Source organism: Onychostruthus taczanowskii, unplaced genomic scaffold, assembly GCF_017590055.1.
Source record: "Onychostruthus taczanowskii isolate IOZ18803 unplaced genomic scaffold, ASM1759005v1 scaffold1, whole genome shotgun sequence".
NCBI classification, from domain to species: Eukaryota; Metazoa; Chordata; class Aves; order Passeriformes; family Passeridae; genus Onychostruthus; species Onychostruthus taczanowskii.
In genome coordinates, this window is record NW_024496525.1 from 20809904 (window position 1) to 20933274 (window position 123371).

Consider the following 123371-nt stretch of genomic DNA (forward strand, 5'->3'; position numbering starts at 1 on the left):
ATACAAATGTCAAACTCTGATAGAAAGACTGACACAAGCACCTGGATCACTATCACTAATAGAATAAACAGTACAAAGTGTTATTTAACTGCAAATGCTCAGCTTTTTTTTGCCTGTGAACTGCAGACCTTTGGAGACCATATTAACGGAAATGAACACCCAGAGTTTGAAACATCTGAAGCTGAGACATCATCCCACATAAACCCATGGGATTATTTGGGTTTGTTTAGTTCCGTTCTCTAGATGTGCTAAATCTGTATGACAAACCCAAGATTTGGAACATATTAATACTGTGCTATCAGTATCCTGAAGCTTTAAAGTCCATACCACTATCCTTGAAAACCAACAGAGTCTGACCCAGTAAAGTAGACTTTTTATTAATTTGCACCATGAAGAATTTTACACACAGTGCTGCCTTTTCCTTTCATCAGCAGGGAGACACAAGGGTAGAAAGAGTTAGAAGAGGATTTTGTTTTCCAGAGGCAGTAGCTTTGTAGTTTCTTGTCCTTGCATGCATCATTGTAGGGTAGGTTTAGGCATGGACAGCTTTCCCAGGAGGAGGCCAATGAACCTCTGGGTAGTTTATCCCAATGGCACAATTTTGGTGCTCTTGGAGCAGCTTTTCTTTTCTGACTGCTAATTTTCATCTGCTGCACCTTTGCATAGGGCAGGATTTTTTCCAATCTTCATGATCCTATGATTTAAATGCTTGGTAGTGCTTTAGATTCACTTGTGTTTTCAGATCTTTGTGCTGTTGATCCCAACCCCATTTCTCCTGCCCTTTGCATCTCATGTGACAACCACAGCTCAGTTGCAGGAGCTTACAAAGGAAACTGTGGAGTTGCCAGAACAGACGAAACAAAACTTCCTCTCTGAGCTGGGGGCACAGCAAACACAGTAGTGCTCTGTAGCACTTTGGCATAGCATCAGGGGTGTGCTGCCTCCCCAGGCACCCTTCCTGTTCAGGCTGTACCAGGGTAGCAGGACATGATTACTGTCATGCTAGGCAGCCCCAAGGAGGATAGGAAAGGTATTTGCTCTTACTTGGGCAGACCTTGATCATTGCCTTGATTTTCTTGTTTGTTTGTATTTTTTTTTTTTTGCTGCTGCTGTTGTTAAGTGGGGAGAGAATGTTTTCTTAGCTGGAAGGTGAACAACATAGAAGCAATTTTGCATGTCTCTGCAGCTCAAGTACTTGTTCCAACACTGCCTGGAAATTTTTTTGGGAGGGATAATTTACACTCAATTTCTGTCCCCTAATTGGTGTCTGTGTTTCCAGAGCTTAATGAAACAGTCATATTGAATTTTAACCTACTGTTCTTCTCTGCCTTTCTTCAAAGACAACAGGAAGAATAAGGCAATATTTACTGAAAAAACTCAATAAGTTTCTGCAACCATTAATTTTATGCTGGTACCTGAAGTACTAAATCAACTCAACTTCCAATTCATTAATCAGGTTTAAAGCAATAGCAGCAGAGTGCTATGGCACAAACCTGAATAATCCCAAAGCCTTGGGGAACTGCCGTTCACATGACAGGCAGGTATAGCAGCTCTTAGCCAGGACAGCACGCAAATGATGTGAAATATTAGATAGAGAGTAGGCCCTGGTATGGCCTATTTCCCCGGTATGTTATTTTACATAATTAAAACTAAATTCTTCATATTTCTTTTCTTTCCTCAAATAGCAAAGAAGGTTGGGAGCAGTATACATGTTTCCTGACAGCTGTAAACAATCACAGGCTCCTGCTTTTTGAAGTTCCATAACTCATGCATTTGCTTTCAAGGTCTTCCTGTGTTGATTTATTCCCTCAACTGATATCTAATTCTCCTCTGTGCTTGACATGGCTGTTACTCTCAATTGCTCACTTACACAAACTGAGCAAAGCAAAATCTACAGACACAATTCAAGGCTCCTGCCAGTTTAAAAAAATTCAGAACTGGAGAGTAGAATGATATCTTACATTTTGTGATGAAAAAGCGCCACTGTGCTCTTTTTATGTTTAGCCTACTAACAAAGACAACTTGTTAGATTATTTAATTATTTAGTCATTTTAAGTGCAGATAAAGACCTTTACCCATAAATACCTTAACAGATTACTGCAGAGTCTTTCAGATAATGCAAGGAGATTGGGGACCAGGACTCTTTTTAGCCACAAGTTTGCAGCTTTGGCCTAGACACTCTTCATACCTGGAAATTAAAATGAAAATTCAAAGTAGATATAACTCCTTATCTACCATAAGAAACAAGAGGGAAGGATTCAATACAGACTTGGCACATAGGAAGAAAAGGTACAGAATGACTATGAATAGTAAAACATTTTGCAGAAGTACCAGCTCACTCATGCCATTCACTATGCAAGGGGCCATTATTCTCGAGCATAATACTAATTATTTTATTTACCAACCATCTCCACTGCATCCACAGTGTTTGGCATGTAGCATTAACAATATAATAAATAATAATTAAAACTTCATCAAATACACAATGGAGAAGGCAAGCAAACACTAAATAGAGTAATGGAGCATTGAAAAGTAGGCTTTTACATCTCCTCCCCCATGTAGCTTCCAGCATCCTGCTGTGACATTGTTTCAGTACGAAACAAATGGAAGAACAACCCCTGTTGAGTCACCCACATCAGTCCTTCTGGCACCATGGCAGACACCGCTGTCAGCACTGACTTCACTGAAGAACAGCCCCTCCCTGCAATAACCTCTCTGCTGCCTGTAGCACACGCATGGCTAGAAGTAGGTCAAGACTCCAGTGGTCATAGGAATTGTTAAGGAGAAAGCCTTCTATATTCCACAAAACAATGGACTTCCCCGGAACCATTAAGTTTGACAAAATATGGATCCTTCCAGAAAACACTTCCAGATCGGCAGAGATGAGAACTGATTTAAGAGCCTGGTTGTGTGCAGCAGTGGCTGCTATTCTGCAGATTAAATTTTGCGTGTGCCTGAAAAAAAATTTCAGGTTTGCGTGTACTCCGTACAGTCTCACAAAGAGTAATTCCTTTCATGCATCTAACAGGGAAGAAGTTTCCTTCCTAGCTGCAGAAAAGCAGCAGCCTCCCCACACGTCTAACCAGAAAAACAGAACAAAATTGCAAGTTTCAGTTTAGGAGGTTTCTGAGATACAGTTTGCCAGAATCTGGGAGAACAGTTTGAGGCGGCAGTGCCAGATACTTGCCTAAACTCTCGCCTAGCAATTTATTCCTTACCCATGTTGGAGACAGGACACTGAGCTAGATGGCCCTTTGCTATAGAGTAATGTGGAGTAACACACGCTTGCTCTCAGCTTTGAAATTACCAACGTAGCTCAGAAAAGCTGTGAATTAAACTTTCTATCTTAAATCATAGTAAATATGATGTTTACTGTCTAGGAGACTGCAGAAACACCTTGTAACATGGTACATTCTGAATATGATTGAACAAGGTTGGACTTGATTATCTTGGAGATTTTTTCCAACTTTAATAATGTTATGATTCTTAAGGATCCTGTGTTAGAGCAGTCTGCTGAGATCCAACAAAAGATTACATGGGCTTTGAATTTCAGTACAAAAAACCAATCCAATATGAAACAATAATCTTCTGCTGTGAGATAAAAAGACACAGTTACAGTTATTAGTCTATACCTGATTAGTCTAGGCTACTTGAGGGAACAGGGAACATTAATTCTCCCCAACTTCATTCAGAAACTCCACTTTGAAGAAAGAAGTTTTGCTATGCCCCAGGTATCTCCTGTCCATCCATTCCCTCTGACCACCAAAATGAGCTAGTCTCATTTATTTTATTAGCCAGTCTTATCTGTTCAGCAGAACAGCCTTGGTTTCTCAGAAAGAAAAGGTGTTCTCTTGAAACTAGGCTGGGCCTAAGGGACATACCCTCCATCAAAGGTCACAGAATCTGTTTCACATGTTGTCTTCAAAATGCTGTAGAATAAAACCAGGAAATTCCAACCTCTGTTGAGTAGCTAACACCTCCAACAGATCTTTCTTCCTTGTTAGAAAATTCCCATCCAGATGGGATCCTTGCTGCTAAAGCACTTGCAACATACCAGGCAGCCACAGCAGAAACTGACAATGAAAGAAACAACTGAAATCTCTGATATTCCACATTATTTTTAGAAGAACACTTTTCATGATAAAAGAAGGGTCTTCAGAAGACATAATTCTCTTAATGCACTAAGAATTAGATCACTTGAATTGGAAACTTGCAGGAGGCATATTCAGAAAGCTAACCACATCCACACTGCATGATTATGTCACAGAACTCTGCTAAAGAATCATACAGATGATAAAACTTGTATGAGTTCTAAAAGTATCAGCACAAATTCATGGCAGCAAAAAGAAACCTCAAGGCTATCATTAACCAGGAGACTATCATCACAGGTTCAAAAATTCCATGAAACTAAAATTGTTACACGTTGGAAACATACCCTTAAAAACCCACATCATATATTATCAAAATTCTCAATACTTTCTTGATATCTGGAGACAGAATTCTAGATTAGATGAAATTTTGTTTGAAATGGTACCACTGTTCCTGGGTTTACATACCCCAAAAATATTGCCTTGATTTGCATTCAGGTACTTTTCCTTTTTAACAGAGCATTTGCATGTTAGGCAGTTTCCTCTGAGCTCTGTGCTTGCCAGTAAAGTATGGGGAAAGTTGGCTAAATCAGAGGTTACTCCCAGCCAGTGACATCTGCAGCCATAGCCTCAAGATACTTCAACTTGGCAGTAATGGAATATGTGGAATGGCTGGAAATGAGCAAGAAAGGTTGCCTTCGTGAGTCTAACTGGAAATATCCCAAAGGAGATGGAAGATATAATTTGCTCTAGGAAGGACTAGGAAGAAGCTTCCTTACTGGACAATTATGTGCATGTTAAGTAAGGACATGATATCAAGAAGAAGAAAAATCTCTAGCCAACTTGTGACTAATTAACAGCCTTCTGGTAGAAGACCACAGCAGACCAGGGCTGCTTCCTCCAAGGACAGAGGCTGGAGCTAAAAACAGGAAACAGGAAGGAGAATTAGAGGACAGACTAGAATAGCTGACAGGGAATGAACAGGAACAAAAATATAAGTGGACAGGTGCATGTAAATAGTCCTGCTGAGCAGAAGGCTTCTGTAATTGTTAGAGAAATGTTAAAGGTTAAAAGACTTAAACAATTGGATGTTTGCAAAAGCAGCAGGTGCTTTACTAAGGCCAGGTTTGCACACCCCAGCCAAATGGGAGGAGAGTTTTTGTGTTGTGACAACATCAGATCTGCATAAGAACAGCTCAGGTGCAGAAGAGGGTGCACTCCACCACCAGAAGATGATCACAACAATCCTTAACCTTTGTTTAGCAACAAGATGAGATTTGAGCCAGCTAAGTGAAAAGGTTGATAAGCAGTAGATCTTACAAGGTGGAAAAATGCTTTTTATCATGCCAATGTCCTCTTTCCCCATGAGGCTCCGGCATAAAAGGCATAAAACTTCCCTCCCCATGGGCTCAGGTGTAAAATTTCCCTCCTTCCACCTCTGGGGAGGCATTGGGACACTTACACTTAAGTCTGACGATGTTCATCCCTTCTGTTCAGCCCAACTGGCATAACTATGCAGGTGTGAGGAACAGCCATCATGTCTTAGAAGGGATCATCAACCACCAAAGACCCCTCAAGCACCCCCAACTCATTTCTGGAGCTTACCACCAGAGAATAGAGCATGATCCATAGTGCTGCATCAGACAGTGTAAAACTCCCCCAGCAAGGCAGGTACCTGGATGTTCCTACCTGAACCTGAATGTACTGAACTTTTGAACCCACTGAACTTGTTGTTTTACAGGCTCTCCCCACTCCTAATGGGTCAAGACAGTGACCATCACTTTGACTTACAGACATCTAAATTGCATCAATCAAGTATTGTTTGTGGACCCAGGGGTTCCTCTCACATTGTACTCTTGTCCTTTCTTTCTACTTTTCTCTTTTCCTTATCTTTATACTTTTGTATTGTTATAGTACTATAGACAATAACCAAAATGGCTACATACCTCCTTTCCACTGCAACCAAATTGTCCCAAAATATATACATACAGATATATAAATATAGATATATGCACACACATAAAATACTGGTCATTCAGTGTTGTTTCACTCTAGTGCAGCCCAATGGATCTATTAACAAAAACCTCAGTTATCCTGCCTCAGGAGTGGGTCCTAACAAATTTTTAAGCAAAACAGAGGAAAATTAAAAGTATTGATAAAAAAATTTTCTCCTGCTCACAAATGAGTCCTTTCTTTCAGGCTTGGTCTTAGATCAACAACATGATGGTTTTCTGAGATGCATCCAATGATGCACAGTGCCTCCTAGTTCCCCAGGAATTATAATTTCAATCACCGCTCAGGTATGGCTTTATTACCTGTTCTCTCTTCTCTGCAATGTCCTACTTTCACCTAATGCTGAGTTTTTCCTGTCCAAGTGCCCCATCTCACACAGTGAAAATTTTTCTGCCTAAGCACATTGAGTTACTTCTTGGGGAAAAGTCATCTTCCTGCCTTTTTTCAATGGTTCCTGACCCCATCAGTCTCAAACAAATAAAGCAAATGTGAATCATTGCATGGGGATTACAAGACAAAAGGATTTGGGAAATGGAAGGTTGCATATGCCCTGCGGGTAATATCAACAGAAGGGATGTCAAGAGAACAACTCTCAGGAACACTGATAAAATTACTAAAAACCTGGCTACAAAATCTGAAAATATATTCTCCTAGCCTACATTATGCTAGCAAATTTTGCTATTTTGGTGTATGTCTGTATCCACCTGTATTTGGTGGGTGTCTTAAAAGTTGAGTTTATTTCTACCACAAAACAGAGTTTACAATAAACTAAGAGAAATAACACTGCATTTCTATGTGAGATATATGTGGAAGAATTTTTGGGACCATCTCTTAGTATAGTATAGTTTTTTCAAGGGACTGTAAGGAAATCATAAGCTGCCCTCTATCACTGTTGTTGATTGCAGGTCTATGCCAGATTCACTGTCAGATGTATCACTGCCTGTTTGGAAGTTTTGTCACAAAACTTACTATTAAAAATTACTATACAAAATTGATAAAATTGACTGTGCTTGCACTTTGCTGTACACAGACTGTTTCAAAATTCTCAGCTCCTGAGATAAAATCCAAATTGTAATTTTCAGCATTGTCTATTGCTCTTATTCTCCAGTTTTGGCAAATCTTTTGTAGACCCAGTCTTGTACTCTGGTTTAGTACCTAACGGAATTTGAGGCACCAGGAGGTACACAGGGTCAGGCCAGGAAGAACCATCACTTGACAGTTCAGGGGGTTCCTGGCTTATAAAGCAAGCAGAAGTTCAGGTCCACACCAACTGAGGGCCAGCTGGGACTTTTATCTCAGGTCTCAGCAAATGCATTTTTCTGATACTACAACTAAAATTCCTATGAAACCAATTTGTCCACTCTTTTTATCAATCTACTTTCCCTACCCATTGAGAAGTGTTGTTTGAGCTGTAGTGGTGTCCATGGCCAAGAGCATTAGAGATGTCCTGTCCTCATAGGCATCCTCTCTCCTGTAGAACCACTGATGCTTCCAGCAGTAGTTTTCAGGCCGTTTTCCAGACAGTAGTATGTACCACTTTTAAAATTCTACTTAAGGATCACATTAGGAAGGTATCCAAAGGGAAACTGGAATAAACTACTTGTTTTCACTTGTAAAGGAGCCTGTAGGGTATTTATCTACATCACCAGAGCTCAATTGTCAGGGCCAAGGCAATGGTGGTAGAGCCTCTGGGACAGCAGATTTAAGAAGGAGGGAAAAGTGTTGTGCAACAGCTGCTGGAAGAGAGGAATAAGCATGTGTGAAAGAAACAACTCTTGTTTTCATCAGTGAAAAAAAAATGGTCCAAAGAAAAGTAAGTTTGCCATAAAACAACTGCAGATCACAAAACTATGTAAAATACATGCAAAACCTCTTAATTTCAAAAGGCGAGGGAATATGTAATTGAGGAAAATGAAATTAGTAAAATAATTACAGGTTTTAAATAACTGATTGCTCAGTATATAAAGAAACTATATTTTGGCAAGCTTGTTGTGAGAAACCAGAATAAGAAAACATGATATGCAATTATGCAATACCTTTTGGTTTGTTTTGGTTTTGTTTTACTTTGTATTTTAAAATACAACACAAGGCTTTGTTTTCCATTAAATGCTTCCATAGAAATTTAGCTGTGTGGGACTTCCCAGCAACAATGACTTTTGTTTCATCAAATACTGTCATGGCTCAATCTCTTTGCTTGTTTATCTGCATCCCATTTCACTGCCTCCAGGGGTGTCTCCTATTTAAGGTAATAAAGAATTTACCCTGGAACCCAGATAAAGCACACATGGATAGACCCCACTCTGTGGGTGGACACAGTGCCTACACTGCAAGCAATAAGCATCTAAGGCAGATTCCTGATTCTCCTTTTTACTAAATGGAGATTTAAACTAAATATTTAGAGCAGTTCACTGCAATTTGATCAAACCCTGTTTGCTTACTTTGGGCTGAGATGAAGGATGCTACAAATCCCCTTGACTAAAAAGCAGGTTCATTTAGATGGAGGCATGTGTTCTGTCCACAGCTCAATCAGATGAATCTTGTTCACACTCCCTAAGACACTATAGGCACAACAGCCTCTCCTAATTAAGGGCACCTCAGGAAACACTGTCAGTAATGGCCAATGTAAGACCCATTCCTATTGTAACACAATAATACATTGCCAGATTTTTGGGTCCTTAATGGCATACAAATCTTTGACCTAAATAAGTATTTTGAATACAAACTTTTGAAGAAAATTACTTATTCCCATAATGAAACTATCATCTTAGTTTTAAACAAATATTACAGCAGGAGAAAGAAAACAAAATAAAAATTCCAATTTTTTATTTTATCTCCTAAAGACAAGAAGAAAATTGGGCAATGTAATTCCACATCACACACCTACATTTCGCAAAACTAAAAGAGATCAATTACATAAAACAGGCCTTTACATAAGTTTGGCAATGTTAGGTAAATGAATACAGATGCTATGCATTGCTTGGAAAAATAATTTATTATGTCAGCTTACAAATATGACAAGTTTTTATGTTATACTTTAAATTACAAGTACAGCTAGCAACTTTGATCCTGCAAAGGTACCAACTATCTCCTGAGATGCAATGAAGACTTGCAACCCTGCCTTCAGGAATTGCTTGGAGCAAGTCCCAAGTCAGCAAAAGTGCAATGTAGTTTGATATTTTTGTTACTGCCTCATTGGCTAACATTTTACAGTCTAATTGCAGAAAGTAGGTACAAATGTTGACGTTAAATTAACATATGAACTTTCCTAGTACAGCCTTAACCAAACTTAAACATACCTGCAGACTGTTCCAAACTTTCAGCTTGCAGCAACATAGAGCACAAAAGACAGCTTTCATATACCTCATACTGCAATCACTTGACAAGATCTCAGCACTTAGTACTTCGATTGGTACTTAGGCTTTATGCATGAGATTTCATTCTGGCTTCATATTGGTATAAATCAGGCACAGGCGTTCTGAAGTCAGAGCAGCAACTCAACAATAAAATTGGTGTTCTGGTGTGACATGAGTCACAGCTCACGTGTAACCAAGTATCTCAAATGTCACAGGTTGGTAAGGACTTGTGCATCAAACCAACATGGGAACAGTTCTTCCTTTTATACTTCTACAATGCATTGTTTCTAAACCTGCATGAGGTGTTCTGAAAATCCAACCTGTAGACTTACTTTAATGTGCATGCATGCAATTTACAGGAAGTAACAGCCAAACAATAGTTTGTCTGAACTTGATCTAAAGGGTCTTTTCCAACCTAAATGATTCTATGATTCTAGATTTTTTAAATTCATTACATACTACTCAAGACAGTAGTTGAACTTTTCCCCTTCTTGAAGATGGCAGATAATGGAAAAAGTGGACTGCAAATACCTTGTGAAGCTATCCCGGAACTAAAATATCATAGGACAAAAAAGTCAAAACTGGTTTTATTTTGTGAGTCTTGTTAAAAAACAATACCCAAAGTACTGGAATTTAGATGTAAGATATAATTAGCGTCTCCCTACACACATAAAAATCCCCATTTTGGTACTCACTGAATTACTAGATCAGTTGAAAAACTGACGTGAAACAAAACATTTAGTCAAGAGTGTGAAATACATTTGATACATATTAACAGATGAACCATCTCTCCTTGGAGATGGCTTCATTACTTTGAAAAAGCTGTAGTAGACCACATAAAAGTGGAACAAAGAGCTGCAACATTTCAGAATTTTTCAAATTTCATAAGCTTAGATTGATGTTATTCAGAAGTGCTATGGTTTTCATTATATAACTAACTTTGATTTAGTCTTCTTGAAAAAAATACAGGAGTCCAAATGAACTCAAAATCTCATTTCTTAGGTTCTGAAAAATATTAAAATATAAAAATGAGATAGTATCAAATTATTCCAAGTGTTTTGGAGTTTGCTACCATATGATTTTTATAAGATGACGTATTTTTTAGCAAGCATTTGTTATTCATCAGACCAACACATATGGTAGACTTGCAGACCTTCAGAATGCAATAGAAAAAGAGACAAAGAAAATATTTCTCTCCCCTTTTCTAAAACTCAGCACAAAATTGTTACTTCACTGATACTACAGACAAGACCTCTGCTAGCTTTACTGCAGTCAGGATTTCCAAGCATAAAAGGCAATCTTTTTTTTTAAGCAGTAAAATTTTACACTGTATGAACATGTTCACACATGTCAATGTCTATAGGAAAGAACATAATTATGTGGACAGGCTATACCTGATGCCTACACAGCTACTAGAAGTCTGAACACACCTTTACATTTCAGAAATCAAGTCTGAAGGAAACTGCAAGAGTTCTGGTTACTGCACTAAGGTGAACCTCAACAAGCACGAAGAGCGGGATTCCTTGCTAAACATTCGAGGACTTTATCTCAAGAAATAATTCAACGTTGAGGAATTTCATTACACTATGCCTATTTCTATCACAATAAGGTTTAGAAATATTAAACAGACCTTTCTGACTTCAAACCAAGCATAGAAACATTTCACATCCATATTATTTGTTGAAATTCTGCAGATTCTTTGCTGTTACTTTATACTGCAGTGACAATAGTTGACTGGGAAATATGATGTAATATATTCAGTGTCACATGTATGAATTGCCTGGGCAATCTCAGTTTTGGAATGTCCCAACCAAAATGCTAGTTCACAAGAATAATTTTGCCCCAGTTTTAGGACATTAACTGCAAAAAACCACTGTATTTCATTCAAATGAAATGAAAACAAAAGATTTGGAGAAAAGTGACTCATGTATCAACTAACTTAATTAGGAGTGCTTGTAATGAAGTATCAGAATTAGAAGGTTGGGGTTTTTTTAGCTAACCCCAAATTAAACGGAAACTGGCAGCATGCAATGGTGAAACACGTTCCAGAATCAAAACCAAATAACATATTTTCTTCTCATAGGCCCAAAGGGGAAAAAAATAGAATATCAGCATTTTCTAATAAGCACATATAGAAACGTCAGCCTTGAAAGTGATACACCTTCAAAACCTTAGTAATACACTGTTATTGTATTGACACCCTCACCTACAATTCAAGTATTTTTCCATTTGTTGCTTTCTTCAGGTAATGTAATACCACAGCAGAAATGTGAACATTTGAGCTATTTGTTAAAGTACACTGCAAGAGCCAGTATTCCTTCTGAAGCACGTCAGCTGCCTCCAGTGGAATTATTTCAACTTTGCTACCCAGTGCACAGCACACATAACAGACTTACCCTAAGTATGGAATATAGTTAAGTCTAAATCAAAATGAGCAAGTCTCACACATTAAGAGATGATATGAAGTGGGTTGATGTCTGCTGATTAACATATTCAGGACCTTCATTTTAGTCTGTCACTCTACTGAAATTTAAGCAATTACTCATATTCTGGAAAAAATGAAGTGTTTCTTGACTTTGATACTTCATTTTTTCATATTTGCTGAGTTTTTTTACTATTATATAAGAATAATTTTCTCACTTTTAAAAACTTTTTAGATTAGTTTTTTTGTTAATTTATAGACCTCTAACTCATCAATGGACAACATACTAATGGATTCACATTCCATGGCTAGCAAGCCTCCCTGCTGATGTAGCTCACACTGAACAAAGGTTTCTGCATCTTCCAGCTTTATGACTGCACTGGAGACTGCTCCAGTGAAGACAAAACAAACAGTTCCAAGGTTTCTAATGGACTTGTTGACATTCTGTTAGTCAAAACATGTAACAAAAGTTCTGCCAGCTCCATGATGTCTTCATGGTTGCAGCTATTTGAGTGGAAGGGTGCTGTCAGTGCTGCACCCGGCAGTGAAAGCCTCAATAAAAATGGTGCACACGTTGAGCTCCCTACACCAAACAGCCAGAGATGCAAACTGTTCCCTTGGCCACCAGCAAAACACAGCTCATCTTCATCATTTTCCACACTAAGTACACTACTGTATCCCTGTTGGTTTCTGTGAAGAGCCTCATGCCAGAAACATAAATTGGGATGTTTCCCAGTTCCATGCTTATTTAATTGTGAGTGACACAGAAATCCTTTTGATCATCTTTAGCAAATTTCAGTATCACTTTTCAAAAATATTTTCGGTGTCAGCAACTGTTTGTAAGGAAGATGATTTGATATTAACACACTGAAGAAACACACTTTTTAACATGAGTATTTTAAGTTCCAGACTAAGCACTTAGACAGATGTCCTACATTTGTTGTAGTCTAATTTTTTGCCTCAAATCAATAATATTTCAGGGTTATTGCAGCAAAGTCTATCCTTTACCATTTTCTTCTACAAACTGATGGTAGAATCAATGCTGGCAAAATGAAAAAAATCTAGACAAATGTAGTAAGAGACATTTACTTTGGCCTGTGGAATAATCTTTAAAATTAGACAGTATGTGACATGATGTTAGTCCATTTACTATGTAGCTTTTATTTTATGAAACAAATAAGAGGGTCAGAGTTCATATGAAAAGAGCTTAGAAGAAGCAACTGCCATCAACACTAATGTAATTCTATGGGAACATAAACTACCAAAATTATTGACAGTGGGTAGGTGAGGAAATGATGGTATGTCTTCTGACACACTAGTGCACTGTAGATGGCAGATGAGAAAAGCAGTCTAACATCAAAACAACTCTGGTCTGAAGAGAGATGAAAATAACAGACTACTCAAGAACAACTGTTGTACTTACTCGCCTATCAAGGAGCCATGTCCCTAAAAACAGACAGTAAAATTATCCTAAAAGAGACATCTCCTTGGAGTTCATGTTTTTAAATGTAATAATTTAACAAAAACATGTTAACAACCACGTTACAAAAATATTTAGTTCCAAATAGCACCCAATAGATTCCCAAAAAAAAAAGACTAGAAATTTAAAAATATCATCACTGCATATTCTCACACTACAGATTTTGTCATTATAAGGGGAAAAGAAAAAAAATCTCATTATTTCAGACAGAAAAATGACAGAAGTGCAACTTCAGCTTTAGAAACAGGAGAGCTATTGTTGTTAGCACAAATGATAACAGTTGGATGTTGCTAGATTTTAACCACAGCAATGTCCATCATTTTTGCTGTCAACATTCCCAGAAGCATTGCAGATTTTTGAATGACTTGGTTATTGGATTCTGCCATGTTGTACTCTTGTACAGAGCACTAAAATATTGTTCAGATTTAAAATCTAATTTAGTTATTTACATAGAAAAGCAATTAAGTTCATATTCACAGCAGCCCAGACATGCTTACAGTAAAGAGTTAAGACGTGCTAGAGTTGAAAGTACTTAAGCATGAAAAAAAAAATTATCCAATAAGGAATTTGATTTAGGGATCACTTTTATTCAGATGTAAATATTAGCTATAAGGCAGTTTTTAAGCTAGGCAACAAGAATAAAAATGTGCTGAAATTTTAATTTAATCATTAATTGCTTTTCATCCCTTCTACTGTTAGTTTTCCTCTACAATTGCTTCTAAATTCTACAATTACATCAAAATCACAGGACTTGGTGTGATGTCCTCCTGCACATCCATTTTTGACAAGGCTGTGCTGTCAGCTATTGACCTGCAGCTCACACTAACTTCAGCATCAATTACTTCTGTGGGGTGACAAGGGCTTAGAAAGAGATAAATTCATTACTAACACACTGCAGACACAAGGAGTTTAACACAGATACTGTAAAATTCGACTGTAACAAGCAGTGCCACAAAAATTTATGAAAAAATTTTTCTCCATGTTATAGATATGAGAATGCATCCAGGTTGCAGACTTCTCATTTTTAGCCATAAAAATTATGAGTGTAACAAAAATACCTACTGATTTCCTTTCAGAGTAATACTGGCATTTTCATTCATGAAAAACCATTCAGTACTACCAGTGCAGAGACTATGCCTTGCAAGCCAGAGATGAACTGATATGTAGATTCCTTAGCTCAGAAATGGAATTTAGAATAGTAGTTTCTTTGTTGTATGGGTTTTTCATATATATATATTTTTTTACTTTGCTGTAATAGTTAGTAAAAATGTGGCTGAGCTTTGAATATCCAAGGAGTACATTCACCATCACTGATGACGGTTTTCATCAAACATTTGAGAAGCAAATGTAAGAAAATTGCTTTGTTTTGCACTGTAAAATTTTATTTTTAAAATTTTTTTTTGACATTTCTTCTTAGGATAACATAATTACGCAATAAAAATAAATTATTTGGCTATTTAGTAAATATAATCTGGAAAGTAATTAAATACTCTCAAGTCTGCTGTAAAACATTAGGAACTGAAGGGCATAAAATTTATAGCTTATTCATGTGACAGCTATTTGATGCTAAAATAGAGGGCCAATGCATTTTTAAAAGCACAATATTGAAGCACTGTATTTCAGTAGAGCATTAAAAAAAAATCCTGATACTAGCTTATAAAATCTGTATGTACTTAGTACATACATTAAAAATTGCCTGATTTACCAAATGCTAAACAGAACAAAGATTTAAACCATCATTTCTTGTGTGTGCAATACCACATTTTTGATTACTGAAAACCACTGCTTAGGATAAGAACTGCGTAACAGGTCATTAAAGGGTTAAATTATAAAAAAATCTGGCTACCAGAAGGGACAGCAATTTTTAAGATGTGAAATATACAAAAACTTTTATTTAAAAATTATCTGCTTTTCTACTTTAAAAACTGAAACTGTGCAGAAGAGTATTATTTCAGACCAATATGGAAAAAATATTATTTCTTAAACCACAAAGGGACAGTTTCATATAATGTCATGAACGGAACCTTAGCCTTCAGTAAAGAGGAAACAAAATTCACTTTGTAATATGAACCTCTATCAAAGGTGGAAGTGAGACAAATATTACACGCTATCTAGACTGCCATGCCAAAAGGGTAAATTTAAGAAAGAATTTCCTGGCTTTGGAGTCCATAAGTATACTCAGTAAGATTTTTTTTGTGTGTGTGTGTGGTTTGACATCTCTTCTGTACTTCCACCCCTTTTAGAAAATTTTATAAAAGGATATAAAACTGATGAAAATCCAGTCACATGGGCAAAGGCAAATATACTAAGCACTGAACATACTTAAAGTTTTAAAGGCAGAATTGTTCACCCAGTAGTAACTTCTGTCCTATATAAAAAGTCGATTGAATACTTGATGTAATAGTGAGGGAGATCAGACTGCTTATCCTTAGCTTTCTAACAACATAAAGCAGTAGTGATCCTGTTTTAAGAATACATATTTCAGATTTCTAAATTACAAGTCAGAAAAAAATGTATAAACACATAGAATGGTATGATTTTTACAAATTCCTTAGGAAAAAGAGAGGACATTATATTTCTGGTATTACTTCTCAGCCAAGACTCTCAAAGGCTCATTTATTTACTTCCATGTCACAAAAAACATTTAAACTTTGGTAAAACAGTTATCCATCAGCAATCCATGCACTAGACCTCACTCCCACATAAGGTGTTTTGAGAACATGATTTACTGCTTAATAGTATATTTTAAAGTGACCTTTCTATGCTTTAGCCTTAATTTGTAGGTACCATAAAGTCTGCAAGCTGGTGACATTTAGTTTTGCAATTTTTAAAGTTTCAGCAGACCAAACCAGTTCAAATGTTTTAAATGACATATTTCCACCTCTGCTCTGATCTAATAAAAACAATAAATTACAAATCTTGGATCCACTTAAAGTGAGTTTAGTTTATAGTAGCTGTAGCTCGATCTAACACTGTTTCATGACATCCACATTCTTTGTAGAGAGCAGTTTATTTGTTGATTTTTTTTGTAGTTCCTGTCATTGCCATTGAGATCAGAACAGATGGATGTGCCTGTTTTGTTTTCTTGACCCTCTGAATGAGGAGATGTGCCAGAAATTTGCAAAAAGCCAATGCCAGTGCTACCATGCACAGCATAATACACAACAAAAGGCAAAGAAAACTTTTTAACCATGTCAGATTTTTTTTTAACATTTTAAGCAATTTAAGTTCATGGAATATGAACAGAGAATAAACTCAATCTTTGTCTCATTTCTGTGTCTGATTCTGATGTTCTCAGTATATTGTTCTGTTTGAAACAGGTTGAAGACAAGGTGATTGTCAAGGAAGTGCACTTTCCAGAGCATCCACTGGGACTACAGAACACTTCATCAGAGTATTGGGAAAAAAAAAAAAAGAAGTCCTCTTTTGAGATGGCACATCATGGCCTGTGAATTATACCTGAGACACCTACAGTGCGAAAAAATAACAGTGTTTCAGAGAAGAAATAGGCTTCCTAAATATGACAGAAGCCTGCAAAACAAAATTGTTTGAATGGTGTTAATGTTGCTACAGTACTCTGATAGCTTTGGCAAATCTTTTAAGGCACAGTAGCACTGATCAAGTCAGAAGTAGCTGAGAGGAGAATAAAACAAGAACCATCAGAAACACTTGCATTTCTTTAGACAGCAGAATTCTTAGAAAATTCTTCGTTGATTTGCTCTTTGAGACCCCTGTAATGCAAAATTGTGTCCAATTTGTTTGGAATAGTGATATCTGAACAAATACAAATGTGCAATATTGTATTTCCATAGTATTTTACAATCAATATAACACGTCTTCTCTAATAGAGAACAAAACAGAATAAATAAATGAACATTAAACATTGCTTTTAAAATTTTCACAGCCACACAGAAGTGCCTTTCAACACTCTTGATACAGATGGGAGAGATTCAAATTCTTTAAAGTACTTGATTGAGGCCATCTTATAAAACTGTTCTGGCCAGAAGAATAATTCTAGCAACTTATAACACATATATGCTGAGCCTCAAGCCAATTTTTACTTGCTTTGAGAAAATTTTGTTTTATTACTTCTTTCTTAAATAATTTTTTTCAAACGGAGGGACCTAAAATCACAAATGTGCCTGTACAACACTGTATAATTACTCTCTCTCATAGTAATAGGCAATTTCTGAATTTTTTCATTATTAATAATGAAAAAAAATTCATTATTATTTTTTCATTATTAATAATGTTACTAAACATAATTAAAAAACAAGTGTCAGAAAAATTCCTGTATAGGGGTAAATAAGCTCATAGCAAAGATTAATGTCACAGGTATTCACAGTACTTCAGGAATACAATAAATTTAATCTAAGAGGACTGTAAAACAAATTACAAGAGAATAGCAAAATCTCAGAAAGCCTTTGGTGTGCAAGTCACCTAAATTATCAAAAGAGTTCATCAAAATCACTCTTGATGCTCTTTCATTTGAGTGTTTGGCAATTGTTGAATCATTAAGGGTGCACCACTCCTGCAGCAGATGGAACTACTACTGTTCAAAACCAAAAAAAAAGTGGAATGGAATTTACCACAAAGAAAACTGGTGTGGTTTCATACAATATTCTACTGTTTTCCTCCGTCTGCTTGCAGCTTCATTTCACTAACAGCAACATTAGTAGAATCTTCCTTGGTGCCACTTGTATCCAAAGGAACCATTCCTTTCCTAAGTGCTGGAAATAAGTCACACAAAAAAGGTGATTAAGCATCTTCAGAATCATACATTAAGTCAGTTAGACTCAATGATCTTAGAGGTCTTTTCAAACCTATGATTCTTGGTTTTCGTTGACTGCCCATTAGTTTTTATTTAAAACATGTATTTCATTATATGATATTATAATTTATTCAGCAAGTAATAAATATTCATAACTGAGAAGAGAATATTTTCTCTGTTTTCTAGAGAAATAGATTTTAATACTTTATAATACAGGCATAGCCGTGAGCTTTCTTATACATAAGAAATGTACTGTTTAAAAATATTTAATTCTTTCACTAAGATATATTTTCCATTTATTTTTCCAGAACATTTGTTAAAATAAGGTAAGACAAACCTCTCAAAAATTTGTGAAGGAATATCTTTACCAACAGAATGGACTTAAGTCACCAAGTGACACTGAACAGGTGCTCATACAATGTCATACTGTGTACATACCTTCACAGCAGGGTACATATATAGTGAATCTTTCTAAATATATTATATTGCATCAAAATGCAAACAATATGAATTGACAAAACATCTTATCAAAAAATGCTGAAGAAAAAAAGTCAAATATCCAAACATTTAATAAAAGGTAGAAATTAAGGGAAGAAAGTGGCTAGCAGCTTATACAACATACCCTTCTTCTAATTGCCTTCTTTATAGCACAAGCATGTAAGAAAAGTTGTCCTACTGAATATCCAGAGTGCAGTTTTTAACAATCCAGTAAAATTGTAGCAGTACATAACCAAAAGTTATTTAACAAGGAGCAAGACTTCACAGTTTGGTTAGTAGGGGTGAGATGTTTTCACTTTCAGAAGAATGAAATCACTGTGTTTGGAACATTGGTATTACAGTGAGTTCTAAGTATTCAGCATCAAGTTTTCAGAATTGGTTCAAAGCTCTGCTGCTGTACGCTATGTCAGTGGTACCTCCTGTGGACAGTATTCAAAGTAAGGCAAAAAATCATAAAGAACGTTCATTGCTTAACTAATTCAATTTGCATTTTTCTAAGTGATGATGTCAAGTTTCCAGTCATTCCAAGTTCTTATGTTTAAGCAGCCCTAGGTTTTGTTCTAGAAGGGTGCCCACAGCATAGCGATGTTGCAATGTTTCTTTACTTGTAAGTACGTTACATTATTTATAAATGCCAATAAAAATAGTCTTAAGAACTTATGAAAAAGTGTACATAGAGAGATAAAGACAGGCACCAGCAATACAGTGCAAAAGTTAATTGTTCTGACAATAAAGCCTACATTCAGGACAACTCAGTTTTATTCAGTTGTGGTGTCAGTCCTACTTCCTACGATGTTGACACAAGAATGTTGTCCATCACAGCTTATGAAGCCCTGGAACATAAATTCCCAACAACAATAGAAAGCCTCTAAGACATATGGTTTCTGGGAAACCATCCAGGTTAAAAACCTCAAAGTGATGAAATGTGCAAAGAGAAAAGCAGGACTCAATTCACAAAGCTAATGCAAAGCATGTGCAACTCTAGGGACTTTTGTACTCAAAATTTCAGGAAAATACAGTGGCCGTAAAAACAGTTTCTGAGGATTATTCTTTAGATAACAACTAGTAGTGACTGTCTGGACTAATCATTTTGGTCTGATAATAATATAGACTGCAAACCATATCTAGTGAATGTTTTCTTGAATAAATTATTTTCTCATTTCAACTTCTTAATTTCCAAGAAAATGGGTACAGAAATAAAAGCGCGTTCCCTCAACATATTTTAAAATATGTTTGTAATGCAAAAGCTTTTATAATTGCAGAAATTATATCAGAAACAAAACACAATGTTGATGTTAATTACTTTCCTTTTAGCTGCTTGCTGCATTGGCAAATTTTTAGTAAATATATATATATATATACGGAAACAGATTGTTGTTCCCTTATTTCTTTTTCCATATAATTTGTCCTTCTTTCGTCAACCAATTTTAAACTTAAATCCCACTATCTCCCTCACAAATAAGTTAAATCATATCAAATGACTCTGCTCTCCTTCCAGGTGCTCTCCACAAGTCATAGGAGATCCACATTGGGAAGGAAGCTTCTAGTACTAGTTATTGAATCTATAGTCTGTAAGGCTTCATGAGTTGAAGAGAGATGGAATGGGGAAATATAAATCACAAAGGCTTGTACACTGCTCCAAAAGGCAAATGAAAGAAAAAAAATTCCATCCTTCTGTTTCTGAAGGAGGAAACAATTAATCACAGAAAATAGATGATGACATGTATAGGAAGATTTATTAAAAGCTACAGTAGGTTTGGGAGCAAAGATGTCAAATTATACTTCAGTGTCAAAGTCTCAAATGATAATTAATTAATATCATTACTGAAATTTAAAGTTCATTATGTTTTTGTGACTATCATGATTGAAGTAGCTGACTTTTCATTTGCCACCCCCTGAAAAATCTCCTTAATGCTAATACCACAGCAGAATTTTCACTGCCCTCAAGAACTATACCAACAACTTCAAAATACACATTTGACTGGTGGAAATCAGTTTCAGCATAAAGTAACAATCAGTCAAAAACCAAAGTCTGTGGAATAATCCACATATTTCAGTGCTATAAGCAATAAGTAGTGAATTGACCACTGTCTTTTGTTAATAATTTATTTTTTTTATTTCCAGAAAATTTAGTACTTAGTGCTGGTAAAAACCAGTTGAATCAGAGAATAAATATGCACAACTGTTTCATCAGATTGGTATTCAGATCTCATGGATCCTATTTCTCTTAAAACTGCCTAAAATTTATTAAAAAGTTTTAAAGCAACAAAGTCTTAGCTTGTTTAATTCAGATTAAAACAGTATAAAGACATTGTAATATTTTAGGAACTTTTAAGTGGCATTTTTAAATTTCAGTAAATTTTTGCAGTGACCACTTTTGGAATTCTTTAGACTGGAAGGGACTGCTGGAGGCCATTTATCTGAACATTCTGTGAGGCATCAGTTACTTCTTTTCTATACCCAAAACAGGTTCAGCTGCACTTTGATTTGTAAGACTTTGATAGGGAGGAGGTTTGGGAAAACAGAAAAACCAACTCTGAGACAAGGTAAAGTGTTCCTAAAGTACAGATGATATGGAGGTATTAGCTCCTATGCTTTATTCCCACTACTGTTATTCAGTGTGCTCTGTAAAAGATACTAACCCCAACCCATTCTGAAAGGAAGAGAAACCAATTACCTTTAACCTCATCAGATCAGCTCAGGACTTACTGGTGAGCAGTAATGTACCACAGCACTCATTCTAAGATGCAATGTTTTCAAAGTGCAATGAAGCCTGAAAGAGGCTTCAATAGAATGTAACTTTCTAAATATGTTCCCAATACACAAACTGGCTATACTGAAAATAAATGGAAGATTATACCCTTCTGAAGAGAAGTGTTTTGATATCCATGTACTGATATGCTTAAAAACCCCCTTAAAAACCTGGTTTTTAAGTCACTTTTGACACTCATGCAAAGGTGTGCCTACATTCCCAATCAAGACCCAATACGCCCTATGTTTTATTGAGCATTTTCCAACTGTATCAGAGATCCCATGACTTCACATGAACACAAGCTGTATATGTACAAGGGGGTAGAGAAAAAACAGTAAAAAAAACTATTGAAGTAGAATTAGTGAATTCAACTTTCACTGAGAAAATGCTACACAAGCATGAGACTAACTGGTACACATTAAAGATCTTGGAAAGAATCCATGTTTGAGGACAGCTCTCGAGTCCCTCAGAAGACCAGAGGGTCTACACAGCTTACAGAGGTATGACTCGTTAAGCAGAGATTCAGAATTCAAGGGCAGCCCTTTTCTTTGGCATACATAAACAAAATATATTGAATGCACCAGTCAAAAAACCCCAAACAACTGTCAGTGGGATGCAATGAAGTACTTCCTAGGCAACAACAAAAAAACCTAATACACAGAAGGATACTTAAGATGGTTCCAGCACTTTTTTTTTGAAAAGTAGCGTCTCACTCATCCAGGAAGAAAAATATATGTTACCTGTAGATTTTTTTTCTGTGATATAATACTTACAACCTGAACTTGAAAGCGGTGAGCTGCACAAAAAGCTGTTTTGAGTTCGCCAGCTAGAAGAGTGAGCAGCCACTTCTACATCAGAAATTGCAGCATCCATTTTCACATCCTATGGGAACCAAATAAAAATAATTTTATCTGTTACTATCAAGCAGCGGAAAACTTTAACAAAAAGTAGTAGCACACGTACAGGCATATGCTGTGATTTCACACACAATGGAAAAGCCTGATTTGAATTCTCTGCATTCTCAGTATTGCACTTAGGTTCAAATTAATTTGCTTACAAGTTTTATCCCCACTTCACCACTATAAATGTCTGCAAAAAACTGCTTTGCCTTGAGAAAAGCACTGGCAGCACTGCAAGTCTTTGCCACTACAGCATGTTGTAAAAATGCTCTTTCCTATTCACATCACATCCACAGTTCAGCACATACCATATCAGCAGGGCAGACATCAGTGAATAATGACTTCCTCATCAATGAATGGTTCATACTAATTCACTGAAGTTCCACAAGTAGTAATAAATACAAATCTATTTTCTCTGACACTGAGGAAACTTAAAGTTCATTGATTTCTCATATCAAAATACCTAAAGGTGCTTTGAAATTTTTTGTTAAACCATAAAATAAAGTTTTAAGTACAATGTTACTATTTATGGCTAAACCCATACAGCATAACTTCTTGGTGAGGAAAGTCATTTGGTCTATAAGCTAAAAAGAGAAGATAAATTTAAAAAGGTAATTTAGACAAAAATCCCTGAAAAATCTCTATTAGCTCTGCAGCAAGTAGTCCCCAGTTACAATACCATCCAAAATAAGATTAAAAGCTTGGCTTGGTATCCAAATTACTCAGTTTCTTGAAATGAGAAGATGTAATAATGAATAAATGCATCAATTCACAAAACACACAATTTTACTGCTGAATTCTTATCATAAAAAGCTTCAGGGAATTTTGTTAAAACATCTTGCAATTTATCATTTATGTTGATACTTAATTTTATGTTGATACATAAGATTTGAAAACTAAACAAAAAAAAAATTTACATTAATTTAGAGATACAATAAGCTTTTGTTCCATCACTGAAGAAGGATCTACTCCTGTTAAGACTAATGAGAACTATACATATTAATCCCCTTATGTGTTGATGAGAGACTTAATAGCTAAAGTGTTCATAGCACAATAACAATTTTTAAAGAATAAAAAGTTTTTGTCTTTCTATTCTGCTTCCAGAAATGCTTTAAAAGAAGAGCTTTAAACAAGAAAGGCGCCTCTAACAGTACCTGCAATACAAAATGGCTTTCTTTTTACAGAAATATTAATGTATAATATGCCTTTTGTCATATGCTTCATTGACAATCACATCTGTTGTGTTTGAGTAGATGGTCAATAGTGTGTGGCAGGGAAACTCTCCTAAAATATTTGAATCTCTACATCAAAATATTTATCTCTAGTTTTCCTCTGGCTTTCTGCTTTAATTTTGCTTCTGTTGCTATTTTCTTTTAATATGTTATATTTATGGGGTTTTCCCCCAATTTCACCTTTATCTATTATTTGGCCCTTCCTTATTTGAAAAATCAAGATTGTTGTACCTGATGGTATTCTGCCAGCCTATGGCCTACTTTTACTACTGGAAATCTTCCATTTTAAAACATACAAAAAGAAATTATGATTTTCTGGGCTTCTAAGCAACAGGCATTTTAAAGCCATCTGACGAGATTACAGAAGAGTAGGAAGATTGAGTGGGGACAAAAGAAACCATAAGAAAGAAAGAAAAAGACCTGCTTTTAGAGAAACATTCAACTTTGGTTTAATTTTTCCTCCTTAAAATGAAAAAAAGACTGAGACACAAGATTAGATAATGCCTGCCTGACATCAATGCTGGTGAGCAAGCTGAAGCAAGTGTATTATAAGAAAGGCTAGAAAGAAAAACATAACAGAGGAAAAATATTAACTTCAGAAGTAATTTCATCTAAAATGATCAATGTAAAAATTTTATAAGAAACATGAATTTTCTTATCACCTAACAAGTATCTGTCTACTTTGTATAGCAGGGGCAATATGTATACAGGGTGAACCAACAATATCAGAAAGAATCAACTTTGGTGTCCTCAAACCTACACTCTTCCAGCAATCAATTTTAGAGACTCCCAACTGCCAAACACTAAAATAAATAAATAAATAAATAAAAGGCATTTGAGTTAGTTTCAAATGAGGGTGAGAAAGGCAAGCATTAAAAAGGTTTTTTTTAGTCTAAGCTAGCCTGATCACTGAAATCAGATTAGCACCCGTCTGTTACTTGGTTTTGAACATTCTGTTCTATTTGCAACAGCCGTGACAGCAAAGAGTACTGTATGTCATGCAAAAACCCAATTAGGCCTGACTAAATGGAAACCATTAAATGCTCTCGGCTGTCTAAAGAAAGAGAATTGTTTTGGAATAAGCTTTGTACTGGATTCTGATTACTGAGTTCAAATCACACAAGCTCAGTAAGTTCAGTCAGCTTAGTGCAATGTTATGTTCTACTGTCAGCTGATTGCATTCCACTTAGCTTTTCAATGTTTTCCAAATTTCAGTAGTTACTGATTTAGTAATGCTTCTGTGGAGGGAAGAGAAATTCAAGATACTGAAGATTATCACCAGCAGCATACTGATTGTGCCTGTTTCCTCCTTTCAATTCTTTCTTACAGAAGATCAAGATGGCTTTTTCAAGTAAGTTAGTACCTTCTGACAACAGCAACTTACCAAGCTATAACATTCTGTATTTATTTTACCTTTTCCACTTTTTAAAAGACATGCTACAAGTATGTCCTCATTTTACAGAAGGAAGACGATTACATATAAGTTGGGGAACACAAACATCTTTTTCATAGAGTGTGTGACCCTTGATTTGAGCTCATTTGCTTAGAGACACAGGCATGATGCATTGCCAAAGAAACTGATTTGATTGAGACATGTAGCAGAAATACTAGTATGATTCTTCAGGTCTGATAACTTATTTCAAACACTTCCATAAGAAATCGTAGTTCTGCTGAAGTAAGCTACTATCACAATGACAATGATATGACAATGAACAAGCTAGTAAAGGAAAGAAAGCATGTTAATAATTGGAAAGTTGAACTCATTACAGGCAAAGTTTCTAAAGAAGAGCACTGGATTTGTATTGTAGGGAGTTAAGTTATTCATGATTAGCACTGCTGTAAGTCCAGTGAGTGACCTTTAGCAAATCACTTCCCTGCTGTTTGCCTGGATTTAATTTCTGTATGAAAGAGACATCATACAGAATTGTTTGCAAAGAATGGAAATATCAACTACTGAAGAATTACTACATGTAATTTACAAATTAGTCAACCTTTTTATAGGGGAAACAGGTTTCTATATCTTTTACTTGAATGGACAAGAGAAAAATGAACAATTAAAAAATTGCTGCAGACAGTAATTTGACAAAGCATGTAAACACTTCAGAGTAGTACGACACAATAAGATACCTTTCTGTGAAAGTTTAAAGATTTTTTGGAAAGTATCCATGGCACTTACAATGAAGGCAATCTTTAATTCATCAAATTTCATGCCATGTCAATATACCTGCCATGCCATCAGCCATGCCAGCCATATGAAACAGAACATGCATGATTTCAGTCTGTGTTTGTACTAGGAGTTAATAAGGTAAGGTTATGTTGCTGAAAGTAATTGGGACAGAGAAGTGGAGTACACACACATACCTTGACTTGCCTGACTCTTTGCTTTGAATCTTCCAGCTGCTGCTGCAAAGAAGTCACTATGTCTTTATATCTCATATACCTCTCCTCAATCATCTCCTTTCGGCAATGTGACTCCTAGAAATGCATTAAAAAATTTAGATGATTTCATAACGTGAAAAGTAGCTAGAAATTCTGACTATTGTGAACACAGGTATCATTTTCAACACGAAAACATAATGTTTCTCACTGAACTAGCTAATGATTCCCTTGAATTAACAAACCTCCTAGACAACCTGAGAGGTTTATCAAAACTTACTTCCTCTTGCCATCTCCCTTCCTATGAAAACATTGAAGGAAGAACTTGCTAGCTATTGTACAAAAAACTCCAATATGCTATTTGCAAATAGAAACAGTAAAGAAGCTCCAAACTGACATCTTTCTCAAAGCTAAGGCATAAAGCTTACCACTCTTAAATAATAAATTATTTCTTAAACAAAACACTATGTTGATAGGGGCTCATCTTCAGAAAACTATCTTTAAAAAATTAAGCATGATGGAGAAAGACAAAGCCCGACTGAAACCAAAGATTTTGCATTCCAATCTCACAAATACTGGCTAAGTTATAACTAGAGCAAACCAGAAAATTACAGTGTAATTTCATAGCAGTGTTAAGTGAGAGAGGGCAAGTGTGAAGGAGATTGAAGATGTCTGCTGAGAACAAAATTTTTCTTTTAGTAGAAACAGAAGGTAAACATAAACCTCCGTCAGAGCAAAAAAAAAAAGCTCTTCTGGGAATATCTGGAATGTGAAATTAAAACTATACATCTGAACAATATTGTTCATAAAAAACCCAAACATTTTAACCAGTACTTGCATTACCAAATCTGCTGATGATGACAGCAATAAAATGGTGTAGAATTATTAACTGATGACCTTGTGCAGGAACACAAAATAAACAATGCTCCAAACAAGTATGCTTTGAAATGTTTATGACAACCACAGATTAAGAAGTTTTACTTATCAAATAAAATGCAAATCATTATGTTTTTGTTGATCTGTGGTTTAATAGTGATTTAAAATTTATATTGTGCAAGGAAGTTACAAATTCTTTTCTATTAAACCACCCATTTCATAAATGGAAATTAATTATGGTACAGCAGTTTAGCCACTTAGCCACTGAAAATGTAATCTGAGCCTTATCGCTCTTGACAGTATGTCACCACTACTGTCAATATGTCCTACTGTGTCCAAACACACCTTGATTGGATAGTGGTGCTGCAAAAATAAGTAGCAAGTATTGTCATTATGTCAAAACAAAACAAAAAGTTGTAAAGATCATCTATCTTCACTCATTAAGTTAAATATTGAAACAACTGGCATAATTCATTTAAATATAAAATTTTCATTTTTTAACATGTAATATCAAAATTTACCACTCCATAAAAATATTCTGAAACAGTAATTAACACATGACCTGTTATGCCCAGTTATCAATGTTTGCGTACATTATGGAGCAGTGTTAATAATTAGAACTAAATTTATAACTTCACAAAGATCCATATAAACATGAAAATAAATTTCAGTATGTTTCTGTCTATATAATACATACATCTGCAATTGTAAATATCTTATTAATAATTTATCTGTACATTCATAGATACTATTAGTTAACCAAAATATTTTAGAAGTACTGAGAGAGTCAAATGAAATCTTTCTCACTCCAGTATCTCTGCAATCTTCTAACAGGCTCAGTTTCTCAGGCACAGACTCCAGGTGGGTTAAAGCTACTCGGGTACTCTAAAGAACAGAACACAAGTTAAAACATTAAAACCAAAACCCTTCTTTCAGCCATCTCACATCTTACAAACACCAGTCTTACCAGCGTACTAGTTCAAGCTTCCTCAGTTAGGGTGTTGACTTGCCCTAAACCTCCATCACAAGTAGCTGTGGGACTCACTGAAGCAGCCATGTCAGAGGCTCCAGCCAGACCTGCTGGTGGGAGATGGAGCTCTCCAGATCAGAGGCTGCCACGAGTGCCTGGTGCCTGTTCATGAGGCTGGGGCTGACCATTCTTTCACAGAAGGTGAGCTGTGCTTGAGGAGCTGGCCACCAGATACAGAAGGAAGGGAACAGGCTACATTGTATTGAGCAAACAAACAAAAGACTGATTATTTTCAGAGTCTCACAGTCTCAAGACTCTCAGGAGTCATGAACCTCCATTATAGTGGAGAAGCAGATGGACTCAGAACCCTGCAGGGTAATTAGTCAAAGGACTGTTAGCCAAGGGTCTGTTCAAAGATGAAGGCTGGAAGCAGGTCACGCATGTACTAGGAGGAAGGTTCCTCCACCTCCTCAGAATTCAACAGGTAGGACTGGCACCCTCTACAATACATGTGAGGCTCTGGAACCAGAAGGCTAGACTACTGATGAGGTGGGTGAAGGTATTTCTGGGATACTGTGGCCTCCTAAAACAACACCACCTGTACTCTGAACCAAGACCTCTGTTAACAGAAAAATGAAGGGTAGTTGTAATAGGAAACACCTTTCTAAAGCGAATGGAGGGCCTCCTCACGCAGACAGGACCCAGCTGTCTCCAGGGACTAGAATAAGAGACATTATTGATATGGGAAGAATACAGAGTCACTGTACAACTTGTCACTGTAGGGAGAAAATTCATGGGGCCAAAGCTCTACTGGAGTTGAAGCTGGCCAGAAATGTGGAGGACAATAAAAAGAGTTTTTAAAAATATCTCCATGGCAATAGGCAGTGCAAACAAACCCTCATCCCTTTACAGGATGAGGATGGTCAAACAGGGACAGAGACAAGGCAATGGCATTTAATGCATTATTTGCCTCTGTCTTCAACATGGATGATTGACCAAGGGATCACAGTGCCCTGAGCAGAAGGACCATGACTGTGAGAATGACCAACTCCCAGTCGACCCTGAACTTGTGTGGTACTTGCTGCTTCAGTTGGATCCCTACAAGTCTATGGAGCAAGAAGGGATTCATTCAAGACTTCTCAAAGAGCCAGGTGATGTCATCACAAAACCTCTCTTGATATTTTTTGAGTGGTCTTGGGAATTCGGAGTGGTTCCAGATTACTGGAAACCGGTGAGCCTTGTCAAAATTTTAAAGAAGGGCAAGAAAGAGGACCCCAGGAATTACAGGACTGTCAGTTTCACTTTAGTGCCTGGTAAAGCGTAAAGGGATGGAAAAGATTATGCTAAGAGGTATTGAAAAACACCTGAAAGACAACACTGCCATTGATCACAGCCGTCTTGATTTCATGACAGTAAAAGTCCTCTTATTATCAAACCTGATTTTCTTTTATGACCTCCTTGAGTCCTGTGTGCAGTTTTGGTCACCACACCATAAGAAATTACTGTTTCTAACAGAAAAACTGTTAGAGAGCATCTTAAGGAGGACAATGAACATGGTGAAGGGTCTTGAGGGGAAGCCATGTGAGGAGTGATGAGGTCACTTGGTCTGCTTAGCCTGGAGGAGACTGAGGGGAGACCTCATTGCAGTTACAACTTCCTCATGAGAGTAAGAATAGGTGCAGGCACTGATCTTTTCTCTCTGGTGGAGACAATGACAGGACCTGAGGAAATGGCCTGAAGTGGTGTCAGGGAAGGTTTAAGTTGGATATTAGAAGAAGGTTCTCCACCCAGAGAGTGGTTGGGCACTGTATCAGGCTCCCCAGGGAAAGTGGTCACAGCACCAAGCCTGCCAGAATTCAAGAAGAGTTAGGACAATGCTCTTGGGCATATGGGGTGACTCTTGGCGATAGTGCTGTGCAGGGACAGGAGAGGAGTTCCTTCAAACTCAGCAAAATTCTGTGAGTCGATGATTTTTTTTTTTTTTAATAAAAGTATATATAGTGAGCACTTAGCTAAACATAGAACAATCAAATCTCCTACTTTCAGATTAGGCATATGGTATGTACTACTGAAAAATGAATTACCACTCTGGGAAGAGTTAGGGTTGGCCTCAACAATAAGATTTCACATTCACACCCATCACACAAAAAATGCAGTCTATTGGAAACTGCAAAGAACTGAAGAAAATAAATATGGTTTTGGTTTTGTGTGCAGATGAAGTTGGTTGATCATGCACAAAGAACAGTCGCTGTCCCACAGGTCAGATGCCTCTGCAGCTTCTCAAAGGCTGCCCATCTATTATTTGTCAAAGAGCAAGTAAAACCAGAACTGTTTGTATTTTCTGAACAACAGTTAGCATTTCCTCCACAATTCTCAAAATCACACTTCTTTGGATAAGGTGCTGCTAGTCTGGTATTCAATCTACCAGTAATGGGCTTCATTAACCATATTACTGTCTAGGTAATTTAAAGCAAAATCTTAAAACAAATAAAATCCATAAATCCTGAATCAAATATTATGTTACAAAGTCTGTGCAAACCAAGTTAACTTGCTCTTAACTACAAAAGCTCTGTTACTAGTTCTGGAAAATCTCAATCTGACCACCAGAAAACATTCTATTGAGATCCCAGAGACTAAAAGTTTCAGTCACAACAGGAGAAGAAAAATCAATGGGAGCTTCTCTGCACAAGTGGCACCAACTTCAAAAAGACGGAGACTAGGAGTGAGGAATGGAGAGTCAGAAACGAACAAGATAACCTAAATGAAGACATGCCATCTGTTTAAAAGCAGATGTCTGCCTTGTTGTTAGTTCCAAACATTCTGGTTTTAAGGTTTTAAGAAATATTCATAACAAAAAAAGGTCAAATTTTATAAACAATGGGATTCATTTGCAGCTAACTTGGACTGAACTTGTAGTCAATATTCAGAACCAATAAACTAAATTAAATAGAGGATATGAGATTCATTCTTCTGTTTCTGAAATTATACGTATGCAAAGATATTATGTATATAGATATCTATCTATCTATCTGTTTACCCACCTTGTTTTAATACAGATGACCTGTGATCTGTTCTCATAAAAAAAAGAACTCAGGCCCTAGGTGTAAGCCTATGCCTTAAGCCATTCATTTTTCAATTCCTTCTCTAATTTCAATGCCAAGACCTCATGTCAACACTCTCTGTAAATGGATTTAAGGAAGATGTTAATCATCTGTTCTTCCAAAGTGCCTCCTAAATATATCCCCTCTATTCATGCACTTTTTGTAGTGGGGAAAAAAAATAGCTATTTCTCTGCTAATCCTTATTAGTTATATTATTAAATATAATCCTGAAAGCAAAAGACCAGCCTTTGGGTTAGATGCATATTCAGTCTCTGGTTTTTTGGTTTTGTTGAGAATCATGTGGATAAAGAATGGTACAGGCTACTTGGATTTCTGAAAGGTGTTTTAGGCTTCTAAAGTTTAAATCTAACTTCACATTCAAACTGATGAGCTCTAAGGTAACCATTGCTGCCCAGGAAGCAGATCATGGGGCAGTGATGCATATTACCAAGAATCTGCTATTGCAGTGCTCAGTATCAATCAGAAAACCAAAATCAACACTCAATATAATCAGGAAAGGAAAAAAAAAAAAAGCCAGAGAACATAACTGTCCCAAATCATTAATCCAATTGCATCTTCACTGCTGAGTGCAGACATGGATTTTTATTTCAAAAGGGAAATAGGGAAAGGTCAGAGAAGTTGAACAAGAATTTTCAAAGCCAAGGTATGCTGTTTCCAAGTGAGAAATGATAAACACAATACTCTAAAGAATAGGACTCTGCAGCCAGTAAGAGAGATGCCTGAGAAGACTAATTACCAACTTGTATAAAATCAGAAGTCACATAAAGATAGAAAATTTTATATGGCTTTAAGAAGAAAACTGGGCAAGTTCATGAATGAGGAAGACCATAGAATGGTTCCAAATTCACGGAAACTACGTCTAAGTCTGAAAGCCTTTGAGCTTTGAATGGCTGGAATCAGAACAAATGAATGAGAAACAAAATACATGTCAGTCCTGTTCATACAGTCTTCCCTGAGCATTTTACTTTGACCATCGTTGCAATGTCAATAGATTGACCTTTGGTCTTGACCAGAATGGTTCTTTTTATATATTGTAAAATTCTCACAGTCTTCTGAGAAGTCTGAGGGACTTGAATAGGATAACTCACATACTAACATTTAAAAAAAGGCAAATTTTGTTGTTAGGGGAGGTTCAGTAAGGAAGATGAAAATGAAGAAATACATTGAACAATGTGAGGGAAAGATGATGAAAGAGCTTTTAGCTGGTCCATAGAAGTGGTCTGGTAATTAATGAAAATCACAGCAACATCCTCAAGGTGGTTGAAATGCCATACTTGTATCATTAATGACTGCACTCTCTTCTATTAAAAAGATGATCTAGCCACACAGATAAAATGTGGAAAAGGATGTTAGAAGCACCTGATATAGAGGCCAATTAAGTACTGTTTAATTTTTTCCCAGAAATCAGAAAGCTGTATGCCATAATGCATAAAAATAAACCTAAAGACAGCAATCACATCTGTCTGCTTATGTATAACAAGCAACAGCAGGTACTGACCCAGTGCACTGATGGTACTGATAAGAGGACAAAACACCCATTGTACTGTCTGAGGCAGTATTAATGGCATTTTACTTAACAGCAGTGCTCTTCGATAGACTGAATGCTTCTAATCTTTCTGTTTTTATAATAAAGACTATTTACTTTTAAAAGGGGTGTTCTATGTTTTAACAGAGAATGACAAAACAAATTGCTTATTTTCCATTACTTCATACAAACACTTTGATGTTTAAACTGCATGTGAACAGTTAATCCTCCTATACTGATGTGTTCTTGGTAATAGATGGTTTCACACTGTCTCAAGGGACAGATCTAAATCAAAATCGACACATTTTATTTTTAGTCTTAAAGCTGCAATGCTAAATGCAAATAAATCAAAGCAGGTTTGTATATAGTACTCCTGAGGTTTGCCTTTATAGTCAATATACTGGAAACACATAAACATAAACCAGAAACCAAACTTTATTGCCTTTCAAGTACAGTACCCCTTTCTTTTCTGAGGTAGGTAAAAACAAATGGCTATCTGTATTGCACAGACATTTTTTTTAAATGAGAGTTGATTTAAGTACCAGTTAGCTAATCCCCAAAGAATAACCATAAAAAGATTAAATGCAATGTCATTTTAACCGGCTGCAATGCATGTCAGCAGGCAGTTACAATTCAAATGAAAAATACAGCATTAGAGGTGACCTAAAATTACTTATTTTTAAATGACCTTAGCGTACTGAGTACCTAAATTGCAAGAATAGGATGCACCCAGCATGTTTAAAAGTATCCTTTGCTTTCCCAGTTAAGATTTTAAAACTAAAAACTATCAGCTTCAATCCCCAGCTCTCCAGTGATAAATCATATACTTTTCTTTTAAGGAGGTGATTCTGCTTGAGAGGCCTGAGGTGTTCTGCTGACTTTTATATGCATACTCCACAACAGCTGGGACATTCTGTGAATAGCACATCATATGTAGAGAGGGAACTTTCAGAGAAAACAAAAAAAAAATGTATTTTATATCTTTATATTCCACATATATCATGACTCCAATTATACCACTGTTTTAATGATTTCAGCACACCACAAAGTCAAATTACCTATACAAAGGTAGGAAACACATGTAACTTTATCAAATTACAATTTCAATGCTCAATTGACTTTTTTTTTCTGTATTACATTGTTTCATGGGAGCTTTAACAAGTAAGAATTTTTTAAGCATAACTACACTAATGGACAACAAATGACCTTTGCTAACAAAGCATTGCCAATGTCAATCTATTTGAACATTCAATTTAGATTCCAGATGTTTTTGCATGGGGTGGACCACATTTTAGTTAAAGGAACTTCATGAATGCTTCCTTTCCTGTTTGCAATGACATGGACTGTCTTTTCTCTCATTCATGAGCACATGACGTCCCTGTGCTAACTAGGGGAATGTTTACATGGGAAAATATTAGGAAAGTATTTTATGAATTTGCAGTTGTTTGATGCATACTAGCAGCTGGAAACATGGAGGAAATTGTTGTCTTTTGGCAAGCTAGCTTTCTGTGAATCATCAGTCAGTGCTCCAAGTACTCTGGGGGTCCATAGGAGTAGTTTTTGAGAATCCATTCTTTATCATTTATCAAGATTTTGATCAGAGACATATCCAGATATAACTCCTAGGAACTAAAAGAAATGTAACACAAGAAGTAGAGTGTGTGAAGTAATGCAATGTTAGTGGGAACACATTCTCAAAAGGTGTAAAGACTTCCTTGTTGCTCATCTTTAACATTAAGAAGCATTGCAGGCTAAAAATCTTTACATGCAATTTATGTTAAAGTTTTATATGCTAACAGTATTTCATCAAGCCTTCCAGAAAGCATTGCAAAAATTCAATTAACACAGTCTTCATGGGAAAGAAGAAATACCATCCACTGAGAAAAATTAAAATAGAAAGAGAAGTGATTTAAACAATGATTCACAACAAATCAGTGTCAGAGTACGAAAATAATTAGGAGTTTTCCTTATGGATTTCCCTATTTTAATAAAAAGCTTCACAATAATGAAAGAAAAAAAAAATCTGTGGTGGCATCAATAGGTGTAACCCAGTAGCCTGGGCTCCTATGGTTACAACTAGATCAAATAGAAGCATTTAAATCTAAAATGTAGCAGCACATTGGAAACATCTAATCAATAGTGTGCTGTCAAACAAAATGTAAATTATGTTGTGATATACAAAGCAAATCAAGAAAAATAAAGTACAAATCTATGTCCTATCAAGTTACATTCTGTGGAAGAACCCGGATATATATTCCACAGATGAAAGGCCAACATAATTCATATAAGAAGCAGTTGAGGGAGCTGGGTTGTTTATCATGGAGAAAAGGAGACTCAGGGGTGACCTTATCACTCTTTACAACTGACTGAAAGGAGGCTGTGGCCAGGTGGGGGTTGGTCTCTTTCCCCAGGCAAGTGACAGGACAAGAAGAAACAGTCTCAAGCTGCTCAAGCTGTTGTTCAAATTAGACCTTAGGAAGAATTTCTTCACTGAAAGGGCTGTAGAATGGACTGCCCAGGGAGCGGGTGTTGCCACCATCCCTGGAAGTGTTCAAGAAATGACTGGACATGGCACTTGGCGCTATAGTTTAGCTGACAAGGTGGTGTTCAGTCAAAGGTGAGACATGAGGGTTTTGGAGGTCTTTTCCAGCCTCAGTGATTCTATGATTCTCTGATTTCTCTGAGGATCCTGTGGAAGGAACTCATAGGATCTCTCTTTAAAATTACATTTACATGCATATACCTACTACGTTAAAAAAAAAAATTATTGAGAACACTGCATACTACTACTCCTAGTTCAACTGAAATAAATAATTTTAGATAACTTAAGTCTTTTGCAATAAGGATTTTTCCTGAGATTTTTACTTTCTCTAATTAAAACCTGAAGGATTTTGGTTTATTAAACTTTGGCAAAAATGTTCAACATTTGCAACATGTGGAACACATTATCCTAATTTTGAAAGGAACTTAGAGCATGTAGGGGTTCCACTAGGACCATTGCCAGCAAGTCAAGTGAGGTGATCCCTATCCTCTAATCAGCCCACATTTGGAGTGCTGGGTCCAGTCCAGGGTTCTTCTATATGAAAGAGACATACAAGGACAAGTCCAACAAAATTTTATGGGACAGGAGCATCTCTCCTGTGAGGAAAAGCTGAGAAAGCTGGGATTGTTTAGTGTGGAGAAAAGAAGGCTCTGGGAGGTCTCATCAATGTGCACAAGGATCTGAAGGAAAGGTGTAAAGAAGAGGGAGCCAGGCTCTTTTCAGTGCTGCCCAATGACAAGCAGTGGGCACAAACTGAAACATAGGAGGCTCCGTCTGAACACAGGAAATGCTTTTCACTCAGAGGGCTAGAACACTAGAGGTGATTGCATTAGAAAAAAACCTGAAAGAACAAGTGAAACACCAAATAGGATGGGGCAGAGGATGGACAAGTAGCTGCGAATTAAAGCATTAAATATGTAGGGTGAGAAGATAACATCAAGAAAGAAGGAAAGAGAAAGCTGAGCATTAGGAGGAAAGAAATAGCAAGCTGCCAGCAGCCTCAGGACACAGAAGTTACTTGGTGGTTATGAGCAGAGGAAAGTCTCTGGGAAGCCCAGCAAAGGGAAGTGACACACTGGCTCCCCGATGAAAGGAAAGGAAAGGGCGAGGCAGGCAGGACAGAGGATCTCAAACTGCTCCTGGTCATTTTTATAAGATCAAAGAATGGCTGTGTGCTGGGAGGACCAGAAAGCCTTTGATGTAATGGTAGTTTTGGCAAGACACTACAGAATCAAAGCAAGAGGAAAAGAAAGTATTAACCCTTCCATTCAGTATTTCCTCAACATTCATACAAGCAAAGTACGAAAATCATGAAATAATCTCAAGAGATAACAGCAAGATTTGCTTATTGATGGAATACACACGAGAGAGAGACAGAGAGGGAGAACAAGCACATAAAAATGGATGGTGTCAGGCAGTCACATAATCCCTCTACAAAATGTATTTGGTATTCTTATCCTTCCAATTCTTCTTTTAAATTGGATGATAAACCATAAAACTGATGCAAATTTGAGCCTGCTACTACAGGAGAATAATCTAATAACTTTTATTTGCTGAGTGGAAATAAATTCTGCAGAAAGAAATTTGTTTTACTGGTATTCAAAACCTTACTTTCTTGAACATAAAAATGCATTACAACAAAATGCATAAATGTTCATACTGAACCAAAAATTCATATTAAATTAAAATTTTGAAGAATACTTACAGCATTGCTGGCTTAACCTAGATTTATGGACATTGTAACAAAAAGCTGAATTGTGTCCAGAAAAGTCTGATCCAAGTATTCTAAGAAAGTGGGAACCTCATTCTGAGTTCTCTACTGAAAGCAACAAGCTGTTTGATTGATCAAAGTATATAGAATGCATATGTTCACTGGAATAACTTCAGGATGTGGTTGATTTAAAATTAATTTTTGCAGTCTTGTACGTCAGATTAGTACTAGGAAAGCAGAGGAACATAACTTGCAGCTTATGCTCACAAAGAACAGTATATACTCTCTAGAAATCCACTAAAATCCCAAGCACAGCATAGTAGCAGTGTACACCTAAAAAATGCATCCTGACATCTTTATGAGTAATAAATACTTTCCTTTGTGGCCTTATCTGAGAATACAATGCAGATTTTTTTTCCCAAAAAATCATACACCTTTCTCTATAAATAATACAGAGCCAAATCTTGTATGTAACAATTAAAGTATACTTAGGAATAAAATAACTCATTTAATTGAAAGATAAATCATATTAATTCTCTCAAGATGTCAGACTAAATTATTGATGACTAAAGTCACTTGGATATTTACTTGTTAATAGCTACGAAATAATTGAATTCACTTTAATTAACAGCATTAAACCAAATAAAAAAGCCAAAAACCCACAATCTCTAGATACTCAAAACCTCAGTTTTGCCTATGCTTGTTGCTCCTCTGGCACTTCTCAAGAGTTGAAGGGTTATTCCAGAAAACATCTAGGTTCTTCAGCTCCTTTTATATCCACCAGAGAGTCTAACAAACCTTGCTCTTCCTTACCTGCCAGCTTCTGCTCCTGACCTGCACAACGTGCTGGAGCAACAAGTGGCATACATATCTATTGAATCATACAGCAAAATAGACCTGATTGAAAAAAAGAACCAAAATATCCAAAAGCTTCTTCTAAATGGGTACTATTTGTTCTCAGGCTCCTGAAGGGAGTGATCAGATCATGTGCAATATCTTGAAGGAGGTTCATGATAACTGCACTTTCCTCTAGAAACAGGAGCTGGCTAAGGAAATAGAAGATCCAAGAAACTGCCTGGTACTGTAGACAGGAGATGGAGCGTCAAGCTCAAACACAACTGCTGAGAGGAGAAGGAGCTGACAGGGCTCAGAGAGAGGCAGGGGACCTCCTTGTTTGCTGCAACCCACAAATTCACTGAGTTAGATTAAGCTATCCTGGAAGGTTAATTCACCCAGAGCTCTGAATGGAATCTGAAACGTTCATTATACATATATTTCCCAAATTTTTTTTTTTCATTATCTAAGTTGGCAAGTTCATCTCATGGCCACTACAACAATTTTACTGGCAACTGAAGGAGGTAGAAGTGAGTAGATTGTAGAGAAAGGGAGAACAGTGGGATACTAGGATAAATAGGTCATCCTTTTCTTCTATCCAAACAACTTACAAATCTTCCTTTCTAAAATTGGAGACATTGGAAGTATAAAAAGAAGAAAAGCTCCAGAAAAAAATACAAAGAAACATTTGTCACAAAATATGGACTGAATTTGCATTACATTGGTGGATTTGCAAGCAACTGTCCTCTGCCTGTGTCAAAATAGCTCTGGGAGCAGAAAGGACAGGGAATTTGCAGGCAGTTTAACTCACGGTTTGTGAGAAATGGATGTCAATGGATACATGCCTGGCTGGTTTCCATGTAAGCAAACGATGAATAAGAGAAGGTCCTGAACAGAATTAATGTCCTGTCACAGCACCATGTGAAGTGTTAGGACACTGAATGCCAGCATTAGCTACCTGCTTCCACAAGGCAGGTGCTGTAGCACAGCACTCTGATTTCCAAAGGGCCTTTCATGACTGAATGAAAGATTTTTTGAACAGATTGAATAAATTTAAAATATATATTTGAAATCAGAAACTGTTTTTACAGATGCAGAGACTATCAGAAAGAATAAAGTAATAAAGTAATAATTTGCACAAATAAATTTGAGAAGTTTATACTTGCAGCTTTGATATTGTCTCAGTAGTGATTTCTTTAGATGAAATTTTCTGGATTTCTCATGAAAAGAAACTATGGGCCTGATACATACAATTTGTGATATCTTATTTGGCATTCCTACATGAAGGGAAAGAAGAATGGTTCCAAAATTATAGGGCAAGTTGAAACTCCTTCCAGCTATTCCACCTGATGGACTTACTACCTTGGGACATCTGGAAAATGCAGATGTCCCAAGGTAGTAAGTCCATCATGGCATGTACTGTCATAAAGTTTTGTTCTCCCAACTTAATGTCATATTAAATTAGCGGTTAAAATTACATTCCTTTACTCTCTTAGTTGCAGTGTTGATATGGGCAGATGAACTGATTCTGTCCTGCACCTCCCTGACCAAACAAGTAAGCAGAGAGAGTAGCCACTGAAATAATTACATCTATCACATGGACCCCAACCATTAGAGGTGTTAGAAAAATAACATCTTTTGTATGGATAAAATCTACAACATTTCTCTTCCCAGGGATAGGATGAGGACTGAACTATATAGAAAAATGACAACACTGAAATACACAGTATTTCATATAATGAGTACATAAGTACTGTAGTAAAAATCTACACAGAGAGCTGCAGTGCAAAATTTTCACATCTTCTCTTAAAAGTAAAATGACAGTTAAAAATCCAGAACTACAAGCTTATTAAAAAAATCTATAAAAAATATTTTCATAATTCAGACAAATTATCAGCAATGTAATTGGGATAGGTTTGGAAATTAATTTAAGAAACTTACCATTTCTAAGGCCATAATACGTTCCTAAAAGCAAAATACAAGATGCCATTAGAAATCGAAGAATATAAACACAGTGTAAGTCAAAGAATGACGAATAGGATTCCTTTTGGGGTTTTGGTGGTCTCATACATACAGTTTTTTGTAAAAAACTCACTGAGTAGGAACTGTTGTACTTCACTGGATGTCTTTATCATACTATTCCACTTAGAAATTTGCCTCAGAAATAAGAAACCACCCAGAAACAAGGTGAGAAAGGATTTGACAAAAATTATTCCACAATATATTTTTTCAATTAGTGCATTGGGTTTTCAGTACTGGTGATTTCACTCTTTCATATCCCAAAAAATGATTTCTTTTTTTGATCTTCTCTGACTGTAAATCTAGCATGATTTGGAATTCACATCATCTTAGCACCAGGCTTAGTTTTCTTTTACGCATTTCCTCAGAAAACTAAAAAGTAAATTCTATATTATTATTCTTTCATCCAGAAATAGCTCTGAATAATGTTTTATTAATAACAGGATGACATTAGTCAAACAAATAAAACAAACTTGTGTCAGTTTTAATCCAGCACAAAATACAGAGTACCCAGAATTAACTAGTTTCCTGTATAGATTTCAACATTCTTTTCCATTGTGAAGTATTTTTGAGAAAAGCATGAAGTTAGTAAAATCAAGATAGTGTACTCTGGTACGATATACTGACTAAGTATAGTATTTTAAGTTATTTGACAAAACACATATTCAAGTGTTTAGGTGAGTCCACATTTAGAGTACGTGACCATTAAGACATTACAGGAACTCTTACTTTACTCAAATATTACTCTATTTTTTCTCAGGCAAGGTAGTTTAACACCTGCTAAAATCTTTATTCTTCCTTAGAAGCAGATCTGAGATACAGATTATTTCCATGCATCAGAACAAACTTATGACAAGAAGTATTATATTGAAAATTCAGAAATTTTTATTCTGAGATGTTTGTTTCTCCACAAAATTGCAGTGGCAATGACTCACATTTATTTAAAGATTCTGCAACAAAGTACATACTCATTACGATAAAAAAGATGGTATTTACATGTTCTCATAAATTTCTGGTGATAATGAACATCAATTCAAATAATTTTTTCCATTTAAAGAAGACTACTTTGAAAAAAAGGTCTTAGAGTGAGGATGTTTCCAATAATAGAATAAAGAGTGTTTTCAAAATGACTCATGCGTTAAATAAAGTGCATGATATAGTTGCCAAATTCTAAAAGTATAATAAACTCTTACAATCTCAGCAGATAATTTTCTGGACTAGCATCTAATGTATTAGGAAATTTACCATGGATAATTTATACACCACTTGACTGTGAAAGCATGGATAGCTGAAGGGAGAAAAAACTGCTATCAAGCATTTGAATATGAAAGAATAGCAGCCAGAGCACTACAATTCACACACTTAACCAGAACTGCTAGCTAGGGAAAGGAATAAAGCAATTTAATCAGGAACATGACAGACAGGCAGGCACATATAGCCATGCAAGACACTACTATGATGCAACTTCCTGCAGTCTAAAATTACTCCTCATTCAATCAGAAGTAATATCATTAGAACAATTTGTCAACCATGAAACTTCACATGAAAGCAGATGCCGAATTGCTTCACATGAAAGGAGATCTTTTTACATTGATGTAACCAGATATGCACCTGTGTAAACTGCTTACGCAGACAAGCTCTCAGCCTTGTTGAACTTGATCTGCCAGAAAGCCAGGCCAAGATTTTTGTTTGAACAGGAAACAGCTGGATTGGCGTGTTGTGCAACTTTTCGGTCTTGCAACTTGTCTCTTCTTACTGGATCAAACAGTTTGTACACTAACTTCTTTGATACCTCTAGCCCTCAAAATGCCTTCTATTTATTACATGAGAAGAGAAGGCTTATCTTCAAACAAACTCCTATGGTCAAAACTCAGGTCAATACATAATGTCATATTCCTTATGAGCCTTATCTTCATCAATTCCCTCACAGATGTCCTGCTTTCAGTACACTTACAGAATGCTGACTCATTGATACTCTTCACATTGCATGTAAACTTTTTTTTTGTTCATACTGGGTATTGTTTGCAGCAATTTGTTGTTAAAAATTACTTTTTTTCTTTCTGTATTCTGAATACACGTTACCCTCCCTCACAGGCTCCTGAGCCTCACAATTCAGACATTCCAGCCTGTTTTTCCTTTCTTAGCCATTTCAAATTGAAAGGAGTATGTTTTCTTTGACTGCAATGCTTAAATACTATTCCAAAGCTGAGCTTAGGGTAAATCTGAGTTTTTAAGCATGAATTTAAAGTGTTTAGCACAAACAACTTTACTGCTACATGACATACAATAAGGATTTACAATATCGTATCGGGTCCTAGCAAATAGTGACTGGGCCATTCTTCCTCAGAAAGGTGGCTATGAACATTTAGTGCTTCAGAGGCTTTAAATACGTACTTGGAATACTTTACTTTCAGTTTTATTCTGTTTTACAAAAGAAAGTAACACAACCCAGAGAATTAACCCCAACCAGTGAAAAAACTCAGCAGTGAGCGTTACTAGCTATTGGCTCTGTATTTGTCTGCATATGTTTCCAAATCCGAATTTAAGCTATAAGGCAGTTCAGAAGAACATAATGGTCTAATATAATCTGGTAGTTTAAAGAAATTTAACAAAAAATGTAGCTAGTTAATTGAGCAAAAAATATACCTGGAGAGCTCCCATTTCTTCTTCTCTTCTGTGTGTCTTCTCTAGTAGCTCTGCAAAATGAAAAATGGAACTTGGAAATTCAGCTTCCTGTCTCATAGCCTGTCTCATAACAGTCATCGAGTTTTTTATTTTACAGATTTCACAACACCCCTTTTCAGCTGATTAAATAATAGATGAAATGTGTCAGTGATATGATTGTTTCCAAGCATGGGCTGCTGAAGTGACTAAAAAACAGCCTCAAGAACACAGAATGACAGTTTGACTGGCAGAAAAATAACTAAGATTCACAGATAAGCTTTTCTGTACTGAAATAAATCTTCTGGTACATTTTTAGAATTAACTGAAAAAAAATCAAAGAGATTCTGTCTAAAAATTAACTAAAACTGTCAAAACAATGTAATTATATATGAAAACTTACTGTAGAATACTGCAGACTATTTTGACTGGCAATAATTACCTCCTCTCACTAAAATGGAACAATTTTGTTAAGGAAAATAATTCACTGTGACAAAATATTAGAAAAGTTTCTTGCAGTCTTTACAAGATAAAATCCTAATATCTTGTATTGTCATGTGTGACAATTATAGACATTGCCACATATATGCACATATGTAACATTTCACATTAGAAATTAATTCTCTTGGAATTCTGCGGCTTATGTCATGAGTTGCTTTTCCCTTCATTCACATAGTTTTATGATTAAAATAATGTTTTTGATAAATTGTAACATATTTAGAATTCCAGCACCTTAAAGTTATAACCTCATAAAGAGCAGGAAAACCAAAAAAACATGCTGCAGGCTTATGGTTATTTCAACTATCAGAAGTTCACTCATGAGTTTCGCATGAGAAGAGCATTGCTTTATCTAAGCCAGAGACTGACTTTGAATTCAGATATGCCCCAGTTTGCTAGCAATCAGGAGAGTTATGAGATCATGAAACTGCCTTGACAACATCAGAGGACTGAATTCTGACTGTCAATTCCCTCAGCATCCTAGTACAGAACAGCTAACTGAAAGTACTTGTGCTTGCCTCCATAACTAATAAACTTTACAGACAGACTTACACAGTCATAAAGATAAGCTTCAATGACTTACAACAGCAACTACATAAAATATTCTACTGACATTAGTCATCTTCCCTTTATATTTCTGATCTTTTCTCCTTCTCTTGTTATGAAACCTCCCTGTGAGCACCCCAAACCACTTTTTTCATAGTTTATTATTAATTTCTGATTGCATGTGGATTGAGACTTCTTTCCAAGCACCAGTTCTTTAAGCGATGTAGATGCCATGTAAAAAATTTTAGTTAGTTCTTTCACAAGCTGAGAAATCGACTTGCTATTATTTCTTCTTAGCTTCTATGCCACTTTTTCCAAATCCTTTTTAAAATCAGTAAAATTACCATTTCTTCACTTTGTTTTGGTGCATCTATGTTTTTCTGGATTGTTCTTTGGTATGCTTTTTCAGTCCAGTGATCCAACTGCCACATAAATTACTGTAGCCAAATGTACTGCCATCAACATTAGTACAAGAATTTTGGATTGAAAAGTAGCAGTTTTCTTTGGGTATATTCCAGTATTATATGTAAGTTGATAAAAATTTGTATTGTAACACAAGCGTTAAAAAAATTAGGAGCAAGGAATAAGTTTATGAGAAAAGGGAGGGAAATAAAAAATTCATCCCCATGTCCCATCTGACCAAAACCTCACAATTATTATACTTGACTTTGCCTTCTTTTCATTCTAATGCAGTAATTAAGATTCCACTGTATAGACAGGATTGTTCTAAGTGAAAAGGTTGCTATTACAAGGTTCCTTTCAAACATCTTCTACAAATGTAAAATAAGTTGAACTGATTTCTGCTAATAGTCTCTAGATTTGAAAGCTTTGCATCTCAAATTAGGGTTATCTAGAATCCATTTGCTTTATTCTACCCCTGCCTAAATCAGTTGTCCTGCAGGACACTTCACAAAACTCTGTCCCTGGAAGGGCAGGCAGTGTTCAAGTCATGTTAACTGACAAAATATACACCTGTACAGAGCCATCCTTTATGAACATATATTTAAAAATCAAGTTTTGCATTTCAACTGATGAATCCTTTTAGTATTCCATGTAAAATAATGGCATGTTTTTTCCAAAACAGAAGTAAAAAAAAAAAAAATTAAAGCAATATATATTAAACAGCTATACAAAAAGTCATATATAGCATATTATATCATTCCTCTGACATCATTCTCCATGACAGAATAACTTTGCTTACTTGATCTGAAAAGCTCTATTGATTTATTTTATCATTTGTATAATACCTCCCATGTTTAAGTTCTTGTGCAAACTTGTTTTATGCTTTATGTCATGTGCCAGAAAATAATGTTGCAATAAAGTTAAGACAGAGAATGCATTGTGTCTGCAACAGAGCATAGATGGCCACTGGCCCTAGTGGAAGCTCCTTTCATCCATCCTATGCACAGCCTCTAAGTTTTTCCAATTAAAATTTTGTTTGTAAAAGAAGTTGCACAGTGGCATGGATTGCTACAACAATCCTGCTATCATCTTTTTTCAAGGCCTAATGTAACCACAGAGTATTTGGGGATTTTTCAAATCAATACATCATTATTCTCATGGGGCACAGAACACATCAATTTATAAATTTACTGTAACAAATAGCATTACTGAAAACGGCACCTTTAGGCATTGATGGCTCTTGTCATGATGAATAATACATGGAAAAAGACAACAAGAGAAATGAGATGTAGAAACAAAGATATTCATCAGTATATTCCCTGTTTATTTCTAGCTAAATATGAAGCTTGCAATCCAATAAGGATCTACAAGCTAAAACTGTTAAAAAAATCAGATATATTTCAGATGTTTAAAACCACTCAAAATCAGCAGCAAGCTCAGGATATTGTCTTCAAAATTAGGGATCATACTTTTGTGCAGCCATACAAAAACAATTTATTTACAGTGCTTAAATTCCAAATCGTGTAAAGATTATATCTAAGCTACACATCAGTATATACCAACTGAGTGTCCTTGAAGTTACACTACAGTGACTTAGATGTGACTAATCAAACTTACAGGAAAAATATAGGTTATGATTTAAAACATTCTGTCAGAATCATTATCTCTTGCAGTTTTCCTGACCCTGAACCACCACAGTATGTTTGAAAACACTGCAAATACTAAGCTGGAGATGAAGATTATATATTCCATCATACCACACAGACAAGTGAGGAAAAAAGGGTTATTTGAAAAGATTTTTCACACACAAACCCCCCAGTTGTAATTTCTACTGCTGGAGAAAAGTATCAGAAAATAAATTTAGGAGCAGATATTTACTGATTGAAATGAGTAAAATTCAACAGTACTATCTTACTCATCCCAGCTGATCCATTAATATGCTAATAACTAACTAGCATGTTAAAACCCTTTTATGAACTAAAATGTTCAACTTTTTTATCTTTGTGCTGGGTGTAACAAGGGTGGGAAATAGGACATTGACTTCATATTAACTGGAGCATCAATTTCTTGATTTCAAACACTGCATGACCTCCCATTTTAGAAACTGAAGATAATGATAGACAACACTCCTCTTCACATTCTCAGAGAAGACTGACATGGCTGAGAAAAATCTACAAATTGGACCAATACCACATTTTTATGTTTATCTTGTTCTAGCCAAGGAGAATGCACAAATACAGAAGTGCACACAGAGTCAATTCTTATAGCCATAAATATCTACTATACAGTGAAAAATTCTAAAATGGGATTCAGAGTACATTCACACAACAACTCAGTTTTTAATTCATAGGTAATATGCTGTAAACTATCCTAGATATCTTCAGGCTACTGGTAGATGTGACTGAATACTCTCACTGCTCCCTAACAGTTGCAGATCACACAGAAAAAAAAAAGAACAACTCACATAATACAAAAAATACAATTACTGTGTGGCATTAAGGCAAGAAATCCAGATTATTACCAGAAAAGAATGGCAGTTTGGAAAAAATTGTCAGCATAATTTTTGCATCATCAAGCTAAGAAAAGCTCTTCTCCAAAACACAAGTCAGGGCTTTCAGTTATATATTAGTAAAACTATTTTGGATTTCCCAAAGTTTGTAACCTTAGACATTAAGATTTTAAGTTATCTAAGTGAATATCAATCTCTTAAGAAATCACTTAATTAGACACCCTGATCATATTACCTGTCAATTTGTTTTCATCAAATATTGTAAGGCTTTTTTATGTCAAGTATTTCCCATCACTCTCACTTCAAATATACATCCTACAACTTTCAGTCATCGTTTGGATACACTTCCCAAAAAATTACTGAACAGATACTGTCGCATTCCTCTAGATGCACGAGGCAGCCAAGCAGGTTTCCATCAAGTATGAAGGAATTTTCAAGCAACTCAATAAATCAGTTTCTCTCAGCTAGAAATTGCTTATCTTGCTCACATCTACACAGCCAAGTTTAGTCACATACCACTTACAAGTTCCTCCCTTCACACAATGAATCTGACATGAAGACCTTATTTTGGGGATGAATCAAAATGGTTAGCTGAGCCAGTGTGACCAAAGTGTTTCACAAGATATATATATATATATATATATATATATATATATATATAAATATTTATATATATTCATTCATGGCCAGTAGAGGCAGAACACCTGCAGTTTTGCCCTGTACCTGTGTTAGGTTGTGGTGAAAGGCTTCACACTACTGTGACAACTGTCACAGTCCAGAAACACTCAATACTAAGGGAAGTTTCAATGAGACTGAAGCTTCCTACTGTCAGGCCCAACACCACAAATCACCCTGGCACTAAAGCAACTGAGATGTAAAATAGCCCTGGCACCTGCTTCACACTATTTTAATTCCAACAGTACTTGCCACACATGCAAGCTATTAAGGGAATTTCTACATAACCATATTATTATCATCTTGAAAGAATTTTAAAGAAATAGGTCAGAACATTAATTTTTGCTAGTATGGAACAAGGTCCATACATTATTTATATTTCAGAATGTGTTAATGCAATCCCAAGCAAAATTTAATAAAAGAAAGAACAAAACAAAAAGTCTCAAGTGATTTTTAATACTGAATAGAGCTTTCCTAGTTCATTAGCAAACTGTTATATTACTACTGAGCACATTCCACTGTCTTTAAAGATTTTAGTTCAGTTCCCACCACTGCAAGCAATGCAATACTCACGATCCAGATCAAAACAGCTGTTTATCTGTATCTAAACCAAAAGTGTTCTCATCCACATTGAAAAAGAGCTCCAGACTTAAAATACAATTTTAAAAAAAGGAAGTCCCTTTAAAGAAGGAAATTTCCCTTGAAATATTCTTTGCCTTTTCAGCTCCTAGCAATTTATTAGCTACTGTAGTTGTTAGCAAGTTACATAATCAAGATTTCAGAATAATATACTTTACAGAAAATTTGAACTTTTTTTCATTATTTCATTATTTAGGTAACTTTTAGGTATACCCTTGTATTTTTACTGTGTAAATTCAAAACAGATTCTTCAACCTACAGTGGTGCATTGGCTTACCCTAACCTGAAGCAGCACCCCTAATCACAACAGAAGAAATAGAAGAAAGGTGACAGAAATTAAAAGAGAAGGAAACAATTCATTGTTCAGCTTCCCTAAGAGACTTACTACTACACAAGAAACAGAAGTGTTTTCTTTCTACTCCCTGAGGCTTAGGCAGGTCTGATGTTTTGCAGCAAAGCTTTAAATCTTCACATCTCCAGTCTGGCCTTGTCTATATTTCTCTATTTGCACAGAAACTAATTACTACTGGGGGGAAAAAAAGAAAAAAAGGATAGCTTATAGAAGGGAAATGTAATCATTTAAGGGCTGTGTGGGACAACAGAGAAGTGTTATTTAATATTCTCAGAAAATTTATATTCAAGTTATACTCATGACTTTTAGAAGACTTCTAGGAATGAATGTTACATTACTGGGTTATTTCCCTTTCACTTTGATTGATATTTGATGTAGATCATTCACTTATGAATATCTCCCACACTTCATTTAGAAAACCTCTTCCAACATTTTACTTGTCCTGAGAAGCAGTCCAGAATTCTCCTCATCAGTTTTATAACCTCTCTGTACCTGCCATTACCTGAACTACTACAGTGTCTGCCTTACAGTGAATTCAGAAGTTCAAGAGTGGATACATAAATATACTCAAATAGACAGCTTAAGTACACAAGATACTTGGCCGAGTTGCTGAAACCTCTTCTGCAGTCAAAATATGATTGCCTTTGAATAGCTGGTCTGAATATGAGATTAAATATATTCAAAAAGCTAAACTATAAGGTTGAACATAAAAGACTTATAGGTCCCAACATGCTGCTTTTTAAGAGGCCTTCATCAAAAGAATGAGAATTTTTTTTCCCAAAGCTTACATGAGATCTTTTAGTTCTATTCCTGGCTCCCTTCTACTCCTGGGAAATTTTCTGTGCTTCATTTGAACATGGCTAAAGAAAATATTTCTCTATCTTCTGACGTGAAGCTCAAACAAAGTGCACTGAAATCCATGCAAAATATTCCTATGAACTTCCTTATGAATACAAAAGATGACAACAGTCCAAAACTTCACTATGTCTTAGCAACTGCCTAATGTATGAGCTGGGAGAGAGATCATGGCCATTATACTTGTTTAGGACCATACTGATTCTCAATTGAAACTACTGTAGGAGGAGTATGAGGGAGGGCTGTGAACATAGATGCAGTTAACACATCTTGAAGCACAGCTATAAGCATTCTGTTCTTTTCCTTTGAATGACACTTCTGTACCAGCGGACATGCTGTAGAGGATTCCAAAAGCTCCTGAGGGACCTTGGGCCTTCTAGTTTAAAAAAAATAAATTAAAAAAATCAGTAAAGAACAAATTCCCAAAACAAGCATCACTTCCTAGATGCTTTAGTAAGTTCCAGTAAGTTTTACGTTTCATTAGGAAACAGTGACACAGACAAATAACCTTGAAGTGATAAAATAAAAATGTCTCGTTCTGGTTCAAAGACAGCTTCATTATGAAAATGTGACCAAGGCAGGTCTTCTAGCTCTGTGGGGCTGAACCTACAATGATGTGTATATTTATTTATCATCAAATTCTATATTTATACGTATTTATTGTCCATAAATAAATATACATACATTAGGGTGGCATGCTCGGCATTTAGTTTTTATAAAGCTGAAATGTCTTCTAGCCTCTAACTCCAAAATTCCTTCTCCTTTATATGCCAAGCAGCGCACATAGTAACACATGGAACTGAGAGAAAAAAAAGCAAAGTTCAAGTAAAAAAAAGGTCTAATGTGAAGGGTGTCTATGGGAAGAGAAACTGTGTGGGAAGAATGAGGAAGAGAAGAAGGGACTAGAACTATTTACAGTACAGGGGCAGAACAAGAATGTGTGGCTTTTATTCAAATAGAGGCTCTCCTATAAGCAGCAGATCATATCTGGAGACCTTACTGTAGCTTCTGAGCCACACGTGATTGGTATAAACTAATCTTGAAGTGCCAAACACATCTTTGTACATAGATGAGGAACAGTCTGTAGGTTAATATTAATCTTTACTAAGATTTTTTTAATCTAGATTTATGAGTGTCATCTCTAAACAGCTGCCACTATGACAAATACAGAGGTGGTAACTCAGGTATTACTTGTTCTCCGAAGTAGTGTCCAAATAAGCAAGCTGAATCGCAGACAGAATAGAATCAAGGGTCTCTTCTAGAATCTAGAGATGTTATATCAGAATTAACACAGCTGAGATAGCAATAAAGCTATTAACTCACAGAAAGTCACAACTGCAGAGCTATAGAAAACCTTCTGTTTGCATTATTTGCTCAACTGTTTTCTACAGAGATGTAAAAGCATATAAAAAGCATACCAAGTCAGACTACTGGAATTTCATTTTTAGGCAGACTCATTAATCAATCAACTTGTTTCAGTCTTAAGAAGCCACTTTTCATTGCCAGGAATACTAAATCTTCTATATCAGTGTCCTTGCACTATGGACCTTAATCTGCTTAACTGCTGCAGGATGCCACCACCATAGCTTTTCTCATTGAAGCCTTTACTAAGCCATGATTCTACAGACAGAAAAAACCCACTGCAGGCTAGAATTTTCTTTATGCCTTCATTTAAAAATTTCTTTAAAAATTCATTTAAATACACATATTTCACACTAAATTAATAATTTAGACAGAAATAAGAACTTCCTTGTCTGAAAACAAAAACTACAGATCTCAAAAATGATATAAGCAAAACAAAATCCCAAACATGAACAAAATCACGAAAAATTGATCCAGTAAAGCAAAAAGTTTACCTGAAAGACATGGCTTCTGACATGAAAATTAAAATGGGACACACACTAAATACCAAAAATGCAGTTGACAATTTTTTTCCTATTTTTTTTTTTTTAATTAATGGCTTGGATAGATGGTTTGGGAGTTTCAGGGTGTTTACATTTTCTGATTACAAATTATCTAGTTATAAAAACTACATCCACAAATCTGTTGCAACCAGAAGGTTGCTGCGAAAACTAAAAACAAGTCATACAGGTATTGGTTGAATATATGCTCAAATTAATGATTTAAACAATACAAAACCAATCAATAATTGTAAGTTACCCTCATCTTGTAACATCCTTTGTGTCAACATTACAGGCTTTTTCCATTTAACACATTTAAGGAGAAAAAAAGGATAAGAATATAGCAGGAAAAGTCAGCATTGTTACTGTCTATGCCTTCCTCCTACAAGAGCTAAGGAACATTGTCTGTACCTCCACTTTAAACACAAAATCCAAACCTCACACAGTAACAATGGTGAAATCCCTCTAGTCATTACAGATTCCGGATTATGCCTTTTTATTTCCAGGCAAAAAGAGCAAAATTTTTTTAACTGCAAGACAAACTTTCCTCGTGACAAAATTTTTAGTACCATTAAAGGTAGTAATAAAATATTAATTTAATTTCAGTAACCAAGACAGTATTTTCAAATTTCATCTTGCTTATTATCAAAGACATACTTCATAGAAAATTTGTTAACACACATATACATGGTATTTGAACAGTTAAGCTCTACATTTGGAGTATGCTGCTATGCTTTTTTTTGGCTACAATTTACTGAAACATCTATCAGAAGACTCCAGCTCTTCTTTTAGACTATCATTAGGGCGGCATGACTTGACTACAATAACAGAAGCCTCTTTTCAGTTATAACTATACAGAATTTCTTATGAATAAAAAAAATATTTAAAACCCTAAAAATAAATACAATTGAGGAAACAATTGAGATTTAGTGAATTTAGAAATTATTCTGACACTAGAAACTCAAAACACAAGTCATAGTGACTTTCTGAATTTCAGAAATGTCACTAAGCATCGTGTGATGATTATTAATGTTTCTAAGGCCTTAAACACCAATTACTTGATTCTACTTCTAGCTGAAACTGTTATTGTATATATAGCTATTGATTACTCATGCAGTAGTAACATAGCCAACCAGTGCTGGAAGCAGACAATAATGTTCCTACTAGAAATAAATCTCCAGACTTGGGAAAAAAAAAAAATCTAACAATGGTTGTGAATAAACACTTCAGATTTTACTTCACAAATCTGGCTGAGAAGCCATCAATTTCCAACCCTAACAATCTAATAGCACATTTATACTACAATGAAATTCTTTACTAATAGCTTCAAATAAGCTAGTTTGGGTACTAATGGCTATGTAATTACTCTGTGTCCCACAGAAGCCAGTCCAACCCAGCTGACATGGTGCTAGCACCGAGTGCTCCAGATCTGCCAGATGTTCTGAGATCACATCACAGATGGCATTTGCAGCTGCATTTGCCAAAATGCAGGAAGGTCTCTTTGCTCCCTGCTTCTGGTTGTGCATTTCTCTTGCTTACTTTGTCCTGCTTTGGCAAAATGACAAGCCTGAACCTCCAAAAGGTCTCAGTTCATTACAAGAAGAACAGCATAATGGCAAAAACCAGACTGTCCTATGTGGCTAATAATGAGTAATATATGATTATAGAGGGGTCCAACGAGGAGGAGACATGGAACAAGGGATGGAGAAAGCAGCACTGATGGAAGTGATAGAAACAGAATTAAGAATTCTGCCTTTTGTCTGCAGTGATATTAAATGAGTCCATGAATGGCAAACTGCAATGTGACCCACTAACTCATTATTAGCTTGGATTTGTGTGTGTGAACTATCATCACACCTGTCTGTAAGCACAGATCTATGCAAGGAAACTGACAATGGCTTTTTCTCCCATAGTTTTGATAAGAAAACCTATGAAATAACATGGAAAGAAAAAAATATCAGCATTATATAAAAGAAAAAATAGTAAGAAATGTCTCAAAGCAAGGTCGTCATAATAGTTGACACTTTAAACAGAAAATGCAGTTGAACACTTTTATCACTGCATATAATACATAATTGTTACAACTCTCTCCTGAATGGAAAAACACTTCCTTTCTGATAATGAATACAATTTTCCAGGAACACAGAGAAAGAAATTGAAACTCAATTTGTTTTCATTTACCAACTGCAACCTAGAAAGATAATTTGTCATTTCTTGTTTTAGAAAATTATGTTGATATGTTTATGGGCATGGTAGCTATATAAAAATTATGGTATGGCATATGTAAATGACAAAACAGGAAATTGAATGCCACTTGCTCCAGTGAGCTCTCTCTTAATATCCTAGGATTTTCTTGTTTTGATGTTTATCATCCCAACCATATTTATGCGTATGAGCAAATTTCCTTTTGGCTACATCTGAAAGGCAGCTACAGATCTTAATGCAAATACACACAGAACTGATCTTGGACCTATCAGCTAAGGAACGGTCAATGATTAAGTGTATCCAGGTTTTCAAAGCAGCTAGTGCAGCTCATTTGAATTGAAGTAACTGGGCCAACCATAAGGAAGCCAACAGCTGCAAGACCGAAAGCTTTTCTAACCAAGGTCACTTGTTACTTGAGATAAGTAATTCTCCCAAGCCTAGAAGTGCATTTCTTAATTGGGCTGTTTGAAGATCAGAACTAAACAATCCATTTGCAATGTTCACAGCATAGAACAGATTATGTGGGAAGCTCAAAGATACTGGTCCGGAAATTAAGTTTCCCTATCAATCTCAGGAAAAAAGGGGTCTTTTAGCAGCTTGGATGTTTTGTCAGAAGAGTAAAGCACACAAAAAAATTTCCTATCTCCATGGGATTCTCTCCTTGATAAATGCTAAAAAAAAGCTTTTAATTCTACTAGATGGCCCTATGTATCACTAGGACACAAACAGCTTCTAAGAAAACACTCACTTCAACCAACAAACATATGCACAGATGTCAGCATGTCTCATTGACACCCAACATAATGCAACTAGAAATTATATAATTGTCTATTACACATGCTACAGAGGAAGATGCAATAAAATGAGCTGGCAATTATGAAGAAAGCCATAATAGCAATGTTAACTTCTAATTTTTTAAGCTGAGTTAGGCTTTAAGTTTATTCCTTGGTGGGAGAACTCTGGTTTTGTACTGGCCCACAATAACTGATGATATACAACTGAGACTTACCAGCTCAGCTGGCAAATATTTCAACTTTCAGTGAATGGCACATTTTGCTTAACATCTAAAAATCTATCTTGAAAATTACACTATCTAAATGCACTAACTTATTGTTCCTTCCACATAGTGAATTGCAAAAATCTACAGTACAATAACTCTAGTAAGTTTTTTCAAGAATAACTTTTTATACATAGATTTGAGGAAGAAATCTCTCCTATACTCCAAAAGAGAAGAGAATATTAAGAGGAAAATTATATATATATATATATATATATATTGCAACATCAAGGCTTTTTTCTTTCTCTTGTGCAGTGGAGTATGTGTCATTTTCAACTGACACTTGAGTTTCTACTTCTGATCAACAGAATTCCTGGAGACTGATCACAAAAAAAACCAGATTTATACTGCTGTTTTAACTGATTAAAAAGGTAAGAAGGCATTTATCTCACAATGGAGATAACATGGAAACATGCATCCAAAGTATGAGCAGTATAAAAAATGTACTATAAAAATTTTGTTATAAAAGGACACTGTAAATCTTATTATAAAGCTTATAAGAGCTACAAATAAATTATGCTTATTATAGTACTGCTTATCCCATTCTCCCAATGCTACATAATTTCTACAGGTAGAGACATTCAAATAGTAACCAAAGGAATGGCAAAATGACTGCCAAAATCCCACAAAAATGCCATTGTAAATGGGAGAACACATTGAATATTCTATATACTTCATCCTTTACCTATTTACATTATAGTTGCACATCTGTTTAATCTCAGCAAAGTAAATGCAAGGAACAAACTGAAGTTTGCTAAAGTGCTAAAATGTTTGGTATGTTTTTATATGATGCCTCTTGCAGCAGACTTTATAGGCTGTGTTGGTAAATAGAAACTTGCTGGGACATCAACTCCTAGGTTAGGAATGGAGAGGTACCAAGCAAACAGTAAACGTTCTTCCCTGGAAATGCCTCTGAAGGGTATAACTGCTAAGAGACATAGGTTATAATGTGCATTGATCTGCTCATGCCTCTTGAGAACAGAGAAAACAACAAAAAACTACTCTCTTAATGTACGCCCAATGTTGAAAATTCATACTGTTTATGTAAGGTTTTTATACCCTCCAGCAATCCTATAAAAATGGCTAAAATTCTCTTTCCTTGTGTCTTTATATTATGTATAACAAAATATAATTACAAAAATTAAAGCTCCTGAGACGAAAAGTAAAATATACTAAAATATATTTTGTACTGTGAAAACATGGTTCTAAACTTTCTCCAGAAAACAAAAAAATAACCAAAATTAAAATCTAAGTCTGTTTTTCAGTAACTTTTTTCTACCTCTTAACCAGAAGTTTACATGCTTTTCTGTAGCTTCTACAATTTTACCCCTTTTTCTAGTATATTTTTCCCTTGCTGCAACAACATTTGCTGTCAGCATATTTTTTTTGAAAACACCTTTTAACTGATGTAAGGATGGGATTTTTTTTCTGTATGACAACCTACTGTTTTAATAATGACAATAAAATACAAATTAGTTTTAAAAACGACAATAAAATACAAAATAGACAACCTTCAGTATCAAAGTAGTATTTAAAATTAATCATGCTGGGTTTCTCTACTCTGTCAAGCTTTCTGACAACATCTTTTCCAGACCTACACTCTACATAGAGTATAATGTCACAGTGCAACACACAACTGCGCTTCTCCTCTACACACTTGATCCTCAAAGCTCATTTGTCCCAAGGCACTAGCATGATCAGTAATAGATATCTTCCCATTCAATAAAAACTTGGTTTAGTGTAAATGTGTGTCCTTTTGCTGTCTTCATGTGTATTTTATATGCTAGCAAACCAGTTGACTTGAGCTGAAATACAACAATATTACAACTTCTTCTGGAATAAACTCTTCCTCTTGGATCTTGATTGCTCTGCTAAGGCAGCGCAAATAAAGTCTACAGAGCAGTTTAAAATAAGGCAGTGCAAACAAAGTATTTCCAGCAACTTAAAAAAACAGAGTAATCTATTACAGGACAGAGATTAAAAGCATTGCTCAGGAAAAAGAATAATGTCAGATGTGTAACTTGGAACCAGAGTACACATGCAACTTGCACACTATACTTCAGGTGTACATAAGATGAGAACAGTACATGTGCAACAAATTTAAGGTACAAGACACCTGATACTACTTTTTCTTGACCTGGCATTACAAAATATTATTCACGTTGGTGATTCAGATGGAGAAAGAAACTACCCAGCTTCTGATAACCATACACATTTACAGAGCTTATACAGCTCTGTAGAAATGCCTGATTACAGCTGATCCTAGTGACACTATGAGTACTGACATTTCCTCCTAACCGGATGAAGCATGGTTCCTGGATCTGTCCAATACTGTTACAATACTACTCAAGTAAGTTAGATTATTGCAAGCTAGTGAATCATCATCAACAAAATTCCCAATGAACAAAAAGAAATTAATTACAAAAACCTTATGAGTAGCAACAAATAGAATGCTCAAATTCAATCACACTATATTTGTACATTATCACTTCAGGAAATATGAAATGCTGATTTTGTGAACTAAAAGCATTTTATGTTGCCATTCTTATAGTAAGAACAGATTAATGAATTAAAAATGCATAATCATGCAGCTGAATGGCCCACATAATCATACCACTGATTCTCAATTACAGTAAGGATGGAAATTTTCATAATTTAGTAGTAATAACACTGTCTTTATTGTAAATAATTCTTGGAAATCAAAATTCCTTCCAGATAACAAGCAAAATCTGTTGCTTACAGCAAGACTACAAAATACTTACTTTAATCAAGTATTTTAGAAGTCACATACTGAAGTGTTTTAAGATCAGATCAAAATAGGAGTTGCAGTGTACTGTAAACACATTAGATTTAAAAATACAATCATTTCTAAAACAGCCAAAAAAGAAATCTTAGAAGGTTTTCAGTTTTTATTCTACTCATAATCAATCTTCCCACAATATCAGAAGCCAGCCTGAAGATGTTGTACTATATAAATACTGTATATATCAGAAAGGACAGAGTATTTTTGTATTTTCAAATTTGAGATGTTTTTGCAACAAGTTAGAAACATTCCAACCTTAAAGTTCACATCTTATCCTACTGTTGTTTATTTTCTCTATTTCACAGTAATATATTAATAGGCCATGGTACAAACTCATTAAACCAGTCTGTGTAGATAAGCCTCATTGACAAAGGACAAAATATTAATATTTCTTCAGCTTTTAAGAGAATAAGCATGTATATAGTAGAATATTCACATTCCACTCTTATGTAAGAAGCCACTATAATAAAACATAGCCCAACATGCTTATAATCCCTTTAATACACTTGAGAAACACCAGCTTAACATTCCCAACAGCTTGGAGAGGAAAGTCCCTTCTTCCTCAGACATGAGGATGACATGAAGCTATGCAAAACAAATCTACACCTAAGTTCCATGACTCACGGCTCATGTCTTGACAGAAGCAAGGCATCTGAAAAACTAAGTTCTCTGCCAATTTAAATATGCTTCTGCTAAAAAATAAACTGGTTTGTAATAGGCATTAAGAACTTAATAGGGAAAACTGTGGATTGCCAAACAGCTATAGGGTCATTGCATTATATTCAATAGTATCCTAACTTAATTCTGTCCTTTGAGCTCTTCCTTAACAAAAATGTGCTTCATGGATTTTAAGCACGTTGCATTAGAACAAAATAATTTCACTAGGATTTTTTCATTTTATAGTGTGTCTTGCAAGAAACGGTATACTGTCTGATTATTTGAATTTGCAAGTACAAGCAGTTTTCCATACAGACAACATTCAAGCCTTATTTTCAGAAAATGCTGCTCCTAGAATTTCAATCCAATCAAGATAGTAATGTTCTACAGCCGAGGTATCAAATATAATTAAAATCAGAAAGACAAAGTTTTTGTCCTGGCAGCTAAAGTACGTACAATATTGATGCAGTATGTACATATGCATGAAGTATATACATATATATTTCAATTAATCTGTTTTCTTGGGTTTGTACGTGGTTTCTTTTTTTAGTGGTAGGCACCTCAACTCACCAGGTATACTAAAACAAAAAAACAAACAAAAAATATCCACAGCAAAATTATAAATGTTAGAGTTGTGAAACAAAAGGTGATAAATTTTACATTTAAGTGTTTTCCACTAAACACAGATTTACGTACTAGCAATATTATAAAGTTGCACAAAGGTACTGCTCAAATACTCGAAAGTAAGTACTGCAATATGAACATTTGTATTTAAAAAAATAATTCTCAGAGTAGAAAGGTGGTGTAGAATGAAGAAATCCAGCTGAGGAATAGGAGACCAAGCTTTAGTCTCAGTTCTCTTTTTTTTTTTTTTTTTTCTTTTATACATAACCAGGAGCAAGCACATTCTGTCTGATTCAGATACTGTACCTGTTTAAGCAAACAAATAAAACTTTATAGAAACAAAATTTACTAACAGTGCTTAATGACCTGCAACTCAAGTCCTTTAAAAAAGGCAGAAGTATCCAAATCATGCCCTTGACTATGTTATGACTTTATCCTAGAAACATAATAGATGTAGACTAGAAAAATACTGTGAGACTCTCTGTCCACTCTAAAGAAGATTCAGATCTATGTGCCCATTAATATGTGTCTGTAGTTTTTAAAAAACTACATAGAGGAACCTATTATTTATTGAAAACAATTACTAGCTTAATGTTTTAATCACTTATACTGTATGAACTGTATAGTTAATTTGCTTGTCTCTAAAACATTTTTAAGGATTTTCCCCTTTAACTACAAAATATGTAAAGCATTTAAAAGTTCCAATCATGGATCCCATTTTCTTAAAAAAAAAACAAGAAGGAAAAAAAATATGTTAGATATAGACAGTTATTACCTTGAACATGCTGATCAGAGTAAATATTCAGCCTAGGAATTTGTCATATTTAACCCACTAGAAGGAAAAAATGGGCAAACAGATTAAATATCACTTATTTAATTTAAGCTTTATATAGAAAAATCCAAAACCAGATATTCTTCCTTTTTTTCAAGAATTCAATTAAAATGTATATTCTGTAATTAAAATTAATTTGTTGTATACAGTCAACATTAAGAATTGGTTTTACTGATGACCAATTCTTCTCCAAGTGAGGAATTTTTTGGTACTGACATTCTGAAGCACTTAAACTTCAATTTTCCAAATACACCATATCATTAGGACTCACTTTAGGAAAAAAAAGGATCTTAGATATCATGTCAGGTGAAAGGATATAAAATCTTTTAACATAACAATGAACTACACTGAAAATCATATTCTATTACAGTCTGAAAAATTCTAGGCAAAACCATTACACCAAGCACTAATTTTGAAAGACATTGAATCTATAACACAGAAAGATGTAAGATTTTGAATACATCTTTAATTTCAAAAACTTTACTATGCTAAATCTTAGATAGCATTTTTTTCATTTCTGTTCAAATTTCCAACACGATTCCTCTGTATTTTAGACTAAGATGGCTTTGACCAAGGTAATAGGCACAACAGAAGAGGAACATAGAGCCCTTGGTTCAGTTTTATTTCCTATAAGACAGCATATTATTTAAATAAACTGACATCTTCTTAGATATTGAAGAATTTCTTCAGGATGTCATTGTTACCTAAAGAAGAATAAATTACAGATAGCATGCTTCTGTTACATACTTCTCAGAAAAATACTGAATTCAAGACAAATGTGGAAGTGACTGTGTTGCTTGGGGTAGGGTTTTTTTGGTTGGGTTTTTTTAATTTAATAGCTGTAAAATGGTGATATCAGTTTGGTACAGAAATATAGTACATAACCTAAAAGCATGACAGCACCTTTCACATTAATTCAAGAAGTCCTGATAAAGTTGTAAGTTGATTACAAGATTCTCTTTATTATACACTGTTAAATCACTGTTAAGCTGTAGTTGTGCTTATAAAGAGTCCAATGCCACCATTTCAACAGCTGTAAAAAAAAAACCAAAAAACCCAATAGTTCATAGAACACCAGCTTGGTTTAAAGAAAAAAGTCATAATTCACAAAAGAAAGCAAAAATGAAATAATACATTTTAATTATTTAATATACACTGAATCCCCATCCCCAAGGTTACTTTTGTTAATTTTGGTTTAGTTTCTGGTATGTGCAAGTAAACCAAGAAATAAATCTAATAAATATAGTCTCCTACTGTTAATGAGCAGTAAAAACTCACTAATTTAAAAGACTCACCATGCTTTCCACACCAAAAACCTGTACGTAAGTTTCAGATAATCATCTAAAGTATGCGATTCAGAAAGAAAAAAGAAATCAAAGGAAGTCTTAAAAACATCTTAGCTACAGTTTGGTCCCATCTCTTACCTTCTCTTTTTTACAATGGCAGCCATATTTTTATGAGTGCATAAAAAGATAATGTCAAATGAAAATGGTTCCAGAAAACTACTAAATAATTACAGCAATTCATGTCCAGTCAGGTATTTCCAGTTTTCTAATTAAAAAAATCCATAGGGCAGGATTTCTAAATGATTTGGGTTTATTTCCATTCTTCTAGGACTCTGAACGCAGGTTCATTTTGGCAAAGTTTAAAATAACTTAGAAGTCCTCCCTCCTCCTTCCCCCATCACATTAAAAAAACCAAGCATTATTTAAAGGGCAAGAACACTATTAAGAAGAAATCAATTATTTTGATAGTAATGATATTTCAACTTTATGCATTTTGAAGCTCAATATGAAAACCAAGTACTAAGAAAAGCTTCTCTGAAATCCTTCCGATTCCTTCCTGTATGTATGCTTAAAAGAGTGTTCTTTCTAGTTGACACTCCCATTCACTGTTCAATAAAAGATGACCTGAAAATACCTTGTGATGTTTCTTGCTGCCACAGAAAGGACTCTTGTTCATACAAGGGCAATATCATGCAATATATGAGAAAAAAATGTAATAAAAAAGAAAGAATCAAAGCTGAAAAGGCAGAATAAGGCTTAAAGTTGTCTTCAAAACAGCATATGCACTTTATTATTTAATGAAACATAATAGAAAGATTTCACAATAAATAGAATAGAAAGATTTTACACTGTTTTGATTTTCACTGGCTTCCAATCTCATCCTTTTCTTCAGTTTAATAGCAGAGATTGCTCAGTGTCAGTATATTTACATTCAATGTACTGTACTGTTTCTTATTTTAAATTTCTACTCTTTCTGCTTTAGTGCTCCTGACTCAAACAAAAATTTGACTTCCTGACTTTAAAACAGAAAAAAAAAGAAATATAATTTGAAAGATTAGGTTTTGTCAAAGCAAAACTTTACCTGTATTTATAATCTACTTTAATATACCAGGCTCTTTTGAGTTTACATTATCCACAGCAGCTGAATAACAGATAATCCTGACTGAACCTAACAGAAAAAAAAGAAATTAAAATAAACTGATGTCTTGCTTCAGGAATCACGTCCCAAAATCTTTGTAAATTTTACTTGTTTAAAGTGACGAAACTAGAGGCAACTGTGTATGATTGATAGAGCTGACACCACCACTAAAACCAGCTAAAATGTCTTTCAAAATTTGGCTATTGTAACCTCAAATGTAAGACAATGCACAATGATAAAGGCATGAGTGATAAACTTAATACATAAAGAAAAACACCACACATTTGCCCAGAACAGTTTTGTGCCTGTGACAAAAGCATCTATCATTAGTCTATCACAGCTCAGGACTACAACTGTCACCTTCCTAAGCTTTACTTAGCAGTATAAGTATATACAGCAGTATAGGTATAAAAGTTATACCTATATAAGAGATTCCAAATATGTAATAATTCAAATGTTATTGTAGAGCATTATTTCAGTAGACGCTCAGAACCAATACAGAATACATCCTGCATCACCTGGGACTTTGTGTAAAACAGTATTTGCAGAATATTTTGAGACAAATTAAATCAGTCTTGTAAATAGAAGCAATGCACCTCCTCTTCTTACATCACTACAGCCATACTAACATTGTTTCATTTAAAAAAAGAACAGATATGGTGTTGCCAAATATGTCAGGTCTTATTTTGCTAAACATTTATTTGTTGACTATCCATGTCTTCTCTGAAGTAGCAGTATATTATCCTCAAACAAAAGAACTGTGCAGACTTCATGTCCACCACTATATAACATATTATGTCTAGCTTATATACACATCAGTACATTCCAAGATTTTCTTGGAAAGGTAATTAAAGTAAATCTGAGTTTATAAAACCATTGGGTCCACCCAGGATCAAATACAGACTTTCACTGATTTGAAAGATGAGCTTTTCAAAATACACAGTCTGGCTAGATCATACAGAAATAAAATAAATGAAAGAAATTTTGTGCCAGGTACAGTTGCTAACAATGGCATTAAAAATAATAAAAATAAAATTCTTGTTACCTAAACTGATTTTTAAATTGATATTAAGAACACCATGGCATGCTCAGTGATTCCGGAATGCAAATTAAATTCTTAGTTAAGAAACTGGACCTTATACATTCTATTTCCTCAGACTGTTGTCTATTTTGTTAACATATTGAATATCTAGTGCAATAAATTTGATTATATGACCAAAATCACTCTAAGATGAAACACAGAATCCAAGTTGTTACTGAAATAGCCCATTGTGTAGCATGCTACATAAATACCTTGTTCAGTAGTGAACTGCATCCAAAGTACCAATCTGCAAACCTGAACTCAGAAGTCACCTCCTCTTCAGTTCTTCTATATTTATAAATATTGCTAGACTTCTGAATTTCTAAACTCTCCATTATGATACTCTTATCAACAATGGAAGACAAATGTAGCTGATCTTGAAGCATCACCAGATAACAATGAAACTTCTGCTGCTCTGTAAACAAACCTGAAATTCTGCACTTCACAAAGCTATTTTGCTTCATTCTCTATTCCCTCATGGATGAATCTCCATGTTAGTTTACTTGTGTTTGTCAGGATTATACCACTGGACGGCCAGTTTGTACCACCACAGGTACCAACGTGATAACATAATGTTAACACTTCTACAAAAATTCGTAAGGAGGTTTCAAAAGCCTACATTATCCCAGGTATTTTCAAATGCCTTGGCAAAGGGAAAAGACAAAAAATACATAGTTAAAAGTTTTAGTAGACCTATTTAAGCTAATAAAACTTCTTAAAACACAGTCATCAACAAAGCCATGTAAATATTTATGCCACCTACTTTTGATATGTCCACCATAAATCTCTATTTTTATTCTTTCTCCCCAAAAAAACCCCATGAGTAAATTACATTATCAAATCCATAGAAAGGAAATTAACAAATCAATTTCTTGACAATACAATTTCTCTGTTTCATTTGCGTAAGTTTTGATTGATGTGAACTTAAATCAATGTAGTATTTTCAGACTATATCAGGTACTCAGACAAGCGGTTTGTGTCAGTGGGGACAGTCAACTACATCCATGGATATTCATGGTTATTCATAGAATCTGATAAAATGCTCCATCTAAAATCTGCATCATTCCAGCAGAAAATATTTTCATCCATTTGATCAAATTTGACTAAATATCTATTTTATTTAGCAGTACCTTTAAGGATACTTTGGTGTTAAAAAAAAAAAGTGAAGGGCTTTTTATAGCAATTAAATACATTCTGCCTTCATTTGCTTATTCCTACATCTGGGAATTGCCCATGATTTCATTACTGGGTGCCTTAGTATTGTGTAAATCCTCCCATTTTTTACATCTGAGTAAGAAAAGCCAACCAGCATTCTGTATCCTTAATTTAAATTTGTTATCATTTTGATGGATTGCTTTCTCCTTTTGGCTTAACACCTTTTTTATGCTTTTATCTGCGTTTTCTTTTTTCCCCTCTGGGAAAGTAGCTTTTCCAATTTTCATGCTGAAGTCATTTATCCATTAAACTATTTACATGTACATTCTTGTATTACTTGCATCATAATCAAGGCTGGGCTTTTCATTCAGTATGTAAGAGTATTTGTTCAAGACATAAAAACAGTCAGACTTTATCTTGTACCCTTTTTTTAATAAAAAGCCCTTTTTGAACATTTAAATGTACCCCTTGGTGAACGACAGTACTCAAAACTCAGATTAACAGATATCCATTCTATTATTTCTCCACCTTCTACAACTTTTAAAAAATAACTCATTTGGTATAATGAAAGTAATAATTTTCAAATTATAAAGAAAAATCTAAGTTGACATGACTGTAAAAGAAACCAATTAAATTTACGTGGAGATTGTAATCTTGCATACACTGTCACATGCACTGTCATTACATGCACATGCCAAAAAAATAGAAGTATAACCAAAAATACCCCAAGTGATGTACAGTATCACTGCTCACCACCAAGCCCCTTCTCCAGCTGTGATTGGCTCCTCCCAGACAACTCTCCTGTGTTTGTGCACAGGGAATAATACTCTAATATATGGAATATCCCTTTGCCAGTTCCCCTGGCCTGGCCATGCACCCTTGCACCTGTTTGTGCACCATCTCACTATTAGAGCACGGAAAATTGAAAAGTCCTTGATTTAGGGTATAACAACTAAATCATCAGTGTGTTGTATAACAACTAAATCATCAGTGTGTTATCAACATTACTATCCATATTAAATCCAAAACACAGCACATTTCAGCTACTAGGAAGAGAATTAACTTTGTTCTTGCCAATACCAAGCAGTTTTGTTTTTTGCTGCAATTCACAAAACATTTTCAATAAGTCAACTACTAGGAGCTATAACTATGCTTACTAAAAGTTTACTCTTATCTGTATCTACATCAATCAGCACAAAGTGACAACTAACAAAATAATGAAAGAGAATACTTATTCTGCCCAGTTATATCAGTACGGAGTCCTGAATAAAGGCCGGGAACAAGATTTCTGAAGAAAATGTAAAAGGTGACACCTTTCTTCCAAAACTGAGGGAACAGAAGACAATGAAAGATCATACCATGACACAGTGAGCTGTGCAATAGCAATCTAACTCAAGTGGCCTCAGACTCTTTTTGCCCAGGTCATGCAATGTCCCAGATGGTACAGCTGGGAAATAATTTCTATACCCACTGTGCATGATGTAAACTCGTGTGTTACTCAGCCACTGCATTTGCCGTTTTTGCCAGCGAGGGAAAACAAAAAACCACAAACAAAGCATTATTCTTAGCACTAGCCCACTGCAGTTTGAAATAATTAGCTGATAAAATGAATGTGCCATAGAAATTATAATTAATAGAATTTTAAATTCTTTCTCCCTTTTATTAATAAAAATGGAATCCATAACATACCTCTTTTTTCTCTGTGAACTTCATCCAAAAGCTTTTCCTGGCTTTTTATCTGTTTAAAGAGAGACTGATGTTCAGTCTCCTTTATCTGTGTCAAGTGCTTGAGCTGTTCTCGGCTTTGCAGCAAGTAGCATCGCAGCTTTTTTTCCTTACTTTCTCTTTCCTTTACCTCCTCACACAGCCACTGAAGCTTAGTCTACATTTAAAACAAAAGGTACAATAAAAAGTAAAGAATTCTAATAAAAATAAGAGGGCATAAATGTTCACTGACCATAAATGTTCAATGTATCTTTGGAGTCACAAATTACTCATTTGTAACTATCTGAAAAATAATAATAGAGGGCAATCAGATATATTAAGAGAACATAAGTTGATTTTCAAGAGATCAAAGACACATTTTGGTTGATAATTACATGTGAAAAGTGATTTTCTTTAATATTATTTTATTTCTTTTAAATCAGAAGCATGAATTTGCTAGGGTAGATGTGGAAATTCACATTGAATTAGTGCACACATAGACACCAAGAGACAGGCCTTCCTTTCAGAGTACCTTTTTCTCTCTATTTTATGTTGGCAGAACTTAAAATATTTCCCCTTTCTGAAAAAGTGACATCAATCCTTTCTAGTCAGCAAAAGTCAATATTTAAGGTTCACTCAGAGGAGAAAAAGATCTCATTGAGATCTTTTGGCTGTGATCAATTTAGTAAATCTAGAAGTGATCAAACAGAATATGATATGGAAACTTTCACACAGCCTATTTAAAACAAAAGAAAATAAAAGTGGCATTTTAAGCAGTCATTCATTCTAAACTTCCCTCTAGCAGCTAAACAAACTTAGGTTTGCAAAGTATTATTAGGTGCTCTTTGAAAGTTCTTTGTAATAATATGTCAGTATCACTTTTTCAAATGCAGAAAACACTTCCTCCATAACATTCCTCCTTTGATTCCAATCCTATCTCTGTTATGTATAGTGGAAGTCTTTCTTGGTCTACAAGTCTTACACAGACCACACACCATGAATAACCTTCTCTTACATGCAAACACTTGCAACTATTTTTCCTTAAGTCAATTCTCCCGTGGCTTTGACCTTTCTATAGGAAGCAAAAACAACAGTTGTCTTCCACAGTTCGCAATCTATTTTGATCATGAGAAATTTACTTCTTTTAAAAGATACTGGGTAAGAAGCATTCTATGCATGTGAGCTGAGGGAGCTGGAAGAAAACTGCAAAATGAAAGGCAAGATTTATGAGTTACAGTCATCACCTTGAAGGTGTCCTTAAGCATGTGTGCCCCCACATTATAGGATTTGAAAGCTTCAACAGGGAAAGAAAAATCGTTCATTTTCCAAGAATCCAATCTAATATATTTTAGACTGAATAAATACCAGCCTTATTTAAAATAATTTCTAGCCTTGTGATAATGCTATAAGAGAAACTTAACCTGCTGACTACATCCTCTGCTTTACTTGTCTGAAAAAATTTGAACCAGATCTAAACACTATCACTGCACTTACTTCAATGGCTTTTTTTTTTTTTGTGAAAACAACATTGCTATTTATTTTGCCATAAAGATGGCTATTTCTTGTTGATAGAAACATTTGGAGAACAGTCTGGAAACATCAGAATAATTGCCAAAGGTATGCTTTTATATTTTTCTTTTTACCCTTGAAGTGCCACTTCAAATGGACTTTTAAATAAATCAGATCCATCCACTCACAGACTCACCCCCTCACTCAACCATAATATAGGGTTAGGGTTGAAAAGAACCTTAAGGATCATCTAGTTCCAAGCCCCTGACCTGTGTAGGGACACCTCCCACTACACCATCAAATGCTGAATATTAGCTTACTCAGTAAAATTTCAGGAGGTTTGACTATTACCTTTGTTTCTGCTAACCAGCGATGAGGATCGTTCAGTACTGTTGGTGTAAGGGACATTGCCTATGAAAAAGCAGGTGACAAAGAAAGAGACATAAAATGGGAATTAGGCATAGAAAGAAGAAAGTCTTTTCTGCTTATTGGAAATTCATCAAAGAAATACATTTCTTATCAAGGAAGATTAAGCCTAGTGCTTGACTTCTCTCAATACAAATATTTATCCATCAAATTCCTCCTGCTTACCCAAGCTGCAGCAGCAACTTCTTGAAGTAAAGGGTGAAACTTTTTAGAAACCTTAGCAATACCTGAAGTACTGAGCAGAGGAACAATATTATAAAGGAAGATTCTTACCTTAAAGAAAGAAAATTCATACCAGGACCACAAAACTAACTTTCTTTTTTACATTAACTGTCTAGTCAAAAATTCACATTCAGAACTGGTTTAAGTTGGCCAGTGATAAAAAACCAAGGAGAATTGTATAAACAGGGATCTGCAAAACCTTATCCAGAAACCAAAAAATCTTCACAAGGTGAGGAACAAATCCAAGAAGTCATAGCTCAATGATCAAAAATCTGGCAACTACAGCAGATTATAAAACTCAATAAAACAAAAAGACCTATCTGTAAGGATACAAAGGAGAAAGCTTGTTTGTCAAATACATTGTCTTAGAATTCTCATGTAGTTTTGTGTTGCAACACTCCAGCTCCATGTGTAAGTGGAGAAATGTGTCAATGGTGAAAAAAAAATCTATTTCAAAAGCAGTCCATGACCAAGAGCTACAAAGTATTTTCTGTTTAAACAGCAAGACAAAAAAAAAAAAAAAAAAAGATGCAATCTGAGTGTACTCTGGGTTGTAGCTAAGGCTAAAAAGCCACTAGGTCAAGCAACTGTAAGTGTGGCGACAAGCTGAGTCAGACAGTCTGTTCTCTATATTCTCAGAAATGTACAATGTTGATTTAAGAGAATCAGTCACGTAGAATCATATCAAGGGAGGAAGAGTGCAAGCAAATGAGAATGCTCAGAAGAAAAGCTACAGGGAGACAGGGGTTGCAGGAGAAGTATTAAAATTGCAAAAAAAAGGTTACAGCAAGCTACCAGTTCCCTGAAAATTTGAGTCTGAGTTTTCTGGATACAAGGACCTGCTCCTCAAAAGAGGAGGTCAAACTCTTTTCATTTTCAGTATTCAGCTCTCTACATAAGAACTAAAGCATTAAAGTGATTTTTCAACAAAAAATTTCTTTCATTTTCTCCCAATTTTAAAAGCATTTAAGGTCCTTTTTAAGGATTTCCCAATTCCAGGAACACGGCCTAAGAAAACCTACCTCAAAAATTTGGCTAATAAAAGGTCCCTTCACACAAGCAAGAGGAGAAATATTTCTCAAAAAAAGAAAAAAAAAAAAAAGAAAACAGTACCAATTAATGCATGGACAGCCCTTTGCACTATCCCATTCTTATACACAGCAATGTCCTTCTGTACCAGCTAAATATCCATAATTATATTAGAATGATTATCTATGCAACAATGCAAACTTTCACCAAGAAAAGAACAAAACCTGCAGCATACTTAAAACTTAGAATTACTTTTAATTTCTCCATGGAGTCCCGAGAAAAGATTTCACAAGCAGCATCAATTTCACTTCCTATCATGGAGAGAATGGATTGCTGTTCCATTTCTAATTGACGCAGTTGATCTTTAAATTGCAGTCTGGCCTCACTCATCTTTTTCAAATGATCTTCTTCATTGCTGATCTGTTTTTCCTGGAGTGAGAAAGGAAAAACAAAACAAAGATACGTAATTGCATTAATAATATAACATATATCATCAGCCATGTATCATTCAATCTCAAAATCAGACCATACGCAGTCATGCTAATTTCAACTCCTTGCCATGGAAAAAAAATACCTTCTAATAGCACCTCTAAGTTCCTCCCTTGGTTCTCCTTATTATCCTGTAAATCAGCTATGAAGAAACTGCTACCAAATCCAAACTCTACAATCATAAAGCCTATTTTCAAAGTCAAAAATAGATGTTCTATTACAAATCTCCTCATGAGTAGAAAAAGAGCCCAGAGTAAATACTCCCATTATTATCTTTTGCCCTGAATCTGTTCTAGGCATCTAATCTCTATCATCAGAAAAGAGATCCTAGAAGGAAACTTTTTATTGGCAGTCAGTGTACCCTCCAAGGAAAACTACTCAAAGAATATCTCACAGGAGAGTGAGTGGCACTGAGGAAAGTATTTTAGGTTATCAGCTAATGTCAAAAATTTGATTAAATATGTTACATGTTTTTAAAATTCAGATTCTCTTCTTTTATATCTATGATAGAGCTACCATAAAACCAAGTAAAACTGCTGCTAGATTACACAAAGTATTGAATTATGCATCATAAATAATATAGAAAAACCTATCTTGTGAGAATAAGAGAAATTGAAACACACCTGTCTGCTGCTGAGATCAGGAGGATGTAATGCAACAAAGGGCAAGCACTTTAACAGGCAAATTCCAATGTGTGCAAGTTGCAACAAGAATGGTGAAAAGAGCAAAGATTTCAAAAATTTATTAATTGTGGACCTCCACAATGACAAGGTACAACTGTCTGAAGTCTAATTGTTGGAAATCTTCATACACTGCTCTTATGAGACACCGATGCAGAGTTAGGTAATGCCTAACACCCAAGTTCCATGAATGGGATATATATGGAATCACAGAACCATTTATGTTGGAAAAGAACTCAGTTATCATAGAGTCCAACTAAAAACCCCATACTGCCAAGTCCACCACTAAACCATATCCCTGAACATCACATGTACATGTCTTTTGAACACCTCTGGGGTGGTGACTCAACCATTTCTCCAAGCAATCCCTGTTCCAATGTCTGAATAAATTTTTCCCTAATATCCAATCTAAATCTCCCCTAACACAGCTTAAGACTATTTGCTCTTGTCCTATCACTTGCTAATTGGGAGACAAGACCAACATCCACCTTGCTACCTCCTTTGAGGAGGTTGTATACATATATATGTATAGGTATTTATTTCTGCTAGCAAAACAGGAGTTTTTAATGTAGGTGGCCTACAAATGTGAAACACCAATACCTGATAAGCAGTCTGATTTTTTCACTTAATTAATACAAAAATACATGGGAAAGTAGTTATTTCAAACTGAAGAAATCATAAGATTTTTTAAGATGGACAGGTTCCAGTATTTCTGTACTATATAAAGATGGGAGTTGAAAGATGGCAGTTGAAATAACAGTTTTGACCTAGACTAGTATTCTGAAAGCAGTAAGATTGCACTGTATATATTTCCAGTATCTGTATTCTGGTACCTCACTATTCACTAAATGCATTCCATCATGTCAAAGTTCATCCCCAAAGACATGACTAAAACAGAACACATAACTTTATTTTTTTATTTCTTATCTGCTTGATTTTTTGAATGTGCCAACATTCCTTATCATTCTACATCCAGAGCCTACAGGAAAAAAAAAGAAGTCACTAATGACTCAGAAGTGCACAGAAGGAAAAGGAAAGAAACCAACCATTATGCTCTGCTCCTCCACCTTTCATGAAAAAAAAATAAATCTAAGCTAGCTATAATACCTATGCCCCTTTGAATTAGTATTTGCATTAAGAACAGAATATTAAAAGTATAAAAAGCATGGAAAAAAAAAATACTCTGTAACATAATAAGCTTCTGCTGTGTTGCCACAAGTGTATGCCAGCATGAGATTTCCCAAGAGGTAATATTATTTCCCCCATCCTAACATCCCTTTTGACAACCCACAAAACCAAAATAGCAAATATTCTCTTAAGTTAACCATTAATGCAAGCTAACTATCTGCCTTTACCTTCAAAAGTTGAGACCACAGGATCACATGCTTAAAACCTTCTCTGATATTTTTCAATTTAGAGGTAAAAGATGATTTCAATGGAAAAAGAGTATCTTCTCAATATTAGGTAAGGTTTGAGCTAATACACAACTGACTACAGAATCCCATGTGCATCCCTATAAACACATTTTCTTAATAATAGATATTATACAACTAAAATGCCAACATAGAAAAACCACATTTTTGAATTTTCATTTCAAGTATTTTTACTAGTCTAAGTTGAGCTTTTAAACCACTTCCTGATAGTTTAGCAAGCTAAAGAAATGCCAGATTTAACATTTTTTTAACTCTACACTATAAAAGAAAACCCCAAAAAACCAAAAATCTTCCACCCCAACATTAGTTAGAATTTCTTTTACTGTGCTTACATTGCATATCTACTTCAAATTATCTCTAAATGATTCACAGCTCCACTGCATCTTGAAGAAAAATATGAAGAAAACTAGAAGTGACTGATTAAACATTTGTTAGTTAGCTATATTAGAGATCAGGCAAGCAACAGGATTTATATTTCTAGTCCTAAATAATAATAGCGAATCCTTGGAGGGATTCAGTTCATGATCCAGCCAAAGCATTTCTGTCATCTTTCATTCATAAAGAAACCATGTACTGTGGCACAACTGAGTGTATTCTTTAATACATACGTACTGGGGTTTTTTAGGTTTACCATCTATTTCTATGATCCAGCATTTATTTTAGGTATTTATTATCAGCAGAGAAACAAATCATGGTTAAAATCAGTTAATTTTACCTTTTCCTCCAGTTCTTGTTTTACAAGCTCACATTTCCGTTTTAGTTTTATATTTTCTTCCTCATTCTGTGTTAATTCTTCTGTCAATTTATCACACTCAACTTTTATTTTTTCCAGTTGTCGACACTGAGCCTTGACTATGTTTTTCTCTTCTAAAAGTTCCATCTGATGGTAAAGGGAAAAAAGATTACAAAGTCACTCTATGGGTTATTTTAAAACACATCCAAACTCTAAAGTTTTATAGTTTATATAGTGGAACACTACTGCCAAATGATAAATGTACAAAATTAAATTAAGCTCTACTAAGTGCAATTACTTATCTGAACATGGAAAAAAACACATCACAGAGTTGCAGAACCATACAGTGTTTTAAAAGCAGAAAATAGAAGTCTCAGGTTCTTAATTTCAGCTCTGCTACACTCATCAGCTTACATCATCCTGAGAAGTCTAGTATTTATGCAGCTTTTCCATTACTAAAATAATTTGGAATCAGAAAGTCTAAAACTCATTTAATTTCAGGAACCAATGCTAAATTTATATCTATAAGGAAACAACAGCAAAGATTTAGTATTTTTAAGCTCTAGATTTGTGTGGGTTTAGTGCTATTACTTTGTACGATTAATGCTACTCATGACACTTTGCAGAGAAAAATGAAGAAAACATGTAATGATCTAGAAAGCCCCAAAACAATGAGTAAAATAATGTATGTTTGTTTCCAGTGAAAAAAATAATTGACTGAAAATGAAAGATTTGAGAAATGCTCTACAATATCTAGAAAATTTTTTGAAAATAAAACAAAGGAGAAAATTAACACACACATTCCTCAAAACCAGTTTCATATTAGATGAAGTATGGGATGCAGTTAAACACAAAAATAAACTTGCAAAGTATATTTCTTTCTGAGGAAAAGCAAAAATTCTATTTCCCAATTACACTACAAATACAACTTCTACGAGGAAGAAGGATATGGAGAGAAGTTTTATGAACTAATTTAGACACTAGATCTTGACACTAATTTAGACACTAAATGGATTACAAAAACTCTTCCAAAGGACAATTTGAGAAAGAACTTTGGCATCCACAGTCTAAAGTCTTAAGACCACAAAGACAAGCCTGCAATGCCCAAAACATTATCTGTGATTATTCTTACACACATCAACTTTTCAGTTCCTACTAAAGGTAATTGCATTATAGTATCTATGCAGATGGAGACAATCCAAGAAAAAATCCCTCACCTATATTACCCTTGAGACACAGAAGAGAAAGTTAATACTTAATGTCCAGTACAGAGAAGGTAAATATGACTATAATTTAATTAATCTTTATTGAACCCAAATTCAACATTGAATAATCTTCAGGAAAAAATGGATGGCACAATGGGAAAACGTAGAGAAAATAATTTGCAAATAAATATACACATACACACAATTTTATATGTATAAATACATATCTCTATATAAGTTTAGATTAAAGATTAATACTTCAAATACTTCCATACTGTCAGGCAGCAAGAAATTTTGTGTCATTATTCTAAGAAAACAAGCATGTTTTTAAAGCAAATGAGGGTATGTATTAAAATTAGGTGACAGATCCAGAGTTTCTGAGCACAAAGCCAAATGGAGATCACTAAGCAAACCACTTGAATTCCTGTGCCTAGTGTATCAATCCTTTTAAATACCAAATAGGACATCACAGAGGCATTGGTCGGGAATCATTTAGGATGTTCTAACAGAAACCAAATTAAAAGTTTAAGCATTAGAACCTCAGTAATGAAACAGTAAGATCCTTCTTAACACTGGTACCTCAAAAAACTCTATGTTCTTCTCCAGTTCTCTTGCATCATACAGTATTTTTATGGTACCTTCCCTACTACCCAAAAAAATCCTTAATTACTTAACAATTTTGCAATCCAGTGCTGCACTACAGAAAACAAGGCAAAAGTCAGGCAGAAAGTACCATACAGAGGAGGCAAGAGAGGAAAGAACAACTAAAATTGAAAGTCACTTCTTTTTACAATCTATGCAGAAGTTAGTTCTCTAAACACAGGACTCTCTCCCCTTGATTTCCTGGAAGTAACTCATAAATGCATCCTCTTCAAGTTTAAGGCTTTGGATTCTACAAATATATTAAATTTCCCTTCACTCCTCAAGTCTCTCTCAACTGACCTTTATTTTTAAATCTTTAATGATCTTTGGACAGGATATGTATATTCCTTTCCAAAAACAGTCACAAAGGTTGGACACAGCTGAGGTGTAAATAAGATCAGTTATTATTGTACAGTAAAAGACAGCTTGTTGCTAGACACAAAATCTTAGCAGCTTCTAAAAAAAAAAAAAGGTTAAAAAACCCCTACGTTTTCTGTTGGATTTCGCTAAACACTACTCTAACAACAAAATACTTTTAAAAAAAAAAGGGGGAAAAAGATAAAATGTATGTTAAGTTTACCTTACTTTGGAAGAAAAGTATGACCATAAAATTGAAATCCAAATGCAATGTAATGATGAGTTCAGACAAAAAGTAACCAAACCAACTGCAGGATGACATATTCTTATCAGATCTTCCTAGAGACGCATATGATTTTCTATTTCGTTTCATCTACAGTCTCTTAATCAAGGGAACCTTGTGCATTATCGCTGTGTATACTTCTAAAAAATTGGCCTACCCTAATATCTTGGAAAATTCATCTCCCTCAAACCTTCTGCTCTTAAATATATGCCAGTTTAGGATTCTGGGGAAGTCATGGAACTGCAAATGAAATATGAAAGTGAATTTTTCTAATACTCTGGTTTAGGTTCAACAAACAGTAAAAATAAAAAGGTCCTACCTGTAGGATTTGCTGTTTCACAGAAAAACAAAGTCACAATCAACTTACTTTTTCTTATTAGCATCCAGATTACACTTTCCTTCTTTCCACTTGAGATCAAATGTACACTCTTAATTTCAATGCCATTGCCAAAGAAAAAACCACTTTTGGACAGACCACTTAAATAATGATATACACACTAAAAATTAGGTCTCCAATGTTAAGCACTGCCGTTAAAACATTTGATTTTAATGATCCTTCTACTAACAACCACCTAGGGGGTTTTTATTGCTTTCTTCACTTAAAGGTTTCTATGTTACCAATTGCTTAAGAATTATTATCAAGTCATGAATGATACATTACATAACTAAACACTAGTCCCAACACAGATCCCTGAGGGACACCACTCATCACGGCTGTACATCAGGACCCCATCTGGACTCTGAGCCACTGACCACAACCCTCTGAATGTGACCATTCAGCCAATTTATTATCTAACAGCCCACCAATCAAATCCATCTCTCTCCAATTTAGAGAGAAGGATGTTGTGGGGCACTGTGTCAAACACTTTACAGAAGGCCAGATAAATGACAACTGTAGCCCTTCTCTTGTCCCCTGATGTAGTCACTCCATCAGAGAAGGCCACTGGGTTGGTCAGACAGGACTTGCCCTTGGTGAAGCTGTGCTGACTGTCTCAAATCACCTCCCTGTCCTCCATGTGGCTAAGCATAGCTTCTAAAAGGTTTTGTTCCATGATCTTCCCAGGAGAAAAGAGAAGGCTGACAGGTCAGAGCTCCCACAGTCCTCCTTTCTACCCTTTTAAAAGATGGTGTCCTGGGGTGACTGTATGGTACAATGCTTCCCCCTTTCCAGTCACTTGGGGCTTCACCTGCCTGCCATATTAAAACATTACAGCATTGTAATTTCCTTTTGTTTTGATCATATCTGTTTTACTATTTTTGAACTAAGATTTTGACCTAAAACTGGTAATGTAACACTTTTACCCTGAGCTTTAAACTCTTACAATGGCTTTCAATAACGTGTGTTAAGTGCTTTAAAGCCCATGCTTTATTACCTTCATCATTCAGTGGCAGGGGCTGTGTGTGGGGTGTGTGGGAGGAGGGGGAAAGTCTGACAGTGGAATTCTTCACAATAAGTACCTTTAGCATTCTAATTTGAGCCTCTGCATCATCTTTTTCTTGTTTAAGGAGTTTCGTGAGTTCTTGAACATTTTGTTCATGTTTGATTTTCACATTTTGTAATTCTGATCTAAGATCTGCCAACTCCTGTTGGTGAATTTCTCTTTCCATCTTCAGCTGCCTGTTAGCTGAAATCATCTCTTCATGACTAGATTCCTGCTGTTTCTGGAGGTCTGAGAGGCTCTTAAGTAATTCCTTTTTGGCTTTCTCCTCTTCTGCAATTCTGTTTGTTAGTTCCACACGTACAGTGCTTAAATGTTTTACATCTGCTTGCATTTCCAGGAGTCGTTCTTGGTCTTTTTTATGAAACAAGTTAATACTTGCAAGTTCTGTCTTCAAGTGTTCCTTCTCAGCTTGCATTTGATTTTGTAGAAAGACTTGATTTTTCAACTCATTCTCCAATTTTTTTACAGTACCTTGAACTTCTTTGATCTCTTCTTCAAGAGATACCTGGTGTGACTCCATTTCATTCAGTTTTACCTCTTTACAGTGGAGAAGTTCTTCCTGCTGGGCTCTCTTTGTAAGCACATCATTCAGCTCTTTCCGTAGGTTTTCTATCTGGTTTATAGCTGAGAGAAGCTGACTTTTAAGATCATCTTTTTCTTTAAGGGCCTAGGAAAGAAAAAAAAAATCTATTCTGAGCTGAAGTAATTAAAGACAATTGTTGGAAGGATGTCCTTAGACATCAGGAATGTCTATAGAACAATTAACATATGTAAGCAAAAATATAAAATTTTTGCTTGCTACAAACTCAGTTCAAATGTACTCAGTGTTTCTTTAAATTTACACATAGATCATGTGCAATCTCAAACTTGGACTTGTCCTTAAATTATATACCCTTCTAAATAAGGATAGTTCTGGTTAATTCTCTGCTTCTCATACTCTCTCTTTACAGACTGAGAAGTGTTTCCTTATTGGTTTCTCCAAATAGCAAGATGGAGAAAATGAGGTAACAGAGTAATGCAGCAGCATACAGGGATGACTACAGGATATGTACACCGTGCCTACAGTCCATTCCATGTGCTGACTTATTTTGTTTATTTTCTAAAATATTACATAGAAAGTATACCAAATTTAACTTATTTTTGAAATTATGCCCAGTAGATGAATTAGTAGCAGTTAAAAGCTTGGTTCACTTATGCATCAAAGCCAAGAAATAATGACATCATCTCCCAAATAGAAATCAATCAAGTGCAATAAAATAACAAAAATTCCAGTGTTTTCCTAGGATCTTCAGGGCTTGGGTGTTTTTTCCACCACTGATATATTTCATGTTAAAATTAGCACAGAATCACAGAATTTGTAAGCTTGAAAGGACCACAGTGGGTCATCTGGTCCAACCTCCCTGCTCAAGCAGACTTATCCTAGAACACAGACACAGGATGGCATCCAGATGGTTCTTGAATAACTTCAGTGAGGGACACTATGCAACAAATTTGGGCAATCTGTTCCAATATATCAAATTCTTTAAACTGACTTAACAAATTTTATACGAAATTTTACTGAGCATTTTCACCAATTCCACAAGCAACGCACATTTCTTATGGATATAGCAAAATTACTTGAAACAATACAGAAAAAAAGGCAATTAGGGTTAAAAGTGTGCAGTTAAAAATAATAAAACAATTTGCAATTACATCAATAACAAGCAACACAAAGCAAAATACAAATACAATAAATTGAGGACACGGACTGATGACCATCATGGGTTTTTCCAGAAAAAAACCTACCAGACAAAAAGACCTTCCTAAACCTATCTTGTAATTCTACTCAAAGGATTTGGCTTAAAAAATCCAAAACACCACCAAAAGCCAAAAAAACAAAACTCCAGTAAAATTTCAAACTACAACCCATAAGTTATTTGCTTTATGTATGTTTTCTACATTACATACTTTAAAGAACATATGTTTCAAAAGATGCCAGAAACTCCACTGTCAAACAATATTAAGGACAACTACATGGGTAAAACTTCAACCAAATTATCCCAGTAACTTCAAAAGAATGAAACCTAAACAATCCTTCCATAGCACATCCATTGTCTGCCAATATTTCAAAAATCTCAAAATTGCAAGCTATGACTGCAACCCTATTTTGAAAATTTTCCATCAACCCTTTGAAGTCTTCTAACAGAAATCAAAGACAACAAACTGCCATTTCTTCCTTTATTGTTTTTACAGATTTTTGTCTCAGATGTTAATTGTCTGTATTTCAAAGCTAGTTAAACTATGTTCATCTAGTTACGTCAAGCTTATACTAAATACTGCATCTAGATTGATTATATCCGTATAAGTAAATTGTTTCCAACTTTATATCGAGACCATAAAATATCATTTGCTCTTTTTTCTCCTTCACAATGACAAACAGTTTATTTGTTCTTCTATATCTTAAAAGAAACTTTCTTCACCAGTGACAGTTACCACAAACCTGTTGGCAGAATGGTCACAACTTTAAGAACAAATACTGACAGCATTTCTTAAATGGAGCTTAAGCCGAAGTTTAACCACTGCATTTAGCATGTGAATATACTTGCCACATAAAAAGAGGTAAAATCCATATCAAGGAATCTTACATAACAAAGAAAATTTCAACGTGGTTAGTGTTATCAAGTGCATCTACAAAGACCAGCCTATGTGTTTACAAGAACAGTGATTCCAGAACCTTTTTGGGAGCTATTGCTTCTTATTCACAACTTGTCTCTACTTTTTGCTTCTTATTTGTCCATTTGACAGACATCCATGATTTTGAAATTATTCAGGTTTTCTTCCTCTCCTTACAACCTCCATTTTCTTAGGCCAGAGCGACCAACTTCTTAAATGTTTGAGAATCTTACTTTTCCAGACAAGCACTAGGGCTAACAAATACAAGGTTACTATAGAATGAATTGTTGGAGCATGGATAGAGGAAATAATAATAAAAATTAAGGAATATGATAGGCAGTAGGAGAGAAACAGCAACACCAGGAATCACAGTTTAGATTTGCTAGAGTTTATTAATTTCAACTCAGTAATAGCCCCATTGTGACTTCTCCTGTGTTTTGACTATGCTCATATTCGTGTACCAATCTAGAACAGATCACTGGATCAGAAACAACACAGGATTAATAGACATCCCATGCTGCATCTCATTTAGCCCTTGAAAACCTCAATCTTTGAGCAAGACAAAGCAGAGGACAGAGCCATCTCAAGCCCATCACATTCAGTAACTTAAACTGGATGGATGCCATAAGAAAATATGTGAAAAGAGGGTACAGCACTGTAAAATAAAAGCCATACAATATGATAGACTGCACCAGCAGAGCATGTAAGTCAAGATAAAAGCTCACAGCACAGAGTTAAGCACTATATCAGCCACTATAGAAACAAGCCATTTTTGATCCATCCACTGGAAAATACAACCCACAGACTCACTGCCAACAGAATGGTGGTTTCTACTATTATTCCAATACAGGATGATAAACATTAGCATTGATGTGAGTGCTTGTCTTTAAAACAGTGTCAGCAGCTGAACAAATAAAGGAATTCTTCTAAGTCAAAACCCAAAAAAACCTATGTTTTTTCATGAGAAACTCTAGAGGAGGAAAAAGAAAGGAATAAATGGTCTGTCGTACAGAACAAAGACAAACGAGAAACACAAAAATGTTACACAATGCATTTTCAAACTGATTTTTCAAAGAAAAAGTTCTGAAAATTATACAGAAGAGGTCCACAACTTAAACCAGAAAGCAGTTTAAGTCACACATTGTATAAACAAGCTCCTTCTCTTTGTTTTTAAAACAAAGGGAAAGGGTACCAAAAAACATCAACCAATCTTACCTGACTATTCTTGTCCATCAGTTCACTGATAGTTTGATTTTGCTTTTCTATCTCACGATCCAACTTCTTACACTTCAGTTTCCATTGGCGGATGGTTTCCTGGGCTCTCACCTTCAAATCTTCTCTTTTTTTCTCAATCTCCAGCCTGAGTGCCTCTGAGTGCTTGAATTCAGTGAGATACCGTTCTGCTTCCTTGGTACTCTCTTCAACCTGTTGAGCTAACTCAGCAGACTGGAGTTCAGTTTGTCTGCGTCCATTCTCACAAGCCTTGTAGCAATTCTCTATCTCCTTTAGCTGGTCCAGCATTTTCTCCTGCTGCTTCTCCCTGTTTTCCAGGTCAGATGTTAACACCTGGAATCACCATAGCAAAATACAAACATTCTCTAAAGATATGCAGTATGAAACTTTATCAAACAACATACAGCAACATTAAATCACATTTTTATTAAATATGAACAGCATAAAGATCTTCTTGACTATCAAGGGAAGTCCTGTTAGCCCAGAGAACCTCCCCCTCTGGAATGGTAAAGAATGCCAACACAAGACATAAAATACATACTAATCAATTCTTTCTGCATTTGTTCCTCCTCTGGTTGTTCTTCTTATTTTTCTGTACTGTAAGTTTGAGATCAATCATTGGCCACATATTACACACTACACAAATAAGAAATAAACCAAATAGTAAGATATAAGGAGATTAATGTAAACAGATGAGAGAAAAAAGAGAACTGGAAAGGACAAAACAGCATTCACCACAACCACTGGAATTTATAGTTTATGAGCTAATTGTTACCCAGTTTTATGCCAGTTGCCTTTATGAAAACAATGTGCTAAATAAAGGTATATTTGATAGCACTGAATACAAAGAGACTACAGCAGCTTAGCAAATGCCTCTAGAACAAAGTGCAAAGATGTTTGAAAATGTAGGAGGCATATATAAGCCTTCCAAAATTGAATTAAATTGAAAATACACCTTTTAAAAATACAAGATGCTGCATTTCTCAAATCATATTTTTCTGAACAGTCTCATAAGAAACTCAGGAATAATAGTGTCCATACACATTCTGGAAGGACATGCTCAGAAATCAGTTTTTGAAGGTAAACTAGCAAAACTGTATTTTACTGAGATCATCACACAGAAATTCACATTAGTTTTCTGCATTTTGGGCCTATTTAGACTGCTTTCATACCATTCAGCCTTTTCATTAATGAAAGATAAATTTGATAGACCTGATCTATAGCCAGTCAAACATATTATCAAGCCTCAAGAGATTGAAATACTTTAAACAGGATTAGATTTCAGAATGACTGAAAAAAGAACGGCAGATGCAGCCTGAAATAAACAGACCACAATGCAGAACAGACAATGGAAAAGTATTTTATCTACGAAAGAATGGGCAACTTTACAAATGGATATAGAATGACAATTTAGACAAAGATACTCCCACAAAGTTGGGGAAAGGAGGGAGACTTGGGTTTGTTGGTAAGGGTTCTCTCCTTGTAATTTGCTTAGTTTGGGGTTTTTTTTCTCCGTCCAAACCAGCCAACACCTCCTAGGAGGCAGTAAATTGTACCAATCTCTTCAAGATAGTATTTGCTGTGCTAAAAAAGATAACAAAACAAGTTCACAAGCTACAACTAGCCAAATTTTAATCAAAACAAGCTTAATTTCCAATGAAAACAGATGACAATACTTCTTTCAAGACAAAGATTTAAATTTAGTATAGCAGAAGTTAAAAATAGCCTCATAAAATACAATCAGATATTACATTTACTGTTCCACAGATTTTCTAAAATGGGTCATCATTTTTTCAGTCATGTGATTACACATGCTATTATCACTTCCTATTTCATGTCTTTCTGGAGACACCATAGAGGATGTCAGATTAAATTGATGTAGTACTCAATGTTGCACCATTAAAAAATAGCTATATAGTTATAACTATTTAAATTAATAGTTATATATATTTCCCCCCAGAGTACACACTTCATTAACAAAACTACCACTCACACAAACTTTTTAATGAAATATGAGTCTAATTTTAAACACAGAAAATAACATTCAATTAACTGCAAACATTCCTCTTATTGTGTAGAAGTAAATCAACCTCCAATTTATTGATTTACAGTACAGTAAAAAGAGGAACATTTGTTTTAGATATTTACCTTGAAGCACAACTAATTTATCAACATGAGCTATTTGCATGGGGAGGAAAACCGGATTTTGACATGGATGTACCAGTATAAAATGACTTTTAATGTTATATTTTTACAATATGTGTAAACTAGATAAACCTTAACAAAGAGTTTGCACTTTGCTTAAAAGAGTTAAGCCAGCACAGACCCAACAGTTGAAATCAGGTAGAAAACAGCATCATAGCAAGTCAACATTTTATTAAGCCAACCCTGTCAAGCAAGAGGACAGAGGAAGTATCTCCACACTCTGTTTCTATATCAAAACAGGAGATTCAAGCGTAGTGATCTGTGCTTTTGAATTTCTAGTTATGTATGATAAATGTGCATCTCGGTGTTAACATGGTGCAGTTGCCAAAATTCTTTCTGCTCTATAAAGGCTTGCGCTACTGGCATTTAATTGGCTAACAGCTTCATTTGTAGAAGAAAAAGTAAAAGTAAATTTTAGTGAGAATATGAATCAATATTTATAAAACTGAAAGACTTATATTACTGAAGAATTCTAACATTAATTAAACATATCAATAATTTCCCCTCAGAAAAACTGAAATATTTTGACAAACTGACTGCTGTACTAGACAATACTATAAGAATACTAACACCAAATCCAAATGAAGTGTAATTAGTAAATCAAACAAGTTCTCAGGCTAAAAGAGTCAAAAAGACTTCAAAGAGTCCAAAAACACTTATGGAGAAAGTAAGGTATTGCATCTTTATAAATTGTGTACTTTGTTTATTTCTTAGTTATAATAGTTCAGTCTTAATAGTTAGCCATAACAGCCCCGTATCTATTTGGCTTCATGCAGAAAAATGTATTTAAGACAGTTAAATACATTTGGAAGATCTCACAACCGCTCCCTTACGTAAACTAGAGTAGCTGAAAATAAATATTCAATTTTAAAACTAATTTAAGATTGAATTCACTTCTAAACATGAGCTTAAGAATACGTTTTAACCTTTTTCATCCTCTCCATTTTACATCACACTGTGATTTTATGGCAACTGTTGGAGGCTAAAGGTAAAACGCACACAACTCAAATTGTTGCAAACAATGGCATTTCAATAAATCAAAAGAAATTTCTAGTATCACATGTACATCAGAGGCAAGTTAGATTCTCCCCACTAAACAAAGATAAATCACACCCAAGTCAAACATGACTGGTCACTTCCAACTGGGAATCAGACTATCTCATAGGAGCAGCTGTTAGAACAGGCTTGACAAAATGCTTTGTTAGTACACAAGTTTAGAAATTCACATCCTTGCATTCCTTGATGTCTCATTAAAAGAAAAACACACTAGTTATTTTCCTGTTACTGCCCCTGTAGGAGAAAGGCAGTGGGAAGCAGATAAGAAGTACAAAGTATTTTCTGTTGAGAAAATGAGGGAAGTCAAAGATTTCTAACTCAGAGAAATGACAATGACCCCAACTGAGCACTATTGCATGAGTATTTTCAGGGCAGGAAATTAGTATTATAAAATCATTCTGACCCTCAAGAAAGCATGTTCTACAAGCAGAAGTTTAAAATAATTTGTTTTATGTGGGTTCTTACCCCATTAATTCCTGTCACCAAAATAATTAGTTTCTCAGGCACAACAAAATAAAAACCCAGAATGTTTTCAGTTAGTCATAGGTTTTATTGACCAGCTAGAATATAAATGCTGATGGACACCAGGAAAGGAGTTCTGCTCATCTTACCCTCTACAGAAACACTTTAGGTCTTTCTAAGCCTATTCAATGACCAAATTTCATAAAGCATGTAGGAACTTTTAAGAAGGCCATTTTTTCCAAACGTAATTTGATGTATTAGTTTGATTTAAATCAGCAGAGAAGCTGACAAGGTAAAGGAGCAACAGAAGTCAAAGGAGGAGTATAGTCCTGTAAATCTATGAAAATCCATGAAGACAAAAAAATTCCTACATTTGAATTTCCAAAGTGATGCAATATCATTTCATAGATAAGTACCTACATCAGGAAAAAAAATACAAAATCTCTTGCTTACAGAACACCAAAACACAAAAAGTCAAGTCCTTGACTACTAAAATAATACACATGGTTTTGCAAACAAACTCTTTTCTCCTGACAGTCACAGGAGACAGAAGAAAATCGTTACTGTTCAGCCATTCTACTACCAATGACAAATCTATACAAGAACAAGAAATACAGAAACTTCCCATCTTCAATAAGAACGCTACTGCCTACTTAGATCTCATTTTATGGTCAAAGTCTTCTAACTAAAATTCCAGTACAAAAGGCTGCTGTTATCCTTCTCATAGAGAATCACATTAAACATTATGATATGCTTACCACAAAGAAGACTACTATTACTTATGATTATATTACTATATTGAATTTAATCACTAAAAAAATGGAAATTGTAACCTACTTTTGTTACTCTACTACACTCTCTCAGAGAACAAGGTATCTCAAGTTTTAAAGTTGAACTTCAGTTCTGAGGAATGACGAAATGGGGAATAAGAAAGTACTACCTTATAAAAGTAGTTCCAAAAACCATTATTAACAGTAAGTGCTGATAAAATCAGATCAACTTTTCTTTGCATGTGGGAAAGAGAAGTAATCCAAACCATGAAATCATAGTCAACAGCAAATACCTTTTTTGGTATTACATGGGAGAGAAAAAAGTTGGCAAACTCAAACAATTTTTCAAAGTTCTTTACACAATAAATAATGAGCATGACAGTTGCTCTTAGTTTCAAAGGTTAATCCCTGATCTATCACCTAATGTTGAACAGATGAAAAATTATTTGAAAAATAAAACACTACCAAGCAAAAACCAACAAAACCCACCTCACCTGTATGTGCATTACAAGCTGTGCTTTCTCTTTGTCCTTACGCTCTATACATCTCTTCAGTTCTTCTACTTCTGACATTACAGCATTGTGATTCAGCTTTGCTTTAAGTTCCAAAATATGTTTCTCTAGATCTTGCTTCTCTCTCTCATATCTTTCAGCTACTGTAAAACAGTAAGAACAGAGCAACACATTCAGTAGAAATACCAACTCATGATATATTAATTTTATCTCAATTAATTTCTGGCAATTTATTTCTCCACTCGAGACTATTCTACAACTACTGATTTTCATCAAAACACCTGTGAAAAAATGGTATACCTGTATCATAAACTATTAACATTTTAATAACAGAATAAAACAGTACTTTTCCATCATTTTATAGGGGTTTCCAATCTTCCCCCTGCACACAGCTGCTCTCCTCAAATAAAAAACCAACCAAAACAATCAAAGCCGCAGCAAAACTGAATAAAATAAAATAAAATAGGATGGCAGAAACAGTGGCCAGGTTCTGGTGTAAACGAAATTTGGCCATCAGCTTCAAGGCCAAGTTTTTATCTCACCAGAGTAATACCTCCCACTTTGAAAGTCACATTATCTGAGAATTTTATGTCTGAATCCTGAAACTACAACTAAAGATTTTGATAAGAGTAAGATATAAATTCTCTCAATCAGAAATTCAAAGGTCTTAAGTCATAAATAACTACTAGAGTTAAAAGGAAAAAAAAAATCTCTACTTGTCTTCTACCCATAGATCTTTGATGAAACAGGAATAACACAGCAAGGTGAAACACAACAGCAAAAATTATATAAATGTATGCATGTATTTTAAGAGTTACATTACATTTTTATTTTTTTCATATTTTTACAACTGTTTTGATTTATAAGATCAATAGGAAAGTTAAAATATGCTTTTATTAATATGTAAGGCATATTGTTTCAAATAAGCTAACTTTTAAGCAGATACATTAACATGATTGGAGAAAAAACTATTGAGATTATTATTTTGCATTACACTTCTGAAGGTAAGCCCATTTCCAGTGCTCTGTATGAGGTTTGTAAAACACAGAGTCAGAGGTCTATTTTAAAAACCAAGATAATTCAGAAGGTGAAGTACAAAAATACAAAAATATGTCATTAGCCAAACCAATTAAACAGTCCCAGAGACACTGGACTCTAGAATAGTCACTATTTCTCTACTACCTTGAGTAATACATTGCTATGGTAATAAGAAGAAAGATAAAGACTTTCTCTAATGCCTATTTTAAATACAGATAGAGAACTAGCAATTAATTGCAGACCTTGCTAAAGTGGTAATTTAATATGCAATTATATCTTCAAATTGTTTAAAATATTCGTCTTATAAATAAAACTATTCCAACTCTAAAACTATAACATAGTGCAAACAGAAGCCCTGACTGTATCATACAGAAAAATTTTCTTAACCATTCAGGGACATGTGGCTTAGAAATTCTACCAGAAAGTCATCAGCCTTATTAATTACCTAATCAATGACTCCTATTATGATTTTTAAGATGGCAGAAATCAAACTGCAAATGGACTGAAATGCAACTTTTCTGGAAAATTATTATTTAAAAATAATACACAATTTTCTTCTGTAAAAACACTATTCAGTTTGCTAAAACTGTCTTATTTGTTTTAACCATGCAAATCAAAATATTTTACCATAAATTAACCGTCATTGCTATTTGCCTGTTAATATTCAGGTGCCAATACATATTAACTTAAATCTGAGGAATTAATTGGCTGGTTTTGTCAAAACAATAGGAGAATTAGACTGCAGCTCTAAGATAAAATTAATGTCCATGCCTATTAACTAGCTTGCAGGTCTCCAGTGCAAAATATTAGTTGTACCTGCTCTAATTCTCCTGTCATCATCTTGTACATCCTGATAGCTCTGGCGACGCATAGCAGCATATGAGATTTGATGTTGCAATTCTACACGGTCTTCTTCTGCTCTCAAAAGCTGAGAACGAAGATCCTCAATCTAAAATATATGCACAAGCATCAAAAGTTTAATGAAAAACAACAAAAATCATAAATACCATTCTTCTATTAAATCCTAAAAAAATACTACACACAAAAAATATTTATAAAAATACATCTTGAGAGTACTGCAGATGGTAAACAAAAAGACAAACTACTTCCTATAGGCCACAAATTCATTATTCAAAATTAAAGGAAACAATTTATGTTGACCACAGATGGGCATTAATTTCTCTAGACGAAACAAAATGCTACCATATTATATGCTGCAACTGTCTTTCTACATAGCTAGTGAAAATGTCTATACAAATTTAATAAACAGTATGTTTTATTTAAATTGTGCTCTTTAAAAATACAATGTATATATTCATAAGAAACACAGGGGCTCTTCACATTTTTCCTTTCTATCATATATAGAATAGCACTATACTATACTATTAGAAAGATGACAATGTGTAGGAAAATAGAGAAAATCCAACATGCTAAAGTTGAATTGAAGAAAAAGACCTCTAATTCATATTACTCTATATTCCATTCACAATTATTTAAATTCAAAGCAGTAATATAGCTAACTCAAACTTCTGCTAGATACACAAGTCAAACAACTAATGCTAAAAGATGAGAATGCCAATTGCCTCCTCCCTAGTTATTTCAGTCTTTTTATCCAGCCCCTCTAAAGGAAAGATGTTTAGGAGAAAGGACTTTTTTCTAAAGTTATAATCCAAATTCCTACAAATTTTAAGTTTAATCATACATACATCAATAGCTATTATTTTTAGCACACTTTTAGACACTTTTTCAGGTATTTATTTGCTTTTATTGCATGTTACAATGTAGCAAATACTTCTAGGTCATTGATTTATCTCATTTCACCAATTATAGCACATGCTTTGCAGAACAGTGATTACTAATATAGGAGTAGTTCTAAAGCATATTATGAAAGGAAATTTCACATCATGTGTTTATGCACTGAAAACATACCATTACTATCACTACTATAATTAATACACATGAACGTATACACATAAAAGTTTGGAAAGCAGAAAAAGTATAACGAGCTCAGTCCACATATTACACACACTCAAACCTGTCTTCCTATACCTCATGCCTTCCTTCATAAAACAATTTTATCACAGTATGAGGTAAGAATATTAAATAAAAAGACTCAGACACAATCTAATATGAAAACCTTAGGATTTTTACTACACTAAAGCAGTTACCTGATGCAAAAGAGCTTCTCTACTGCCTTCAGATTCACTCAACTTTTTCCGGGACTGCTCCAATTCCTGCTCAAGCTTTCATTTCAGAGGATGATGAAGAAAGAAAAGCAATGTAGTCATCATAATATAAAAGTGTATTTTAACATTTAATTTTGACACAAATTCATCCATATAAGCATCTATCTAAAATGTGGTATAATATACACAGTATTTTTATTTGTCCAAAATTTTAAGCAAAGCTTCATTTGTACTAAATCCCTGCAATATTTATTTAAATTACATAAAGAGAATTTTACTTACAGTCTATAATTTTTGTACAATATTCTAGGTCATATAAAGACATAAAATAATTTATATCACCTAAAACAAAAATCACAAAAGCAAATTTTTACTGGGTTTAAAGTAAAAAAATGGAAGATAAGTTTTAACAAAGTTTCAAAAACATTGTCCCTGGATTTGAAACATAGTTTCAAACTCAAAATTAATAATGACTTAATATTTTAAGTCACCTTTGGTAAATAGTTTATTCCAAGAAGTGTTAAAGATGACATGCATTGGTAGAACTGTAATTGGTAAAATCTATGGGGTTTCTGTGTTGTGCAAGATGATGTATTTGAATTATTCTGGAAACAAGAAGACTAAAAAACTGAAGTGCCCTAAATTTCATAAAACATAATATTCAAAATGTGTAACCAGAAACAGTCATCACACCGATGACCATTAAAAAAAAAAAAAAAAAAAAGAAATGAAAGCAAAAGCTTCAAATATTTTTTGATGACTTTTTCCATAAATAGTTCAAAGATCAACTTGGAAATAAATAGAGGTTTTGACAGCAGAAATAGTTATTGTTGAGATAGCAATCACAAGGAGGATGTTGAAAGCCTGGCAAATGGGCAAAGTAAACAGGACCAACATTAAGGGAATGAAGAGAACAACATAACGTAAAACACTACATAAAACACTACACTACATAAATGCTTAGCATAAAGGGGTATACCTTTGAAAGATGATAAACTTGATCCAAGTGGAAAAAAAAACAGGGAAAGCATAATACAGCCCTAGCATCCTACTAGAATAGAAATAAAAGAAATTTTGTTTTCTATGAAAAGAAAGAGTGAAATATGGCAACAGTTCAGTAAGAGTAATTAATAATAACTATGGTGCAAAATAACCAGCATGGGTTAGCTGCAGGGATGAAGAAAAGTTGCTTTGAGCTGCTGCAAATAAGCAACAGCAGACTACATACAAATTCAGAGACAAAATATATAAAGAAATCAAGGATAATGCTCAAGTTATAAATCTGTCTGCCTGGAAGGATGGAAGAGTCACCAGAAGTAACATACTATAACTGGAGAGCTTTGAAGGAGAGACAAAAACTGAGCATAGCTGTAGTCACAGTGCCTCTGATGCAGAAAAAAATCCCACACCTTGAATTCTTAAAGAGTAAAGAAAGTTTTGTTCTGCTGGTTTCTCAGAAAAAAGAAGCATATACTGTAACAGATGACACTATACACTCATTTAAAACCACACAAAAAGGAAAAAATTAAGTCTTACCTGGTGCTTTTCGCTTTCATATTTCACAAGTTTGTTTCTCATGAGTTCTGTTTCATCTGCTTTAACATCTTGCTTCCTTAAAACCTTTAGAGGAGAAATATATATTGCAAACTTCATCGAAAATTTACAGAAGCCATCATTCCAAGGTTATTTATTAAATGAATCTGCTGATACATTTAATAAAGAAGATCTAGACAAATGCTTTCTGTCTGCATCTAATTCCCATGTAAAGCCAATGTATATTGTTATGAAAAGATAAATATAAGTTCATGCATACATAAACACACCCATGCAGAGAACAGGGACAAACACAAAGTCTAAAGCAGCACTAACATCCTTCCGATGTATAGAGCTCCAGACTCACAAGCTGACCCCAAACACCTTTAGATTAAGGTCTAAAAGGCTCAAGACATCCCCTACAGATTAGTATCAGAGAAAAAGAACATATTCTCTAACATAAAGTGTGCATGTTATGAAGTTCAATGTGCTGTAGTCAAGAAAACACTACCATAAGGTTGTGTGAGAAGTCAAAAGTAAAAAAAGGAAAAGGTTATTTCTTCTGAATCTGGACAGATGCTTAAAGCCGTAGAACTACAACTGAATCCACTGAAACTTTCCTGATCAAAAACTACCAACACTGATGTGCCCTTCCTTCACAACAATAACAAAAAAACCAAATCCATGGGGACTTTTCCCATTCCCTCTCAGACTGAGGTATCTAAAATCACATGTGTACACTTTCTAAACCATCTTACAAAAATAAAATGCATTAAATATCACTTTCAAAATTTTGTCCCTCTGCAAACCAACACTATTTGCAAAACACAGCTAATCACTGGCAAAGGAAGTATTAGACATGACAGATACATCAAGTTTAGATATCTCAAGCTATGGTAACATCATTGGGCCATTTTAAATATCACTTAGAAACATCAGCTGAGAGATCAGTAGCCATATACTGATAATTTGCCATGAATTTCTGTAACTGTTTATAAATCACAGTTATCTGCTCAACATGACCAAGTATTTTTCACACTAATCACAAATCAATTAATTAGGTACCTGAGCACAAATCTTTTACTTTCATCCCATATCTTGAAGCATAACTACATCTATTCCTTCCATAATTACTCACTAAAACCACAACAGAACAATAACAAAAACACAAAGCCTTTCTAGAAATAAAGTTCTTTTTCCCAGTCTGTCATTCCCAAGCAGCATTTTCATTTTACATTTACAGGAAAATCTCTTATCTTCCTTGAAATCTGTCCCTATAAATTGTGCCATTTCATTCAGTTTTTGAACATTTTCTCCTCACTGTACACTGAAGAGCAATTTCAGTGTATGAAAACAGAATACAAGATATTAATCAACTTCAGTGAAGCCAGGCATTCAGCTTTAGAAGTTTTGGTTTTAAAAGTAGCTTTCTGGAGAAAATAAATGGCTTTATATACTTACCTCCCTCTTACAATCTCACCTCAGAAAACCTAAGGGTTTCAGTACAGTTTGGATTACTCTTCTGCCTGAACAGCTTACATTAAAATCTGAGACCATGGAAGACATTAGTCATAACTATGCCATTGAAAATATTATGCCACATAAAGAGTTATACTTTTAGTCATACTGATCCCTAATCAGATAATAGAAGACTGTAACACATTTAAGGTAGTTTCCTAAGTATTCAGTAGAGATTTAAATCTATCATTCCAGTCAATTATAAAACTCAACAATGCACATGTTTTACTCAAAAAGGCTCCTGGGAGAAGTCCCAAAAAGCCTAAGATCATCTCTTCCGCTAATGCTGGTTTTGCATTACCCAAGTTCATTGGTTTTTTGTTTTGGATTGTGTTTTTTTCTTTATTTTTAACGACCAGAAGTATTGGTTCAGAACAGCCTACTTGGAATATATGATGTCTATTAACTGCAATCGACCATCAGTTTTACTAGCAAAAATAGAAGCTTTGTTATAGACAGTCAACTTTAGGCCAACTTTACTCTTGGCACTAAATTAATAATTAACATAGTACCAAACATGCACGCTTTCTTGTACAAATTCGGCTAGAGAGGTCAGAATCATAAAGAAAATATTACAGTTGGGCTGGATTCAGGAGTACTAGTAAAATTTTCAAAGATTATTCCTGCTGAAACCAAAAAATATCTCTGCATCAGCAGCACATGCTAATTCCCAAAAGAAATGGAAATAAATATGTCATTTCAACTTCACTGACTGATATTCAGGCTATTAAATAGGAATAATTTCAAACAGAAATGCTTCCTTTACTGTAACTGATACTATAAATATAACCTTCCATTTTATTTTCTGCATATCGTAAAAATAGCCCATAGCCATTTCATTTTAAGGAAAATAACAGCTCATACATAGAGAGAGATATAGACAGATACCCCAGAACTAAAATACTGCAAAAAAGAAGTAATGTTACAGTAAATGAAACATATTACATGTGCACTGCTCAGACCATGAAACATGCACTGTACCAGTAGGTGCCAGGTAAGCAGTTAATCAAAATGTCATCAGGAAATGGAAACACCTGGTCATCCACAGCCAGACAAATGTCAACAGAAATTGTACAGGTAAAAGCTAATTCTGTACTTTCTGTACTCCTTTTTAAATAATTCTCTCTTATTGTTTTGGGCCACACTCATTTTTTTCTCCACTAAAGATCACTATATAAGCTTTCTCTTGGGAGGGGTAAAAGAAAAAACCAAACAAAACAAGTAAAGATCCAACTGATTCTTTGATTTCATTTGTTGTACCCAAAGAAGGGGTTGCGGAAGTCAAATGTCAAAAATGGGAACTAGGAAAATAATGCTAAGGACAACAGTTCAAGCACACACTCCTCCCTGATGGCTCCCAAACAGCAGGCAGACACTGCCCAAAGAAGCTGAAGCACCAAGGAATGGGAACAGGCCTACGGTCAACAGGATTCTCCTGCCAAGATCCTCCTCTGAAAGCACTAGTGTCTGGGTTGGTCCGGAAGAGACTGACAAGGTTGATGAGGCCTTGAAGGAGGCAGGTATATAGGAGGCCACAAGGAGACAGAGAACTTCCATGAACACAGGTCATCACAGCATGGCTATGGGAAGGACCAGCTACACGTTCCACTGCCTGCTGGGTGGTCAGGCTAGATGAACTCCTAATTTGACCAAGTAGAGCAATTCTTACAGGTCTTTATAAAGAGTTCACTAGCATAAAACAGCATTAGAATACAAATGTAGCTGGCATACCCCAACTGAGCATACCTCATCCACATACACAGAACATCTGTCGAACCCCAAAACTTCAAAACCATAACTTACTCCTTCATAGATTAATTTTTCTTATACATGAGGAACACTATGGGAATGATTGTGAAACAACTCAAGTTCTCAATCTTTCCAACACATGACAATCTTTCAAGAGCAAATCATAACTTTTACAGCAACTTAAGCCTAACTTTTCTTAGGGTTTGGGATTTGGTCACAGTTTGGTTTTGCTGTGTTGTTTTTTCTTTTTAAATAAAACCAGACTTTTTGAAAGCTGTGTACAGACCACAAACTGATACTTGCTCTTTCAAAGTGAGACTGATCAGTAAGTTTTTCATACTATCACAAACATACAAGCAGAAAAGCCTCAAGCTATAATTTAAGTAAGGCAAAAATGTATCACATCCTAATCTGAATGAAAATATCTTCCCTAACTTGCTACATTAGTGATTAGCATGGCTCCAAGTATGCTACCTAAACATACCAGCCAGGAAGTTAAAAAGGGACTACCTAGCTATTTCAGTGACAGATATGTATGAGACTTGCTCATGTTCCAAGCAAGAGTCAGATTCAAACTACAATCAAAACAGAAACCATTGGCCACAGGTGGCATAGCACAGAGCCAAAGAGCAAGTATCAACAATGCACAAAAATATCCAGGTGTCTCAGAGCACAGATCAAGTTTATGTTTGTCTAAAAAGATCAATGATAAAGATATGCAATAAACAATGTTCAATAACACTTTTGACCATCAATTTACCCCACTCTCTGTCCACCAGCTTCTTGCAGTTCACGGTATTTGTAGTGGGAGGCAAAGAGAATCTAAGCGTACAGTTGCACAAGGAGAAAGCTATAAAATGCTTCCTGGCCTACCCAATTTGCTAGCTTAAGACATAACTGCAGTCACTGCCTCACCACAGTCAGTGGATGCAAAAGGTTCAATAATGATGATTCTGTTTACCTAAAGCATGCCAAGCATGAACACATGGACACATTTCACCAAAATCCTGGAAGCCAAGCACAAAATTTTGTAAAGCCATCCAGGGCACCCAACACACAGAAAAGAATGCAAAGAAAACATTTTTAAGAATGATATTTGATCTTGTTTTAGAAAATAGATGTAAAAATGCAAACAAAAAGTAAGAGGGGATGGTGTCTTTATATTCAAAGAAAAAGAAGCACTGAAGTATCGCAAAATAGTTTCCATTTACACAACAAATGCAGTTGTTAAAGCAATTCACGTATACAAGTCAATACCCCCAGCAAGATGCTTGTTCTTCTTTCTAATCAGAAACATGCTTATATCAGGAATATAGAAAAAAATAAGATATACAATTTGCATTAATTTGTTCACTAATTGCTATTTTCTAATTTGCAGTAATTGCTGATTAAATATACCTATACACACTAAGGTAAAAGAGACATAAAATGTGCAGAAAATAGTTTTTCTACAACTACAGCACAGACAGGTTAAAGATTCAAAACAAAAATGCAAATTCAAAACTTAAAGATACAACATTTTATATGTCAAGCTTTCTTAATGGTCAGTATACACGTAGATATCTTCCTGATTAATAATCAGTCTATGATTATAGTTATATGTAATACTACAGTACAAATAAGCTTGCACATTATACAAAAAACTGAAAGGAAAGACAGACAAGAGAAAGGCGAAAATAAATGTATCATCACGTTGTGTTAGATCCTGAAACTATATAATTTAATAATTGTAATTTAGGAAGGTGATTCGCATAAGACGGTAAAACACTGACAAGTAGTGGTCAGTTACAGGCATTGCACTTCACTGAAAAAAAAAAGCATTTAATCCTCACAAATGTCACAAATTTCTTAATTAGAGCAATTACTGATCACATGCAAAAGTAAAATCTTATTTTGTTTGAAATGTGCAACAGGCAAGCTAATGAAAAAATTATATCATTAAACAGCCACAAATGCTTTAAATAGTATTTCTCTGTAAATCATTCAGGCCATATTAATGACAAGATTTCAAAACTCAGTCCAAACACTACCTCCTTTCCAGAAATGTTACTTGGGAAGCATCTTGGAGAAATAAATGAAAACAGAAGTAGACTTCAACAGAACATTATGCCTGTGCAATGATTACTGCAAGACTGAGGCCACTGTCAGAGTTTAGAGTCCATCTAACTCACAATTCTAATTAAAAAGGACAAGAAACAGAATAACAAGATAACAAGCTCAAAATTATGCAGAAACATGTTTCATCCAAATAACAATTGTAGCAAAAAATTTATTTACTTTATTCTCACTAGGCTACGCAAAAGAATGCAAGGCAGTTCAAGTACATGCTTTTTAAAACACTGCAACTTAAACTGTATTTTAAAAAGGGGCTCCTCAGGAAAAATAACTTACAAAAATAAAGGAGAATTTACAGTAGAAACTACTAAACCATCTTAGTTCACAGCTGGACATCTTAGGGGAATAGAAGGTCTAGGATGTACTTAGTATTTCACATTATTTTTGCATGAAATTCAAAAGATGAGCTATCAAAAATAAAGGCACCCAGCCTGAAGGCTCATGATCACATAGACTATGATCATTCATATGACCTATGAAAAATCATATGAAAAGTCTTTGAACTACATTTGAACTCATTCACTTGAATTCAAGTTTTCTTTCTAAGGAAACTATGGCAGTGTCAATGTATCTTTAGAGAATACAAGGTATCATCCCTTTAAAAGGATAAAATAAGATTGTTCCACTCTGCAGATAACATTATCAAATCACACCTATACACTGCATTAGGCATCCCTTCCCCAGTCTGAAGACACAACTGAAGAATCTAGAAGTAGACATAGGCATATTAAAGAGCAATGAAAACTGAAATTCAGTACTCTAGTTCTTTTCACCCACTAGGGGATGAACTGGAGAGAAAATGAAACAATAAGTCTTTCTGAAATACTGGCAGAAGGATGCCAAGCCTTTTGATAAATGTTACTTTTTATCTATATAAAAAAAAGCATCTCACCTTCTAAAATATGACTTCTTTGAACAGTCTCTAGCTTTACATGAAATATGTAGCATCATGAGGAATGTTCCTCAGTATCACTGCACAGTATAAAGCCTTCCAAAAAGTTATGTTGCAAACACTAAGAGTAAAAACGAAGGAATTGCATATTTCTTCTCAATTATAGTAACCTGTTGCACAGATAGAGTTACCATTGCAAATCTTATCTTAAGTGGAGTGAAATAAAAAGTCACACTATGTTATGACACAGATTTTGCAAGCAGAAGTAAAATCAAAAAGAAATAAGTATTTTTCATATGTTTTCTAAAACAAGAAAAATAAAGCTAATTCCTGTCTCAAATTTTAACTTATATTCTAAACATTTCTATTTGTCTCCTAAACAGTATTTTTTATTTCATCAGGTATTGTTGAATAAAACTGAAAAGCAATGAAAAGTTGTCTGGCCACTACAGTGCTTTAGATTGTTTGTTGAAATAAATTAATGTGCTCATTTGCGTGTGCAAGCAAAGTTTACCTTTTAGAAAATAAAACCTTTTAATTGAAAAAGCCCAGCTAATAACTTGCTTTTGTTTGCTTAGGTTTTCAGGAAGGGCATAGGGGTCAGGTTCTTGGAAGATTTGTGGCAGTTACCAAAAAGGTCAAAACACAGTCAAGACAATATAATGAAGGACTGAGACTGTGCTTGGTATTACCTGATCATCAAAACAATGTCAGCTGGACTGAGAGTTAAAACATGTGCCCAAGATAGGAGCACTTCTGCCAATTTGACAGACACAGGCTCACAAATGCAACGTGTTCCTAACTAAATCCTAAATACAAGGGAAGCTTTCGTTTGCATACCTCCTGTAATTGAAGAGACATGTGGCCCAGCTGGTCCTGGCGCCTTTCTACGAGCTGTCTTTCAGCACGCATTTCTTCTTCTATCTCCTGAAGTCTTCTCTCTACCCGTTCTGATACCTTCAAAAGGAAAAAACACATGCTGCAGGAAATTAGTGTGCCTTTTAATACATATGAATATATCAATGGCAAAAACATAAACAGATTATGGGGCAACATGAAAAGAGAACATAATTTGTATTTTATTAAAGCAAATCTAGAATGGTAGAGAAAATAACTAGTTATAGCAGTCAGTACTCCAGAAGTACTCAGGCAGGGAACCAAACTGTTATCTTGCTAGCAGTATTCTCCTTTATGCATATGCATATTTTTCTCTACAGTGGTGGTTCTACTCAAGGGTTAAATATCTCATTATCAAGGTTAGAGCAGCCTAATGTGAAGTTGCAATACAAAAGTCTTAGCTTATCTGTCATAAGCCTGCTGAACCCCTGGAAGGACATTTCTTTCACATCTCCAACCTGCAAAACAGACCAATGTTTGCCTCTTTCATGATCCAAAATCTGTGTGTAAAAAGTAGTAAACAAGGACTAAATACTTGAGAATGACTGTAATAACACAAAATAATTACATCACTTTAAGCTTTTTCCCGAGTATTTTGTGAATCCATGTAGAAACGAACACAAACAATAGGTGTTTATTAAAGCAACTTGGATTATGAACATAAAAACTCAGACTAGAACACCAGAATTACTTCACTTTTGCAATTCAAGCTGCTAGCAGACAGCACCCTCTTGAGGCAGCAAATTAAATTTATTTTGTTTAAGATTAGTAAGAAAAATATTTATGTATCATTTCCTCCCTACCTTAAAATTAACTATTTTAAACCACCAGAAAGCAATATATCTATTACCAAATTACAATCAGATAAAAAGAGAACGATAGAGATAAAAAGAGATAAAAATAAAACACCATTCAACTATCAGCTTTTGATGTATGTGGGGGTGAATAAGTTCTCATCTTTCTCTGCTAAGCACACTTCTATTAGCACTAGGCATATGCAAGGATAGAAAATTTTACTATGAGCAACACAACTTATGTCATAAGTTTTATACGTCAAGCTTTCTTAATGGCAACAGAAGTAGTAATAGAAAGACAATTAAGGCTACACTTATGATCTGGGCTTCACAAGGCTTAATGAACAAAACACTCCTTTTCTTTACAACAGAATAAATCTCTCCGAAAACACTTCTTGTTTGTGCAGCCAGATGAACAGTCAGCTTACAAGAATATTGTATTTTTTTCCTAAAACCATCAGGAGATGCCTGATACTGCATCAAACCACACACTTCAAGTTAGGAAAGCTCTGCAGCCATACTCCAGAAAAATTACTTACTAAAAACTAATGTATAAAAAAAGACAAAGACCATATCGCAAAGTTTGTTTGGACAAGTACCACTTAGCGTTACTTCTCAGAATTCATAAAATACTCCAGCTAGCAGAAACAATGATACCATGTAGTAGGAACAGAAAATAACACTGTCATTAAACTGCTTATATCTTTCCTGAAACCAAGGAAATAAGTTATCTTTTTCCCCATACATATCTAAAATAAAAAAATGAAACAGTAATCTTTTAACATTTTTTTCAAAGTTTTGACTATGTGCTTCTGAAGACAGAAGCTTTCTCTGCTCTCTCGTGCACCTTTTTTCAATGAAGCACTTTCTTAATAGCTTTAGTGCTATTAAGCACTAATTCAGTGCACTAACTATAATGGACTATTACGAAAGAAAAATACAATTTTGACTTCACAGAAGATTTAAAAGTATCGTCACCCCCAAAGATGACATTCCAAAGGAGAGTTCAGTAACTTCTTCACTGTCATAGGTCTAGCATGCACAGAAGATAACATGACAGAAGCAGCACTAGACAGGCTTTAGATTCCTGAAAAGTTCAGATTTCATTACAAATTATCACTAACTCAGAACAAGTAAGAAAGTAACCTTATGAGGTGATTTGTCTTGCCTCTGATTTCCTTCAACTCACTCCAGAATACAACAGTTGTATTATTTCTAACAAGGTACTAAAAAAGACAGATTATGTATCATTATATTTGTCATGGAAATTTCAGTTACAGACATAATCCTCTTTAAGAAACTAATAAAAAAAAACCCACAACCAACACAAACCACCGAACAGTTTGATGCTACTTAAAGCTCCTATTTGTTTCCCATACTTTGTACATTGGTATGATATTGGTTACACCTTGGCATTTCAGCAAGGCTTTAATCACCCACAAGAATTACGTTCCCTATTTTTGTAGCCTGTCTGACCTTCCTAAGATTGTCACAGAGCCTGTGGCATACAACAGTAGGGATTAAAAAAAAAATAGTAACAATTAATTTAATAAGTAGTACATGCAGAGTAAACTTAAAAACATACTTGTCTTCCTTTGTCCCAAATGACCTTGACTCAGAACCACACTTCTACCATGAAAGTACATAGCTTCACCTCTGACTGTTATCAAAAATCTTAGCGTAGACAAATGCTTCACCAAAGGACAGTACAAAAAATATAGAGGCTTTACACAATGAAATACTAGCACTAAATTACTGCATTAAGAACATATTAGGATGTGATTTCAAGCATGCATTTTTAGCAACACAGACTATCTGAATAATAATAATGACACTAGAGCTGTGTCTCTACATACAGGTTTCAGGTAGCTTAATCTGTTTTCATAGATTTTGCTGCTATCAAAAAGTTCCTCCCCTTCCCCACAATTAAACAAAAAGAACAGAACGTCCTTTTTAAAACTAGGGTGACATTTAAGTCATGCAGCTAAATATAATCTCGTGGAAGATGCTGCATGCTTACTGTACAAAAAGCACCATCCTACTTATTGAATTTCTGCCCTGTTTTTCAGCTTTCCACTGTTATTTCTAGTGCAAAAAGTCCTGCTAACAGAAATCTATTTCAACAGATTTTTGCTGCTGTTCTTGCTGTGACCCATTTTATCATCAATGCATACTTGAAACAGGAGTATTAAAATCACAAAAAAGCATAATTTTTTCAGAGATATATCTTTAAATATTGTTAAGCTTTCCCCTCATGGCAAATGATAATATATGTTATATCTTTTACAAGTCACCTGTGCAGCACCAAAAATCCTTATACCAGATCTTCTGAGGGACAGTTTATTACTTGACAATAATCCCAGCCTCTGAGGTACCATAACCACAGTAACACCATGTTAGACCCATTTCACTTGGCATTGTCTTCTTCCAGAGACAGTTTACCATCATTTTATAACAGCACCATCTCAATTAAGCATCTACTTATTTTTAACTAAACTGTGTTCAACTGTGATGAAGTTGCTTTTTATGTATAAAGATCAGAATCTTGTGCTATTTGAGTTGTGCTTCTATCCAAGCAATTGCAACAAAATATCCAAGAGGGCTATCTTATATAACCATAAAGCAAGTCAATATTCTTTCTGATTGATTATATATGCCTGTCTAGCAAACTTCCAGACCCTTTTCAAGAACAAATGAATCTCACAAAATGTCTAGCTAAGAAAAAGATTTTGATATAGAGAGTTGCAGAACCAGAAAGGTTTTTTAGCAAAACTGCACATAGATTCTCGTCGAAGGCCATGAAGAGTGCTTTACTTGAAACAGGCATCCAACTATGCAACCTTCAATGTCATCTGTTTTTTATATTGGCATGGAAAAGCTCTCTTTACAGGTAAAAAATGGTGCTTTGATTGTGATGTGTGAATCCTAAAGTACTCAAATGCAGCATCAAAAAGGCTCTAAAAATCATAAACTCTTATAAAAATAAATTCTGAACTAGTGACTCAGAAGAACTGTAGTGACTTAGACCATTATCATCACATATCTACAAACAGGCAATTTTCAAACAGCCCCAAATATACCAAACTGTAAGAATTTAGACATATGCCTCAAAAAAATAAAAGACTTAAGGACACTGAACCGAAAAGAATGTTTCTACCATGAGCTCATCCTGTGACATTATCAAGATTTCAAGTTGACAATTTATTGCCAAGAATCATACAGAAGAATATAAATACAAGGATGGCAATGCCTGAGGTGATAAACACTCCCAAGCCTAAAGGCACTAAGGACAAAAGTTCCTGAACAACTTTGCATTTAAGTTTTGAGAAAAAAGGTATTATATGTCCTACTCCACTCACTTTCACCAATGACAATCAATTCTGAATTAAGCAATCTCATTAGAAGAATTCCTAAATGCATAAATATATATATGTCAAATATCCACAATAAGAGACTCTAGTTTCTACATGCACTCTAATCGCATGCTTTGCTATGTATACCATGAGAGTTATTTTTATTTCTAATATCCATACTAAATTCCTCTTTTTTGCATTTACCTCATCTCATTGATTTTGCCAGCCTCATCAGGTCCAATAGGAGATCACTAGGCTTTGGACAAGGGCAAGGAATCCACACCTAGGATCAGAGAGCCCTGGTAAAGCAGCAGTGCACAATGTTGCTACCACCAGGCTATTCAAATGATGGGGAATTGGCTGGACACAACAGACAATTAAGTCAGAATTTTTTGGCCCAAAAAGTAACACTCTGAAAAGCCTCTGAAGAAATTGAACAACCTCCCAAGTTAAAATTAGGGATGAAAAATTAGATTTAAAATCCAAACAAATAAACACCCTACAACAACTAACAAAAAAACTCAAGACAAAACACATTAACCAAAACACATATACACAAAATAACCAAAAAAACCAGATCACCAAAAAAACAGCAGCTCTTCTCACAATATATAATCTATTTTGAGAACCCTTTGCTATAAGATAAGATCATAAAGATACACAATTTATAACAAACACTGGACAAGTTCCAAAAAAGAAATTCACAGAGGGAATATTTCTCAGTACAGAAAGCACACAGATCACTTCCAGACCAAGAAGCTCCTAACTCACTGGTGATTGGACTTCTATCGGACAAAATTATCATTAGATGACTTTCTGTTCTTATATCATACAGCAAACTTCCATTTTTTGGCCATTCATTATACATGGCTAGATCCTTTCTAATGACCTGTTTCTTCTGCAAACTGAACCCCAGCTATTCTTCTATCTTTACCAGGAAATCTTTGAATTAGTGGCCTTTTTATTTTTCCCCTTTTTCTTTTTTTCCCTCTCCTCTTTCCAGTCTTCTTTCCTTCTGGCTTTATGATGTTCTTCATAAAGTCAGTAATCACCAATGAACAGAACATTCCAGGTGAATTTTTACTAGTGCTACAAATAAAAATCAACTCACTGCAGCTTACTGCAGCATTTGTGTCTTCACTAAAAGAATATCAGTAAATATTTCAGTTTTCATAGCTTTATTGCATTACAATGCTCCCTCCCAACTAAGAGGCTTACTCTTCTGATATTGCCCTTACCATTAACATACTACAGGAGACCTCCTTGTTATACCTCACCTCTCTCATTTTTTGCTTCTCTCAGGTCAAAAGTTGTAACCCTCAATTTCATATCTTGAAACCCTACTGTAGGAGGTCAAAGAACTAGTTATTTCTTTCATTAATGAACAGACAGTGGATGCCTCCATTCCAGAGGATTGAGGAGGGTTTGCTTCTCTCACGCAATGGCACTGAACAGTTGTAATGTAGACAGCTGTAGCAGCTATTTTCTTGAGAACCACCTTGGTTAAAACTGAGTTTGCTAATTTCCTAGTACATGAAAGAGAAAAAAATAAGCTACAGGAAAAACACAGCATTTTTCAAGTATCAAGAATTCTTTATCAGATAAACTTACTTTATCTTACCAGGCTACTAGGAGAAATCAAAATTAACATTCTAACAAAGATAACCCCATCATATTTTTCTACAAAGGCCGACAAGGCAAGTCTTCTTTCCCTGATGAACACTATCATATCAAGAACATAACTACTACAGATATAGTGTCTCTTGAATCAATGTCCAGTTGAATCTGGAAACATCCTATCATATCAAGAACATAACTGGTACAGATAGTGTCTCTTGAATCAATGTCCAGTTGAATCTGGAAACATGAATTTACACAAGTACATTTATTAAGTCTGCTGGTACCAACAAGTGGTCCATGCCAACAATATTGTTATCAGTGACAAACATCTCACTACTACTTACAGGATTCTCACCTACTAATCACTGGGGCAATTATCAACTTCTCCTGTTCCTACAGCAATATGCTGTTTGACTTTGATCTCAGTAGCAGATCTCTTTCATACTTAAGTAATACAGAGTGCAGTCAGTCTGCTTCCAGCAAATACAGAAGACAAAAAAGAAAAGACTGTCATGGCTGTCCTTTGTCCTTTGCTACATTTTGTCAGGAAGCCTTTAGAGAGGAGTACAGCCCAAAGAGACTCCTTCCATTTTGCTACACAGATGATAAAGATTGAAAAGAACAGGGAGGGAGGGATGGAGGAAGAAACAATAGTATTTATCATCATAACATGGGAAAGCTTGGATCTTTCCAAAGATACCTTCAACAATTATAACAGCATTCAAACCAATGTTCAAAGTAAAAAAGCAGCTTTCTCCAAGGCTGTGAATTTTGTAACAGAAAAATTCACAATACACACACCTGTAAAACACTTGAAATATACAACTTGTATATTTCAAACACCTGAAATAAACAACTTGTCTTGCTGATTTCATTATTGAAGGGTAGCATTTCAACAACCTATAGCAGCCCAAATAAGATCATGCTCAGATATACATATCAGCATGTCATACCAATTACCAACACATAAGTTAAACTAGAAGCCCACATCTTGTTTAAAATACTAGATTTAAATAATCATTTTCATGTTAGTCACACTCACCGTTTCTTGTCTTTGGGACTCAGTGAGCTTTTCAGACAATTCTTCTAGAGTCTTTCTTAATTCAGCATCAGTCCTTCATAGAAAAATATAAATAAGACAATATTCTACAGTGCAAAAGCTAAGTAACACCCATGACAATTTTAAGCAGCCACAACCCCCCCAGAATTTTTTTGCTACCTCAATTTGTACTACAGCCCATTCATAATAATTTATAACATAATGAGAAACAAGCCTCAAATGGAAAATTCATGACAAAAAACATTCCCATTCCTCAAGTGAAGAAATAGAGCATCTTAATATCAGCCAGGTATCAGGTCAACAAGTGAAAAATTATGGACACATATATGCAGTCCTTTTGAACAGTCCTTTCTTGCTAGGAATTAACAGTCTAACTCCTGTTATTGGTATTGAACAAAGCACCACATGTTGAGAAAATATATACATTATGGCCTGCAGGAGAGTTTGTCCTGAAGGGACTCAGTAACAAGAACAAACTAGGATCAAAGCTATAATAAAAGAAATCCCCAAAACCTTGCCATTTTGTGCATATATTTGAAAAAACTGAGGAAAGCCCAATATATTATACAAATTTGAATCAGTAGGTGTTATTCACATTTATAAATACTGCAGCAGATGACACACAACAAGCAGTTCATAATCCTGCTTTCATCTACATGTTCCACAATCACTCATTCTCCCCAAAATTATTTTTTGAAATAAAAGAGTTTAAGAATTTTTTCCACACGGAGTTACATTCTGTTTATACCGATTTCTTCTTGAAAGCTCGCGACTGATGTCATCTCCCAGGCGCACTTGTTCACTGCTGAGATCTCGAAGAGACTGGTGGAAAGAATGCAGCTGCAAATGAAAGTACACAAATTATGCCAAGGCTTAGGGAACCCTTTTTTCTGTGATATTCCAAAAATACTTATCTACACATGTACACACTTTTTAAAATAAAGCAGATAAAAATAACCTAAAAAATAACAAAACTCCATGAACTGTAGCTGAGCCTGGATGACTGGATGAGCCTTACGCATTTCTATTTCAATCCACCCTTCACAATACTTGCTCACTGTAGTTTAACTTTCAGTACTTTATTTGCTAAACCAAGTTTCCTAACTATGGTTTTTTTCTCTGGTTCAGAGCTTAGACACTATACCCCCTCTTTAACTTAATGCAAAGCAAACTGAAATATCTGAACAAGTAATGTTCAGGAGGGACATGTTTCATGTTAATAGATACTAGTACTGGTAAAACAAAGTTCTGCCCAGCTATATATGCTACTATAAATAGATTACATAGGAAATTGAAATTAAACAAGCAGAACAGTATAATATATTCAGGAACTACCAAGAATAGGTATTTTAACTTGCCCAAGACTTGGGGGAAAAAAAAAAAAAAAACAAAAAAAAACAAAAAAAAACAAAAAAAAACAAAAAAAAACAAAAAAAAAACCCACACACCTCCCATTTTCCCCATTCAGCAGGCTCCCAATTTATCATCAAAGGGAGCAAATAAAAAAATGAATAGGTCATTCATTGTTCATGGGACAGAAAGTGACAGTTAATCCATCCTAATGCAATCTGCTGCTGTCAACAATTCCATGGCCAGGATTATCATTATGAAAAACCCTAATTTATATTCCTTTGTTCTGTGCCCTAGATTTAAACCTGGATCTTCCACAACCAAGCTGACTGCCCTCAACATTCAGACACAGTCACTACTACCTCCCCTGTGTAATTAACCAGAAAATCTAACCTGACCTGAGAGACTTTGAAATAACAAATTGTGTTTTCAAAATGTACGTGCTAAGAAGAAGAGGGACTTAAATGTGTTAAAAGACCATTTGGCTGAAAAATTACTTCAGCCAGAAAAAGTCAGAATGGAAATAAAGAGACAGTGGTTGCAGAAAAAAAGAAAAAGCCACAACTTTACTTAAGCAGTACAGCTTTATCTCTGGTGTAATTTCTACCTATAATCATGATCAATGGCTACTTCTAGTTCATCGTTCCTCAAAGCACTACACTCTTCTTACAAAATAGTTAATGAAAAGAAAAAGCCACATTCATTCACTGAAAAGCAAGAATAAGGAATAAACCAGCAGTTATCATCAAAACCAGAAAAAAAAAAAATAAAGCTATTTGCCTATACAGTTACTTAATATGAAGAACGCTGCATGCATTGCAGGAATTCCCTTGAATAAAATTTCCAAGATATTTATATAATATCTAGAAATAATCTACAATAGTCCTAAGCATTTTGGATGGTTGGGAGGAAAGACTTCCATATAATATTGTTTCCTTCCAAGGATTATTTTCTACACTTATCTTGGGAGAGGAAGGAATAGGGGGAGAACTAGATTGAAAATACAATGAAACAGGGTTAAATAAAAGCCTAAAATTTCTATAGCTTCCCAAAAAGTCATCTGAGAAAACTTGTTGTAGTTAAGTATAAAATTATATGGAAGCTGAGACTGATTTTATAAAGTCAATATCAATACCTTACAATCAGCTTCTTTAATATTAGTCTGCACAGATTCACTCAAGCAAGTCTAGCCACCCTGTCTGCAAAAAGCAAAACCAGGTAGTGAAATCTCTTCTCTACCTGTAGGATAACAGAAACACTACAATCTTATCAATTAAGGTAATTAATTTACTTTTTCTGATGTCCGCAAGCATGTTAAGGGATATGAATTACCTGTGGCACACACATCTTCTCCCATCATCTCCCTGAAATACAGGCTCAAATTATCCCACTCACAGGTCAGACCAAGAACTATGATGAAGAACTACCTGATTTAAAATCAAGTCAAGCTACACTAAACTAAAAACAAAAGCTCTAAGACCCTACACCATTAACTAAAGCAGAATAATCCCCTTCAGAGCCTCACTGAACTGCAGCACAAAGGTGAATGTTAACTGGCTGGAAGGGACCTCTGGAGGTCATCCCTTCCAAGCCCCCTGCTGTGGATACTGACAACCTGGTCAGAGAGAGAAAGCCAGATCAACTTTCCCAAGAATTGTTCTAGGGAGTTTTGAGAAGGCTGAGAGAAAGGACTAAAACAATCTTGCAGCTGTTTTCCCATAAGATGCTTACCAAAGGGTGTCTCAATTAGCCAGTCATGTGAGGTGTGCTGATTAAAGGACCAATCAGGTCCACCTGTGTCTGAACAGTGTATAAAAAGGAATGGGTTCCTAATAAAAATATTGTTAGCCTCCTGAAGAGATCTGGAGTGTGTCACTCATTCATCCATTCCTGACTCAATGGTGACACCCTGCCAAGAGAGGGTCACCTAGAAAAGGTGACACAGGAACTTGTCCAGGTGGGTTCTGAATGTCTCCAGACAGGGAGACTCCATAACCTCCCTGGGAAGTCTGTGCCAGTGCTCTACCATACTCACTGTAAAGCTCTTCCTCACACTGATGTGGAACTTCTTGTGTTTTAGTTTATGGCCATTGCTCTCTGTCCTGTGACTGGGCACCACTGAACAGTCTGGCACCATCCTCTTGACATCCATGTTAGAGATAATAATATGCATTACTGAGATCCCCTCTCAGCCTTCTCCAGACTAAACAAGCTATTCAGAGATTATTTTTCTTTGTCATTAGACAGCTTAAAAAGTAGGGAGATTATTTTCATATTTTACTTTTGATATCACTACCATCTGCATCTTTTTCTCTATAATGATTTACATGAAATTTCATGCAGATACAAGAGGTGACTGCCTAATGAAAAAAGCAGGTAACAACTGAAAGCACAAATCATAACTGAAACATTCTTAGCTGCATGTTCAGAATCACCTCATTTAATGTAAAACAAAGAGTCTTTGAGACTCTTTGACTCTCAAACAGCAAACATATTGACTGTTTGGAACAGCAACTCCCATTAGTGCTCCGTACCTGCTCCACATTTTCTGCCTCACTGACAAACCGAACACTTGCAGATCTAGACCTTCGGTGTTTATTGCCCTGGGAGTCTCCATAATCCCTGAGAGGAGAAGTGGGAAGGAAGTGGCGGTTGCCTGCAGGAGATATGATAAAAAAAAAAAAAAAAACAAGCAGGAAAACAAAATTTTGTATGGGAAATTTTTCATTTTGCCTCACAAAAAATGCTTACTTCCTCTTGACAATACCCTTCTAGGTCACATTACAAACAAAACAACTACTGAAGTACATATGCTTATGACTCTTAGCTCTTCCCAGGATTCTTCTTCACTTTAAACATTTCTTACCCATGACATACAAGTATTCCAAAAAGAGGAATTGTTTCTCCAAGGAGTAGTTTTTCCTCAAGTTTTATTTGCCCAACCAACCACTTTTTCCTCCATGTGAATCTATCAGAGCTTCAAACTATGATATTTCACAGCTTTTACATAGAAATTAAATTTTTAGAGCTTTCTACTAAAATACATTTAACACTACCTCTCAAATGAATACTCCTCCCAAACATACCTTTTCCCAAAATATAATGAATTTTGTGAGACATACAAGGAAAAAAACCTACTCTTTTGTGTGTCATAAATAATTTCTGGTTTTTTCCTTTTCCACTGTTTCCAAACATCCATAATCTCATGCATTTAAAATTTAAATTCCTTTTTTGCTGTGAAGCAAGCTTCAGAAGCTGCAATATCTTTTGGATTTAGCTTTAACTTGTATGTACCTACAACTCATGCAGTGGAAAATTAATTTCCTCAGCTGAAAGAATCAACATTTCATTTAGATCTCCTGGGATATCAGCAGAAAATACTAACAGAAACACAAAGCTGGAAAAATTTACCACATAAACAACTGCAGGTCTCCCAGCTTTCTAAACTCAGCTTCTTTGAAGTCATCAATGATGACTTTCCATAAGACTATCTCTAAACGTTTTTCTTAATGTCCTCTTTGCATAACACGGCCATATGATATAATCCAAGCATACACAAGCCCTTCAAGTATTTTACCTGATGTTCCTTCTCCATCCAGGTCACTGGGATATAAGCTTGAGAGAGACGCACTTCTCATTCCAGAGTTTCGTGTTAGTCGCTGGCTCCTCAATTGACTTATAGATTGCTCCAGTGTTTCTTTTAACTGTAGAAAAGTTGTAATTTATTGAAATATGAACACAAACTTGTTTTCTAAAAAACATGGAAAATATTACTTATTTAAAAGTCATTAAGAGAATAAAAGCTATTTTTAAGCCAAGTACAGCTATGAATTAATAACAGCTTTTCTTCAATATCTCATATATCACATTCCTGTAATTATAGCAAAACATGCTTCCAACATTGGCAGCTTCAAATATCAAGTTTCTTAAAACATTGGTGCACCACCATGATGCACCACCATGAAAACTCAAAAGTTTATCTCCTACAACCAAAGTAAGACCTGTTTGCCAGCAAGGCTTACTAACAGTTCTGCACAATTCAGAAAATAACTTCAAAGAAATTATTTTTTACTGGAATTCTTCCACCAACCCTGCCTGGAATCAATTTTACATGGCTATCAAATTTCCCTAAACAGCTTTACAGAAACCTCTATTTTTAGAAGTTTCACTTTCAGGAAAAGGAAGCCATTCCCAATTTAAGAGTACAGAACTAGCTACGTTCAAAAATTAGTTCTTCGTTTTTCAAACTTGCATGTTGTTTTTTACAATTGCATTCATTAACTTTGGTTCTTAGCCACTTGCCTTGTTACACCTTTATTTGACAATCCACAAAACATCAGTTTCTAATGGTTCTCCTTTTTCTAAGAGGAGCTTTTAAACCATGGTTAAATTGATGCTTTACTCCTGCAGAATTATACAGTGCTGGATCTCTTTCTGTGGAAAAAAACAAGCCTTCTTTTCTACACATTTGCTTCTTCACTCTCTCTACCTTCACATGTAAAATACTCTACATTTCATATGTATCCGTTTTAAAGCAGCAGCTGCTGCAGCTTGTTTGTAACCAAATTGTAAACCTCTCTTACCCTAGCAGCACTAATTTGTTTTGTTTTCTCTAAGACACCTGTTTTCAAGTTTGTAGAAGTTTGAGCTTTGAGTTTCTAAAATGAGAAGAATAATTTTAGAATTTTCATCCTTTCTGCAGTTTAGAGCAAGCTGGTCAACAGATCCAGAAACTGCTGCAGAATGACAGGAAAAAAAGCTACATCAGTATGATCACAATTTCACTCCCTGCTGTAATTCAGCTTTTATCTTACCACTTCTTCCTGCAAAAGAAACATGTTCCCTAATACTCTATTTCAGCAACACATCTTGTACTTTGCATAGTACCATAACATAATCCACTGGGTGCTTATAAACCAGAGAAGTAATGAGCCCACAAAACCCGTCAGACTTCCATTATATAACATTTTACTGTATTATGATTTAGTATGTTCAAATAAATATTAAAAGTTTCTGTTTAAAGCTACTTAAATCCCTATGTATTCTGTCCATTAATACCACATTTTCAGCTATGAGATCTACTAATGGAAAAGACCTAAAAGTTAAGATAAACTGAAAGTTGCTCACAGTTGTTATTGCTTTGGTTTGTTCCTTGTTGTATTCTCTGTATTGTCCTAGCAAATGGTCAACGTGTCTTAGATTTCTGTTGGTATCCTTAAATAAAAAAGTTTTAGAAAAAAAAGTCAAAACAGGAATCTCCTCTAATCAAACATTACTGTTGTCTTTATTATTAATTTCTAAGATTAAATTAAAAACACAAATGTTTTCTAAACAGTCTAAGCATTCAAAATCCTATTCAAATAACCAGAATCTGAAGGGATAAAGCATGACTAAAGGGAGGAAAATGAAGAAGAAGAAAAAAAAAAAAAAAAAAAAAACAAACCAAATTCTATAACTTCAGTACAACAGTAAGACCTCAGCAACAGCAACAAATAGTTTTTTCAAGTTTCTGTAGAAAAACCTTTTTAATTCAACAACTTAACATTACCTGCTTGTAGAACAGAATAGTTATCTGAGAAATAACAAGTTTTTGAAGGTGAACACACTAGGTAAGGTCACCCCATGACTATTTTCTGACCAGATAAACACCTGGATCAGATGGAAGATCTGCTGAAAAGCAGTCCATAAAAAGCAATTAGCTTAAAATTGGAATTTTAGAAGAGCAGCTAGAAAAACGCTTGACATAATCAGAATACCAAAGAATCCCTTTTAAAAAGTAATCAGACTGTATTCTTAATATATTATTTTCTAGATTGATGTTTATTTTCCAGATAAGAAGTTTTGAATTTTAAATTTACCATTCTATATTGATTTTTCCCTTCTCATATATTAAAAGGGGAAAAAAATGTTTCTAGCCAAACAATAAGTAATAAAACATACACCCACCCACTGTAGGTATTCAGAACTGTCAACTAGAGGAGAATGGGAATAAATTATCCAGCACTAATGGTGTCGGGATAGCTAAATGTCTCCTCCCGTTTGCAAAACAGATATTCCTTCTGCACCCTCCACTTTTTCTTGTTCTCTTACAATTTTAGAAATAATGCTTCTTACAGTGCTTTTTCACATCTAGAAAATATTTTAAATATAAGCTCTTTCCTGAAGAGAGAGCTTATATTTATCAGAAATTTGGAAATTTTACACAATACCAAGACAATCAAGACAAGGTTGAAACTTTCTGCTAGAAAATGTCATGCCTTTTGTGAAAATCTAACAAAGCTGATTTGCCCTTATTCAGTTTGCTAACTTTATAAATAGTATTCCCCAACACAACTTTTTTTCTAACATTCTATTACTGTCTGAAATAGCAGCTGTATAAAAATGCAAGAAGCCACGCACTTTCAGCTCAAAAGCAGTATGATTAATTTCCCAAAACCATCTTTAGTTTGCACAGAAAGCAACGTTTCCCATCTGTACAGTATACTCCACAACATTAGAAATGAAAATTTGACCCTGCGTTACAGAAATGTAGGCTCTACAAATACTTTAAAACTGTATTTTGCAAACAACCTGCAAAGTGCTTGCTAAAGTATGGATCTTCTCTGTAACTTCTTCAGCACCATAGTTCTGAGCTCTGCTGTGGGATGCTCTCAAGGGCCGCCTTCCAATCCGACCCGTAAATAAGTTGTCTGAATCGCTGGATGAATCTGCCATCAGTATCTTGAAGCCTAGGCAGGAAGACCAGAAAAAGTAACGTGTGTTAATTCCTATCTGTAACTGAAGTCTTGCACAATATTCCCAAAGCAACTTCATAAACTCAGATTACATTTGCCTTTCTGGTGTGGGTCAGCAGGATGTACTTTTGAAGCAGACCTTCCAATTGCTCCTCAGTTATTACCTTTGTTCACACTATGAAGCAGGGTCAAGATGCAGAAGGCAGAGCCTCTGAGAGCAAATGAAATGAAAATATGCAATCTCACTGCTTCCAAATCTTCAGTACCCATTATCAAATCACAACCCAAATTCGGCAAATTCTCTTCCCCAAACAGAGAGTGGATCCATCAGTGTTTTATCAACCTTCCTGGTCTGCAGAAGCACCCTCCTTCACCTCACACTGCTCCCTAAGCTGTCTTCAAAATTGGGATTGCTAAATCTCAAGGATGGCAAAATAGAGGGAAAGTAGGTCAACAATCATCAGATGTGTGAAATTATCAAAAACTACGGACAGCTGTGCCAGACAGCTGTGCCTAGTAAATTCACATAGTAACTGATTAAAATAGCAAGTCTCAAAAGGTAGGTTAGATCAAAATTTTTTCTTAAATTATTACACACTGCAGCAGTTTGCCTTAAGGTCATGGAATGACTTGGTGAAAGAAGAAACAGACTGGCAAATTCTCGAACTCAACAACAACAAAAAAAAATCACAGTAAAGATGACATTGTTCTAGCCATGAGAGCTGAAATTTCCAAAAGAAACCATAGATGGATTCAAATCTTACATTGTATTTTACATGGAGGCAACTTGAAGTTTTTCAAGGTCTTTTATTTAATTTTCAAAAGGTTGCAAATTTGTGTTCCCCAGACTTGGATAAAAACCTTTCAAACATGAAAGAACAGCAAATCAATCTGCTTAGTCTGTGCTCAAGTACATCAGTATTTCTTATATTTTCTGAACCTCATCTTTCCTCTTCTTATCTCATCTTACTAAGACACATTTTTACTAACAGTATCAGAATTTGCTATTCCAGTGCCTCACTGTAGTCAGCTGCAGTGAAGCCTTAATGAGACTGAAAAAGAATAAACACTAACCTTTGGGAAACAGAAATTATGGGATACTTTCAGAGACAAAGAAAAATAAAATAAATAAAACACTGGTACAAATAATAGCATGGAATAATATTTGTTTTACTGTAATTTGGTTAAATAAATAATCAACAAAACCTAATAAAGAAGTAGACCCAACCATAAGAGCCCCAACAACTTAAAAGCAAAGACTGAAGGGTAAAAAGTGATATAAAGATTTACAGCAGGAAAGATTAATGGGTTTATTTTCAGCTGTCAAAAAATAGGCTCATTAAGACATATACTAGCCAAAGCACAGAAGAAAGGTCAGTAATCAAGGTAAAAATAAAAGAAAGCACAGGATAAGGAGGACATTTTGTCAGAAGAAAACTTACTATTTATGGTTAAGCATTCCTCTTTGTTCTCAGGAGCAACCTAAAAGGAACCACAAGTACTTTTAAGGTGAAGAAGTTGTTTCACATAAGGCAATATCCTCATTTTTAAAGGAACTGTGCAAGTTTCACTTTAGATTAAAAAAATAAAAATCACAAAGAAGTAGAAATTTACAGACATGTTCCATATGCACATTTGCCTGTCAATTGAAACAAACAAAAAAAAGCTTATCACTTTTTCCAAACAGCTACGCTAATTTCAGCACGTATGACCTACCTGACAGTAAGAATCATTTGGCTCTTACTGGTTTTTGGTTCTACCCAAGCAGATCACAACCTTTGCTGAACTGATGAAAAGCATCAATACTCAGGAAAATACTGAATATTTTCCTTTCCTGTAGGAAGCAGAGCATTTCAGCTTCATTGAGGACTTTTTAAGAAGTCTGCCAGGTAAGAAGTACAGCTGACAATCTCAATGTCAAGCTCTTCAACTCAAGTAAACAAAAGATAAAGTGTACACAATCTGATTATTCCTCAAGTGTTTTATTTGTTCAGCTCCACACAGACTAATCTATCACTAGGTAACTAACAGTGTTAAAGAAATGGTTGAAGCCTCATAGTTAAGACTGAGCACGACAAAAAAAAAAAATAAATTATAATCATTTCAGAAAGGAACAACAGGACATGTGAAAGGCTCTTTCCTTCAGTGTTTGTATTTGAGTCTGGAAAACACAGGAAGGTGATCCCATATGGTAATATCTCACCATCGTGCCTTCAGGGATCAGTACCACGTTATTATCAATTTGTCACACCGTGCTCCCAGCACTCTTCAGCAGCACAACACAGAAAGCGGTTCCTTCGCACTGTTCATAACCAAGTAATGCCCTCTGGAAATCCTCCTCCCTGCCGGGAACGTCACTAACACCCGACTCCAGCTCTGAGTCTCCTGGTTCTTGGGCCCAGACAGGAGCCAGAACGCCGCCGGCCGGGCCTCCGGAGCGTCCCGAGAAACCCACGGCCGCCGCACCCCGCGCCTCCCGCCGCCGCTCCCATCCGCGCCCGCCCGCGGCGCTCCGAGCCGGACAGCCGCCTCCCGCACACCGCCCTGGCCGCGGCCCTTCCCGCACCTCACAGCACTCCAAGGCGAGGCCGCCCCGTCCCCCCGCACCTTCCGCCCGCCTCACCTCGCCGCTATGGCAACTTGAACTAGCCGCCCTGCCGCCAGCTGCCGGGGCCGCGGGCCGGGCGCCGGGCCCCCCGCAGCGCTCCATGGGACACGGAGTCCACAAGCCGCGGGGCCGCCATGGAAAAGGCAGTGTGCGGGACTTCAACTCCCGAGAGGCTTTGCGGCGGCAGTGCGGCGAGGGCCGGGCAGGTCCCGCCTTGCTGGGAGGCCACTGGGCCTGCGGAGAGCGCTGGTGGGAGTGGTGGGAAGTTCCGCAAGTGACCTGGTGTTTGTGAACGTTGTTTTGTGAAACGCTAAGTTTTTACAAAATACACATTGGTGTTTACAAACATGTTAGCTGAATGACTGCGAAGAGCAGAAACAAAACTGTTGCCGTGGTAAAACCGGCGAGTCTGTTCCGCTTCCGAGCAGACGGCTGATACGGACAGCAGCTGTTTCTTACAAGGAGGCATCTCCCTTCCTGTTCTTGACTTCTTGTTTCCTTAAGCCACGCATTTCCCCGCTCCCAAATGTGGTATCTATTACCCTTGTGTGCAGTAAAAACGACCAAGTATTACACGGTGCTACTCTGACTGGCCTTGAAGAGAGAAAAGGGATAAAGAGTGTTGTGGCTGATTACAGGAAATGTCTCCTGGGCCTCTGAAACTTGGGCAGAGCTTGCAACAGGCCAACAGTCATGGAATATTTGATCACCTATAGGTGAGCACTCCAGCCAAAGGTAAATGCAGTGAGCTGGGGTTTTTAATACATATTATGTCTGTTGCCTCTGGAATCCACTCCAGACAGTGACCATTGGCCTTTGAGCACAGTAATAAGGCATGGCTGGCAATCCATAGTGTCTACCGTCATTCCTGTCCTGCAGGACTGTTTCACGAGCTCACAATACAGCAGGCATACTTGAGTGCCGTATGATTATAACACACTTCATGTGTAAGCCAGGTCTCCCACACTGGTAGCTTTCACCAGCAGTCCAGGCAGTGGTTACTGGCCCCTGTGTCTTTGTGGTCTTGCTTAAGAGGCATTAACATCATCTGAGCTGAAGGCAGGTGAGACACAGTACAGGAATGTAAGGATATCATTTATTTCACTGTGAGTCGAAGCATTAGTGAATAAGTAATAAAGAAATAAGTCTTCCCTAGCTTCAATATATGGGCATTTTCCTGGCCTTTCCTTTGCAAACTGCAGCCTAGTCATGTCTAAATGCAGGGTGAGAGTCAGGCCTTCGGGTCAGTCTTCTGCTTATGGAGGTCTCTGGGAGACAGACACTAAATTTTCCTGAGTTCTCTGACGGTTTTTCTCTCGGTTTTGCATCTGGCAGTGGTCATAGACTCAACAGACTTCATCTATGAGCAAATTTCTTTTCCTGCCCTAGTATTGTCTCTTAGGCCATCACAGAGGGGATGAAGGGATAAGTAACGTGTCCTGGATGTGACTGGTACATGCATGAAATGTGTATTTACATCTGTGCTGAGTGTGAGCACATCTGACTTGCTGCTAACACAATGTTCCAGTGGAAGCTGATGCCAGTGCCTGACACCAGCCACAGGTTCTAAAACCAGGCTACCCATGCATGTGCCAACTGAGAAAGCAGCTAGTCAGCAAAAGCACTTGGTAGTTTGTAGCAGAAGAAGCAGATGCTTCAAACGGCTTTGTGCACACAGCTACATTGTCAGCGGCAGCATTGCACAAATACTGTCTTTCACATATGCATCTGAAATAAAGCTTATGGCAATGATTAAGATATCGGTTTTTCATCCCCATCAAGTTAAGGCTTGGTATAAAAATTGACATACTAAAAACTGTTACAGAAAACATGTAAGCAGGCCAAGATTTCTGTCATAGTTTAGGAATGGTATTCCTCAATTTGGTCTTCCCACTGGAAAAACCCAAATCTGTTCCCGTACTTTCCGCCACGCCCCTCCACTTCATCCCCCCTCCCCCCCCCCCAGTGGGCTGAAGAGGAGAATTGGAGACATAAGATAAAGATCACAGGTTCACAAGAACAATTTACTAAAAACAGCAAAAACACTAATTACGTATTATATAGAAAAGGAAACAATCCATGGAAAATAACACCAATAATAGACAGTACCAGATGGCTCCCTCCACCACATTTCCTCAGCTCGAAGGAGCTCGTTCTTCCCAGAAGAGATTCCCTTTCCCCTGCACCTGACAAATGGCTTAGGTGGTATAAAATAACCTTCAGGTCCTGACCGTGCCCCCTTCTGGTACAACTAGAATACACCCTGTCCTAACTGGAACCAGGACATCCTGGATTTTGTGTATCATAGCTGAGAAAGATTCAAGCCATCCAGGTCCCACGACTCTCAACAGAGAGTAATGCAGCATTTCACTGATGTTTTCACACTCATTTGATTCGGTGAACGTCAGTATAAAGTAAACTTCTTGAAATGCCCTGTGGGTTTTGTACAACATATTTGGTGCCAACTTCTGGTGTCTTCTGTTCTCTTCCAAATTCAAGGAATGAAACAACAGATACGTGTGATAGGATTGTTCATGAGGGTTGCTAATTTACTGGTGCAGTGAACTGTCAGCTCAGTAAAATCTATTGCTTGTACTTGTGCATTTTGATTTACAGAGTAGATGGATGTATTAGAGGGTTTTACTACACCTTTCTTTAGAGCAGGGAGAGGCCTAAGATTTGTGTGCGTGTATTTGTTGCTGTGTCCACTGCCCTGGTGGTCCATTTGGCCCAGCATACTGCGTTCATCAGAGACAGCAGGAGGTTATATTGAGAGAGACCACATGAACCTGGCTACATACTATGGTCTAACCCTCTGTAGTTTCTTCTGGCGTCTACATTTGTTATGTCAGAGCTCTTTTGTAAGAAGGCTGTTTCCTTTGGTGTCTGTTTACAGGCCTGTAGACCCTAACTTTGTATAGTCCTGTGTGCCTTCCCAACCTCCTTGCAATGATTTCTGGAAGCTTACTTCTGAGTATGTGAAGACGTGCTTTATTACTAGTCTATGGTTTTGCATAATTTAAGGGCCTTTGCTGAAGACTGTGCTAAAGGCAGATTGGAAATCTAGATAAACTGTATCTAGAGTTCTGTTGACAGCTTCAGAAGACTTTCAAAACATATAAGGAACATCTGTCCTTCAGAAAAGCTGTTCTGATTCTTCATTCAAAGAGCATGCATACATTAATTTTGTTCTTCCTAGTAGTTTATACCAATGTACCTACTACAGTTGACAGAGTCATATTTTTGGAATTCTCTTTTTGAAGCTAAACAGTATTATGATTTTCTTGTTTGTTTGTTTACTTTTGTAATAAGGATGTTAAATATGTGCATGAGATTGCTACAGTAATCAGTTTTGAATGAGGATGATGAGAAATGATTTAACTGTGCCCAACAAACCACTATACTAGATATAATTGTAAAGAAGTTGTTTAACTTTATAAGAACAGAACACTTTTATTTTTATATAGATGAATTTGAAAATGTCTAGCCCAGCATTCTGTTATCTAAAGTGCTGTGTTAGACAGTAACATGACAGTGCTTGCATTTAGAGAGGCCAGCATGGTCTTCCTGCTTCAGGTTAGTGATGCTTGATTAATGCTGTTGTGCCCCTTGACTGATACAAATATATAATACAAATACAGATCTTGGCTAAAACCTTAAAAAAAAAAAAAAAAAAGAAGGAAATGTTATTCTGAGCCATTACATTACTGCATATATATAAATAAATGTGTATTGAGTCTGAGGACACAGACCTTAAAGGTAGAAAATCCAGAAGCACTACAACTTTTTTTTTTTAAATAATTTCTCTTTTTTTAAGCTTAAATTTAATTTTTAAAATTTTTGTATTTGTCACCAATGATACCTTTTCATGCTATACTACTTGTCCTTCATGACAAGCCATTATTAATGTAGCTTGTTTCACTGTTTCTTTCACAAGGCTATCAAAAAAAAAGACACCACAAAATAAATAACTGTCCTACAGATTCATCTTTCATGGTACTGTGAAAATGAGTTCTTTTATGAACAACTATCATAACTGCATAAAAGAGGAGAAGCACTATGTGGTAGATGAATTGTCACCTGAGTCAGTGAGGCTTAAAAGCCATTTTTTATTTATGATTTTTGTAATAAACAGTCAAACTCTTCTATTAAACATGCTGGTCTCCGTATTAGAGGAAGCATGTGCCATGACCCAAGCCAAAGAGAAGTGCAAGATCTGTCTGAAGTCTGAATTATGAGGGCAAATTCATTTTTGCTAGAGGTTATTTCTAAGCCTAGATGCCCATGCAAGAGATGCAGACAGAGCAGAATAAAGTCAAAGATGCCTGGAAAGCTGACTTTAGATAAAGAGGCACAGGGAATGTAAGCCTGAGGGGAAAAAAATGTACAAGGAGAGATATAAGTCCATGGGCTCTGGGATGCACCTATGGCTGCTGAGGTAGCTACTGACATGATGAGGGACACCAAGATATTTAATCTCTCCATTGAGGAAAAGCTGAGAAAGCTGGGCTGTCTAGCCTGGAGGAGAGAATGCTTGGAGGATCTCATCTTTGTGTATAAATACTTGAAGGGAGAGTGTCCAGTGACAAGACAAGAGGCAATGGACACAAGCAGAACAGGAATTTCTATCATCATCAGGAAACTTTTCATTTTTGAGGGTGACCAAACACAGGCACAGTGTGCATGAAGAAGCTGTGGATCTACATCCTTGGAATAATCAAAAGCTGTCTGAACACAGTTCTGAGCAAACAGCTCTAGGTGACCATTCTTGATCAGGGGCTTGGGCAGATGGCTTCCAGGGTCCCTTCCCATCTCAATGATTCTGTGACTCAGTGATTCTATAACTCTTTCTGTCAACAAATATACCTGCCTGAAAACAGCTCTCATCATTCTTACCTAAACTAATTGCTTAAGGCCAAGAGATAATTTCATCTTGCTCTTCTCTCTGAGCACTCAGAATTGACAGCCTCAGGCTTTATAAGGCTTTGCACAGCAGTACCTCCTCTTTATCCTGCAGCCTACTGGGTATTTCAATTTTCACAGTTTTTCATGGATTTTTCTTACAGAAAGGAAAAGCACAATTGTTCCTCAATATCCCATGACCATAATACTCCAAAACTACCTTGAAATAGAAGACAATTTTTTTTATATGAACATGAATTTTCAAGAACCTAGAATATAATTATTTCATATAGCTGTTCAAACACTTGATGAATGTTGCTGTGTCAAAGCAGTGTGTCTAATATATTTTTTTTGAGAGGCCAGAAATTATTTGCAATACTGTAATAAAAACAAGTAGGAATTGGCATATCTTCCAAGCATCTAGTATGGCAAAACATGTGAATTAGTCAGAAACAAAACCCCACCAAGTCTTTTACTCTACTCTTTACTGATTTTTTTTCCCAGTTTAAACATTTCCTCATGCAGATATTGCTAGATGTGTCTGTCGATACCTGGTGATCTATGTGGAACACCGATTAGACCTAGTTGCTTCTTTGTTAAAACCTGTTGTGGTTTAACTGATTTGTGTATAAACCATATAAGCAGTGAAAGAATAAATGAGAAACCACATCAAATATGGCAGATGATAAAAATGTTATTTTTTTTCAGAAAACACCACAAAAAGGATGGAATTTGGAGCCTTGCAGTGCTTAAGGTATGTATGAGGTTTCTCATACAAATGGGAAACTGTGGCTGTCACTAGAGGGAGTGCCTGTACCAGTGGAAAAAGATGCTTGTCAATTCTTGCTGTCTTAAATTAATAGGAACATGTAGGGGTCTGTGAAAAAGAACCAGGAAAAAAAATCTGCAATATACCGTGATCTAAAACTGACTTTCTTTCCTATTTGTTTATTTGAATCAGCGCACAAGACATTCTAATTGATCCAAATTACTTAATTCTCTAGCCTCAGGGCATACAAGAGTTTACATGTCTGTTCTTAGGATTATATTTATAATTGTGGATGTACACTTGTTGGTGATAATTTTAATACATTACCTGGTTTTAGTATATAAAAGAGGAACATTTATTAATATTCTACAGGGTTGAAAAGTTGCCAGTCACTCTAAGCTGCTAGATGCCATCACTTTTCAAAACTGATGTGATCAGAACTGTTGATTTTTGTTCTTTTTTACAGCTTAAAACACTTGCGGTCTTGACTAAGCTAAGCAACTGTGTTCTATCATTCCTTCCATATAGGTCATGTTTCTAAACCTCCTGTATTCCTTACTATCTGGTCAATAATCTTGTTTGTCTACTTCTTGATGATAAAGTATTCCAGAGAACACTATAAATGCAACATATTTCCATATATATGCCATGTGGGGTGTGTCTTATTGCATGCAGCTACCTGTGGTTTTCTATTTGGAATTTACGTTCTGATCTAGAGTTCAGAGATCCCTAGCCTGGGGTTATCTGTAGACTTACAAATATACTCTTAGATCCCCCATCACTGGGCCTGTTCTTGAAAAAGTTGAACAGAAGGACTGGGAAGTGACTAGAAGAAATCAGAGCATGGCATTGCAAGGCCAGCAGCTCCCTCAGGGCCAGGCACCAGGAGCCACAGAGGATCCTCCTCGAGCAGCAGACAGGGCTTGGCAGCCCATTCCATCCCACCAACCCCACTAGGAACTGGGAAGCTGCTGGCTTTTGAGGCACCTACAACCCAGGTCACCTCCTTGGGGAATTGGGACAGACTAAGGCTGGGCCAGGATGGCAGCCTGGGTGTCAGGGCTGGCATAGCGGAGCCCATGAACAGGCAGCCCCAGTGTGGTGGTGCTGGGGCAGGGACTGATAGCCCTGGAGGCTGACACGGTCCTGGGTTTTGTGCAGGCTGGAGGAAGGTCCTTGTGGAGGCCAGACAGGGACAGTCAGGTCCATCAGTGCTTTCAGCTCTGACAGGCTGCTTTAGGAGGGGACTGCAGGCTGTGAGCCAAGCGTGGCCACAGCACAGAGAGTGGCCTTGCCAACAGGACACAGTCCTGCAGCATCTCAGCAGGACTGAGTTGGTGATATTGACAGTCACAGCAAGGCAAGTAATGAAAATAGATCCAGGGTCCAGATATGAGAAGCAAGAGACACATGGAGACAAGACTACAAGACTACAGTGTAGGTCCAAGGTCTGTCAAGGAGGCAAGACTGGAGAGAAGATGAGACAATGCTACCTTCCACATAGGTCCCCAGTAAATGCAGGAAAACCAGTCAGCAAGACAGGGCTGTGGGAATCAGCCTGGAAATGAGTTCAGTGTTTGAATAGTTCAGGCCTGAGCTGACCCAGAGCCCCAGAGCTGTCAGAGAGGGTACATGCTACTGGGGTGGTTAGGTTGGCCAGGGCAGAGCACTGACAGAGAGAAACAACTGAACAGTGATTGCAAACGTGTAACCAGAAAATTCCTTAAACATGCTAGAAACTACAATGCAAACATTATGTTACTTAGAACATAGCTTTTCCTGAGCGAAGCCAGTGCCCACGGAAACACCATGTGGTTAGCAGCAGTCATTTTTCTTCCCAAACTCTGTTGATGTTCCTGGCTCAGAATGTGCAAGCCAAGTCTTGAAGCACAGAAGGAGGTGCATCCAGACCTGGAGCTCTTCCCAGGCTGAAGATGTTCTGTCTATACATGTTCTGTCCTGTTTCCTTCAAAGCTATCAGGCCTTCAATGACAGGAGTCCCTTGCTTCTCTCATTTATGATTCAAGCCCAAAAATCATGTATTAAGTGGTTCTTATTTATTTTAGAGTCTATTCCAAACACCTTTGTGTCAGCTTTGCCATTTTTTTAGTACAGAATCTTTTATTGTTTCCATTTTTAATCCCTTAGAAATAGCTGGGAAGGTATTTTTCCTTCCATTAACTCTTTCTGGACTATCACCACTGCCAGAGAGCTGTTGCCATGCCAAAGCTTCTGATGCCAATATTTATGTGCATGCTCCTTTTCCCTAATAAGCAAAAGGTAATCCAAAATACCTCACTCTCGGTGAAAGAGCAATGAAGCAAATTACCTTTCCTCTTGTTTAGGAATCTGAAACACAATTATGATGGAGTAGCTAATGCAGGTTACCCTATTAGTAATTGTAAGTAACCAGACAAGTGAGTATTTGGTTTATGATAACCTTCTGAAATGACTCAAATCTTGGGACTACTTATCTTCCCACCAATAAATCTGTTTTTCCTTTGCTTTGTCCATACACAGTGAAACATAAAAAGTAACTCTGAAGTCAAAGAAGGAGAGAGTAAGGCTGCCAGAGAGTACACACAAGATAGTGTAGCAAATCACTCCAGCAGTACTGTAATTAGAGATGGGATACACATCTCTGGTCTTTTCTGGCAAACTAGGTCATGTTGTGAGAAGAACATCTCTGTTGTGCTCAGAGTCATACTAGGTCATCAAAATTGGTTGTGAGAAAACAGAGATTAAGCTGGAAGAGAATTTTACACTACTTGAAGCTGACAAGCTGCCTTTGGACAATGCCAGGCAATATTGTTTGCTGGATGAAACAAATATAACTTGTACCCACTGCACCTGAAATTCAGGTGTGGAATAGGCTCATGACATCTAAGAGATAGGTCCAAAAGAAAACAGAAATTCCTATGATTATACATTTGTTTTGCTAGATGGTTTTGTATGCTTTGTGTCAGCCTGTGTCAATTAAATTCAGTTATCTGCCTGTGGCTTTGTTGTTATTTAGTCAGGTTGGTACAGACACCAAAATGTGGTGGTGAGTGGTGGCTCTTAGGGCTGCAGGTGGGTTACAGATGTGAGCAGTGTGTCAGAAGGACATGACTGAACAGAGCAGAGGACAGCCAGTGTTTCTAAGGAATTTCATGCAATGCAATGTGAAATTCTCAAGGGCACTCTTGTGGGTGCTTCAGCTTGACCCCTCTCTGGGACACCCTGAAGGACACCCCATCCTAAACGAGATAAGTGTAACTGATGGGATTCCTCACTTACACAAGATCTAACTGCTTAACATAAGCCCATAAAGTCAGGATTTATATTAAAATTTCTTTACGGCCATGGGAGGACTACATTTGCTTACCTTAAAAAGACGTAGTGAGGGGATTCATTGCATTTAGGAAACACATATTGGTCAACTGACTTAAAGTACTTTTAAAGAGTTATATCAAAGTAGTATCTGATGTATTGTACTCAAATGTTTGAATAACTCATAGTATTTGAAATGTAGCTGGAAAATACTAATTTTCCAAGAATATTGTAATCTAATTTATACTAGTCATAGGTTACATTTCCAAGTTTCCTTCTCTGCAGACTACAAACATTTATGTTGACATTTTTCTTGTTGTGTACCTACTTAAGGTGACAATAATTTCACTTTATTTCTGTCAAGGTTAGATTCCCCCCCCCCCCCCCATTTTTTTTCTGTGGTGAATGGATTTTATCTTGTCTGATAATGTGGGAAATGCTACTCTGTCCTCTCATTTTCAAAATCACTCTTTTTCAGTGCTTTTTAAACTGCTACATTTAGTGCATATCTAACTTGCAGTCAGTGAATATTTGCTTG

The 123371-nt window shown here is 35.6% G+C and overlaps 1 protein-coding gene across 2 annotated transcripts; it reads right to left on the reverse strand.

The window, feature by feature from the left end:
* Nucleotides 1-17650: 17650 nt before the first annotated feature.
* Nucleotides 17651-113987, reverse strand: CEP128 (centrosomal protein 128). Of its 2 annotated transcripts, XM_041397512.1 has the most exons (25): nt 113866-113987; nt 112685-112724; nt 111079-111236; nt 109636-109722; nt 108086-108212; nt 107043-107164; nt 103907-103998; nt 103141-103213; nt 96275-96391; nt 89164-89247; nt 87610-87684; nt 86258-86390; nt 84386-84546; nt 79381-79731; nt 75530-76180; nt 71567-71731; nt 68502-68678; nt 66924-66983; nt 65049-65241; nt 42130-42179; nt 39406-39429; nt 27568-27645; nt 25870-25983; nt 22151-22259; nt 17651-18086 (listed from the first exon to the last, which is right to left on the reverse strand). In XM_041397512.1, the coding sequence occupies exons 1-25, from the start codon at nt 113950-113952 to the stop codon at nt 17980-17982; spliced, it is 3435 nt and encodes a 1144-aa protein (XP_041253446.1). In that variant the 5' UTR covers nt 113953-113987; the 3' UTR covers nt 17651-17979. The 2 variants fall into 2 exon arrangements, with proteins under 2 accessions (XP_041253446.1, XP_041253455.1); XM_041397521.1 differs by lacking the exon at nt 109636-109722.
* Between the last annotated feature and the right edge of the window lie 9384 nt (nt 113988-123371).

Excerpts from the sequence above, each read along its gene's own strand:
- CEP128 (XM_041397512.1), bottom strand. The coding sequence starts at position 113,952 with ATGGAGCGCTGCGGGGGGCCCGGCGCCCGGCCCGCGGCCCCGGCAGCT. Across the intron at positions 107,165-108,085 it reads GGATGGAGAAGGAACATCAG|GCAACCGCCACTTCCTTCCC; the intron begins GTAAAATACTTG and ends TATCTCCTGCAG. Across the intron at positions 71,732-75,529 it reads CTCAAATTAGAATGCTAAAG|ATGGAACTTTTAGAAGAGAA; the intron begins GTACTTATTGTG and ends CTTTACCATCAG.